We start from the raw sequence: 144,179 nt of genomic DNA on the forward strand, positions 1-144,179 counted from the left end.
TGTGAAATTGACCTTAATTGGTATATGAATTGTTAAATGAATTTGGGAGTTGATTTTTAACCACCAAGTTCTAATCAGCTAATATCAGAACATTTGCCATTTGTGCCAAATTTGAAGAAGTTCCTTCAGTAAATATCACATTCATTAGAGCTGGATTTTTAAAACATAATGCTTCCAGCTGTGCCTACACCTATGAGGAGGAGTTAAAAATATACTTCTCCTATAAGGCGCTATACCAAATCTTCAGAAAAGATCTGCTTCCACTGTAGCAGTTTAGTAGCAGTTGTTTCTCCCTCATTGGTGACTGTGTCTGAGTACACAGTTGAGGACTGTGCCTTTAAACAGCATGTTAAATTTATGAATATACCTAGTTCTCTGCCAAAACACACATGACAAGCTAGACAAGGAAAAGACTGAATGTAGCAACTGCGTCAGTATTTAGAATAAAATGACCAAGACGGTTAGTTTATGGCCTCACTTACACAAAAATGGTTATTTTTAAATGGTCTATTTGTGTTTATCACTTACTTTTTCTTTTATCCGTGACAGATATGGTGACATATTCTGATGTAACGAATTATGATTTCTAAACTTTTTTTATGCAAAAAGAATCTTTGGCATCTCTGTTCCACCAGACCTTTATGCCACACACTTGGCTGTTTTAGAAAGGATGTATTTAGTTGGCAGTTGAGTTGCATTGTGGATACTGTAGGCATCATGTTATGAGTTTTATAAAAACGTGTGTTATGGATATAAAAATATCTCAGAGCCAGCTCCATTAAGTTTGTTCCTTTTTTGACTGCGAAATAAAATGCATGCAGAAGCCCTTTAAGGGGTAATGTAATTTCCATGGCGGTTATGATGGATAAAAGGGAAGCTTACTGGACAATTTCCAAAAGGACCCGGATGTTTTAACACATTTGCACATACTTTATGCACATAGAAGAAAAGTAGACTTTTGTACAATATCTCACTAAATATATTTACATGACATACAATTCGCCATCAGTGCAATACATAGGAATGTTGCATATTTACCAAATGTTAGACTCTTTCCTTTATGAAGAAAAATAATTCCAATGACAGAAGCTGATAAAACTAATGTATAAAGTAACATGTGCAACTTTTGTATCGGTTAACAGCTTCACATGAAATAAAAAAAATAAAATCTTAGTACCACCCTATCAACAATCAAATATTAAGCATTGAAAAAGTAAAGATCACATGTACATATATATCTTCATACATGTAATGGATTGCTTTTGTACAAATACTTTATATAACTTTGGCAGTTTATCAGGAACAAAGTTATCGGAAAAATATGAAACAATAATATCAAACTGTCAGCAATGTCATGTAAGCTTGCCTTCCAAAGCTCATGTTCACAGTGGTCATTCAGAAAGGTTGGAAGCCGATGGCAGAAAAACCAAGAACAAAAAGCCAAAGAAAAAGAAAACATTTCCATCCTTTCTGCTAGGACTGTTAGCACTGGAGGCTGTCGTCATTGTTGTCATGGTTATAAAATTACAAACACCTATGAAGGTTTAGATAGCAGTCATCGCCATTTAAAAAAACATGGTCTATTTTCAGGTCGACTTAAAATACAAACAGTTTGAAGGCAAGGGGACAGGACCCTGCTCAGCGGTCACTGTGGAATCATGGGAGAGACATGACCGAGAAGAGGACATGCACATCAGTGCTGTGTGGAAGCACGTGAGGCCAAAAAACGAGGGTGCAAAATAAACGAATTTGCAACAATCGAAACGCCACATGGTCAGAAAATGACTTACACCGGACAAAATAATCGAGCAAATTTCAAACATACTAAGTTCACCATAATTCATATACGTTGATTTTGTTCTTTTTTTTCCACTGGTTTGGCACTTTATTGGAACAAATCTCTGTTCAAAAAGACTAATGTTGTACAAAAGGTATCATGTCTCATTAACATAACTCGTAGAATATAGTACTTAATAGTAAGCATACGGTAAGTAAACACTTGTACATACTGTAGTTTTAAAATGAACATTCCAACAGATGTTTTACACACATGCACAAAAACAAACAAACAAACACAACTTTCTCTCTCTCGCTCTCTCTCTCTCTCTTTGCTGCCTCGCCACATTTGGGCCTCCTCCATTTCTCTTTGGACAATCTTATTCTCCTTCTGAGTGATCCTCTATCCCGAAAGAACAACTGTTGCTACTGCTCTTTCTCATCTTCCATCTTTCCCTCGCTATCGTTTACCTAAGACAACACAACTCATTTAATACTGTGGGGTTTTGTTTTTTTTTTGCTCCACGTTATGACACTTCCTCCGCCGAGCGCGTGTCTGTCTTGAGACGCACAAACTCTTTGGCCACCTCGTCGTTGGTCCTTTGAGAGAGTATCCTCATGATGGTGATGCCCGTTTCGTCCATGGAGATGCTCTTCACCAGCGGGTAGCAGGCGGCGCAGCTGCCCTTGTCTGCCAGCTCTTTGAGAGGGATGACGGTCATGCCGATGATGCGGTCCTCACGGGCAAAGCAGTAGTCCTTCACTGAGACATGAAGCTCATAGGCCTCTGGACCGTGTTCGTTACTCAGAACACTGAGAAAAATGACAAGGATGAGGTTGGGGTGTGACTTAGAAAGAAATTAGACATGAACAGATTTAAAAAGTAGTCCTAAATCCTACTTTTAAAACAACCATCATGGGTAATGAAAATTTACATCACAGGCAGTGAGAGGGTGTCTGAGTGTCACTTAAAAGTACATGAAACTAACCTAAATGCACTTTTTTCCTATTATCATATAAGCTTAATAAGTGTTCCTGTCAGGAACTGTACAAGAATGTGAACGAACTGCTGACATTTGGCTTTGTTTACAGCTGAATATAGCCTGTCAGTAAACAAGTCTGGCATGGTGACATTTCCACAGTGAAAAGCCTCCTTACTGTATGCGTGGCAATCATGAGAAACTCAATCATGTTTTGTGAGGGAAATTAATGTATCTATTCAAAAGAGCAATTATTCTGAGCTTTTTTTTAGGCTTTTTTCTAATTATCCACAGAAACCTGTGGCTTCTTGAAATTCAAATGACAATGCCCAAGCATTGTCATTTGAATTTCAAGAAGCCATATAAATATATATGCAGACATCACAATGTGCGCTGCTAACGCTAAGATCACTCCAGATGTATGACTTGGCTGAGTGGGCCTGACTCTGAGAAATACAATACTTAAAATTGTCACGTTAAAACAGTTGCTTGATTTGCTTTTATTACAAAAATAATGCTGCTGAATAATGTACATTCTAAGGTTAGAAAAGTAAGGTGTTACAGGTACTATTAAGCATATAGATTTCTGCTGCTTTCTTTGTAGTGTGCAGCAATCTCAGTTGTTAAAAATGAAGGTGATGTGCCAAAAACTGCAGTTTGTTGAATAGCCACCTGAGACCTGAAGTGCCCAACTTTAAAACAGAAACAAACACGTAGAACCTGGAACTTGTTTGTTTTTTTTTTGGTGTCTCTTCAGCTTATTTCCCCTACATGGGACATTTTTATTATTATAGATGACTGATGGTGTGGACTGAACTGGGACAGGACTGTCATTCTGGCGTTCAGTTTAAAAAGGAAAAACCTGATAAATAATATGGCTCACTGTGTAGTTCATTTTACTGATAGACTGTGCAACAAAAGTAACATTTTTCATTATGTAAATTTTGGACAAATTATTAGCATTCGTCACTGTGTGATGCAGAAATATAGTATATAAAAGATATAGCCACTGTGATGGACATGACTAACACAGTGTATCTGACAGAGAAACTGAGGGACACTGGCTGCTTATTGCTGCTCAAGTTGTAAATTGTAAGTTATTAGTCATCCATTATCTTTTCTGAATCTTAGATTGACCATGATTTATCAAAAGGGGTTCATGTTCTTTTCAGTATGATTGGAAACTAGCAATCAAGGACATGAAGTCTTCCCAAAAGTGTTGACTGAGGTCCCTGAGCAAGGGAACCAAGGGCTAAGTTCCCTTACACCTCTGTATAACAAGAATCTTTGTGCAAACAGAGGAGTTATCCCCTGCTGGCCATAATGCATAATGCAGGTTTCAGGGGCTTCAGCACTGGCTTCTCTTTACAGACCTCAAAGCTCCAGCTATCTTTTATATTGTATATAGATGCACCCTAGTTGTCTAGGCTAGTTAACATTTGCTATTTGATAACTTGATACTGAGACCTGTTGTCCAAACACAACTCTGCCAAAAATATCTTTTGAAAGAGTAGACCACAAAACAATAGGTGACATTACAGTTCCAGGATGCATCCATATTTTATTTACACTTTGTGTTTGTAGTTTGCAGATAGCACACTGATTTCTGATTCAAAAGCAAATATATGAAGTATATTATTATTAATGACAGTAATAGAAAAAAATGACACTAAATTAAAGAATATTACAATATTACAAGAAGTGAATAAAATTGCTCACAATTTTATTCACTTCTTTAACTGACGAGGAGGACACAGATACTTACTACTGGAATGTTTCATTGTACTTTGGTGACCAATTGTTATTCTTGGTCTTGGTGCTGAATTTGCGTTTCTTGTCAGCCAGATGTGGACCCACGGCATTGACTTCTACAAATGGCCGGAACATGGCGTTGGTTTGCCAGATGAGGTTGTTCACTCCGACCACTGAGAAACGCAGAGGAAATAATAATCTCATTCATTACGACATGGACACAGGTACAAGAAAGGAAAGTCCACTAATTCTGCCAAAAAAGATTGTGTATTCCAAGCTCAGTTTCTATTTTTGGACCTGTATTTATCTTGTTCCCACAGATAAACGGCTAAATGTAGAAAATGTCACGTTAAACTGAGATACCGTCGGAGCAAGCATAACAGAGCCTGATAACAGAAACATTTCCAGCTATCTGCAGCATTAATGGTAAACACCTCTGCGTGTTAGTGCCTATGAATCAGCCTGCAAAGATTTCTTTTCATACTCACTCTTCTGCACTGATATTCAAATAACGAGTAAATCCACAGTGAAGAAGACCAGAGACATTGACTGACATGCAGCGTCAGTAAACCATAATGATGTGGCAGCATGCTGGATTTTCTGTGTGAGCTGCCAAATTTAGATTCAGGAAATGCAGAAAAAATTTAATCAAAAGCTAAACTGTGACTCATGTAATGATGGCTTTTCCTGTTTGTGAAAACATTGTTGCTTTGCTCTCATGTTTTTAGTTTCTCTAATGCCTATGGTGCTTTTGGGGGGAGGCAGGTTTAGAGACACTGTAAGGAAATAAGGAGGCTCACAGTGAATTAAAAGAAATACATCTCTGGAGAAATTCTGTAATGATAAAGCAAAGAACTAATAAACAGCCAACCTTTGAGCCAGCTGTACATGCATAGCTGAACTTGACTTGTCTTATCTGTGTAGTAGCAGACCTATGTATTTTCCAGTTTATAGCTATTACAGTATACAAGTATCAATCTTTTTTTTCCAGCTATCCCCTAATTACAGTGACTTTGTACTGTGCTCTAGCAGGATGTAATTTTGAAGTACAATAGAAGTATAACTTGCAGGGATAATAATGCAGTTTTAGGACTCCGTTTTGGTAAAAGTCTTTTCAGGTGCATTGTTTTAAAAAAAAAAATCATACTGGCAAATGCAGACGATTTGAAAGAATGAAACTATTAAAGAGTAAGGTAATTAAATTTGGACGATCAAATAACAACTGAATTAGTTTTTAAAAAGTTATTTTTTGCAATTGTCTTTTGCTTAAGTTTGATTACGTAATAAAATTTCCTTTGTTTTTATCAATGTCTTGTAGTATGTAATGCTCTACTACTACCAGAAGGTGGTGATAATGTATCTATAAGCTGTTTGCCAACAACCATGAAACAACACAACATAGAAGAAGAATGTTACTAACACTTAAACAGGAGACACACATAAAGGCCAAAACTATTGCCCATCGTGAAATTGCATGGAAATCCAAATATGCACGGTCATTTGAAAGCTTAGAAGAATGATTGACTAATACCTATAGTACCTAGTGGAATTGACAACAACAGCTATTACAAATATGACAATACTGCATCAATCCCGACACTGTCATGCATAAAACACCTGATTTTCTATTTAATTACAATAAGAAACAACATATCAAAAGGTAATTAACTTATTCTCTGATTTTGAAGGCGCTCCAAGAAGCTGTGCTGCTGATGGCCCCTGCAGCCCAGTTGCACAGATGAGATAGATTTTTGTGAATATTTGCAGGTGTGAACAGATTTGACTGGAAATAACAAAAAGCAGGTTTGAGTATAGGAAAAAGCTCACCCTTCACGCTGACTTTGTGCTCTCCAGTGCCAGGGTGAGAGATGAGATTCACTTGCATCGACACCTCCCCCACTGATCCGTTGGATGACTGACCTGGACACACACCAAAACAGCAACAGGAGAATTGGAAAGAGGCGTAATGAAAATCAGAAAGAATGGAGGAGCAGCAGTGAGGAAGCAGGGAGAGAAATACAGAGATCAGGAACCCGAAATAAAAGAGATGGAGACCGAAAAGAGAGAGAGAGAGAGGGAGGATGCGAGGACAGATGCAAAACTGTGAAGACAACTATCTGTGTACCTGGTGAATCCAAAGATTGATCCAAAAAGCTGTGTATAAACACATGAGTGTGTCAGAACTAAAAGAGAAAAAACAGACCTAAGGAAAACAGTAAGAGAGTAGACTTGTTTTCACTCTCATGGCAGCCCAGTAGCAAGCAAAGCCAGAGTTTCCTTTAGCTCCAGGCTAAACAAGAATAACAACAAGTAAAAAAAATAGAAACATGAAATAATCTGTCTGGTTTGAGGGCTGTGAAAAAGGCACATGTTGTGAAGGAATCTACTAAATAAATAATGTTCTACATGCTGAAATCAACAACGTCTTAGCTCAAGTGAAAACACTGGATTTAACTCCATGGAAACACACTATGAATGCCATGCAACAGAAAGGAAATAGATGAGGCAAAGGGAATGCATGAATATAAAGGAGGACTCTGCTCAGTTGCTGTGCAGCATCATTAACGTGTCACTCAGTCAGAGATGAACAATTAGAATGGATTGCTGACCATGTTACATACTGTCTGATGTAGGGAGCCTTGCTCATTTCAGCTGCTTCATGTTTAAGCCAGCCAGGAGCAAGTAGACGTTGAACACTACTTAATGTAGAGGCATGTTGATCCAATAGCTAATCAATATATGTCAAACATGCAGCACCCGTTGTGGCTGGTAATGGGGAAACAAGCCTTGAGATTTATTGTAATGAAGCCCCAGGAAGCCGATAGAGAACTAAGAAACTGCAGCACAATGAAGTCCTGAACTTGTGAGAACACACAGCAATGCCACTGCATGGTCACTTTAGCTATCAGGGTAAAAACAGACATTATGGTATGTTGTGCATTTATGAAAAAAAATATACCGGTGTACTCAACAGATACTAGAAAAGGAATTCTGAGAGACGTAGAAGCTCAAAGTGTGAAGAAGACAAATGGTACATGTTGAAGATAAAAGAAAGCAGGGATAGATAAAAACCAAGGTGGCAGCGAGTAGGCCTTAGGATCAGATTAAGTGAGGAAAATGCAGATAAGAAAGGCGAGTTGTCTGCATTAATTGACGAAGACTTGCTCTTAAATTCCCAGATTTTTTCCACTGTCAAATAAGACGTTACGCTTAGCCTACACCGTGTGACATTTCAACACACGAATACTACATAACCAAAAAACTGCAAAATATTCATGCGAGATTACTGTAAGCTAGACAACAGCCCCCACTCAACAAAGAGACACATGTATGCTTCCGAGAGCAGGCTTGGCAGGATTAAACTGGTACATGCCGTGGTCTAAATATGTCGTTCTCAGAGCACAGGGGTTGGTGATTAATGAAACTGTGTCCACTGTGCTACATCAAGCATCATTTCCACATTCTTTAATTTTTGACCTCAACCAGCTCACTACTTCCACTTAAAGACAGAACATTAGGCCACCTCAGATAAAAAGCATGGTGTGAAATTGCGGGTGGAGCTGGAATGGGATGAGAGATGTAGCGCGGGTGGAAGAAGAGAAACACATCGAGCAATCTGAAAATAGCACACAGCGAAACACTGTGTATCTATGCCCATCTGCCACTCAGGGAAAACGGCAATGCTGGTTGGCCTGCTGGCTGCCGAGCTTTTTCCTACAGGCTTTCAGTTTCCTGCTGCCTGCTATGCAGTGTTCTACAAGGCTGAGCACACTGAGGGAACCGGGAGCTTAAAGCTTCAACGCCCTGCCGGGTTGAATTCCCTCTTGAGCATCTCTGGATACCTGAAGGTATTTCCGCCTTATTACAGAGAAGAAAATCCAAATAAAGACGGATGAGTCAACAACATATACAAGTGTGCCAGAGATGCTGGAAAGAAAGAGTGAGGCGACTGCACAAAAGAGAATATATGGATTTACATAGCAAATACTGTATATCGTATTTATCCCGACAGTGTTTTTTTATGCATTGTTAATGAGAGAGTGAAGGGAAAAGAGCATGAGAGCAATTAAGCCCTTAAGCACACAGGATGAAAAGGCCAAAGATACTGTTGCTGTTTGTTTGTTTTTAAAGTTATTTACAGTGAAAGAGGCACAGTGCTCCTACAGTGATGAGATAAATGCAATTACAGCAATGTTCACTGTGTATTTAAGCTGATAAAAAAGAGGCATCTTCAGAACACATTTACAGCAATATATATGGGGTAAATACTGATGGGAAACTCCATAATGTTAAGGTTAAATAAAGCATTACAACTCCGAAATGTTGCAGACAAATCAGATATTAACTGTGAATTACAGCAACAAATATGTTGTGAATAAACTGTTTTGCTACAAGTGTAATCAGTCGTCATAAAAATATGTTTATTCACTTCTGCCTAGGTGCTAAAATATAGCTTCACAATAGAATGACCAATCTGTCTTTTTTCACGCCTTTGCTGGCACTCTCACTGTGTTTTTATAGATGCTTTCTGTAAAAGTGAAGCTGCCCAAGCAAGGCAGAGAGAATACAGAGTATAGCTCTTAAGACAAAAGTTTTCCAGCATTTGAATGCTGAAATAACTCCATTCCCTCCCAAACTGAAACCCAACTGAGCCTGACCATAGCTAGGTGCTTACCTTGAGAGGTTTGGGTGCATATATATTTCTTGATCAAGGCATCTGTAGGTTGAGTGTAAAGGCTGAGAGCATATTTGAGGGACTTCATATCAGGGCTCTTTTCAAGGAAAGTTTTCTTCAGACCATTTCCTCCAGCATGGAAGTATTGCTATAAGAAAAGAAAGAGGAGTTAACTTCCAGATGACTCCAAGAATGTTTTCCAGGAAGGGATCCTCTGTTGAGTTCATACACATCAGCAAGTTTCAGTTGGCAGAGAAATAACCTGAGATTATGTGGACAGTATGCATTTTCCAAGCAGGAGACCAGGCAAGAGACAGCAGTAATAGCCACTTTTCTGTCTAATTACCGTGCATTTAAATCTGAAACCCCTGCTTGGGTGGTTAATGCACATTTGCGCTGATAAGCATGATAGCTGAGTACACACAAAGCTTTGCATTCTTTTGAAATGTTGTCACCACTCCTACATATGGAAGATTGTGGCCATGGAGAGATCTTATTAAGAAAAGATGGACTGCTTTTTTGTGCTTATCTGTTCAGCTAGCTTTCTTCTACAACACATGATCATTACACAGACAAAAGAGCTATTGTTAATGGCGCTTGTGTTGTTTGTGGAGTTTCTGTTGTCATGATCCAAGTTAAAAAGTTGGTGCACCCTTATCTCATGTCAATAAATACACTGGACAGAAAATGCAGTAGACAGAGATAAGGTATACACAGCTGCAAAGTGACATCCGAACCACATTGTCTTCATCAGACAAAGCTTGACACCACAATGGAGAAAGTGCCGGTAAATATTTTCAGACTGGTGTCAGGTCAGTGACTCGACACATGGGGAGGCGCTGTGGTCTGCCTCACCAATGATTTATTAGTCATAAAGTTTAACCGACATGTGCTTCTTGTGAATTATACATAATCTGGCGTGCAGAGGTTGAGTCATCAGTGGAGTTTTAAGAGAAAAAAAGAGAAACGGCACATATTCTATCCATAAAATGCCCAGGAAACACTAAATATACATAAAATTCCCAGAGATTAACATCTATAGTTATTTAAAATAAACACACCCAACTACAATTGAATTGGCTTAAACAAACAGTGGTACAATAAGAGTTGTATCTATTCACAATTTCCCACCATATAACACAGGAAGATGTTCAGAATGTCTGTATTTTGTGCCTTGGAGATTTGTCTCATTTTAGGTCAGAACATTTGAAACAATTTATTCAAAAAATATCACCTCCTCATTCCAATCACCGTCACAGCACTAAGACTCACAGAATATAAGCTGTACTGATCTATAAGAGTGTCGCCTCATCCTGAAAAATGCCTGCAGTGTTACTGCTGGGCTGCAGTGCTGCATTCCCTCTGGCAAAAAGACCCAAACCAACCTGCATGCTCAAGATATCACCCTGCCTCCAGTAAAATCACCGGCCACCTTTACAACATCCGTACTTTCTTTTTGTTACCCTATTACTTTCCTCCAGTTCCTTATATTTTGCCTCATATATTTGATTTCGTTTTTCTTCTTCATTTATTTTCTCTATCTTCGAGGCTTAGCAGGGGTTTGCATTTGGTAGTTAATGATGTGAGGCTGTAGTCTTCTGCTGATAAGTCTTTAGCACATTTACCTGAGCAAGTAAGTGATTACTAACAGTTTATTTTCTGGTAATACTAACATCTGATAACAAGAAAGACAAATAAAATGGCCTGCATAAAGAATCTTATTATCAGTTTTTCAAATCAAATCAAATTCAAATTTTATTTGTCACGTACACAGTCATACACAGTACGATATGTAGTGAAATGCTTTTTTTCCTAATATCTATGTTTGTTGTTCAAAAACTGGGATCTATTCTGAAATGCACTTCAACAAATGCCTACATATCTTATTAACTATATCAAATATACATTTTATCGAGGAACTCTCAGACATCTTTCTCATACAATCAGACAAGGCCAGAGTTCAAAGAAAGGATAAATAATACATTACTGGGGCTCTGTTAAGTGTGCTATTTTGTCAGGTAAGGTCTGCTTAGGCCACTGCATTATCCTGCCCATTCATTTTTACAGGTTTTAAGTTCAGCTTGGATGAAATATTATATTTAAATGTTTAAATAAAAAAGCTTTTAAATAAATAAATATCTTGCACAGGATTTAACTTTTTAGTCCAAGAAGAAATTCTTGGTTCTATATATTTATACTTACTGATGAATGGCACATTTCTTTTAAATTTTAGTGTATCTATTTTTGATGGGTTTTGAGGTTGTTCTGTTTTTTAGACTGTATATTCAGGTAGCCATTTAAACAGAATTTCTAAATTTCTACCAACTCTGTGTTAATCGACTGCTCTCATTGGAATACTGATGAAAGAATTTCGGTGACATGATTGATTTAAACCTCCAGGTAGTTTCCTTGGTGACAGCAAAATCAATTAGTTTTTTTTCTACACCTTATGGAGTCGTGTTTCCATAGTGGCACCTTGCCATAACTCTCCTCTTGTGCCTGAAGAACTCGGACTTGGTATCATTTTGTATCCTTTTGCAAAAACTGTCAAATGGCAGAAAAGTAAAATGCTGCTGTTTTTTCTTCTTTTTCCATGGGCTTGGGAAGTGTCAGAGGTATTTTTAAGATGCAATTTATTTTTAGTTTTAAGTTGTGCACCATACTCTTGTAGTTTCACTTCATCAATATTAACATTAACAAGCAAACAAGAAATACTAACAAGCTCCTGGTTGAACCAAAGAGCATCGCTTTGGAGCAAATACTACAACTCGTGACCAGTATTTCAGTGTTTTTTAAAACTGCTAAATAATTTTTTAATGTTTTTTTTTTTTTTATTAAGTCCCACCCTATTACACTACCACCACCATATTTTACTGTTGGCATTATGGTCCTTTTTTGAAATGCTGTGTTAATTATATGCCAGATATAACAGGAATCAAACCTTCATATAAGTTCAGATTTTGTCTCGTCAACCCACAGAATGTGACTTTAGATCAGGGGTAGGCAACTCCAGGTCTTGAGTGCCGGTGCCCTGCAGGTTTTGGATCTCACCCTGGGTCAACACACCTGAATCAACTGATTAGTTCATTACCAGGCCTCTGGAGAACTTCAGGACATGCTGAAGAGGTCATTTAGCAATTTGAATCAGCTGTGTTGGATCAAGGACACATCTAAAACCTGCAGGACATCGGCACTCGAGGCCTGGAGTTGCCTACCCCTGCTTTAGATTGTAGGATGATATGTTGCTTTTTGAGACCTCTTAGTCTGCTTCACTTTGTCACTCAGGTTCTAAGTAATTTCATAATTCAACAGGTCTGCCAGTAATCAGGCCTGACTGTGGCTAGTAAAACTGAACCAAACTTTCCAAAAAAAAAAAAGTGGTTAATCACAGTTAATTCATGATTTAACAAGACAGCCAATTAATTTTTCACACAGAACCAGATAGGTTTGGATATCCTTTTTCCCTTAATCAATGAAATCATCATTTAAAAACTGCAATCTGTATTTACGTGGGTTATCTTTGTCTAATATAAACAAATTGTTTGATGATCTGAAACATATGCAAAACACTAGGAAACCAGGAAGGGGGCAAACACTTTTTCACACCACACCACTCAGCCATAGAAAACCCTGCCATGAATCACCTGGTGCACAACTTTTGTACTGATGCTAATGCTAGAAGAGGTTTGGAATGCTGCAGTTATTGAGTCAGCAGAGTGCTGGAAACTTTTACGTACTAGCCTCAGCACTTAGCAACCCGCTCTCTTTATGTGGTCTTTTACTTTGTGGGTGAGTTACTCTGATTCCTAAATGCTTCCACTTTACAATAACACGACTTTCAGTTGATGGTGAAATATCGAGGAGAGAATAAATTTCACGAACCTACTTGTTGTTGCAGTGGTATCCTGTTACAGTACTGCACTTGAGTTCAGTGAGCTCTGTAGAATGACCCATTCTTTTCTGCCCTTTATGTTTGTAAAGACTGCATGGCTAGGTGTCCGAGTTCATACACCTACAGCAATTCAAATTACTATTTCATTCATGTACTTTATTATTTTTACATTTTGACAATATTTAATGTCATTATATATGATGTGGAAAAAATAAAACATAATCGGTAACCTTTAGTAAATCCATTTACAGTGTAAACATAGGTGCAAGTAGAGACTATAGCTCTTAAGACTAAAATGTCCAAAGCATGTCACGAGTAACAGAATTCCACACTCCTAGAATATGCATGTTTAAATCATTTGCATATCTCTGCTATGCTATGCACACCTGCTTTTCCTTTTAAAGGTCAAGTTTAGCCAGTACTGCCAACTGTATAATAAACAAACAAAAAAAAAAACCTCACCTTGATGGTGGGAAGCACAAGGTCCATGGCTGCGCACTGGCGTGGTGTCAGACTTCTGGCTTCTTCTCGGATGACATGCTCCTAGAGAGAGAGAGTAAAACACTGCAGTAAGCAAATACCATCACAAGTCACATTTGTTAACTTTGAATTTTAAGATGTATCTCCAGCAAAATGGTTATGACCTTAAGTGAGCCATAGTGCTCGTGATATAGAGCATTTACTGCTTACAAACCAGAACCAGTGCAAGTCATTTAAACTGTTTGTGATAAATTTAAACCTCGCTGTCTCACACCAACACACAAAAAAATCTATTTTAATCATGAAAAATGTTTTTGTCAATTCTAATTGGAGCTTTCATGACCCGTAAATTGATTGCTGTAAATAACTTCTGGCACTGCCTTATTTCTCAGGTGTGTACAGCTCGTGTGTACAGAAGCAAAAGTTTCATATTGGATGAGATTTAACTATTTAATCCACATAATCACACTGTCAGGTGCATGCCGATGGTGGTTTACTTTGAAAATGCACATCGCAATCTTGAGATGAAAGATGTGTGCATTCAGCTGCAATCATCATATGGTACAGATTTAATCAACCAAAAGTCTTTAAACAGAGCTACTGTGAGAGGAAATAGTTTAATCTGCATCAGTGCTAAGATGTTCTTTGGTTTTGATGCCAAAATTGCACTGGGTCACCCTCATTGTGTCTGTTCCAGCACTTTCTCCATCCAGAGAAAACAAAGCCATAGTGTGCCCCAAAAACACTGGAGGTTGCATGGAGGAAGATATCATGTTCTGATGGAGAAACTGTGTATGTTTAGATAGACTTTTTTTGCCATTTATTATTATATTATATTACTGTAATAATGTATTTATTTACTCTCGTAATTGAGTATTTCAAATAGAAATCTTCCTGCAAAATCCATGTAGTAAGCTGAGAACACACTACAAGCTGTTTGTTGTCAAATATTTGCTGAAAAAGATAAGTGCTGTGTAGAGCTGAGCACGGGATTTACAGAGGTCATAGGACATAGACATCAAAGTGGTCCTGCACACTGCATTACATTTTTCAAGCAAACTGTCAATCAGCCAAAGTGTTCTTCAACTGTTCCAGCGAATCTGAAAACATTACATAGTTCAAAAGTCACATCACTGCAATAGCAATTAGTCAGGGATTTACTTCGGATGTTAGATTGTGCAGGAAGAGTTAGACACATGCCTTAATATATTAACAGGAGAGAACAGAGCGAATGCGTACAGAGCCCAGGCTTATCCCCACCTGGGTCTGTCAGACCATCTCTCCCTTCTGCTACACCCAATATACACACAAAAGATCAAGAGCACTGGGATTACAACCAAAACCGTGAGAACATGGCCGCAGGATGCTATTCCGATGCTTCAGGACTGTTTCCACTGCACAGACTGGGATGTATTCAAGGTGCAGGACACTGACAATCGTGTCGCATTGGACAGTTACACCTCCACTGTCTTGGACTACATCTGTTTCTGTGTGGACAATGTAACAACTTGGAAACGATTCCGTGTGTTCCCTAATAATCCACCCTGGATGACACACGGAGTTCAACAACTTATTCGAACAAGGAACAACGCTTTCAAATCCGGGGACCAGGAGGCATACAGTGCTGCCAGGGCCAACCTGAGAAGAGGCATCAAGACTGCCAAGCAGCAGCACAGGAGGCGTATCGAGGCCAGGTTTGAGAATAACACAAACCCAAGGCAGGTCTGGGAGGGCATCAGGGCTATCACGGACTACAAAAGAAGAACACCATCACCCTCAGCCGACAGTTCTACTCTGGCTGAGGATCTAAATCTCTTTTATGCCCGTTTTGACAGGGAGAACACCGACCCTGTCCTGTCCCCTCTCCCCTCAACCGACCCTGCTCCGGTCCTGAGCACTCATGAGCTGAGGCGTGTGTTCCGGAGCATTAACACCAGGAAGGCGGCCGGGCCGGATGGAGTGCTGGGCCGGGTGCTAAAAGACTGTGCTGCGGACCTGGCGGACGTCTTCACCTCTATATATAACACCTCGTTGTCCTGTTCACTGGTACCATCCTGTTTCAAAGCAGCAACCATCGTTCCCATCCCAAAACAGTCAAATGTCACATGTCTGAACGATTTCAGACCTGTGGCACTCACCCCCATTCCCGCCAAATGCCTGGAGAGACTGGTCATTAAACACATCAGAGCTGCTTTTCCACCATCCCTGGACTCGCACCAGTTTGCATACAGGGAGAACCGGTCAACCGAGGATGCGATCGCCACAGTGCTGCACACATTACTGAAGCACTTGGAACACAGGAACACCTATGCACGGCTCCTCTTTGTAGACTACAGCTCGGCTTTTAATACCATCCGGCCATACAAACTCCGTCCCAAACTCCACCAACTGGGACTTAACTCCTCTCTGTGCAACTGGATTGTGGACTTCCTCACTAACCGTAGACAGAGTGTCAGAGTGGGTAAGAACACCTCTTCCACCCTTGTGGTCAACACCGGTGCCCCTCAGGGGTGTGTTCTGAGCCCTCTGCTATACACTCTCTTCACCCATGACTGTATTTCCTCCTGCGCGTCCAATCTCATTGTTAAGTTTGCAGATGACACTACAGTGCTCGGACTTATATCCAACAATGATGAGACAAACTATAGGACAGAGGTGCAACAACTAGAGTCATGGTGCCACGACAATAACTTGGTCTTAAACACCAAAAAGACCAAGGAGATCATTGTAGATTTCCGGAAGAGGGGTCATAACAACCATCTGCCTCTCTTCATTGGCAGTGAGGCGGTGGAGAGGGTGAGCAGTTTTAAATTCTTGGGGGTAACTGTGACCGAGGACCTGTCCTGGGGCAACCATATCACCTCAGTTGTACGGAAGGCCCAACAGCGCCTCTACTACCTGAGGAGACTGCGGAGCGCACACATTCCCAGATCTCTGATGTTGAACTTCTACAACTGTGCCATCAGCAGCGTTCTGACGTATGGATTTCTAGTGTGGTTCCCCAGCTGCACCAAGGCCGATCAGCAAGCACTCCAGCGGGTGGTGAAAGAAGCTGGCAGAATTATTGGAACAAGTCTGCCAGAGATCAGTAATATCTTCCCCACTCGCTGTCTGAGGAGGGTGCACAGTATCCTGCGGGACCAACATCACCCTGCGCGCCACCTTTTCCATCTGCTGCCCTCAGGGAGAAGGTACAGGTCTATACAGGCCAGAACATCCAGACTGGCCAACAGCCTGTATCCACAGGCTGTGAGGCTCCTGAACTCTCTGCCCCCCTCTCACGGACAATAACCATATCCAACTTCTTAATAGCAATGAACTGGTCTGCATTGGTGCATCATATCTTTATTCTCTTCCCCCTCCTGCCCCCCCCCCCCCCCTCTTTCTTAAATAGATAACTATCATATCTGATATCATATCTCACAGTACAATAATATTGAATGGGTTGCATTGTTGTATTTTGTCATGTTTCTCAGGTCTTTGTCTGAATTTCTACGAACATTATTGCTAAGGATTGTCTTATTGCATTGGAGTCACACTGGGTTAAATATGTACACTTGGGTTTTAAGGGGTATTTATTATTTTCTTCTTTTTTTGGGGTTGTATGGAAGCCCCAAACGCAATTTCATTGTTCTTGACAATGACAATAAATAAAATAATAATAATAATAATAATAAAAAAATGACATCAGAAAATGAAGCCTACATTTTATGACAAAAGTAAAAGAGCTGGAGATTATCAGTCATAATCACGAATAACAAGAGGATGATGAAGCACTTTAATACTTTTGGAGAACGACAGAAAAACGCCCATCTGTGTACAGATGATCAGTACCCAGATGTTGCCTCAAAGGACATCTGACGGAATCCCACACACAACACAAACATGAATTCGCTTAAAATTCAGCAGGGAAACACACATTACATTTGCAACTTCTGTGTGACTCAGAGCTAAAATACCTCTCAGAGGTATTGTCACACCCTAGTTGTTAGTGAAACCACAGCACAGCCACTGATCTATCCAAATGCCTCACTAAATGGAGCTCGTGGGATTAGACATCCTCCAGTCACATCAGCAATTAGACACCTGCCCAGTTATGTAGCTCCAAGCTGTATTTCATGATGCCAAAGAAGAATTATCTTACAAGGTTTTTGTTCTTTTTATATTTCTGGACACTTGCATGTGTAAAATGTTGATCATGTTCAGCTGCGTGGTGAGATTATTTCTTTTGATTTGTGTAATTTATATTACATAAGCCATGACCACAAACATTTTTTCCAAATATAAGAACAATCCATCTTTAATTTAAGTCCCTTTTTAGACAATATAGGATTCAGACCAAACAGAGTTTATGTATTGTGATATTTATAAGCTCATTCATAAATTACCTTCAGTTTGGATAGCTGTCCCAAGTCCTTGGCAGCACTGAAGATCATCTGAGCTCCTTGCTGTTGGAGAAGCAGATACGGTTTCATCATGAACCATCGTATGAAAATATATTTTTGAAAAATGCAGCAGAAATTGTTAAAAGATTATCAGGTGATCAAGCTAAACAGAGTGAAGGGATAACTTATTGTTGCTGAAATTGGATTTCTAAAGTGGCATTGGGCGACATCTCAAACACTGTTTGACATGATGACTTTAAGATTTGCCTGGTTTGGGTGACAATAAAAAATGGGCTTAATGAGATACTCCTAAGATGAAAAATATTAACCAAGCTCTCACAAAAGGATTAGGAGTATGAAAAAACTTGTTCCACGTGCATAAAGATTTAGAGATGTCATGTTGCCGTGCTTCATCTTCTGTACAGTGATTTGTGTGCTATGAGGGGGCAGGAGAGAGCGGAACAGATGGAGGAAGAGAGAGAGACAGGTGCACAAGAGGAGGGAGGTGGAGGCCAAGTGAAGAGCTGAAAGAGGTAAGAGAGAAGGGGAATCTCACACAATACTCACACTCTGGTCACTCAACGGAGGCAGAACAATTGTTCTCTCGATTGTGTTCAGCACAATCTTCCAGAGCTCTTTGAGGACTCGTTTCAGCACTGTCTTCTCACAAATCTTGGCAAATAACATTAAACTGCAAAACAGGAAAGGAGGTCATGTGTCAGGTTAACACTTACAGCCCTGCCTCAAAACTAAACAAACATGGCTAAAGACTCCTACTAATGTCTTCATAAATATAATGATTAAATAAAGAAAAGAGGAAAAAAACAGCTGGGATTCAAAGAATAAATGCAGCAGCTTTATGATTTAATCTCACCCTATTGTGGAAGCAGGGTCTAAGAGACATGAGAAAGGATTTTGTATTTCCATATCATTAAGAGGATTCCCTGTAATACCCCACTGGCCTCAATGTTGATTTGACAAAAGATTGAGAACGATTCCCAGGGCTCAGCTAACCATATCAGAACACAGTGTAAAAACCCTCCAAGTAATAAATGCAGTCCTTAGGTTACTTTAGTAGGCAGTGATCGATAATGTGTCTCCTGTGTATTATACCCATTTTTCCTAGTATCAAAGTGGTCCCAACCAGAAATGAAATGATCAAACAATTGATCAGCATTGAGGAGAGGAGGAGAACGGATTTCTTTACAATCAAGGGTCTATTTTTCCCTTAATCTTAGTCTTAGGACACAACACTGTCTGAAAAAGGCAGCCCAAGGACTTAAATGATACTAAAGAAAAATGCAATGTCCTCTAACAATGTGCTGAACTGGCCAAATGAATAACACCAAACAATAACTTTCGGTATGTTAATGTGCGTGCTATATTTTTCTGCTTAACTTGCAAATGCTGTGTTTAAGGAAGTGTGATCTAGAGCTCCCTGGTTGGATTGCTTTTGTAGTTCTGTACTTGGATTAATGACATTTGCTGGAGAGGCTGGCACGTGCAAGTATTGTAAACAAAAGGACAAAATTGTGTTACACAATTCTTCTACCTTGTATTCAGTAGATACCCACTTTTTGTCCAGAAGGTCCATAAGAGGCCGGAGGACAGTCTCTGCGTCCATGGCAGCATTACTTCCTTTGGCTGGACCTTTCATCTGAACCAGCTCCTGGTTCATCTGCTTCACACAGTCCTCAATCACAGGCTTAAAACTGTGTGATGGAAACCAGAAATCCTTTGAATCTTTTTCTTCTATTTTTTTTTTAATGCTGCAGCAGTAAAAATTAACCATTTTGAATTGGTGCTAGCTCACTCCCGCTGTTCCTATTATATGACTGAAAAGGTGTTAAGAGCTGGGGTGACATTTGTTCATTTGGAAATGTTAAGGAACTTGCTGTGCTCACAAAGCATGGTGCACAGCAAGAGCGTGAGCCACTTACATTGTGAGCAAATGTCTGTCAATAACTAAGCAGCCATATAGTTCAATTTCTTTGACAGAACAAGACATGAATGAAGTCATTAACCATTTGAAAAACACCCCATGCGCGCATTTTGAGTAACACCAGTGCTCACCTGGAGCCAAACACTCCGCTGAGCTCATCCAGCACTGTGTTGAGTTTATTTTGCAGCTCCTTTAGCAGATCACTGGCCTCTGCATCCAGCTGTGAGTAAAAAACAAAAAAACAAAAACCCAGTTATGGCATAATTACACACCATACACTAAACACACACTGACTAGAACTCGGTATCTCTGGAGGATGCCTCTAGTAGGGTGGGGGTGCTGGGGGGGATGGGGGCAGGCACAGAGGAGTGGTAACCTGCCTTGCTGGTGGCCTCCTACTCATTCTGCCTGCCATCTGTGGCAAACAGCGCTCTGAATACCAATGGACAGCTCACCTCCGAGCACTGTAACGATAACTGCCGAGTCATGAGACACGGTGTCAGCAAAGAAGCAGCGAGCGAGAGGTCTCTCAATGGAGAACATTTTTGTGCACTATTACACATGTTACAGAAGAGAGAAGATGCTGGGAGCCTGCTACATCTCTGGGATTTAAGCATTTGGGCATTTATACATACAGATGTTCTGATTCTCAAGACGTCTGACTGACGTTTTTCAGTTTTAGGGAGAAAAAACCTTTTTATGTTTGTTGCAATAAACAGGTGCAAGATTTATTTGAGAGTGAAAAGTTTATTTATTGAAATGTGGGTGTGTTTTGATTGATATCTATATCCCACATATCTATATGGTGACAGATGACAACCTTACAAATGAATAGCTTCCAAAGCCAGCCGATGCAAAATACATCAACACTTTTTTTCCCCACAACATTTACTGTACGCATGCATTTGTTGGCCATATTTATGCATGCGCATGTGATGAATGTATGCGCATGTTCATGTTCGCATTTATGTAATGTTTTGGACATGTTTTCATAAAATACATAGACAGACACTCGTGCTATGCTGCGTGCCAGTAACTAAATGTATGACTGCATCTGCTTGTCTCAGTGTTTGTGAGGCTCTGTACAAATGTTAGTGTTTTTGATGTTGTTCAGGCTTAGTGCTGAGATGGATGTTTGAGGTAAGGCACGGCACCACATGCACGACAGATCGTCACGTTATACCCGATAAGCTTAGCCATGGAGCCGCTCATCTCTCACATTCTAGTGGCAGATAGCTCAGCTGGGAAGCAGATGAGTAAACTAAACCTTTTATGGCTGTGGAGGAGACACGCCTCTATTTGTGGATTGATCGAAATAGATTTTACATCTGTGTGTTCACATGCACAAACATTAAGGCTGTTGTCACCTCAATGGAATTGATGGATCACGCTGACAAAAAGTAGTCTGCGCCCATAAAGATTTGACGTGTAATTTTTTTCACCATGTGTAACGTGATTAACGTCTTTTCATGTGATAGCAAAATAAATAAGTTTTAAAAAAAACTAGGTATTTTTTATTTTGCTTTCTCCTGGAAAAAGTTTCAGATCGGGGCTCTAATTTCTAGCCTGGCAGTCCCTGAAATTGAACAATATGTCTGGATAGGGGTGCTGGCAAAAAAAAAAAAAAAAAACATCCCAACACTGTTAGAGAAACCAAGGCAACTGTCACCTCCCAAGTGGAAAGAAAAGTCTACTCTGACTAATGTGTTATTCCTGATCCTGCAATCGAATGTCTACCTGCAGTCCTGACAGCAAGGCCTTCATTTAAAACCTGTGACATGCCAATTTAAAGATGTGGTGCATTTTCCTGGATACGATGTCTAGAAATGAATATGGGTACAATTGATAGATACTACTGCATTCTTATTTGAAGAAACTGCTAATGAAGTTTAGGGCAAATGTACACCAATTCCACCACAAGATTTCTTACACACGTAGTCTAAGTAGCCAGTGCATTTTTAATCTTGTCAATTAATCTTTACAGGAGGGAAACAAAATGTCTGGAAATCATGGAGCACCTGGTTTCTCCATGGCAACTGGTTTCACTTGACACTGAGTGGCATCCAGAGTCTTCCTGAGTGTACTACTCTCCCCTGGCTGACAGCCTATCAACTGCAGTCCAGCTCTGATTCCCCTTGCCTGTTTCAACAATGCAATATCTACTCACTGGCAGGTTGTTAGTCCAGAGCACCGTTTGTCCATAATGACTAACAATGCCAAGTAAATAAAGGCTTAATAAAATGCCATTTCTAAGTTGAGCGAAATACCCCAAATAAGTACTAATACTAATCTGGGGAGATCAGTCCATGATGAGTCCATAAATGGGCACTGTAAGAGATTATTGTTAATCTGTTATGATAACAGCTCTTGGTAATTACACTGGTTCTCTGGGAGTTAATTTCTGATACGGAACTCCTCTGTTATAAATAGAGGAGAGAGGAAACTAATAGGACACTTTCACCTGAAATAGACTTTGGCTTTATAATTAGCCAGATAAATTACTTGAGACATGCTTAAAAGATATGCCTGATCATCTATTACCAGTAGTTATTCACAGTTTTTGAAAGGAAGTTACGACTTCTCCTGTCACTATAATAATGGAGAGATCCGAGTGTAGATCTGCAAATATTTAGGCCATAGCAGCACCTCTGCTAAGGGCACAGCTGGAGAGATGTAAGTGTTTGGGAAGCTCATTAAACACAGTCTGAAAAATCCTGTCTAAAGCATTTTGAGGCTGCATCTTGGGGGATGGAAAGAGAAGATCAAAACCACAGCCAACAACTTAGTGAGCCCCTGACTCTGCTCTTTTCATCGGAGTAAAAAGGGGAGCAGTGAACTAAAATAGATATCACACTTCTAAATTTGACACGGATAGAAAAGTGGCAGACAGACCCCCAAAAAACCCCACGCTAAAAATAAAGATGGGATCAGGTGGTTTGAGCCACTTTCCCCAGAGAGCAGGGGATGGTGAGCTTGAGCAGCCTGTCCAGAGGGGTGATGGGTAATTCAGATTCCGTATGCTCTGTGGCACATGCTGCTGGAGGGGCTGAGGGGGTGGGGTGGGGTGAGAAGCGTACAAGCGTGAGGGGTGGAACGGGGGAAGAGGGTGTGCTTTTTTTTTGGTATTATTTGGTAAATGGTGAAAAGGGGTGCTGACAAATCCTACTACACACACCTTACAGAAGGACACAACCCCCTCCTCCTGGAGACAGAGAGAGAGAGCACAAAAAAGAAATGGGAGGAAAACAGAAGACACAACGACAGAAGACAAAACGCAAGGCAAGACAGGTGTTAGAAACTACAAAGAAACATGCAGGTAAGTCATAGGAATAAGTGCCAGCTGCTCCTCATGTTTGAATGACAGGTTGACAGGGAAAATATTCACCTGTGTTTCAGGCACAACACGGAGATTTTGGGGGTTTAAGTCAATACGAAAAATGTTAAGTCAACACATATTATACACAGGGGAGATTAGAGGTGGGGAACTATAGATGGAATACAAAGAAGGTACGAACAGTAGCAGACGTGGTAGTCGGAGGGGTGATCTACATGTCAGATAAATCTGTTAGCTGTCTGAACCTAGGTTAAGATTATTATTCACTTCCACTTCATATGGATATCATCTGAAATGATCATTTACATAATCACACCATACATATTTTACATTCGAGAACGGAGGTTTAAACTTTCAAATTAGCTGGCACCACCTGTGCTGAAGACACTTTAACAAGATACTAAATCCTGGCGATGCCGTTTTTTAGCTAACCTTGTGATTTCCTCTTCCTGGAAGATAACAGATTAAGGGAGTATTTAATTGTAATGATTGATATATATGAATAGATTGAGGGTTACAAGTCTTATTGAAATTGAAAGTGAATTGCCTCAAAACAGACACAGACATCACACAGAAATAGCATATAGATAGTTATGTAAGTGCACACCTGCTTGCCACCCATGGACTCAAACATCTTCTCCAGCTGGACACGAAGCTGCTGAATGTTGTTGAGAATGATGCAGGGCTGTAAAAGAATGAGAATGAATGTGACTACACTGTTTTGTAAAACACAATGTAACATCTAATGTGTCTAAAAAATATCTTTGAAGTTTAAATCCTGCAAAAAAACTAGCACATCAAATTTAATGGTTCCCAGATACTGACATAGTAATGTAGCAGTTTGCTGGATTAACATTTAACTGAAAACACAATGCATAATGTCAGAAAAATCACAGGGGCACTCACTGTAAAATCTACTTTTGATTTCCTGACACATCTACACAAACTGGCAACGTTTCTGAATGACATCAGCAGTCAACGGGGGGAAATGCAATCCGTACGCAACACAACAAAGAGAGAAATATCTACACCGAATGTGTCAGGTGGCAGCGTTATCGATTCTCCGCTCCACAAGAAGTTTAACAGATGACAGACATTAATCACAGTGCTCTTTATGGAGACCAAGAGTAACTCAGACAGTCACAGATTATATACGCTCAAAACAAAGCAAACAAACATAAAAACAAGACAGACATGAACTCAACAAACTACAATTATGATACTTGGAATAGAAAGTACTAAAATGATCATAATGTGGCCCACAGAAGAGGGGTGATTACTGTCTTTCAATCCCTAATGCAGCCAAAATTGTGTCTGTGGCAAAACATAATTTTTAGGGTTTATTTTTATAAGATTTATGAGCATATGAGATATTCTAAAACCACATATGATTATTTTCCACAGCTGCATAATTTTAGTCTGTGAAAAATGTAACATAAAATCTTTGGTTTACTGACATATGCACCGGATCTATGATGCAATTTAAATGTAAGAAAGGGCAAATAAATAGAATAACACAAATAAAAATCACACAAAACTAAAACTAATATGTTATTGTGAATGCACAATGTTCATATGTAAAACTAGAAAGTCTGACAAAAGCTAAGACAATTATAGGGTACATCCTTGGTAAAAAAATAAATAAAATTGTGTACTGTATAATATATGAGTTCTAATAAATTAGAGATTAGATTAGGTTAAATTTCTGGAACTATGTAACTTCATTCTTTTCATCAATTGTCATTTTAATTCTGTCTAGGGAAGGGACATTTCATGTTTTCGCTGGGACAGTTGTAATGAGCCTGTCAGCACTGTAAAGAAACATCTGCCTCCTCTGCGCGGAAACTGTGTGTTATCGCTCACTTCAACTTCAAAGACCACTGTGGATAATTAGGCCACTCACAAGGCTCTGTGTTTAGTCATCCGTCACATTAAACAATGGACAGAGAGCTCAGAAAATACCAATGACTTTTCCCCATCAGCTCTGGGCTGTGACATGAATAATTGCATCCCGGTTAATAAAGACACTTTGTTACGTGCATTAAGGAAGACAGGGCAGGGCTCTACATAGAAGAGTCTGCGCTGTTATTGCAAACATTTTTTACATAGTCTCCATGCCAACTGCTGCTAGAGACAGTAATCATAGAAACACTTTATTCTGACTTGCCATATTTGCACTTGCACAAAGAAACTCAACATAACCTTTCCAATTAGCATTTGCAGGCTTTGAGTGGGCACTTACCACATTCTCCTTATTCAAATACAAAGGAAAGTCCTTGGATATGATTGCAGCATATTGCAGAAGAACTTTGTTTATAGTCTGCGGGGATTGAGAGAGAGAGACAGTTTTCTAATTAATGACTGCTGCTCTACTTGCATTTCTGTATGTCCAGAAGTCACTGAAAAACCCTAAACAGTTAAAGCCTCATAACTAGATCATATTAAACACAATAAATATACCAAAGAGTCTGCTTGTATCTAACAGTGAGTTATTATTCCCAGCAATAGTATTCAGGGTTCACTAGGGGGGCCTTTCCAAAGAGCCTGACCTTCGCAAAGCGGCACATGAAGTGAGCCAGAGCCTGTGGGTTTGGGCACTCCAGCTTCTTGATAATCTCAAAACTCTGGTTTAGCTGAGTGAACACATCCACCACAGAACAGGAAAAGAGGGCATGCTCTGAGGTTTGCTGGAACTGTTGAGACATGTTCAGACAAGGAAACATGGAAGGGAAAGAGAAAGAAAAAATGTCAGACCTTAAGACCTTTAGGCACCTTCATAATTGCCTGACAGTTGTATCTTAAAATGACAGATAATTAAAATGCTGAGTAAAGGTACTGATGATGTTTACTAATGACTGGGGATGCACTAATAACATGCCACATAACTATCTGAAATGCTTTCAAAAGACCATATCAATTTCTGTGGTTATTCAGTATACACATGAACTACAATCAATACATTTTAGGTGATTATGATATTTCATGAATTTAAAATTTAACTGCAACAAATAATGAGTAAACTGCCAAAATAAAGTACACGTTACACTTGATTGAGGAGTATGGACGCTGATGGGGAGTAGGAGGCATAGAGCTTAAATGGGCCTGCATCCAAAAATACTGCAGTTTCTACATATTCTCTAACATAGTGTTTCTGTTAAAAATATCTCAGTCATAGACACCATGAGTAGATAACAGAGGAATATGCTTCTGACTTCAAAAAGCTTGTAAAAAATCACAGAGGACACTGAAATACTGTTTTCAAAGGCTGTGCATAAACTGGGCTTGACATTTAAAACCTGGGAATCTACCCCTTTTTTAAGTTTTCCACTTGGGCAGGTTTAAATAAAAAACACTTTCACTATGCAGTTTGAAATATCAGAAAATGTTAACTTTAGCAAACAATATTCTGTGATGTTGATAGTAGCATTTGTAGGTGTTTATCTGGTTAATTGCACGAGATGAAATATATATCTTTTTACTCTGATAAACATTAACAAACAAGCATACAGACCTCAGTACACTGCAGTTGTTTTCTGAAGCTTTTTTCCATTTCCTTTCATTATTCTCTAAGATCATTCAGTGCCTTTCTTTGCCCTGAAAATCATGTTTTGTTTCCTGTTCATATCAATTTTTAATTGAAATTTTATTAATATTCCAATCAACTCTTAGAGCGAGGGCTGTTTGGACTGTGTGAAATTCCTTTTATCCTCCCATAACCTACTCAAGAGGTAAATTCAGGCTAAACAGGCCGTCCTTGTGAATAAACATGCAAGTGGCTTTGGTGAGTTAATATAAAAGTTATATATTAAGAACTAATTCAATGCTGTACTCACTCCATCTTTCTTGTCCCTTTCCAGCGCTCCATTGAGGAAATCCATAGCAACATCTTCATTTTCATCAAGCCACTGAATGACAAATGGCTCAAACCACCTAAAACAAAAAAGCCTTTTTTCATTAAAGGATCAAACTGTAGTTTGGGGTTTCTTTGCATTATACAGAAGTTATTCAGACGCAGAGGGCAAGAGATTTTCATATATAAATATGGGGGAATCAATTGAAAATGATTGTAGTGCACTTAAAAGTTGGCAGATTTTGTTCGTGGTATTGACCAAGGTTGTCATTCACGAAGGTTTTTAAAATCAAATTTCAGTTTGTGGACAGATTAGACTGCGAAGTTCAGACAGAGGACAGAGGAAGACAGGCCGGAACAAATGAGTCTGGTAAAGAAGTACATTTGTTAGCGGAATAATAATGCTGTTCTATCTGTTTCACTTTGACATTTCCGTGTTTAATATTGTGCCTGAGTCTGTCCTCAGAGCAGCGGATGTTCCCCCAAAATTGCAGTGTACTCTGGCTAAGGGCATCTGCCACATGAAGTAAAGCCAATAAATAAGGTGGGCGGGGTGACAGAGAAAGGGAAGACAGACAGGGAGACTTGTGTGTGTGTGCGTCCGTGTGTTTGTATGTATGATGTGTATGCCTCTAGAAGAATCAATCTTGCTGTTGATGGTGTTTGAGTGACAGTTGGGCCGACAGGAAGGGTGAGTCATTATTCTGATAAACCGGCTGCATGAGAGAGGGCAGGGCATTACTTGCATCTAGCACATGTTTCTATATCGCAGCTATTTACACAAAAAGCAGAACAAAACATTTTTTTGCTTCTAAGTGCTTTAAATTCTTTCTCCTCATCAAAACAGTATTCTTCCTTAACCAGAAACGGCTGCATGTATAACAATGGTTTTAAATTATATTTAAAAATTCAAAGTTTTAAAGATAGATCGTTCAAGTGAAATATATTCTGTAACAATACAGCTGAAAGTGAGTGATATTTACCCATTTAATTTTAACACTGAAAACTTATCATCTAATAAAGCTTTGTAATGCCTAATGGCAGATATGACTACCACATGATAGAATTTGGACAAAACAAATAAATGGCCTGTATTTATATAGCGCTTTACTAGTCCCTAAGGACCCCAAAGCGCTTTACATATCCAGTCATCCACCCATTCACACACTGGTGATGGCAGCTACATTGTAGCCACAGCCACCCTGGGGTGCACTGACAGAGGCGAGGCTGCCGGACACTGGCGCCACCGGGCCCTCTGACCACCACCAGTAGGCAACGGGTGAAGTGTCTTGCCCAAGGACACAACGACCGAGACTGTCCAAGCCGGGGCTCGAACCGGCAACCTTCCGATTACAAGGCGAACTCCCGACTCTTGAGCCACGATAAATTAAGCTCTATTGCCAAAAGTATGGGTCTGCACCTCTTATCTTTGAATTCAGCCATGTTTAGTCCCACTGCCTCAGGTATATAAATTCAAGCACTTAGCCATGCAAATATTTTCAAAATAATGGTTTGTTCTAAAGAGCTCAGTGAATATGAGCACTAGTCTGTAATGCAGATTAAAACATGCAATAGCATGCCATTGCTGCAACAAGTAATTTTGTAAAAGAGATAGTGCTAGAGATTACATATTCAACTTAAAGTGGTATTATTACAAACTGGTAGCATTCAGGAACCACGGCAACTTAACAAAGTGGCAGACCACATGAAGTAACAAAGGGGGGTTACTGAATACTGGGGTGCAGAGTGCAATCTCCAGCCCTCATCCAAACCTCCTCTGGCATTAGCAACAGTACAAAAACTGTGCTCTGGGAGCTTCATGGCGTGGGTTCCATGTCCGCACAGCTCGTGTAGGTGTGATGTCATTCCCACTCATGCTCCTTTAACTTCACTCTAATTTAAATGTTTTAACTTGGCTTTTTAGTTTTAATCCTTCACTAGCACTACCATTGAAGGCCGGTGCTCTGATACAAAATCACCTTCCACCTAACTTGATGCAGATTTCCTGCAGTGAATCTGTGTTGACGCACAGAAGCTGTTCTGTTATTTATTTGATCCTCATTTATATCATTGGGAATTATTACAGCTGAATCAACAGCTCTCTAAACCATTTTGACAAAAGCTGATTATGACTTTCATTTACTGCTAAATTGGCCTGTATTAGTTTTATCTTTGCCATAATTTTAACTAACAGTTCATGCACAAACCTTTGCTCATACAGTAACACGTGTGTGCGTGTGTGTGTGTGTGTGTGTGTGTGTGTGTGTGTGTGTGTGCGTGTGTGTGTGTGTGTGTGCGCGTGTGGGCACGCCCGTGTTTGTGCATGTAGATGTGTGGAAAACACTCACAGAGAATATTCTGGTGGAACATCCTTGAAGGCCGGCAGGTCACGGACATACTCATTATGGAACCATTTGACTTTGAAGTGAAGATTCATGTATTCAGTGCTTTTGCATAGGCGGTGCTTATCATGCTCTGTAATGCAGATTAAAACATGAGGCACACATGTTAGCAAGTGCAGTATTCACTGGAAGTAATTAATAATGTCACACTGAAATCTAAGTTGTAAAATGAATGAGTCTTATAGGTAGAAGGACCTGGACTGACTGGAGAGGATGCTTTAAATTAGTGGTAAGTGTATTGAATGCATTCTGTTGTTCTTTCAACATCTTCACAAGAACCACAAGAGCCGACAGACACTCACATACTCTTATATTTGCTTATATAAATAAGCAAATATCCCCATGAACATGAAAAACACCTGCGCAACAGTGCTTGCTTTTAGTCTGACATCTTAACAGCCTCGATTATGTATAGCCTTGAGCTCTCAAAGAACAAGGAAATAAAATGCGTCTGCGAATGTGTCCAGCTCTCACCAGAGACAGAAAGCTTTTGAATGACTGCAAACAAACTAGAGCTAAAATGAATTAGACTTTCATGTCAGCTGACAAGTCTGCTGAGTCATTTAGTCCAGCTCACCGTGGGCATTTCAGAACAATTAAACACTTTCATGGGATCCCCTTTAGAAGAGACGGATGGTAATGGTGCAAACGAAGGGGTTAGGACAGAATAGATGAGAGAAAAGAAAGGAAATGAGTAAAAAGAAACTGTAAGAGAAATGTCAGACAAAAGAGAAGGGACCACTGAAGAAAGACCAATAAGAAGTAAAGCATTTTGCGACTGCAGTGATGGGCACGGATGAGATTATGGCTCTCAGAAGAAGAAGAAAACTGCAAAAATGAGAGGTCCATATGGTGGAGGGAAAATCTAACACAACACAAAAGACCACTAGAGTGTGTTGTAACAAAGAAATTGGATACAGGAAACTGTTTCATCACAGTTTCAACACAGATAAGATAGCATATAGGTCAAGGAGACCATCCTTCACTGACAAGACAAACACATTTTCTGTACAGGTCTACTGTACATGTCTACAGCCACACAAGCAGCTCACATCAACTGTGAGAGGTGGCAGCAATGGAAAAGTTTCCATTGGGTGTGACACAAGCTGCCAGTCTGCTGCTTGTCACTCATTAGTGGGCTTCCAGCTGTCCTAATCAATAACCACCCAAATAAAATATAATACTAATGGAATTACATTTCATTATATAATGTCATGCTACCGTGTGAGAAAATTGTTTACTAAAAGCTTTTCTGCACAGTTGGATGAGTGATGTTTTAATAGTAATGGGTAATATTGATAGTGAAAGTTAATACTTTGCTTCCTTCACAATTCTATAACTGTGTGAAACATTGAACATCTGTAATGCAGTAATGTAATTTCTCTTATCCCATTATAATTACAATTATGCCATTATTGTTTTATAAAGGTTCTTTAGATAGCCTGCAGAAGGGCAAGGGAGCATGGCTGAGCTTTTGAGGTGGTAAAATGAGGACATCACTTGTATTTTTATTGCACAGATTATAGTAGAGTTGATTATGGTAAAGTGGAAACTGCATCCAGGACAGAGATAACTATCTACTGCTGCTGACACAGCATTGTCCCTTTGCAGAAATATGCAGAAATTTGTCCAATTTGTGTTTGTACTTAAACACTGTAAGTGTGTGTGTCCCCTTATTAGAACAGGGATTGGTGCCAGTGTGTTGCCTGAGGTTTCCATATATGTGTATATATCAATGCACTCCTACGTATTTTAGCATCAAGCTGGATGTTTAACAGCTTTAAAAAAAAAAGTGACTTTTTTGGTCAATTACAACAATTATACTGACAGGAATGCTGTTTTCTGTGAAACTGGTAATTATGAGAGTGACCCAGTAATGACGTGATCCAGCAGTACAAGTTGTGATTTTAGTTAAATACTAACATTACAATATTGGCTAAACAGTGCAAACATTGACAAGCCTTAAATTTAGACTGTAATGTTGAGCATCCGGTAGCAGTGGTGGCAGGGAGCTAACCCTTGCTAATTAGCACAAAACACAGAGCCCTTCTAATTACCGTCGTGTGCCACCTTTTCTACTGTCCTCTGTCCTCTTGCCTGTGACCTAGAGACTGATCTCACCACACCACAACAGAACGTCTTAGTTCCTATCTCTAAGGAGAAGTGAGGACAGAACAAGTTTGCTGAAGGAGCTGAGAGTGAAGATGCACAGGTGTGTGCTCTGCAGAAGCATTTTTACCAATCAAGATGTGACACACGCTTTTCCACATTAAGAACACCGTTATGCTCATTTGACAGAGATCTTGACACAGAGCTGTATGCCATAGCAAAACAATGGACATTTGGTGCAGCTTTGACACACATCAAATTTAATTAGCATTGATTAAAACAGGGGGAGGCGAGTTCTGTTCAAAAATCCACAAATAGAAATGAAAAGAGGGCGCCGTACACAAGTAAAAAAAACATTATTTTTCTTTTATCTGTAAACAACAACATTATGACAATCCATGAAAAAGTTGTTGCAATGTTTCAGCTCAAAGCGTTGGACTAAGAGACTGATGTTTCCTGGAGCTGTTGTTGCTATCTACTAGTGCACATTTGTTAGCATTATAGTCTTGCACTAAAGCATCCTGCACTCCCCTTGGAAATCCAACGCTTCTATTGAATCACGTGTTGGTCTTTTTATTGGTCTCTGTTAGCCAACCACTCCCTGTTATTTTGTATGGTGCTTTTTCATTTTTTGCACGACCCTTTCCTTCTCATTTTTCATGCACTTTTATCCAGTATGCAAATAGCCATACAATTCCTTTCTCGATGGCAGACACGATTTAGTGTAGCAGCTGCTTCAGTGTTTCACAGATGGAATGTGTTGCGTGGGCACTCTACATCTGATCATATGGTCATTTGATACACATTTGAGTCGTACTGTAATGCCAAATGTATACCGTAATCCATTTTAACTAAACCATAAAAACATTTGTCTATTTCTGGACACACGATAAGAGGTCTCAATAAGACTGAAAAAGCGGGGAACATAAGTGAGCACAATAGTTTAGCAGAAAGAAAGAAACCACCTAATCACACACATATTCAAATGCAGGAAAAGATATAAACAAGCACACAACATCAAAGACATGTTTAAATCCAATGCATTGCACCGTGCCTGTCGTGGCTTAATCCTGATAAGAACCTCAGTGCTTACTTTGATGAATAGTGCCATGCTTGCCATGCTCGCTATACTTCCTTATAAGCTCAGAAAAAAGATATTTACATATGTGCAATTAACACGTGTCTGCCTCAAGATGCATTCAAACACAATACAGTGAGTGCTGTACTTGAGTCAGTCAGTTTTCAGCTGTTACCGCAGCTCGTTTTATACCTGATTTAATGACTGTGACTCCACTTTAACAAAGACATAGGCAGACTGTCATGTACATTAAATATCTATGTGAATGCATGTGTTATAGTAGTTCTACTGAAGCATTAACATAATAATTGGATGGCACACTATTGTTTCAACGCATCTTACTGAAAGGTTACATAATGTTGATATCCCCAGAGAAAATGTCTTCAAAGCAAAGACCTGGGTTACATTTTTATGAAATGTGAAGACAAATGCAACAACAGATAGAGAAGTGCCATAGAGAAAGACATAGAGAAATGTCACAATCAACTGATTTTCTCCACTCCACAAAGTAGTCTGTGCTTGAAAATGCATACATTAGACTTATTTTTGAATATTTTCATAAGCAGCCATGAAACCGGTTGGTTTAAAGTGATTTTCTGTAGATTACTGGTATGAAAAACCACAATGATGTCAGGAAATGAATTCTTTTCCTGACATGTCACTAATTTCATCAGCACCTAACCTGCAAGGCTAAAGTGGTTTTCAATGTTGAAACTGCCGTGTTAGTTCTTACCTGAATTCAGTGATTCAGTCGTTGTCAGAGAAGGAGCAGCTGGTTTAAACACCGAATACTGCGTCTGCATTTTTTTATTAGGGAGGACCTACGGTTGTAATATCTGAATAGCTATGGCAGTGCCACTTTAATAATCGAGCTGGCACTGCAAGGCTGCTTACACACAGCAGAACAGACACATATACATGCACCATCACAGTGTGTCAACCTTTCTGCCCTCAGCTCTGCTTGCATACACCTTTGCTGTCACATACTCACAGTCACCTACAATCATCACTTAAAGCAGATTTAATCCTTAAGCTCATTCTGGATACAAATTACTGTAACTAACAGTGGTTAAAAGAGGGCTATACTCTTGACTTTAAAAGCGCCTCAGTCATAAAGACACATCATCTTATATCATCTTTCTAGAAAATGCAACACAAAGGGGGAGATTAATTCTTTTCAAACTTGGACTAAAAGTCATTTTTCTTACCAGTGTGATTTTTTTTTTTTGGAACAGAGGAAAAAAACTGAGGTAAATAAGACTGCAGGGAACATTAAAAAAAATACTGCAATAAAACATACAGAAGCTGCCTGACTTCACAATGAGTCATCTGAAAATGGTTTTAAATTTTTTATAGCTGAGAATTCCATTTTAAAATCTTGAAGGCAACAGACATAGCTTGCCTTTAAAACAGGCAGAGCCTTCTTAAAAAATGTAATTACAGGAAGTTGAAATTCAACACAATTAATTTATAATTCACTTACGAATTTCACCTCGAAGACAGTAATTATACTGTAGCTCTTTGTCAGATCTGTCATTTTGCAAGGTAAGTTGATTCAAATTTATTGTTATGCTGATATGATTACTTATGCAAATCCAGCCTCACAAGGCCTCGTGGTGTCACTGCACTGACATATTAAAAACTATATAAGTATTTAATTGTACCATGGCTGTTCATGCTTCGATGTGAGCTATATGCTTAAGTACACTTCATCATAAATACTGTGGCAATAATGTGGTGCTAATGTGTTTTGTTTCTGTTCCAGCTCTTCATGAATGATGCAAAACTTTGCAGAGGGCCACAGCAATAAAGTAGCTGTATGCAAATGAGGTAACACAAGGTAAAGTGACAGCCCAATGAGATCAGAAAGCCTTATGATTGCATATGATCGATTGGACACTTCACCTAAGACATTTTTCACTAAATTAATGAAGTTAATGGTAAAAAAAAATGCCAGTGAATGAAACTCAGTAAGGCACTGAGGTGCTCAATAAATGAGACCTAAAGTTCTTTTTAGTACTGGTGGATGTTGTCCATTACAGCTTGTATGAAGACCTTCACTCTTCAGCTGATTGGCCTGGCAGGCGTCTATGTGTTTTCACAGTCCAAAACACAGATGCAGGTGCTAGTCCCAAATAGGATGCATTAGGAAAAAACAGTCCACACACTTCCATTAGAAGCAACTTTTGTCTCTGCATGACTAAACTCCCTCACCAACCTTACCAAGTGTCCTCTTTCCACAATCTCATTCACAAAGAAGATTTACACCAATGCTTTCTCACATTTATTAACAAAAGTATTAAGTGAGCTTGAGCGTGGTCTCATTGTCTCATCTAGCTTTTTAAATAAATGCTGTAAATATGCATGAAAATGTGTGTAGTATATCATTTTGTGCACTCATACACTGTTGTATGTGTATTCGGATCTGTGTCATTTTCCCCTGCTGGTGGTAAACAGTGTGGGCTGTCCTGAGGGAGGAGTAGGCTCAAGGTCCCTGGCGAGGATGTCATCTTGTGTGACGCAGCCCACAGGGACAGACAAACTCACAAGAGACTGCCTCACTCTCTGCCTCATTGATTTAATACAGTGGATATTATGAAGTGTAGCAGTTTACCGCAGCTTTTGCATTGTACAATTACCATTCAGCGACTATATCTGTAAGAGTGCAAGGTTAGACGGATGTGCTCAAGACAAAAGCCCAGAGGAGCAAAATGGCAGCCAAAGGCAGCGTACTTTTCTCTGTGGCACAATTCCTTCATCTTGGCTTCTGACCCAGTTCAGTCAAAGGGCCTCCGTAGCTTTATCACAGGGGTCTACTGACACAGCTCGGCTAAAACACAAGAGTCCACAGAGACACCAACCCATGTTGATGAGACTCAAACAGAAATATAATGAACTGAGACACAGCCAAACCTGAGGTGAACTAATGTTAAGGCTCCACTCTGGTTCAGGATAATGAATCACCACTGCAACACGTAGTGCGGCATTTGTGGTCTTATGTTAAATCTATGTCTTTGTGGATATTAAGTACGGATTTATGTTATCCATTTTATTAAAACAAATACAATAACATTGCATATTATACAGCAGCTCCTTAAGAGAGGAAATATAAAACATTATTATTGAACTGGACTGACAGAAGGCATTACATTTAATGGAGGCTTTATTAAGCATTTATGAGACCTCCATGTATGAAAAAGCTGCTCTTCAGTGCTTTATAAAGTCAATGAATATAAAAAGACATAAGCTGTCAGATGATGTACTAAGAGATCTGAACTGAGGTTCCAGTCTTATGCCAAAAAAAATGAAATGAATAGTTTAAAAAACATCGGGCACGCCTCAGCCCTGTAAACACCACCTTGTTATAGAAACCAAAACCGTACTGTACATTAACTGAAGTTCAATTTAACTCTTTTATGGAGCGAAGCTGCTCCAACAGGCTGAAGGTGAGTTAATGGGCTGCAGAGGCACTAGATCTTCAACGGCATGCCCTGGGAACCACCGTCATTAAACAGCTATACAACGCATATAAAATGTGTGCCTTAAACTTCATCACAGTCTGAAAGTCTAGAAATAAATCCGTTGTTGCTGTAATGAAGCACTATTTTTATTCTCTTCCTTATTTGCTTCTGTTTAGCTTCAGTGACCAGTCTGCATGCTCCCTGTTGGATGTTTTTTTAAGGTTTTTTAAGAAATTAACAAACTACACAACAACATGGCAAATTATAATAATGATTGATATGCTTCTAAAAGCTCAGTTTCTAACTACACAGCACAATTTTACAAGTTTATTAGTAAGTTATCAGGGATTGCGGGAATACATTCAGCTATAGTCACAGTCATTCACACTCGATATGCTCCCACATCTTTTCTCTGTCTCTTATTTTATCCACTCTGTTTTTGTTATCCCTCCTACCTCTCTGAAGCGCCCTTTCCCTCTCCTCTCACACATTCAGAGATTCTCACAGTGATGCTAAAATTAGCAGCATCCATTTCTGCACCAGCACTGGCACCAAGGGCCTCCAAGCAGGAATCAGAGGATGCATCAAAGACTTCATTAAGTAATGTGCATGCACATCTGTGCACAGAGTCACAAAGACACAAATATTCTCTTTATATTCTCATTCATTCCTTCTTACTTACTTGCACAACTGAGCGCGTGAACAAATGTGCGAAAGTGCCTGCACATTTGTCTGCACACATGCATGCACATACGCACGCATACGCACACAAGGACACACACACGCATACAGACACAGATAGATAGACCAATGAAGCAGGATATTCCGGCCCACCTCCTTCAGGGTGTCTCTGTCATCCACCCTGCCAGTTTTATGGGCCTTCTTATATAAACAGGTTACTCTGATATACTTCCATTTGTCTGAATGAGACAGCTGAGCAGAAACCTGAATTGGCTCAAAGAAATCACCTCTTCTCTACCACCTCATCAAAACACGGTACATGCAGGAACAGTGCATGTGTTCATACACATATGTATGCAGCTTAAAATAGACCTACAGGACCAATTTGGTCACTTGTCTACAGTTTCTGCTATTACACATGCAACTTTCAAATAGCACTGTAGGTGGTATTGGACATAGCAAAATGTAAAAAACTTCCTGAATAGTATTCTTACACAATGAATGTGAAACTTTAAGAGGACTTTTCTTACCATGCCATACCATGAATTGTGACCAATATTGTGATATTTAACATATTTAGTCATGACTGTGAAATGGAGTGATGAAGCAGAAAGGTGATTTAAGGGACTTTAAACTTGGCATGGCTGTTGGCGCCAGGTGGGCTGGTTTGAGTATTTCAGAAATTGCTGTTTTATTGCAGTTTTGCATAATCATCTTTAGGGTTTGCAGAGAATTGTTTAAAAAAGAGAAAATATCCACTGAGTGCCAGTTTACTACTCGGAAAATGCCTTGTTGATACCAAAGATAAAAGAAAAATGGCTAGACTGCTTTGAGCTGATAGGAACACTGCAATAACTCAGATAACCACTCGTACAACCAAGATTTGTGGAAGAACATCTCTGAACATGAGGCATGAAACCTTAAAAAGGATGGATACCAGACTACATTGGGTGCTATAAAAAGAAAGAAAGAAATTGAGCCTGCAATTCACACAGGCTGATCAAAATAGGAAACTGGAACTGAAACTAGAAAAATGCTGACAGGTCTGCCGAGCATCGATTGCTGCTGCAACATTGCGATGGTAGGGTAACAATTTGGTGTAAAGAATGTGAAAGCATGGATCCATCCTGCCAGATATCAACAGTTCAGACTGCTGCTGGTTGGTGTAATGGTGTCGAGAATATTTTTTTGGTACACTTTGGACCCCAGATTACCCGTGGCACACAATGTATAAACATTGTAGCTTGAGTATTGTTGCTGACCATTTCTATCCATTTATGACCACAGTCATTAAACTGTAGCTATTGTTACTGATCATTATCATTGCTATTAAAGGTCCCTAAAAAGCCTCCAGTTGATCCAAAATGTTACTATCAAGGACTAGAAAGATAGACCGTATTTCTCCCATATTAGCTTCTCTTCATTAGCTCCCTGGTAAATCCAGAACTGAATTTTAAATTCTTCTACTCACACACAAAGTTTTGAAAATAAGTCAAAATATGCATGGGAATAATCACGCCCCATTATCCCTTAAACACCTCATAATATCATACTATGGCAAAAGAGCACTTCACTCTCAGACTGCAGGCTTACTTGTGGTTTCTAGAGTTTCTAATATCACAATGGCCGGCAGTTCTTCCAGACACCAGGGCCCTCTCCTGTGGAATCAGCACCCAGTTTGGATTCAGGAGACAGACACCTTGTCTATCTTTAATATGAGGCGTAAGGCTTTCTTTTTTGATAAAGCTTATAGCAGGCTGGATCAGGTGACCCTAAAACATTCCCTAGGTATACTGCTATAGGCTCAAACTGTTGCAAGAACTCACGTGATGCACTGAGAACTTTGTGAGTTTTCACTCACCACATGTTTATATATCACTGCAGCATGTCATGAAATCATTGTCTAGTCTGTGTGTGAATGAAGACCAAAAGGGGGTCCAAGCTGACACCAGCAAGATGTTCCTAATATAGTGACAAGTTTACATGCAAACCCTTTAAGATGTAGCTTAAAAGTGTATGCAAACTTTCCAAGTTTTGTACTGTTTTACAATCAGTAAAGTAGTAAAGCATCTCGCATGATTTTGGGTGTGTGTGCTTCTGCTACACCATTATGTGGTTTATGAGCTGTAAAATGCTCCCTCATTTAACTACTAACCTCTCTCCACCAATCCAAACCCAGAGCTCCAACTACTAGCCGATCCAACAAAAAAGTGAGCAATAATTCATACAAAGTGCTCCTTTGAGGAACATGACAGTCATTTCCTCCTCCTGGCATGTGTCGCTGTGGGCATGCAGTGATGTAATGACAAGAAGAGACACGAGGAGGCAAAGTAGGGGAAAAGGGTTCAGGCTCAAGGAGCGAGAAAGAGGGTATGTGTGACTGAGTGCATCCGTGATGCTCGTCTCTTTTTGTAACACTGACTCCACTGGGCAAATCGAGCACGCACACACAAACACACATGCTGCCCAAACCTGCTGTGACAGCAGTCAGTAACACCCCAGGTGGTCACATGCCCAGCTGCCCTGACTCAGATATCCTCACATACAAACACAAAGCCCCAACTGCTCTCACTGTCTCTGTTGCATTATTGATTTGCTTAAGTACATATATTATCAAGGAAGTGTAAACACACGAGATGTTTTTATATATTATAGAATTTTATTGACTCTCTTTAAGTTATTGGTTTAATATCTAAGAAGAACAAATATAATAATTATACATTATTTTGACCTTTAATGTACACTAATGAAAATGATATTTTCTTATCTTTGTCATGTTTGAAGTACATTTGCTGTTTATTGTTACAGTTTTCAATTTCCTTAAGTTAGGTATTGCAGAACTAAATCCTGCACAGGTAACAGTACAACATGTCACCAAGCTGGATTGTGTGAAAAATATTCAAATTGAATGTACTTCAAGTACAAACAGATAAACAGGTTCAAGAAGTTCTGCATTGCCAAATGATGAAATAAAGAATAACTTTCAAATTGTTTTCTTACTTCAGGGCACAGGAAGTAGCAACATCCTATATAAGACAGAGGGTGGAGGAAGTCTGAGGCTATACAAGTATGCGATGCTTTCATAAGTATGACGTACTTATGAAAGCATACGTATGTGATAGAGGCTACTCAGCATTTACTGACACCTAATATGTTATGAGTATGACCACTACTAAAGTTACTGTGGAAATTTGAATTAAAAAAATATAATTAAAGTATAAATTTGTGTGTTTATGAAAGTCTCAGTTCACATAACCCTGAAATCTTTGTACTCTGTGCTCTTTAACCTCACCATAGAACCCCCCCCCCCCCACACACACACACACACACGCACACACACACACTCTGCACCTGTCACAGTATATTAAATATAAAATGGACATTGACATGAATTCTGTAGCCTTACCTGACAAAAAAAAAAATCAAACTACAACCCTCTCAATGTAGAATATACAGTATATGCTTTGTGTGTGTGTGTGTGTGTGTGTGTGTGTGTGTGTGTGTGTGTGTGTGTGTGTGTGTGTGTGTGTGTGTGTGTGTGTGTGTGTGTGTGTGTCAGAAATACTGCAGTTTGCAGTGTCTTCACCATGACACCTGGTTGCTATAGCAACTTAAGAAGGCTTAGCACAGAGGAAGCAGCAGGTATATGCTGAGTAGATGAGAATAAATTGTCAATAAGCTCTTTGGTGCTCCTGAGCTTTGCGTCTTCAGCACAGTCTGAAGAGCATTTCTAGTGTTTAAACCTCAATCACATCACCCAGCCTGCTTGCCTTCATCAAAGTAACAAATATGTCTTCTGTCATATTTAATTCAGCACAGATGTGGCTCAGATGTTCAGCTTGGACCAGGCAAAATATGCATGTTTTAAAAAAAAAACCCCACTGCAACATCAATGTAAATGATAAATCAGGGTCGCAGTCGATAAAGAGAATCTCATAATATTTGTATATTAATATGAGGTGCAAACCATTTGATATCATTTTCTAAATGCTGCTGGACATTTTATCTTCTCTGCCTAAATCAAGTATGCATAAATCAAATAAATCAAATCAGATAAGCTGTGTCCTACATAGTCACAAACAATCATTTTGTTCATAGAAATAATGAGTTGAATGACATGAAGTGATTAGATAAGTGAGATGAATTTGGTAAACGTAAGAGTAGCATCTGTTGGGGGAGCGTGATTTCTGTGTGAAAAAAAAAAAGCTCAAAAACATTCATTGCTTTTCAGAGACGTGACTTTGGCAAACTTTATCTAAGTTAGACTTCAGAGCAGAAATCCACAAAAACTCAGAACCAAGGGTGACACCCTGCTGAGTCCTTATGTGCAAACACACTGACACGAAACTATCTTAACACTTGTTCACAACCCCACTCTTCATTAACGCCTTTCTGTATTCCGCCTCCCACCATATATCCTGTGGGGATTGATCCAGAAGCCACCAACCTCAAAAACCAGCCTCCAGGTGGCATTTACTGCCTTTTGGGAGGAGAGCTAGAAAACACGTGGGCAGGAATTAAAGACAAAACCCACATAAAACAGGGAACATCTGTTTTCGTACTGGTAGAATATATCAGAGATTTATGACCTGATCACTGCAACTCTCTGGGGAAAAAAAGACTTAACTTGTATTGCAAAATCTATATTAAACCACCAAAGCATACAGAAAAACAAATACTAGTTTCATTTTGCAGTACTACACAGCTGCAACAGTTTACACTCTGTTTGGTTCGTCCACAATTACAGTTAATAAATAATCTCATGAAACTGCAAAATGTCATTTTTCATACCTTTACAGTGCATGTCAGTCTGGTGGCCCTTTTTCCAACACCTTCCAGTTTATTGTGTAATATAATAAGTTAAATACAGTGTTTATTTGGCCAAAACAAGGACATGCTGTAAAAAATAGAGATGCAGAATTACTTGAAATTTAATATTGATCATGATTTTGGATTCCCAGAAATGAACATGATTGTGCAATATTGAACATGCATGCTAGAGAGCAAAGCAAAAGCAAATAAACCTCTCTCTTAATCTCTACCTGACAACAAGACTGAATGATGGTGCTGCAAGCTGTTCCTTGTAGCACACAGCTTGAGGTTTCCTGGACTAGTCATTGCGAGCAAGCAACACTACATTATATAGACAACAAGAATCAAATATTTGGCACAGCAGATGGTAAAGTTCATCCATCCGTGTTTGGAAATAGTTTGGATATACTTAGGGCAATTGTTTTTAAACCAAGAAGTCATGCGGAAAGTGCTGAAAGGATAACTAAGTTGCTCTATTGCCCGAAAGAACATCACAAACTGCAGTACGATGAATGCATGGAGACCAAGAAAAACAACGCAGTGGTTGTTAATGTCAATCATCCAACATCATGACATCATGACACCCAAGAAAGCACATCAGAATCCAGTTCACCAAGATGTACTAAAATTATCAACACAGTCTTATTAGCTAAAGATACATGTCCAGTAAACAAAATGACTATGCAAATGTCACAGAGGAAACACAGTCAAATCTCACAGGTGTCCAGCACTTTTCTCTGAGTGCTATTCACATCAATCATGCAAGTGATTGTAGTGAAAGACTTTATTTTGCCTCTTGAGCATATGGGTCAAGTGAATAAACGTTAGTAACAATGTAAAAGTGAAAAAAAGACCTGTTGATTTACCATTGTGTTTTTAATTTTTCTTCTAAGTTAGGTGCACTCAAGTTAGGTGAATAAAGAGGACAAAAAAGCATACTTTTTTATTTCTTAAAATCGGCAACTGTGGCAGCGTCTCGTGATCTGCATTTTGGTTAAAATAATCATAATAATAATCATGTAGCCCTAGTAGAAAGAATACGTTAGAAAAAACTCCAGCACACACTTGCATGTTCTGTATCTTTAAATATTTTAAACTGTTTGACTTACAATCAGTAAGATATAAGACATCCTTTTATCCCAAGGGAAACTTAATTTCTGAATTTAACCCATCTTAGAAGTAATGCGTTGCCACTCTGCAGTGCCTAGGGACTAAAGCCAGTGCCTTGGTCAAGGGCACAGTGAAAATACCAACCTCTTTAGGGCCAGTTTTTGGCAAATGCCAGCTAGATACCCTCACCAATGGTGTGCCAAAGAGGATGAAGAAATATTCTGTCATTGCTCCTATTCCTCATGAAAAGGTCTGGCACGATAGATCAATGTGCCTCACACATTGTTAAAAAAATGTTTGCCTCACACTGCAGTAACAGCTGATGCTAACACCATAGACTCGAAACATACACTGATTCCTGCATAACCTGACTTTTTCAAAATCATTTTTAAACTAGAGATTCGGTTGCTGATACTGGTGAGCAGGTATGACTAACCAGGGTACTGACTTTCCCTCCAAACAGGTCAATATTGTCCCTACGGCATTCACTTATATTACAGTTAATATTGTATGTGCACAGTTGTGTCAAGAGTTTCTGTGACGTAGAATTCAGTATTGAGAAACAATGATCCTAAATCTGACATTAAGATGTCACTGATGCTGCGTGTAAGCAAATATAAACATTTTCATATTGATTTAAATGTTGGCCAGTTACTCCAATTTTACATGCTTGGGTTTTACATACTGCGATAGTTCTACCTCGAGCAGAAAGCTGCTCATATTTACTCATGTGGCATTACACCAAATCATAATCTTGCCTAGGGCGCTAAAAGTGGGCCTCGAACTTACTACTGCTTACTGAAATTTGCCATTAGCCAGGGACTCTTACTCCAAATGTTGCAAACTGCAGTAACACTGGGGCATCATAAATACTTTTCTTTGTTTTTTTAAGGCGGCGACTGAACGACGGAGGTAATTAAATAAAGAGACACAAAACCTGAGCATCTCACTTGTCTTTGATTGTGCAATAGATCAAATGCTTATCTTGCTTAAAAGAAGTTCCAGTTTCACTACAGTGATCAATAGAATGAAAGAAAGCAAGCATAATCTAGATAGGCAGTAGCGCTGACCACAGCCAGGCACAGGTGATAAACAGTGAGACACCAACCGATAAACAGCACTTACATAGACAGGCATAAAACACAGTAACACTCTGAACTTTTGACTGCAGAAAGCAACACAAAGGTCAGTTATTGTTCTTCACCAAGACTCAGTCAGTTCATATCATTTGTCTTAATCTTCCACTCGGTCACTTATGCCCTCATGCAAAATTATCTGATGAGCACTGACCTTCCATTGCATACTTCATATCTAGGGCAAAGAGACTCCACATGATTTCAGCGCTGATCTTGCCCGCATTCAGCTCCTGCGGAAACCTGTTGGAATTCAAACGGATTTCAATCAGACTCATTTCCGTACAATGACACGCTTGAGTGGCTGGTCTGATGGCCATCCCAGGTCTCTAACGAATGACTTAACAGATGTGGTAGAAGACATCTCATAATCTAATAACCCCCCGCTATTTCCAAACCTAGTTGAATTGGGGCGGAAATGAGTTGTATGTGCGTGCCTTAAAGATGAGAAAAAGTGCAGAAGGAAATGACAAAGTGAAAGAGAGAGAATGAAGGTGGCAACGCATTTGGGAAGTAATCTTCTATTTTGAATGCCTATAGATTTTCAGTCAAAGCTTGAACGTGAGATGTCAATGGTTTAATTATCTGTATCTTCAGACAGTGAAGGGAGGACATTTATAGATGGCGGAGCCTTGGTTTGAGAAAGGTCAATTTATCTGGAAATGTTTTACTTTTGCTCCAGGCCGCCTTGTTTCTAACAACAAACTCATTTGTCCGACAATTTCTATTGGAGCAGTAATCATCTGCTCAGCTTGGACACTCCTGCAGAGAAGCAATGCTGAAGTGCACTTACTCACATACACAAAAACTCTGCTGTTCTCCTTTTCCCAACCTCAGGTCTTTTTATTGAGGTAAGGAGCCAAGTCCAAAAGGCTGATTCATTGCACCCAGCGAAGAAGAAAAGTGAACAGAATCCCTGAAACAATTGCACTTTCATCTCTATCACTCTAAGAATCTTTGTTTCTATCTCAGTTATTCCTCAGCCTTGTCATGCAACCAGATGGTGTACTGTAGGTAGGCCAGATAATGAAACCCTCTGTGGTGAAGATGAGCATAATATGTTCTGCCACAGTCTTACTTCTATTTGGTGAAATAAATGGTTTATGCATGAGGTGTTTCTGGGGATATTGCTATGCTTATGCTTTTAAAAACAACTGCAGCATCCACGTTTTCCCCCAATCATAAAATGTATTCTTTTAAATTAGTTTAAATCCGTGAAATTTTCAAGGCTAGTTTCATCATGTAAATATTCTCAACACAGTGCGACAGACTAACATTTTTCTCCCTATGGCTGCAGCGGCTCCTATTTAAAGGCAACAAGTCCCCTCCTGGATTTATCATGAAAAAGCATCTGAGTTGCTGTCACTCTGGAAGTTGACCAGGGGAATGTGGAGGCATTAGGCATGAATATTGCAAATCTATCATTAGACAGTGTAGGAGAGAAAGCTCAGGGCATAAACAGAGTCTTAATAAGCATCGTAAATCAGCAAGAAGAAGGAGAAAACAAAAAGTGGGAGGCATTTGAGCAGATATGTATGAGCGAGGCAGAAAGAGGGAAATATATTTAATCTTATTTTCTTTAAAGGCAAATGACACTCTCTTTCCTTTAGGTCATGAAATTTGTTTATTTTATAAACTACAGTACTGTAGTATTGTGTAGTTTTGAGTCACCCTGCATTTCTTCAGCGTGCCAAGAAAAAACTAATTTGCCCCTTTCTGATTTCTTCTTCTTCTATATGTTATTATATAAATAATAATAAAATACATGTAAAATATTATATTAAATTGCTTATTTTTACACAAAGAAAACCTGAGCAATTAGAAAATGCAGTGTTCAAAATATTGTTTAATTTATTAATAAATTAACTGACATTAACCTTTTTGTTTGGAGAGCTAAGTATAATTTTCCTAGCCACACCCAGGGATAACTGCATCCAGACCTAATGAATCGAGAAAACATTTCGAAAAAATGTGGGGAAGAGATCTCAAAAAGTAGCACATCATGCCACAACATAAAGAATAGAAAAACTGTAAACCTCACTATGTGAAAGTTTATTTGTCACAACATGCATTTTTCAGGATGGCCCTTTATCGCATGTTATGGTTAGAATCATAAAATATAAGGCTCATCGGTGTATATGCAAGGAAATGAAAATGCATATATTGTCAAGTAAAGAGATACATACTGGTTAATGACAGGGGTGTAAGCTGTCCGGTCTTCATCAATCACAGAGACCATCAGAGTGATGAGTTTTGGCCAGAAGTCCAGGTTTTTTATCGATGGACCCTGTTCCTCCCTGGGAAGGTCTTGCTTCCGGCTCTAAAGGAAAAATTGAAAGTTAAGGTAGAGGCTGAAGCATTTTTATAATGAAATTTCAACAAGACAAAACACAAAAAAAACTCTTTTTACTTTATAATGACCTAATGTTCTATTTATATGTTCTCTTTTCAGCATCAGCAGTGAACAGCTTTGATAATGAATGGGAACCTAACACGACTAGTATATGCTCTTTTTCTCAAAAAAAAAAAAAGTAACTAAATCTGTTTCATTGCTGTTCTCCTAATGTAAAGTGAAGTTTTGCTGCTAGGCAACAAAGAAGATGGCTGTGAGACATGCAGTGTATTTGTCTTAGATCCAAACAAAGACACGGTAAATTAAGGTGTTTTTCTGATTGTAAATGAGTTTTACATTTTACAGTGGGTAATAGCATGAGAGTTGTTAAATGAAGAGTGGCAGGCATCCCAAAGTGCTCAGCAGGGTAACCAAATCGTTTTACTCTGTGCTCATGTTATGCAAAAAATAATGATGATAATAATAATAATATTAAATAAATAAGTGTGCTCTGTGTTCAGCATGAAATAAGACTGCATTGGCTTATCCCACGAGAGGTAGATTATTAACTGAACTAATTATAATAAACACACATTTCTGAGTTTTTTCTGGCTTCACTGCACACAGTGACATTATTGCACTGTGTTTCAGACAGCATGTCTCCACACTGAGTTTCTTCCACCCACAGGTTTCTGGGAGCTGGAGGATAAAATTACAATGGCTATAACCATAAGTAACAAGGTGTGTTGGTAAATCAAGGACAACAACCTTTCAGTTTCAATATCTAATGTGTGTCCATGCAAATGTGAGTCAAAGTCCACTGCATAAATCTCTTGCTATACTGGGGAGAAAGGTGTTGAATCCAAACCTCTCACTGACTCTGCCATCTGTTCACACCACACTGCGTGCGTCCACACTGATCTCTAGTCACCAAGTAATTGTCCCTGTCGTGCCCTTTATCATAAACAGGTTTTATAGAAAATCAGCAAGAAAACAGCAAAACACTCCTGAGTTTCCAAATTGACAAAAACATACACACACTGAGAGAACTGCATCGTACGCACAAACGATTAAACACCCACGCACAACAATGACAATGAAAAATCTAACCCAGTACTGTGGACATGCACTCCCGATAGGAAGCCATGCACATTCCAACAACTTGCATGCATGACTAAAGCAAAAATGTCTTTCTGATGAAAAGAAAATTTTGTTAAAAAATGAAAATGTTCAGATTAGTCGCTGAATAATTTAGGTTGAATTATTTAACAATCTTCTACATATTGACTTTGGGGTGCAGCACAAAAAGGAGTGCTCTGGAAACATGTGATGAGTCCATAAATCCTCAATACAGTCTTCCCTACAATAATCAACTTGTTTCTAATAATGAATTTTCTCCTTTTAAAGAAATATAAGTCACATGGTGTCGGTATGTCCCACTGACACTGCATTTGGGAAGAATCGTACTAAGATTAGACTATTACTTCTTCAATGAAAGCTTCTATCGTACTGATTATATCCATCCACGTAGTGACACATCTGTCATGGCAACAGTGCGATTGGTCTCAGTCCTATTTCTTCACATATGTATGGTTGCACAGGACCCCTTGGTATCACATTTTTAGTACGCCGAGTACCCTTATTTTTCAGTATACAGGGTTATTGTTGTGAATATGTTTATTTTAACCCAACCACTATATTTTCCAAATCTAAAGAATATATTTTGTTTACTAAGCCTAGCGGATGAAACGAGTGAAATCAAAAGCAACTAATTTAAAATGAAACAAATTGCAGCTTTGTGGTCTGATGATTGGTGTTGTTATTTATGCCACTCCATCTGTCTACTTTTACACTTTTGAAAACGATTATTATAAACAACAGGTTCAACTTCATAATGGCCATCCAAATAATGTCTACAGGTGCACATAATACGTAATATTTTTTTAAACAACTGCAATTTTTCAATAAACAATTATGAAAATAATAATTGGTTATATTTATGATAAACATGAATATAATCAAAGATTTACTAATGATTAACCAATCAGTAAGAAAAAAAGCATAAAAATTAATCAGAATCACGCTGTTTTGGTTGATCTATTAATGATGTTACTGAACTGAGCACATGCTGTTCTGTGTTCATTTGTACAAAGACTCCATTTACACCATGATCTATATAAGATGGCTATGAATGAGAAGTGAAACTAGGCCGGTCAGTGTGATGAGAAATTAAGACAAACAATGACAATGGCAGATGCACTTGTTAAATGAATCATTAAGTCAAATTTATTTGGATAAAGAAGCAATTTCTGAGTTCAAACAAAGCTACCTTAAACAGACCAACAATCCTTATTGGCCTCTATCTGTACTTTGGTAGAATACTGATGCTCACTTCAATGAGAAAGGCAATGGTTTAATGTGAGAGGCCTGAACCATTGGGGAGACATGCCACTATGTATTGGAAGGTAATTTTTTGTTAAATTGGAAACATGAATAATAAAACACATGTCTCTGCAGGTAGTGAGTTAGCTATGCAAAGCCTATCTGTGTGTGTATTTGTGTGTGCAAAAGTATATGCATATACGAAGGACACTGAAGGTTGTGTCATCCCTGCTAAATCTGATGTGGTATGCAGCAAGCTAAAATGTTGTGTGTATTCCCTTTGTTTATTGGTATTCACTTCAAGTAGGTACAAAAATCCACTGTAACAAATCCATTGTCAAACGTGATTAAGAAACTTCTGTCATTTTTATCTTATTTTTATTTTTTTTACTACGCACCCATGGGTTTGACTCCCAGTTTCAGTAGGAAGTCAATATGACAGTGAGCTAAGAGTCCAGTGCAGTTTCTCTACTTCTGCTGCACGGGGTAGTGGGAGCATAGCATAAATATTGATAGCCGTGTATAATTCCTCTAGGGGGTAGCCAGTGGTTTATGTTTATTGTTTAGCTCCTGCAATTCCCATGCAGAAGAAATAAGCATTAGCATACCACTGGCTCCTCATCAATTCTCGCAATGTGACACAAATTACAGAGCCTCTGATTGAAGGATGTTCCCAGAGAATGTGATCAAATTCCCAAGAGAACGAGCTGCGGGTGGAACTGAAACTGCTTCCACGCATTTTAAGGCACAGTGAGAAATGGTTGTGTGTTTAATGCGTTGGTGAAAAATACATTTAAGGACACCGATTCTGAAAACGAAAAGCATCTTTTTCTTAAATACCCCTTTGTGTTTTGTTGGCAAATATGTGATAATGAAGGTAATGTAGCTACCTATCAAATCACTTTGAGAGGCTTGCTAGATAAGTGGCGGAGTGCTGTAGCTTCTCCTTTGTTCCTGTTGCACACAATCATTGAATCCTTTCCTCCCCATACAACACCAAACCGCTTCTGTTCATTTGTCTTCTTGTGCATTAGCATTTGCATTGGCATGTGCATGCGTGCGTACATATGTGCATTATTTAAGATGCATGCGCATGTTACCAGATATTTCTAGTGTGTGCACCATCACTGCTGCTCCACATTCCTCCATAGTGGATAAACCTTTTCTGTGATTTCTTTGCCCTCCCTCCAATTCCCCTTCATCTTGCTTTTCAAAATCCTCCCTTTACTGCCAGGATTTAAGAAACAGTTAAGCTAGATTCCCTCAGCCCCTCCTCCCCCGAGTCATTTTACACCCAGGCAGAAGCAGAAAGCTTTGTTGTCGTGTTATGCAAGATTCCTCGTTGTGGCTGGGATATTTCTCTGCTTGCCTGGCCACTGTGTCAGCTCTTGTGTCACCACACTCAGTCACTGTTAGCAACTGGAGAATTGGGGTCTGAGATGTGTTCTATCTGCTGGGCCAAAGGCTACCTGGTGTATGTGAACATAATTTATAATCACAGTGAGGTTTACTTTGGGGTGAAGTGCATGCCTTTTTTTCTCTGCCACCGAAGAAACATTGATAGAGAGGCTGTCTACTGCGAAACTGGTGGACGAAGACGTAATTAGCACCAAGTGTCTATCTCACCGGTTTGGTAATTGCTTACAACCCCTACGGCTGTTTAAACAAAGGAAACTTATTATTCAACTTTTGAGCAGATTGCACCCTATTACGACCTAAAAAGACATTATCTTCTGTGATGTAAAGGCCATTCTCCCTGGGAAGTAAACCGTAAAATAATCAGCGGAGCTGCCTGTTGACTGATTATTTACTCAGGCGAGGCCAAAGCACAAGTAAACTATCACGCGGAAGTGAGTCTGGAAGAGCCAAACATAATGCAGGACTTGGTGAAGCTACTTTTTGAATACGTAAACAGGTGAATCTGTCAGTTCTCAATATAAAAATGCTGCTCATAGTACTAATAATACTGCATAGTATTTTATATGAATAGTAGTATGATATCATAGTTTCACACAAAAAAACCATCATTCAGAATGAACCTTGTTTTTGTGGTACTATATTATCTGCGGCGACACCTGAGAAAAAAAATCTTCAAAACAGTTGACAAACTTTGTTTTTGTTTTGTTTTTTTACATAAGGAAAGATCTTCCAGACGGTTGGGTGCTTTATACGGCTGTTTTCCACCTACAGCTTCCTTTTCAAGGCTGAAGTCTTTTATACAAAGTCTGCAATAGACACTGTGTACATTTTATTGTCTGATAAATGTCTGTGGGGGATATATAGACTACTAATTTCCAGCCAAGCGGGATTGAATATACTTTCCACCATTGTCACACATCAGTACAAAGCAAAATAAAGCTGAAAAGGAGACCATAGTGTCACCTTTATTATAGGCTGGAGGTTTTACCTGATAAAGCTGTGCTGTCAGATAGATGCCAACACTTGACAGACCACGTTTTTAAAAGAAAGTTTTTAACTTGAAATTAAATGATTCCGAATTAATAACCACGTTAAATGTTATTGTTACTATTGCTTCTACAGTACTTTTCACACTGATGTCAGTAAAACTCAATTAAGTACCAGTTATCTAGTTATTGGTGTGTGCCTTGCTAGTTAATTAGCAGATGTTGAGTTGCTAGTTTGTAAATTACGAATGACTGCATGAACTGTGAGTTGTTCTCATTAACATTTAGGAGCTGTTGCTCAGACTGTGTTTACTCGTCAAATCAAGAAATTGGGAAAATATTACATTAAAAAGTCATTATGATAACAATAGGCACATAAAATTTTTATTACAGTACTTGTCATTACCCTGTGCGTACCATCTATAAAAACACATCATCTTTGCAGAAATTGTCTTTTTTCTCCTGTGAATGGGCCACCATCAGAGAGGTTATAGTTTTCAAGCCCAGGGAGGCCAAAGTAACCACAACCATAATAAAATAAATAAAACATTACAGAGCTGAACAGGTGGCAAGCAAATCCCATTCCAGAATTCTAGTGAACAAATGTGTTTTAAAACTGCTGTTTAGGAAGGAGGAAAATTGGAAAGTGTTCACTGACCCTAGTGTTTCTCCTGCAGCAGGTCTACACACAAACTGCTGTTATATAACTGCACAGGTCTGCAGATGCCCTGCACATGAACCGTGCTGTGATTAAGCCACCTGACCCTCTTTTTTTTCTTCTTTTCTGAATTAAACAATCCATGCATAACTACATTACTGTACCCAACCTTTACTTTAGCTGTTTACATATAACTTAATATCAAATCACAACAGCAGTCGCCTCTGTGCGGCTTTATATTGTAAGGTAGAGACCCTACAATAATACAGACAAAGCTACAGTGAAGCTGGAGGATGAATGCTAACTTTTTTCCACTCGATAAAAGTTACATGAAGGTTCCCGATGGTTGTGGACAAATGCAATAGCATGGCAGGATGCTGTAAACGGACCAAACTTCAGTCAGGAGAACAACTGAGATAATCCATCCACAATACGAGGTTAGTCATTAATATACTGCAACAACATGGGAATAGAGGAGCTGCGAGAGAATTCAACATTAATGAATCAAGAGTACGGAAGTGGAGGAAGCAAGAAGAATGAGATGAGTAAAGTTTGACTTCTCTGACTGTTTTGTTTCGCTTCATGCACCTTATAATCCGTGCGCCTTATGGTTCGAATAATACGGTACCTATCTTTCTTTCACTGTATCACAAGCTAACTTTAGCCAATAACATGTCTGAGGAGCTTCAAAAGTAAGCAGTCAGTGTAGTATAAACAAGTGTATAGTTAGCAAGCCATTGAAGATTACTAGTACACAGCTTGAGACCTAGCATGAAGCGTTCTCATGTGCGTTCTCTCACTTTGCGCAAAGCATCTGATTTTGTTGTTTAGGAATGTTTAAGTTTAAAAGTGCAGGCCTTAGTGTCATTAAAAGAGACACAAGCCAGTTACCTGATCAAGGAGCTGGTTGTATAGCTCATGACAATTATCAAAGATGTATTTATAGGTGGAGTCTAGACAGGCTTTGACACAGTCCTTCACCACCATACTGGCTCTTGGTGGACTCTGGAGTTCTTGCACCTGCAAACACACAGAAATACATACAGTGTTTAAAAAGTATGCCTTCACATTCAAACATCCTAGGTTTGTTAGCAGTCCATTCAACATGAAAATCATCCAGATCATAGACATAATGCTAGCAACCCTAATCAACACCTTATCACTTGTGCAAAAAAGGGCAACCTACTCTATGTACTATATATAGTAACTGACATGTAAGTGAACTAGCATTTAGGTACATGTGCAGTGTATCACATACTAACACAGGGGCTCCACTGTTTGAGCAGCGGTGCATACTGTATACACAGTGAGGCTCAGCATGGCTATGGCACAGAATGAAAGCTTTGGTAACCTAAAGTGACAGTTTTCATTCCTTTGCTCGCAGCTGCCATCTTAGCTATGCCTCAGTGCGCTAGCGCTACAACCCGACTCCCACAAAGAACGTCGGATGGAGCCGTGCTTTTCATATACCAGGAGACAAGTCAGCATACTCTTGGGGTTGAAGGAGGTAGAGGAAACAACCATAGCTGTTTATTGATGAATGAAGTTTAACACAACTCCACTGCTTTAGCCTCAACTCATGTGGTTGTGTAACAATAAATGGTTTGGTTTTTAAGTAGTAGAAGGTTTAAGGAGTAGAAAGTGAAAATTCTAATGTATATCAGAGGTATGCAAAGTGCTCCGTTATCATTTAGTGCAAGTTTATGTCTCTTTTAGTTTTTTCTTCAATTACATCCTTGTGTTCCCCTTTCACCCCTCAGCTTGTCCACTGCCCATCCACCCTTCACTGTCACACATAAAAACACACCTTCATCCTGAAGAACGTGATGCTGGTCAGCAGATCAACAGTAGATTTCAGATCTTGGAGACGCTCTGGGTTTCCCGCAGGGAAATTATCCTGATTTAAAACAGAGAGAAAAATTACATAAGGAGAGAGGACATCTTGTTGGAAGCAGCCTTGTAATGTCACACACCTCCGACTACCACGTCATATCGCTTAGGCCAAATATTAAAATTGATTACAGAGCAATACCCAGCAATCATAACAAAATGACTGTCTGTCTAATCGTTTAGTGGACAAGGGAGGTCTCTGCTGATGAAAACCTCTATTTCAGGGCCATGAAGTCATCAGGCAGTGCAAAGCACCGTGACGGAGAGCATATAAAGCCCTGACAGCTCAGAAGAAAGGCATCGCTGGCCCATACATTATCCTACTTCTCCTACTCTCTCAGTGCTCTAATAAAATTTTGCTTGTTTTCAATCCGTCCTCTTCCTTGTCGATGAATGCACATGGGAGACTCAGGAAGTAGAGCCAAATCTTAACGCCGCCTTTAGGCTCGACAGCACAAGCACAGGAGGGGTTTTTTATGCTAGACGACCAACAGAGGCAAAACTCGTCTGACATCTTAACGATGTCAACAGCATACAGAATTTGATTGGGTTTCCAAGAATACACGCAATAGACAATTGAGGTTTTTAAAAAGAAATGTTAAACACAACCCAGAGGCAGGTCTCGAATCTATCCAACAGAAAATGCAGATGACCTGTTAATGTTTCACAGTCAGTCTGCAGTCTACCGAGACATTGCAGTATATTTCTCTAGACCCGTGATTAACAGGAAAAGTCCATTTTAGTGGTGAAAGTGTAGACCCCAATAAACAAAGCTTGACACACATTTTGCATAAGCAAATGTAGATCACGTATTCTATATTTGGCTGCTGAAGTGGGAAAAATAGAGAAGAGAGAATCAGTAGAGGCTGTTTCTTCTTCAGATAAAACGCTGTTTGTGTTGCTGCCTTTTATATGAACAATACAGTTCTTTGAGGGTTTCATCATTTCTCTCTAGATAAAAGATTCCATTCAGTTTACATTTCAAAATGAAATTTATCCAGTTGCCAAGGGACTTCTTTTTTTAGAGTTATTGGGAAAATACATGGTCATCAGTCACTTTCTTTGCCTTCTTTTTTCTACTTATGTAGCCTTGAAACACAACATTTGTACCTATGAAACAACTGCTCTATACTGTAGTGTCACCATAGCCTTGAAACTTAGTGTGTCCGTATGTACTCAGACCACACAACAACAGCTCAGTATGTGCTTTAGTTGTTATGTGTTGGTACTGAGTAAAACTAAAAGACTGCAATAGGATTTGTTGTTAAAACAAAGGTAATCCACTGAGGCTGATGAATTTCTCAATTAACATTTAACCTAATCTGTGGTTTCTTATTTTAACAAAAGAGGCAATAACAACTCTTGGTATGAGAAGAAAATCATCTCAGAAAGACCTTAAACTGCACTCCAGAAATGTTCAATTTTCACTATTGCCAGTCTGCCTTTCAGTGATAATGGAGGTCTGATCCATTGCTGAGTTATACAATTAAATTTCATATTGCATTTAGGGAATATTTTAAATGTATTAATTCCAGCAGTTTCCTCAACTTAAAATTGTAATATAGGTGTGTAATTATGGTGACTAATGTCAAGTAAAATCAAGTGCTTGTTGACATTCACTTTAGCAGCTGTACAGAACATAGCATCTACATTCAAATATTATGACCTCACCTACCAATCTAATTTGATATCTGACAGCCAGTTTTGAATGCAGCTGGCATGTTTTTACAAAAAAAGGACTTTATTACTGATTACACCTGTGTAAAGCGGGGGATTTCTAAAAAGCGGGCTACTTTAAACAGCTCAAAATGGCCCATACTTGTCAATTAGTGTTACAAAGTACAAGATGTTAAATTCTAATCTGCAAAATCACTCATTTATTACTGTTCAAGTGCTGCTGCTCTTAACTTCAGGTCTTTCTAACAGGAGCAACAGTGGTGGTGTAAGAATTTTGTCTAGCTCAACCTCTGACTATGCTTGAAAACACAATGCTGCAACTAAGAGCTCATCAACAGAAAAACAAAGTGAAAAGAAAGGAGAAAAAAGATTTATTGTCCACAAATAGACAAGCATACTAAAAGTCTAAGCATTCATCTCTGCTCCAGGAAGAAAGACATAAGCATTGCCTTACAAAGATGACAGAAAGTCCATTATGAGATGAAATGAGGAGTGAATGATGCGGATTAGCTTTTAGTTCTTTGTCTTTGCTCTAGTGTATACTGAAAATTATGTTGGGCCAGTGCTTGCAATTAGTGCAAAATTCCAAAACACTACCTGCTTAACACATAAAAAGAAAAGTTAGAGCAAGCCTACCATTTACAGCATGAACTGTTTACAATTTCAGCTCAGACGCTGTAAACAATACCCTGTACACTGTACGACTGATGTTAGGAAAGGCTCGAATATTCCACAGACAGTGAACAGTTACACTGATTTTACATGTGTCTGTTCTTTGGATACCCCCCAAAAAACATTTTTCCTGCTCTCCCTGTCACAGCAGCATGTTAAGTTTCCATTAAATTCAAGTTATTAAATTCCTCCAGTCTATTTTTCTAAACTGGTGACCTGCCAAGCACCACTACTTTAGGTAATACCCAGACTATAGACAAGTACCTCACACAATCCTACTTAAAAAAAAAAAGAAAATTCAAATGTTTATTTTTGCCAGGTATGGAATGGAGCAAGTCCAGCTAATCAAAAGCAGTCATGTACTGTTGAGTGCTGGAACACATCATGGGAGCTTTGAACTGGAAACAATACACTCTGACCATGAAGACATGTGGTATGCACCTCTACTTTTGCATGCCTATTGCTATAAGGTATAAATACTGCATTTAGGGGTTGCATATTAGATTTTATACACCTTTTAGATTTTCAAAGGCCTAACTTAACCTCCAATAAAAGTAGTTTTTAGTTGTTTTGCTGTTTCAAGTATACTGAGGTTTATGCTGTAATATACTGAACTTGTTTTTTTTCCTGAGTATGTCAAATTTATAAGAGACCCCAAAAAGAACCAGAGAACAGTGGTTAGATTATATTTCTCATCTGACCTGAAAATGCCTTGAGCGACCCAAGGACAAGCTGAAGGGGATGTCACTGTGACCCACCTCTGGATGAGCAGCAGAAAATAGAAGAAAGTACTTCTAAGCCCTTTCTACACAATAAATCCAGCCAAGGTTATGAACATTGAACGCCAGTATCTTATTCATTCCACTTTAGTTCGTTCTGTGCCCTTTCAATAAATAAATATAGTTGTCACAGAAGTTTCTTATTCTCTGCATTCTGTGAAAGGTGACACTAGCTCTTTTCTTCAGCTTGGATTTTTTACACTTTCTGCCATAAATTTCAAAGGGCTGGCTCTGGATTAAGCAGGTTCTGCTCTGGAAAGAACAAGATTACTCTAAATGCGCGCAACAATGCAGGCGTAGCTTTTGTTTTCTGAAAGTTTGCTTCACAAGCTTTGAAATTATGTTCGGGTGCTATGTGGGAATCATATAAGGGTAATGTTTGAATAAATGCAAATGCTTTAACAAAATCTTGTTGGTATTAACTGTTAAGCATTTATTTTTTGTTTTGTTCATTTGATGCTTTATCCAATCCATAAAAAAGGTGTTAGTAAAGAAAGCTGACGTAGTAGTGCTGTGGAAAGCTACAGGTGCATTATTAGATTTTTTTCCCACAGGTTTTGGAAGCAGAAAGAAAAAACTGCTGTTTGCATGAAGTTCTACTATACAGAGTTTCATTTTGAGACTATATGACAAGACTTAGTGTTGCTCACTGAACAAACATCACTTTATATCAAACTGCCCAAACTCAGCCCACATCGTGCTCTAAATGCTGAATTTTTATGCACGACCCAGTGAACCCCAGTGAAATCCCAGCTGGGACAGACTGGCCATATGAGGTGTCACCGTGTATCAGGAGTATCAGACTAAACTTGAAGGGGAAGAAATGCATATGTAGCAAAATGTAGAGTGGCACTTGCAACCTGGCTCCCTCACTGCTGATTCAAGTCCTCTGTTTTACAAAAGCAAACTCGATCTCCCTCAGAATGTCATTATAGGGAAATCCATACTGTGAGCAGGCGGAGAAGCCAGATCTGAATCTTATTACTGTCCAATAGTGGCAGGTGGGCTCTGTGGGATGGCTTCAGAAAGTGAGAGAATGAAAGAGAAGGTATAAACTGTGTGTGGATGTGTGTGCATGAACCACTGGTCTGTGGCAGGTTTGACAAGAGAGCAGCAGGGCAGTGCTGGCAGGTGAAGCCAGTGCGATATACTGTGACTTCTCTCAGTGAACGTGTCATTGCCAGATGACCAGGCCATCTGAAAATAAGAGAGGCCATCTCTCCTACACTTAACTCTCTCTCCTTCTCTGTCTACCACCCATACTTTTCATTCGTCATGTTACTCCTTCCCGCTCTTTCCAAATTCATCTCATTCCTTCCAAATGTCTCCCTCTTTGTCCAAATCCTTTCTCCTCCAACTCCTTCTCTGCTTCTTTCATCCACTTCTCTTTCCAAATCCTCGCGATCCCTCCCTCACTGTTTGCAACTTCATTCTCCATTTACCGTTTAGGCGCATACTGCTGCTTTTCGGGTGTGTCTTTAATCACATGTGGCTTCACACTGATGGCTATGGCAAAGAACAGGGGGACTGAAGCAATCACCCACTTAACGACACATTGCCTTTTGTGTTACATTAAAGGTGAGTGGGTCATCTTTCAGCTACAGTTCACTGTTTCCTGCCTCCAGCTAGAGAGAAGCGTGGAACTGCATGCTCTCAGGTGCATACCTGTGTGTGCATGGCAGTATAGCGGGCTTGTATGCAAATATATTAAATAGACAGAGAAAAAGCGGGAGAAAAATATGTGTTTATATTGTATATCTGGAGGTGAGCAAATCTACATGCACAGGGTATGGAGGGTAAGGAAAATGGTGAAAAAAATGAGTGCGTGACTAAGTATGTGGTATGTAGCAGGACGAGCTCTTCTAGGATTGCTCTGAAAGATTATATGCTGGAATTTAGAATTTTAATTTAAAATATGAAATAATTTGCATCCAGATAATAGTCTCAGGACAACTGAAGAATTACTCTCTTTTTGTATCAACATTTCTTAAAATGCACATCTCATGACGATACATAAAAAAAATTAGGATGTCTTGGATACACAATGATGCAAAACCACTAGCTGAAGACATTTTTATTTAGAAAAGCATTTGATTAATTTCTTCTTATGCTGTTTTTATAGTTTTATAGTTTTACATTGTTTTTATTTACTGTTATATTGTTTTTATATTCCCATTTCCTGTGTTGTAAAGCACTTTGTGATTTTTATCTGTGAAAAGCGCTTTATAAATAAATTTTACTTACTTACTAGACTGTCAAACTAACTATATTCATATTTATATTGATTAAAACCATTATATTAAAAATTAAACATTAATATTGTTTAAACGCCCATACAATGATACTAAAAACAACTGTGTAACTGTTGTCTTTGCACACTTTCATACAGTTATTGTTCAAACCACTCTCTATCGGCATGACCTGGTAGTAACAGTTTTGTTAATTTGACAATAAAAACAGCACATAATCAACAAGTTATAGAATAATTTAAGTTACATTACTATTGCAAATAATTCATTGTAATTTTCTATGATATATACCAGGATAAATATAACTTGATAAGGTGAAAAATAGGTGAACTATATGGTCATCATGGTGATACTGAACAGCTAAAATACATAGATGGAGAATTATCATAAAACAATCATAACATGATCTATTACAGTGGGACTGAGAGAATTAACTATTGAAGGAAGAAGTCATGATAGTCCCAGAGTTTCAGAAATTATGTGTACAACAGCATTTCTGATATTCACTGTCTTTGAGCTCCTAATTCACTAAGTAATTAAAAGTAACATATTATAAAACTAATGCAGACATTGTGTTGCAGATCTTGGGACACATTCATTGAGATTTGTTAAATTGCAACGTATTATACATTTGGAATATGGTTAACAATATATCTGTTTTTCTTCATTTACCTATATAAATATTGGTTTTTGCATGCACGTAATTTTATACACAATATATTTTTCTACTTCAGTAGTCAGTGATACATCTATCACTGGGGAGAAAACAGCATAAAGCAGAAGCAAGACAACATGCCAGTGAGGTCATAGAGACGTGTAATAATGTATAATGGTGAGAGCAGTTTACATCAAACGCGTTCATGCTATGGCTTTAACAAGTCAACCAGGAAATTTTTACATAAAGCAGGACAATCAGGCTCACAGAAAGAAGCTGCCTGATGTGCATTGTTCAGGAACAAGGTCCAGGCAAATGACCCTGATGTATGAACCCATATCACAAAATAAATAGGCGCACAAGTGTTACCTCCACTGGGCTCATATAGTGAAATGATATTTCCCACCATGTGCAACAGACAAAATATTAGAAGCACGTTTCCCGAGACCAGAACAGTTCAACACTAGGGTCACTATACTATAGATCTGAATCGATATCTCTATACCATAGTATTAATAAAACTGATAACATCTACAAAGATTTATTACAGGACACTTTAAAGGACTGAACTAGCTTGCACGCGTAACAGACATTTACAGTATTGCCTCATGGTACAACATTTTGATAAATCGTAACTTTGATTGCCAGTAAGGCAATCTGATTGTTCCTTTAGAAAACATAATTAGTAGGTTGTTCTTTTCTGCAGTCTGTCCCTTGCTGCTAAACTGTATAGTTAATTTAATGAAGAAGTTTCTGACGCTGGACACTGCAGATGAACCATCAAAGGAAAAAGGAAGAAGACATGATTGCCTCATTAATTAAGAGCCCAGTTTAGGATTTAGCACTTATGAAATACCTTTGTTCTTTATAACAGTAACAATAAATTCATATTTGTCTGCAGATTATAGTCTCTGGGTAGAAAAAAAAATGGAGCTAACAGCCTACTTTATAGATATTTTCAGGATGTCCATTACCAGAGGCAGAGTGCTGGGCACTCTTTACTGGATCTCTTTATTGCACTAAGTGGACCACTATTTTTGAGATGATGGCCTCTTGACATTGTGGGCTGATTACTGATGTTTATGTGCCTGGATCTACCAGGGGCTGAGAAAACTGCAAAAACTGAGAGGCCATGTTTTTGTACATTTGATGCAACAATTTTGTTAATTATGGCATCAACAATGAATGCCATAATGCCTATGTCTAAATATAGACAATGTATATCTATAATTATTCTTTTCCGGATCATGCTTTTTAGGTTTTCCCTTCTTTTAGCACAGCTTCATACTATTAATATTGTACATAGTCCACTTGGTAAATGTCATCCTTGGCATGACATCACAACATTTACCAATGACATTTACCGCACCTTAAGCCCCAATATTTTGCGCATTTAACACCTTTGCACTTGGGATTAAGATCCATCTAAGAAGGAACCGTATCCAAGAAAAAGAAGAATCCACATGCATTTGGCATTAGCAACAAAGTGTCACTGTGCCACACTAGATAGTCAAAGGAGAATGTAATCCAAACAAAGGTGACTCCATCTGGAATTTGTGATGTAATGGGTACTTAGACCATCTTTACGGCAATAAGGAACATAGAAAAGAAAATGCCAAGTGATGAATAATATTGAGACAGACTCACTATTCTCAGAATATTTGCCTTACTCCCCGTCCTTGTATCCAGAAGGCAGTTGTCTGCTCCCTAGAGTGTTTTGTCCTTCAACCGTATCACTCCTTTGTTTTACCTGTGTATGTCTAAGTCTTTGATCTTGCCACCCCCAGGGCTGTCTTCCAGACCCTTGATGTTTTTACCTTTTGTATCTATTTAACACCTATAGGTATCCCACTGCCCCTGTCATCTTCTTGTGCTTCTGTATAAACAGTATGATTTCTCAGAGGTTTTGGGTCAGCTTACCTTCCAAGACTGACATTCTGTGCTGGTAAGCCTAGCGTATGCTTAAATACTTTAATAAACATTCCAACACAGCAAACTCTTAAGAAACAGAATTGATTTTTACATTTTTAACACATGTAGCTTTCTTTGTAAAAAAAAAGAAAAAGAAACAAAGAAAGAAAAAAAAATTTAATGCAATGGCAGTGTATTAGATGAGAGACATATATTACCATCCAACAAATACACTCCCTGGTTGCTCCATTAGATATATCTGTTCAATAATTAGTTAATACAAATACCTAATCAGCCAATTAGATAGCAGCAACTGCATTAAGGGATGTAGACATAGACAAGATAACCTGCTGAAGCTGAATTGAGCAACAGAAGGGGGAAGAATGGTGATTCATGTAACTTTTTACGTGACGTGTTGAAAGTGTCAGATAGGCTGGTCTGAGTATTTCAGAAACTGCTGATTTTCCCACACAATCCTATCATGCCAATTTCTGCTGTGACATTCAGATGGTAGAGCCAGAATTTGGCATAAACAACGCGAAAGCATGGATCTTTCCTGTCTTTTATCAACAGTTAACTTTGGACGCCTTAATACCAACCAAGCACCACAAACATCACAGCAAAAGCGGGTTAACCCCAGTAGTAGACAGGTATACTTAATAAAATGCCTGATGTGCATATGTACATATGTAAAACAAGCAGATATCAAACTGTCAAACATTACCAACGTCATATTTTTGTACTGACAGATGCCACATAAACATGACTACACACAAACACACACACCACATGTAAAAATCTAATACATACCCGATATTTGGAGAGGTCGATCCTCAACGAGTTGTGCAGCTGGTCCAGTAATTTGACAAATTTCTCCCTCTGCAAGGACAGAATTGTATAATTCAGTTTGGAGCATCACCTCAAAAGTATTGTGCCTAAACATTTCTTACACTGCATGGTGTGGAGCATATCTTCGCCCTAGTAATTCAGTTTTATTTGCTGGAACAAGATTTTGTCATTTTGCAATATTGCCAGCGTCAGCTTGCTGGCTAAAAATATTATATGATGCCTTACAACATTAACTTCTGAGATGTTGCTGATTTTATACAAAACTTATCTTCCACTAGAACTATTAAAAACAAATAGTGAAGTCAACAGTTCAATATCAGCTTGTAGAAAAGTAAAACATGTCACTTAAGTCTGACTGTTGCCAATAGAAATTCCATTTTTTTATGAACACTATATTACACTACGGTTGGCAGACAGCAAGAAAGTATTATGTGTACTTACCCCAAAGTTAGAGGCAGCAAATCGGTCTGAAGCAGAGGCAGTGGTTGTGGTGGTGGTAGTGGGATGGGCGAAGTAGGAATTGATATTAGCAAGCAGGTTGCTCATTACTGCTGGCACCCCAGGACACATGTATTTGGCGGACAGACAAGAGAAATGCCTGCAGAGGAGAATAAACAGCTATTATCCTACAACAAGTGGTTGAGAGAGTAAGAAAAAAAGGCATGATTTCTTCACAAGGGAACATAAAACAATTACATGAAAAAGTACAACTTAAGATCCCACATCAACTGGGCAATTTCAGAAAGAAGCATCAAGAGCTCAACACGCACTTACATAGTGGTGAGAAAATGCATGTGCTAAGTTACAAAGGTGAGAAAAAAGGCTGAAAAATATTCTGTGTTACTGCAGTAACCACAATAAAAAAGAAAGTGAGAAGACATAGAGCAGTAGAGTATTTCCTCATCATATTTCAGCTTCCTGTGGCTGAAGGGAGAACATATTTTAATGTTCCAAACAATTACTTCTGTTAGAAGAGTTAGTTAGTGCAAGTAGACCACTGCCCGTGTTCATGCAGTAAAATGTGTCTTCAATGAGTATCTATAGAAAATTGTGTCATAAATCAGACTGAGCTGTATAACCTATACTGTTAACGACATAAGGCTGCAAAGTAACAGATGGAGCATATAGGTTTAATAGTAAATCAAGGGAGGTTCAAAGGAGGAGAAATTAAACGTGTAAATTTAACTGAGAACCATTAATCCTGTATTTTTAAATATCACAGAGATAGACTCCAGCACAGTATTTGAACTGCTTAGCTGAAATCAGCCCAACAAAAATTAGATCTCAGTACTGGATGGTGCTTTAAAAATAAAGCAAGGGAGGGGGTGAGGATGGAAATGAATGAGAGCTCTTTTACTGCTGCAAACTTGACATCTTCCTGCTACCTTTTCTAATCTCCCTAGATCCTTTTTTGATTCTGTGACTTTTAGACTACACACAGTAACAGCGGCACATGCCACTTTGGATTTGGCATAAACTTGCCCTTTCTCTCTACACACATCTGAGCAGCGCTACCCAGCAGTAATTAAGTGGTGGAGCCTGAGAGGCCTAGTTTGAGCAGGGATCTATGCCTGAGTGAGGAGCATATGCTCCTTTTAACACTCCATCCTGCTGCTCCACAAGCCATTTGGAATGCATCTTAAATCATAATGCAGCAGGATGTTGTTATTGTAGATAGTATACCGCATATAAAATTAATAGGTGCAATAATCTGTATGTTTACTTTAATGCATCTCAAAACCATGCACACTTGAGCTGCCTTTTCAGCCTCAGGCATGACCCATAGCAAACAAACATTTGGATGCATGAGAGCTTAAAGCAAGATAAAATAAGCTGAACTTTATACATTTAGTATGTTTTAGCACCACTACCTTTGAGGCAAATATTGTACTTCAGTCTTACAGTTTTAGATACTACCTTAAAGATTACAACTTTGCATGACCTTACATATCACCAAATTACATTTATGATAATTTAAAGTATTACATGTTAGTATTACATGAGTTGGAAAAATATTTAGGAACCAATTGATTTGTCACTGAGTCGAAATCTGGGCTGTAAAAGAACTGGACAGGTTGTCTCATCTACTTCTACTTGCCGTAAAGCACTTAGTTGCTGCCATGTGGTTGGCTGATTAGGTATTTGTATTAACTAACAGTTGAACAGGTATATCTAGTGACGTGGCCAGTGAGCTTCAAGGCGATGGGAATATACAAATACATACAGGACTCGATATGCTGCTGTAGCCAACAATGCGACGCAGTTAAAATTAGCTGAAGCTTAAATGCCTACAGTGAGCACATTAATGCACATTACAATATTACTATTGACAGAATAGTAAAGATGACATACAAACATATATGCTCTCATTTAAGGTTTTGAATTCAAGATTTTTATTTTTAGTGGCGTTTTTTTCACATGGTGGTATTATGAATTTAATAGGATTCAAATCCACAGATTTGAGCATGTCTAAGAGTCGGGCATTTAGACTGAAAACAGACATTTTGAAACTAAGAACATCTTGCTGAGTGAGTCATCACTTCCACAGAGTTATGTGGAGTAACGGTAGCAGATTTACTCCCCCTTCTTCTTTGTGGAGCGGACACACAGACACACATACACACACAAAAACACAAACACGTTCTCATTGGGAGGCCGATTTAATTACTCTGCTTTCAGCCTCCAAATTACCCAGGAGCACTTGGGGTTAGGAGAGCAAAGTGAATGATGCAAAGAGAGTGATGATGGCATCCGCTGAATTCCCATGGTGCTTTTAGAGCTGGATCTCCTGAGCCTATTTCCAAGAGGGAAGACATTGCCTCCCCTAAAGTTATCCTGCTTTGGTTTTTTACTAGCGGGTGAGATGTACTACACACTCACATATCATTTAATGGGTTCAGATAGCTAGGAAAAATGAAAAAAAAAAAAGATGATGAGAGATGCGGACAGGGAGACAGGGGAGTGGTGATAGTGTGCGATGAAGAAAAACGAAAATGAGGGAGGGGTATGCCAGGAGTTGTTGTAAAGGGCACTGGAGGGAAAGTGAGCCTTCACAGCTGCTGTGATTTACGCAGTCATGATGTCAGGAGTTACTCTGAGTCAAGGTTCAGCGATGAAGAAAACAGAAAGGTAGGACCTTTCATAAATTCCTGATGAAACATAATGAGAAACACCATGGTTAAACAAGGTTCAAGCCTGAAGCATTAACTCCACGTGATAAAGCGGGTAATCAGGCCACTTACTGCCCTTAAATAATGTGGCTATCCCTCATATGATACAATGAACTGTCACAGTGAATCAACAACATGTCAGCTAGCAACTCTCCATCAGTTTGCTGCACCAATATGATCCAACATGTCAACAATGCTTGTGCTATAGTTGGGCTGTTGTTGTAGCAGCTGCACCCCTTTCTTGTGTGGATATTGTGTGATAACAACTGATGGATTTTGGAAACAATTAAAACTGACTTTGCAAGGTTAAAAAGAAAGTCAGCTGCATGTTTGCCCTACAGGGCCAGCAGGAGAAAAGATAAAGTCCACAGGGTTAAATCATAATCGGTAAGAGAGTAGGTGGTGCGAGAATCAAACATACTCAGAGGTCAGTGGTTAATAAATGAAATTAACAAATTTTAAGCAAATAATTTGAAAATAATTCTCAGTCCTGTTTGATCACTTGATTTTCAAACTTGAAAGCAAAAATATGAGTTGAGCCTTCCATTCAATTTGCCAACAATCTGTGTATAATTAGGGTCTGATTTAGTTAGGCAGCAGTTAATTACATAGTCAGCTAGTGGGACTGCCCAACAAGTGCAGTGGGAACAGAGCTTAAAAGGTGTACTTCGATGGTGCTTTTCAAACAACAGCTCATACAGAAACCAGATTGCAGAGATACTCAATGACTCATTATTAATGAATTACTGCAGTAAAAGTCATTAGCAAACAATAGATAATAGCTGATATAATGCAAGAGACTATCTTTACCTGTTTAATTCTAAAACCCATTTTTTATTTCAACTGGTAAAGGATGCTTTATTCTCTGTGTTTACCCACCTATGTGATATACTGAAAAGTATCTCACTATAATACAGTATTTTAGATATATATATAAATTATTAAGGCAAAATTTTAATTAAATCCCCATATAGGCATCTCCCCTAAAACATAGAAAATGTCAATCTGCCCATCCACGAACAGCTCCTTGACAATACTTCACATACGTGGCACACAGGCACATCTTGAGGATTTATCTACATCAAATATTATGACACCATCGTGCTCCCTAGCAGCCACCTACCAATGGGCTGAAATGTCTCATTTATAGCATTTATCCAGCTAGAACATCAAAAACACTTGATCCTTTTTGAGTCATGACAATAACATCTGATATGCATCTACAGAAGTCGAACACTTGAAATCTCTCTTTGACTGCAGAAGGAAGAGCTGAGCAAGCCACCTTGGCACACAAGTACACAGTAAGCACCTAAAGGACCTCATCTATATCAAATATGATGATGTTGCCTAGCAAACATCTGGCTCAAATTACAAATTTTTTTGCAATCATGCATCTATAACATCTATATTTTATTTTGAAGTTATGAAACGGTCTCAAACTTTGGCACATAGTCAAGCAAGAGATAGCTTAAACATACTAAGTTTTACATGAGATAATATAGCTTCAAGATAGCCAGGCTCGTGTATAGACAATTAAAACGGAGAAGTAAACCTTAATTAAAGATCAGTTATTTTTCGTACTAATGTCACTGCGGTAGTTCCTGACTAGCTCAGTCAATGTCACACAGAGCAACAAGTGGTTTGCATTCACTTTGTCTCTATGGTGGAACCAAGCTATAAATGTAGAGTTTAAATAACAGTGTAAAAAAGAGTTTTTTATAAGAGTATAGTAAACACAAATATTTTAGAACAGGAGAAATCCATTCAGCCACATACAATACAAAAATAAACTTGGGAATGTAAAGCAGTGCATCTGGGTTGAAGCTTAGAGGATTAAGTAAATACGCTGTGCAAAGACAACAAAATAAATCTGCTGCTAGTGAACTGGATGATGGATACATGTATTGTGCAGACTTCTAAAGTGTTAACAATTGCTTTAACACAGCACAATGTCAAATGTCACATCAATGACCTTGATCAATATTGAAAGGTTTTAATGTTTCCAGTGGTGTCACTGCAGGGGAATGTGTGTGGGGGTCACGATGGAGACAAAGAGATAAACATTTATAGACAGAAAGGGTCACAGAGGATCACCGACACAAGCAAGGAGGAAAACAACACTGTTTGTGTGCCCATGATCAATGTGACAAAGGCAGGTTAGGAGGTTTTTCCATGAGACCAACAATTAATCAATCAAACTTGGGAGCTCGATAGTTTTCCAAGCTCTGATTCTGCTGAGGAGACATCTTTACTACTCCAGTTCTCCTTCGCTCGTCCTTCTCACATCTCCTTTTCTCCTTCCACTCTGGTAAATGAGACACTGACAGATTGGTGAGGTAAAAGGCCATAGATCAGGGTAGTACTAACGTCATAGCCTGATAGATGGATTCCACTCCGTATCTCATGGCAAACTCATCCACTATCTCCTGCGACACATCGTCAAAGTAGACCTTCCACGCCTCTTCCCCTTTCACCTGCGGGATCTTCACTACCCCGCTGTTCTTCACCTCAGTCAGATAGTGGAAAAGGTTCTGTGAGTGGCACGAGAGATAAGAGAGGAACAGGTTAGGGTGATGGAGCACGGTGTCATGACAGTTTTTTTGGGTGGTGCATGCCAGCTGATGAAAAACCTTATCATAGCTGTAACTGTCTTTATAAACATGATGCTTAGAACTGTGGCAATGATCAGTGGATTAGAGCAGCAACCTTTCCTAGTACCAAATCAAATGCTGATTACCTCGTGTAAACAGGTGTACTGGCCATGAGGAGGAACCACGTTCTCCTCCCCTTTCATTTCCACGCTGATCTTGAGTCTGATGGCACCAGATACTGCAGATTTGTCAGTTCTTTTATCTGTAAAACATTACCGAGCTGGATTAGACATTTAGAATAACTTAAAATTATCAGGAGAGTAGATGGCAATATTTGTTCAATTTTAATTCTATCCAAAACACAGGGTGCAATTTTCATTTCCTATATTTTGAGCTATGCAGTGTGGTTATCGTGCACCAGATTGACTAGTATGGACTGGTAATTTGTTCTTTTTACTCTGCACAGCTTTCTAAATTGCGGGCCATTGATTTTGACAATTTTTTTCTTCACAATAGCAGATGGCGAAACAAGTTAAAGACATAAAGCACATTAATCTCTACAAGTTTTGTTGCACACAGTAAAAAAAAAACGGATGAGAGAGACTGAAAGGGAGAGAAAAAGAGTGAGAGCGTGAGATACAAGCTCAAGCCTGTAAGAAGTGACCTTACTCTGAAAAAGAACATCAAATTTAATAATGTCCATCACTTATAAATCTGTCCTTGACCACACTACAAAGAAGAGACATACAGTGCTGTGAAAAAGTGCTTCCTCCCTTTGGAATTCCTTTTTTTTTTTTTTTTTTTTTGCATATTAGTCACACTTAAATTGTTCAGATCATCAAACAAGTTGTACTATTAGGGAAAGATAACCCAAGTAAATACAAAATTGAGTTTTTAAATGATTATTTCATTTATTATTAAAAAAGTTGTTCAAACCTAGCTGGCCTTATGTGAAAAAGTAATTGCCCCCTAAACCTCATAACTGGTTGTGCCACCTTTGGTAGCAAGAAAAAAAACTGCATTTAAGCATTTGTGATAACTGACAATGAGTCTTCCACATCACTGGATGTGTTGCTTTTTTAGATCTTTTAGTCTACTTCACTTTGTCAGACAGGTTCTATTTGAATCATTTCTTGATTCAACAGGTCTAGCAATATTAACCAAATAATTAAACCTAAGTGTGGCTAGTGAAACTGAATTGAAATCTTTCCAAAAAATGTGGTTAATCACAGTTAATTCATGGTTTAACAATTACTTTTTCACGCAGGGCCAGGTAGTTTTGGATAGCTTTTCCCCTTAATTAATAAATAATATATATATTTTAAAACACAATGTGAAACCTGAAAGTGTGACAAATGTTAAAAAAAAATCAGGAACACTGTGTAAAACAAAAAAACTAACATTAAAATACATCTATGACATAATCTGACACAGAAATCTTGGCGAGAGGCATTAATAACATTTATAATGACATACAATAACCTTTTGGGTTTAATTCTCCACTAGCAAATATCAACACTCAAAGACCACATGTGACAAATAAAAAAAAACGACCCGTACAGTAAGGAGATTGGGTAACTCTGTGGAGAGTAATTTGCTGTTACAGGTTGGGTTTATTTTTCACCTTAGAAAGAAGGGTCAGCGCAAATCAATACAAAGTTGTTTTCAGGTGATCTCTTTTATCCCAAGATGAAATATTTCTTTTCTCATGGGAGTGGTCTCTTCCAGAGAGACACTGGTCCCATCTGTAGGGCATGAAGGGTCACTCAGTGGTTTGGTGAGCATGAAAATAATGAATCACGCTATGGCCTTTGACAGATATCAAAACAGTTAACAGTTATTGGACATCACTCTCTTCCACCATCATCACCTCAGCACATGAGGGAAGCATGCATCATTCCCGCAAAGTTAAAGAATTTACTTGGCACATCGAGTCCCACTGCATGCTGGGATAGTTCATGTTGGGGGATCCACCTGACTCTACACATCCACATTCAGTGAAACACAGAACCAGAAGAATGATGGATTAGACCAGTGGTTCCCAAACTTTTTTTGCTAGGCCCCCTTTGTTTTACAAGAAAAATGTTCGCGCCCCCACCCCCCCGCGCGTGCTAACACATCCTCCGACCACACACACCCATATTTTGCTCCATTGCGGTTTATTTCGCACCTCAAACATTTAGTAAACAATTAAGCAAATACAAGTAATCTGCAATAAATTACAGGTAAACTACTAACTCTTTTACGCTACGTCCGCACCTAAACGGGTATTTTTGAAAACACAGCTGTTTCGTCCACACGTAAACGGCGTTTCCAATCACCGAAAACTGAGATTTTTTAAAACTCCTATTTTGCGTTTACGTGTGGACAAGGAATACAGAGTTCGTCACGCAACGTCAAAGGTATGTGCCTTTTTTCACGTCACGCTGTGCGCCATGTTATTGTTTACATGAGATGAATTGCAGAATGGCAGATAGAGACAAAATACTGTTAATCTGACTATCTGCAGGTTTTACACGCTTACATACACACACAGTTATTGTCCCTCCATTTACAAAGACAGAGGCGTCACGATGTGATTATTTTACGTGTAGTTGTTTTTTTCCCTGTGTAATAATATTCAACATTGCTATCAATACATTTTTCAAAAAATGCCTCTCTGTGCAAAATAGGTTTAAAAACATAAACAGCTGTAGGATACTGTTTGTCCGTGATTTGAACCGGGGGACAAATTGTGGCAGGATCAGCCTGATATTATTTGTATCTCACTGTAACTTTACTGTATAAAGTATAGTATAGTATGTATATCTCCAAAATGTCAGGAGTAGTTAGTCATTACAAAAAGTGTTTGTGAACTAAAAATCAAGAATGTGGGATACTGTTTGTCCGTGATTTAAACAGCCCAGCGCTGCTCCCGACAAAGGGAAAACCAATTCTGCAGGGGAGACCAACCTTGGCACTTGTGCAGGTGAAACCAAAGGGAAGATATGCTTCATCATATTTTCTAGTCTTTGGCTTAGGATGAAGTTGGTTTGGAAACATATTCAGTGATGCTTCATCTCCTGCTTTGCGTTTCTGTAGGCGCCCGTGCTAGCAGTGTCCAAGCGTTTTGTTTTTTTCCCCCTTTTCATCTTTCATCTTTTCCTTTTCATCCCGCGCCTACGGTGGCCCCTAGAGACAAAGCACGTACAAACTCCAAAACACTTACAAAATCCAAAACACGTGCAAAATCCAAAACACATGCAAGCTCCAAAACACTTACAAAATAAAAAACACATGCAAAAGACAAAACACGTACAAAATCCAAAACACGTACAAAATCCAAAACACGTGCAAAATACAAAACACATGCAAAATACAAAACACGTACAAAATACAAAACACGTGCAAAATACAAAACACGCGCAAACCCCAAAACACGCGCAAACTCCAAAACACATGCAAAATACAAAACACAACGGAAGTGCTCCAGGACGCTAGGGGCAGTGTTGAGCTTTTGTTACCTAGTAACTACACAAGCCAGGAAGTACCAATGACCGGATTTGGGGTCTGCAGCCTTAATTAAAGGCCGCATTTTAAGGCCGATTATGTCACAGCGACACGACAAAGACTGTCCCAATTCAAAGGCTGCTCGAAATGCGGCCCTCAAATGCGTCCTTAATTTCCCTGAATTTTAAGGATGGGTCTGTGTAGCCTTCATGGCCCAACATATCCCAGACTTCATAGCGCGGCGGTGGTTTGGATAATTTTGCCGAAAAAAAACGGCGGAAGCGGAGCGGACGAAGAGTAAACTTCCAGAAGTAAGTACTGAATATTATGTCACTTATTTATGCGCAAATGTTTTTATAATGAAGAACATTAAAACATTACTGTTGGCAACATGTCGGGAAAGTTATGTGACATTAGCGACGTTTGTACTAACTTGGTTTTAAAGCCTTCACTTCAAAATATTCGCCGTTCAATAGCTGACTTTAATCTTACAGAGAATGTGATGATTTTATGCGTAATTAAAGTCAGTCATGTCAGTCAGCTGACGGTTCACTCCTTAAGCTGAAAGAAAGATGCTTTAATCACAGGAGTCACACATGTGTCCACTGTACCATCTGGGAACTCTTCTTGTTTAGCACTCGTAATGACACAAACACTAAATCCTCCTTCTCTGGTGCTGTTTTGTAGCAGTGTGTACACCTGAGACTGTCACCTGTCTGTCTGTCCTGCACTCTCTCTCTGTTTCTTTCTCTCTGATTGTGGAATAAAAGTATGAACATGTATTTATAAGTCACACTTGTGTTTGAATCCTGCAGCTTATCACACATTTGATTTCTATGTGTGACACCTGCAAGTGTCCAGAGTGAGGACAGACTGAGGGACCCACTGCATTACATCATCTGTGAGGCTTTGCACCCCTGATGATCCACCAGGACAATCTCAGCAGTATGTGAGGAAGAGGAGGAGGAAGAGCCAGCAGCAGCTGACAGATGGAGAGAATAGACAGACTGTTCCCTGTTTGTGAAGGACTGCTAGAAAAGTTTAAAATAACTAATTGTCTGTCCTGAATCAGTCTTATTAGGTAATGTTCAAATAATTTTATCATTCCAGTGTTTCCAGTGTGGGAGAAAGTACTCAGGGCCTTCAAGTTACGCACTATGAAAGGCAGCAACAAGTTTAATGTTCAGAAACCTAAAGTCTGTATCAGCAGCAGAATGGAACTAAAAATAAATGTTTGTTTCAGTTCTATGAAGCTTTGAGTATTTTGGATCAGTAGCACTGCTGTGTTTGTTGCATCATATTGCTGTAATTGTTTATATGCTTTATATATTCTGAGGTAAGTTGATCTATAGTGTTACATCATATTCTATAAGGATGTTATGTGTTTGTAGACTTTCTGCCCAGTTTGACCCATTTAGCAGACGTCAGCCTGTTTAAAGCTCTGATATCTATTCTGTGTGACTTAAAGCAGTTATGACATGGTCTGATTTTCTCACCCAATAAAGGAATATTTAATACATCAGTCTACTCTTCATTTTATCAGAAACATATATATACTATTATATATTGTACATATATTTATTAGTTTCAGATGTAGCCATTCTTGTATTTTGCTTGTTTACATTATTGTATTTTGCACAACTCTGTTGCTTGTGAAGCTCGCACACAAGAATTTCACTCACATGTGCTGTACCAATGTACCTGCACATGTGATGTGACAATAAAAGTGATTTGATTTGAAACAGCTCACAGCTTGTACATTTTCTTTTTACACATGTATATAAGCATTTGAGCCAAATTTAGTAATGCCAACATACTGAAGGAACAACATTTGTCTCTTATATATGATACACCTATATATGCACTGTCAATATACATTTTGAACCAGCTGCAGATGTCAGAGTAACAACTGACTGACCCCCACATAAAGTGCGTTACAGTAGTCCACAGGGGAAGAAATAAAAGCATGGATCACGGTTTCAAAGTGCTGCCTAGAAAGAAACGATTTCACTCTTGCCAGTCGCCTTAAATGATAAAAATGGACTGGTCCAACTTAAAACCAAGGGCAGTAACAACAGGTTTAAAATAAACCTCCAGGGGTTCCAAATGAAAAGAAGAGGACTCACAGGGGCCACTGGGTCCAAACACCAACAAATCTGTTTTCTTTTCATTCAAATTTAAAAAGTTTAGAGCCAACCAAGCTTTAATGTCATCTAGGCATGTCAAGAGAGGTTTTATTCAGATGCCATCCTTCGGCTTCAGTGGCAAATAAATTTGGCAGTCATTCCTATATACTTGTCTTTGAGTGAAGATTTAAGGTGGTAAGACATGTAAATAACTGCAACTTGAATCTGTACTGAAGCTCAGTATTTGACAAAGAGTTCATGTTCACTGCTGTAATACCTAATAATGACTAATATAATAACCATAATATTGGCCATATTATATTTACATTACCAAAGTGATATGACTTTAGTCTCATGAACAACATTAGCTAATTGTTATTTACTAGCTAATCTTAAATGACTGTTCAGTACAGAAATGAAGCCCAAAAATCATGTTTTACTGTCCTGTGGTCTCAGCCTCAGATACTTATCAAATCACACAAAGCTCTTGTAGAAACAAACAAACAAATGAAAAAAAATATGTTCTCCTTCATTTCTGTCAAAAAAAGTTGTATGACACGTTTCCAGCTGTTAGTATCATAGTTGCTAGGCAACCTGGGAAGAGCAACGGAGACTAGAGCCCATTGTCGTGTCCAAATTCATGGGCTGCATTCTCCTGAGGCCGCATTTGTAGACCGATTACGTCACAGCGACGCGCCGAAGGCTGTCCAAATTCGTAGACCCCTCCGAATGCAGCCGACAAATGCGTGCTCCTTTTTCCGAATTTGAAGGATGGGTCGGGTGTGTCCTTCGTGGCCCACCATATCCCAGAATTCATAGCGCGGCCCAGCCAAGCTCCAGTTTCCGGCTAATGGCGGCCGCTACTAAGTTTTAAAATTACTCTTATTAATCTTTCTGGGTCACAAAATAAACTTTTAACATATTTTCAGGCGAGAAAGTAGCTGTGTAAACATCAAATATCTGCTCGGTTTATCAAGATATCGCATCTTTGCTAAAGTGCTTCGACGTTTTCGGAGACGTCTGCTACCCACCAGCTGGATAGCTAGCCGGGAGCTCGAGGGTTACTGATGCGGCCGAGAATGGCACAACTCCCGGCACATCATTTTCAGATCACCGCGGACTTTCGCTGCTCGGGTTAAACGTTGTCAGCCGGTGATCAGCTGTGATCAGCTGATCACGGGGCCGGGGTTAAAAGAGAGACGCCAGACATCATTCTCTTCGTGTCAGGAGCTCCGAAACTCTGCCGACGTCAGTCTCCGCCTGATTCAGCAACCGTGAGTGATTATCCCTTCAATCCTTTTTCTCTTCCCGGCTCCGCTCGCTCTCTGTCGGTAACGACCGTTCCGAAGCCACGCTTCGTGCACTGATCGTTACTAGAATAACTGCGTGCCTGCTCCAAACCCACCGCTAGCCTTCGCCGCGCTTGGGTCTAGCCAACACGGCACACGGGCACGCCGAATTACTGTGTGTAACCTGCCCGGCCGTGACAAACGTAATATATAAGTCACTTAGACAACCTAAAAATGTTATTGTTGGGCTTTTTTTCAGTGTTTTGTTTGTTCGTGAGTAAATCGGTTTGGCTGAGATTAAAGTTATTAGATTAGATAAAATAAAACTTTATTAATCCCCCGGGTGGGTTCCTCCTTGGTTTTTACACAGCTGACTAAACGTCAAACAGAAAACTGATTAAACAGAAGTGTGAGATGGCCGAGAGTTTACTCCAGTGTCCTGTTATATTTTAGACAGCAAGGAGCAGACGGCTGAGTTTATTAAACTCCACCGAGACAGCGGTGACGCTAATCAGAAGGCTAGACCGTCCAATTTCACGGCCGTTTACTTCCGGCCTACCCGATCTTCTGAGGACCCGGCCCACGTAGACCGCGAAGGCCGGGTCCTCGGGAGAATGTAGCCCATGAATTTGGACACGACCCATGTGTTTGCAACAAACTTGCCGTTTATTTTACAAATCGAGCTCAACACTGCCCCTAGCGTCCTGGAGCACTTCCGTTGTGATTTGGAGTTTGCATGTGTTTTGAATTTTGTACGTGTTTTGGATTTTGCACGTGTTTTGGAGTTTGCACGTGTTTTGAATTTTGTACGTGTTTTGGATTTTGCACGTGTTTTGGATTTTGCATGTGTTTTAGATTTTGCATGTGTTTTGGATTTTGTATGTGTTTTGGAGTTTGCATGTGTTTTGAATTTTGTACGTGTTTTGGATTTTGCACGTGTTTTGGATTTTGTATGTGTTTTGGAGTTTGCACGTGTTTTGAATTTTGTACGTGTTTTGGATTTTGCACGTGTTTTGGATTTTGTGTGTGTTTTGGAGTTTGCATGTGTTTTGAATTTTGTACGTGTTTTGGATTTTGCACGTGTTTTGGATTTTGTATGTGTTTTGGAGTTTGCACGTGTTTTGAATTTTGTACGTGTTTTGGATTTTGCACGTGTTTTGGATTTTGTATGTGTTTTGGAGTTTGCACGTGTTTTGGAGTTTGCACGTGTTTTGAATTTTGTACGTGTTTTGGATTTTGTATGTGTTTTGGAGTTTGTACGTGTTTTGAATTTTGTACGTGTTTTGGATTTTGCATGTGTTTTGGATTTTGTATGTGTTTTGAATTTTGTACGTGTTTTGAATTTTGTACGTGTTTTGGAGTTTGCACGTGTTTTGGATTTTGCACGTGTTTTGGATTTTGCACGTGTTTTGGATTTTGCACGTGTTTTGGAGCTTGTACGTGTCTTGGATTTTGTACGTGTTTTGGATTTTGCATGTGTTTTGGAGTTTGCATGTGTTTTGGATTTTGTATGTGTTGAGGAGTTTGTGCGTGCTATTTGGAATTTGTAAGTGTTTTGGAGTTTATACATGCTTTGTCTCTAGGGGCCACCGTACGCGCCCCCCTGCCATGGCTCTGGTAGCTAATGACGCTGTGGGGGTTCTTTACAGACATTTAACTGGCGCCCCTCTGTGCTCTCATATACAGTTCAACTGTTCTGTATCAAAGCAGTGAAATTTTCCTCTGCAGTCAGTTGCTCAAGAGAGAGACATGTAAAAAATAATAACATCACAAAGGGACAGACACAAACGCAAAGGACCAGATTGAAGAGGATCTGAAGAGGCTTAGAGAGGAGAGCAGCTGGAGGGGTGGACACCCACTCCAGCAAAGGCCTGTTTAAACATTCATTGTGGACATTTAAAAAGGCATAGAGCAGCAGCAGTGGGAAGGGGTCACTATTACCACAAATTGCTTCCGTTTAGCTCGAGAGGCAAACAAAGACAACACCCGCCAGTCGTAATACCTCAGCAAAAGTGCGATCTTCCATTATGCTGCCATTCAACCTCATGCAACATTGTGAAACCAGTGATATATGAGAGCAGATACAGTGAAAGATAGCGCATGGACAGTAATGGTGGCCACAGCTAAACCACATTATATCTCAAAAGCAGTTATCAGCATCAGCTCCTAAAGCAGCTGCAATGTAACAGGAAAGCGAAGGGGAAAGACATCAAGCGGTTAAATGAGGCTGCATTGCTGTCATACTGTGTGAACTTTGCAAAATGTGCAATAATCATAATAATGATTGCCTGGGAAGCAATATATATATATATATATTTACATATATTTTGGTAACGACTCTACATCCATACCCCTCAAACCTACCCCGCCACCCATCTTAATCCAAAACCCAATTTCAGTCAGGATCACATTAGTCAAAGAAAATTATTATTCCATCTGTAGTAGTTTATATTCTGCACATGGCTCTGTTCTGAGACCTCGCTGCCCTTCAACATGCACACATCGAAAGCCTGAGGCAGAAAGGGCATACCTCCTTGCTTGTCTACGTGTATACAAAAAAAGCCTGAGGCTGGGACAGCAGCAAGAAACCGCTTTCCCTACTAACATACAGAACGGAGCAAGCGTCAAACAAACAAGCCCAACACTGCATTATAAGGAGAAGCTGGGCCAGAGGTTGCAAAGTGACTTGGAAGCAGCAACGGTATGTATGTGCATCCTTTATTTTAATTTTTTAGTTATTTAGTTGGGGTTTTTTTGGTATGGGCTATTGTGTTGGGGCAATATTACCATTTGAAAGTCTAACACTTTGATAAATGAATAAAAGTCAAAACCTGGGCATTGTATTCATGTTGTACATCAGAAAAAGTAATTGATGTCATCACATTTTCACACAATGGTAACGTACCTAGATTGTACCATACATCCATCTCCCCACTGAGAGTGCGAACCTCGATGATGGTCTGGCCCAGGAAATCATCTGACTCGCGCTTGAAATGTTGCTTCACCCGTGATTTGATGTCATCGTCCTCATCCCACACACGCACCTTGATGCGGTCGGTAGCGTTATGACATTCACTGGAAGTTAGAGGTTGATTACGTCAAGTCAAGCAAAAAAAAAAAATATCACAGTAACATAAACACCAATAGTAGCAAAGGCATATTCAGTGACAGCTCATCAGGTTGGGGTATTCAGCAGAGCGGAATGGCAGTCAAATGTACAATTGAAGCATAAATATAAGCTCTAATACACACATACTTGCGAGCCTTTCCTACATGGCATATGGAGAACAATTCTTGCCTAAGAATATTAGGGGTTTTTTTAAAATAATTTTTTTGCTGTGTTTCAATGAGTGTAAATGCCTATCATGTCCATACTTTTGGAGAACGTCTCTCTGCCAGGCAGGAAGATTTACCTCAAGTCACTGCATGACCTTTATTCTGTATCTCTAGTTTTACTTTTCCCCTACTACCTACTAAATTTATCAGAATAAAGCTGAACATTTCACCAGGATCACTGTTAAGCATCATAGCACTGATTATTTCTTTGTGAGTTATAAGTTCCACTGTAAAATATCCATTCCATCCTTGCATATGTGCAGCTGACAGATGCTTCACAATAATGACGCTGCTAAACAGAACATCGTTGACCAAAGCACTTCTGGGGTCAATCTGTTCTCTGGAATTCAAACTGAGAGATTCCATTTTGTTCTAATGACATCTTGGATGTGACGGCCAGAGAGAAAACAGTTCTGCAGTTTTTGGGGATTTTTTTTTTTTAGCTAATCCCTTTCTGGGGAAAGCACTGGCTGCTGCCGCCGCACTAGTCTGGGACTTTGCTCTCTGCCAAGTACACAGTAATGTATCGCTCTATTAATCTACATCCCTGTAGTAATGGGAAAGACCTTTATTACAGCCACAACTGGAGTCTCATCACAGGTGTGGAATTTTGTTTGTGACTAGCTTAAAACACACAAACATTCAGAAAATCTCCAAAGGACACAAGTACAACCATATGCTAAGAAGTTATTATGATTATTATAAGTATATTTAATATCATGACCACTAAGCAGTCCAAAACAGAATCATTAGAAAAAAAAACACTTAATTTTACATGAAAAGAGGAACACATGAGTATTACAGGCAAAGACTGCAAAAAAAAAAAAAACACCGGAAAATTTAGTGTTAGTAGAAATGAAAAATGCCATGCTCTAAGTCAACATGAAAAACCCTCTGTGATCCTTTAACAGTACCCTATCTACAAACAGAGGATTATTAAAGCTAAACTGAAAAGAAAAAAGGAAAAGAAATAAATATGCACTGCTTTGCTGAAGCTTTGTGGACTGGGGCCAAACTTAGGTCAAATTATATGTGCATGTAGTTTTTCTATTAGTTTTAACAGAGACATCTAGAAAGGCTAAATATCTAATTATCTGATTATTAACTGCATAATGAGTATTTACAAATCAGTTTGGGGTGCACTTACTATTATTACTTTTCACTGCAATAATCGTGGGAAGCCTTGTATCTGCACAGCACTAGTGAAAAACTAATGTCATATCCTATGTTTAAGATTTGCAGCTACTAAGTGGAAGAAATCCACTTTCCTTTTTATACTTTAGTTTTTTTCAAGTCTGGTACTCATCTAAATGAAAGATAGTTAATTAAGGTAAAGACGGCAAGCATCCCACAGGGTTTATAAAAGAGCCAGGTGTTTGTAATTTCTAAACTATCGATTTGGGAATAAAGTTTAGGTTCAAAATATTTTCCTGAAAGCTGGTTTAACTTTTCATTACAATTTACTTGGTTTTAGATTAGTGATATATTTTAACAGCTATATGTTTTTGCGTGGACATAATTCGGAATATAAAGTAAACTGAAAGGAAGAGAGGTGACCAAAGCGATGCAATAAGACTACACTTATAACAACAAAATGCATTTTACTTTGACATCCACATCCTCCATCTATCATTATGGAATAATGTCAGACCTACTGGGAAAGCACTTCTTGATTATTGTATTTAAATGATTCAAGTTTAAAAGGTAAAGATCTAATTTCCATCAATTTTCTTAATTTCTTATCCGTTTCAGGATCTAATGGACATGATATGCTATCAGTTGATTTTGGACAGAATAAGAGTTTACTTCAAGTGATGGTTCGAATGCCATCTTTCATGGGCTATGATGGAAACCTGCCTTAACAAAAAGGTTAAACCACCACTCATTTTTTCTGCTTGGGCTTGTCAAGCCAGCTAGCTAGCAGACCTAAGAGAATAGACTATATTCTAGACTATAAGCGAAATGGAGAAAAATGATAATCGCATGCAACTAAAGCAGTAAAGCTTTAATTCATTTCATTGTTGAATCAGCAGGGTTATGACCTGTGTTATTTGCCTTGTTAAGATGTCTTAAGACTTCCCTTGAACAGATCATTCTTAATCTCACCGAGGATTATCTGGTCAGGCAGAGGTCAAATTTATCGAGAGAACTCACAAGTTAAACTTCTCATCCCAGACTGGATTGAGGTTTCCAAAGATGGTCTTCGTCCTGCGTTTGGTCTTGCCCACCTGGACGGTTACATAAGGGTCGCTGGAGCCCGTTTTATCCTTGGCCTGTAAACCCTGCGCACTCATAACTGGAGACAGGAGATAACTGGAAATCAGTGCTGGGTCATTTAAGTACTACAAGCTGTAAATATGACATCGTTTTGAATGTTTGACTTCTCTGGCCTAAATAGTACTGCTTCAATATGCCCTCTAAAGCAGCATTGTATTTAGCATGGTGTGTTTCTAAAACAATTTTTTAAGTTATCACTCAAATTAAGCATATTTAATATGTCATTCTTTTAGGCGCTGAGAACCTGCTTCAGAGTGTGCCCGAGAAGCTGCACGTTTCTCACATCCCAACTAAAGAAATTGCTTGTTTTGCCACACTCAGCTTGCAATAGCCAATGCAACAAAGCAGCTCTCTGGCTCCTTGACAACAACCATTATTCATTGTTTTTTGTATGTGTTGTCTATGGATTATCCCTTCCTACATCTAGGCTATATGAGGTTTCCACCTCTGTGTTTATGCCCACTGCTGGGTTTCAGAGAAAACTCATTGATTCTGAATCTTACTTCCACACACAGAGGAAGGTGCAGAGGAGAGACAGTAGTATTTCACCGTGCCATGAAAGGGAAAAAGGACACTGCAGCATTAAATATGCATAAGTGACAGTCTAAATAATTCAGGGTACATATATATCCTTCAGCTCAATGCTGACATGAGCTGGTAGGCAGGATAGAAGAGGTTTGGGGAGTCACAGCCTGCATGCTTGCTTTGGGGGTACTCAGAATTCAGGGCATCTTGTAGTAAAGAAGAGGTCTGAGAAACTGACATATGCTTAAAGGGTCACATGTATGCTTAAGATAAAGCATTTGTTAAAATTACCCAATGGCAAGTAAACCCACTGCCCTCACACCTTTTTATATAAGAATTCAAGCCCAGACATGACATGCTGCTGCTATAAAACATTTTTTACATCATAAGCAGCGTTTTAAATTCGCCACTCGCCGTGTTACTTCTGTATATTTCACAAACAATAACAAATGGACCGCAAATCCCTCTGATGAAAGATTGCCATAAAAGAGTGTCACTACCCTCATCTGAACACTTCTAATATCTTAGCTCTGTCTGTGAAAGCCAGCTTTTTATTTCTTGCTACTTCCCTCTGTTAAACAGAATAAACCAGAGGCAAATTAGGTGTTTCGCAGAATTTTATCCCACAACAAAATCTGTTTATAAAACTTAAATTCTATTGAATCCTGTCTGTAAATCCCATGCGGCTGTCTGGGTTAAAATTTTCTCAAGTATACACAAAAACTAATTTAAACCTAGTCTGCATTTCTGTTTTTTATGCACACTCCTGTTTAACAGTAAACATGAGAAATTACTCTGAGAATTGTTACATTTCATGAGAATTTGATGATCTCAGAAACCAATTAATTGTTGTGAAGCTCTTCAACAGAGAAATAAGATTCCCATGCTGCATGCTTGACTAACACTGTAGCATAAAATGCTGTGTTTTTAGTATGAGGAACCGATACTGAACAGAGGAGTCTGGTTGCATATCTGCTTCATAAGAAACATCATCTCAAAACAACATTGCTATGAAATAATATAAAAAATATAGATAAAGAAGGATAACTTGTTTGAAAGAGGGTGCTTCAGATTTTCAAATGTAAAATTAGTTTATGGGTGACAAAGGTTCAAATTTACTGTGCACATTCAACAAACACAGAACACCCCATGCTCACTGTCTGTGCTGCACAGTTAATCCCAGTCTGTTTTTATCTAATGACTGATAGAGTAAATAAATAAAAACATATTGCTTACATTCTAAAATGGAGTATTCAATAATTCCCCCAGAAAATCAACTGAGGTAACCATGGGTCTTTGTCACGTCTCTTTCACTCTTATTTTTTCTCCTTTTCTGCTCTCCCAGTCCTCTGCCTGTTTTTCCCTACATCTCCATTTGTCACCTCACCTTCTCTGTTGCTATTTCTCTCTGCTGTATTGACACTGTGAGAAATGCAAGATGGGCAATAAATGAGCTGGACCTGGCACAGTGGCCTCAGAGATGGATCGCTGTCCGCGGCCACATTACAAATATAACTTTCTGACCTTCTTTCAGAAGCCAGTTAACATACATGGGAGAAATGTTTAATCCCAGAAATTAGATGCATGTCCCAGATTCACTCTGCAAAACGATATAAACCATAACATGGTCATCTAGAACTACCTTCAGAGAAGATAAATATTTTAACAGCAGATCTTTATATTTCATGCCTATGGCTTTATTGATTTTATTTTTTTATGTGTGTGCGTGTTGCAGGACAGACCATATAAACAACAGAACACAGCTGAGGTTTTACAATCAGAGGCAAAGACACCCATAATTAAATATGAACAAAAAAAATGTTTAGTTCAGCTGGTTAGTTTTGTTTAACAAAAGAAACAAAAAACAGGAAGTTAGGTAAGAAAAAATATAACTAGATCATATTACGTTTGCATTTAGGGCACCAAAAGGGAGAAACTGTTCCATCTGACACACCTAACTACTATGTAACCTGTGGAACTGATAATCCACCCGCGAGCCCAGATCCTCCATCCCCTACACCTTACCCCATCACCTCAGCAGAATAAATGTTTTTCATCTGAATATGTAGTAAAATGCTGTCAAATGGCACTCCGAGGCAAGACGTTTTTGACTGGCATATCTGAGAAAGCTTGAGGTGCTGCTTTTGGGGGTCTCATTTTCAAAGTATATTCTGCAAAGTTGTGTCAGTATAGCTGTAAAAGCGATTACCATGGTCGTGAAAAAGACATAAAGCTCTCTTTCAGTTGCAGAAATTACTGTTCAACTGTAATAATAAGTCATTATAGCCTCTTTATTACAACATCTCTGATGCTTTGTACTTAATGCGCCATCATTTAACATTTGGGAAGCATCATGGCAAACCTGATAACTTTTTCTTGTTTTTATCAGCACTAGATACAAAAATCAAGCATTATCAAAAATACATAGCTTCCTTCCGTGTTACACAAATCAATTAGACAGTGGATGATTGCAAGAATTCTTTCACAGTCATCTAGAAGATGACCGGAAAAATTATTTATTATATTATCTCCAGTAATAACTCTCATGGTATTAAAAGCAAATTATCTCTCCTCAAACTACTAGATCAATTTCTTTCTCTTTCTCACACATTTATTCATCTACAATTTCTCTGCAGATGAATAAATATGTGTTTCTGCTTGTGGTCTGGTGTCAGAGAGATTATTAATGAGGTGAAACTCGTTAATATAACATTGCTTGTCATTTGACAAGGCCTCTGACAGTTTTTTTGAATTGCTTTTTGAGTCAAGGGTCACTCATAGCAGATATTACTGACTGAGAAGCAATTATCAGTCATCTGCTAACTGATGACTAATGTGTAAATGAGAGAGAAATAAAAAAAAAAATCCATATCATTGCTGGTATGCTATGACCCATTTTTGACATTTTCGTGGACGATGAACTTTCTGGTATAATGAGAAATTGGGCTAACCTGTTATGCTGATTTTGGCTGACCACTTAGAGGTCCCTTCCAACACAGCCTGCTTGGCTGTTTTCAGATGGCTGCTGAAGTCCTCTTTGGAGATATGGAACATCTCCTGGATCACTTCAAATACTTCAGGGCAGTTCTTCTCCCTTATCTTCATGCGTTCCTTCATAGCCATGATGATATTCTGGGTTTTATCTTCTGCCCCATGCTTGGAGCTCTTCTCCACTGCCCCTAAAAAAAAAAACTAAGTAGTTTGCATACTCTATGTATAAATATTGAGCACTAGGCTTGCTACAGTCACACTACGGAAAACAATGGTTGGAGTCTGTGGCATGGGCAGTCGGTCGCCATCTGCAAAGCCGTTTTGGTACGTCAAAATGTTAGAATGGTAATACGATACAGTCGGTCTGCCCTCAGTTTGCAATTGAATTGGGTCAAGTTAGCAATTATATGCTATCTGCTTATGATAAGATGGCAATTAACTGCAGTAAATGAGCAAAAATTGCAATTTTTTTGCCATCTACAGCCACAAAGTTGAGCCAAATCCCTTACTGCAAAGATCCATGTCACGGACGAGTTTCATTCATTGGCTCAGATTGATTGCAATGTGTTGGCAATATATCAGTGTTTAGAAATTAGACTGCAATTATTTACATTCAGTCTGAGCCCACTTGTTGGGAGACAGGCTACCTCCCACAAGACAACTTGCGCAATCACACTGCAAAAGTGATTGATAGCTGGTCGCACAGCAACTTGCAATCAATTGCTGAATATGAAAAAACTCAATGCAATTGCTGGGCAACCATCAGTTTTTCTCTAGTTGCAAAGATGCTGCTGTCCTATTTTTACTCTAGTGTGACCGAGCCATTAGCATCTTCTCTAAAATCAGCACCTCTAAGTGTGCATGAAGAGTAAAGTTTGCACATTTGATTCTGAGCATTTATGGCAAAGCCAAATCAGTAATTTATGTAATAATGATGGAGTGTGTGTGCGTGCGTGTGCACGTGTGTGTGTATTATTTTTATGTGTCTGCAGGACAAAAGAGGAAGTTGTACCGGTTAATTTTCTATATCTGATCCCAGTATCACACTGCATATCAGCAGCGCATTCATGTGCAGATGAATGTGATAAAGATGAATCATATAAAACTATGAACTATAAAACACTGTTATGCTAGTATGAACGTGTTATAAAACATTGAGTTTTGTAACAGGCAGGGTGTCGCTAATCCACTTAGAGTGAGTGAGGATTGCCGTGCGGATCATCCTGGAGCTTCCATGTCGCATTGTTCAAATTAGTCTACACGGTCACAACAGGGCTGTTGCTGATTGAAAAACCTGACTGGAGATCGTAATGAGTGCCAGTGACTGACAGAGCACTGTAAATGTGCCATGTAGCTATGAGTACAAGGACATATGTAACATGCATTTAACAAACCATTTTAACACCATTCACTAATACTTTAGGCTCTCAGCTTACTGGTGATATTTAGAAAACTGGGGAGAGAAAATAATTACACCAAAAATAATGTGTGCACTGACCAGATTTTCAGAAGAAATATGTTTCTGGCTGCTGCACACTGTAGTAATTAATCTACTCCTTGTTTATTAGCCAAAAAACATTTGAATCATGTTAATTATGAATGATAAATCAACAAACACCCATGAGCAAGCATACTAAAAACGCCAAGATATGTTGCATTAATGAATTATTGAATGTAAAATATAAAGCAGCTTAGTGTCAGTATATAAATGAAGGTACTTCCTTACTTTGTAAACAATCTGCATTGAGCAGGTCCTGGCACTTCTCATGGCATTTAACCCCACACTCAGAGCAGCGCATCCCCTGCCGGGCGATGCCCCACAGCAGACCCTCACACTCATGGCAGTAGGTGGGTGCAGTTGCTGTCCACACCTCGAAATTATGGGGTGTTGTGGATGAAATTGGGTAGATCAGTGCCTGCAAGGTTTTCTTGAAGACATGTAGTTTCTGAAAGAAAGAACAAAAGAAAGAAAGAAGGGGAATTTTTAAAAATATGAGAAATAATAAAGGTATAAAGACAATGACGGAAAAGATGCGGGGGCTGAGTGGATCGAAAGAGATGCTGCTGCTGTTGTTAAACTCTCGTGGCACTATAGGCCTGAGAAAATGAGATTTCATAACAACTTCAAAAGTTAATAAAAACAAGTTTGTACTCAAATTGCTTTTCAGGTGTTCCCTACAACTTTAGATCAGTACTAAAGGAAGAGTAATACTTTTGCAACTGCTGTGGGAACGCAACCGTCTGAAATTAGAAAAACGTCTGAGTAAACTAAGGTGCATTCAAGGCTGGGTGAAATTTACAACACGTGTCTGCGTTAATCTTGGCAATTACATAACTTGACTAAAAAGCACTCTCATTTGGTACTGCAGCAATTTTTTTGTTTCTTTTTTCTTGGACAAAGTTCCTTCCCTTTGTCAGCTATAATAAATCAGTCTTAGATCTCATTAAGCTTAAATTAACAGCATCCTTAGCCCACAGGCCTTGTTTCCATTGAGTTTTCTCCTGGCTAAAGTGTTTCTAAACCAAATACTAAATTCTACAAGACACCTGCCTGGACTGATTGGTGTGTAACAGAAGCCTCTTCAAATCGAATGCTTTACTGCAGCAGCCTTGCTATGCACAAGGACTAGAAAACTAGCAAGGCCTTGCCAATTTTTGAAGGCAGAATCAATGAATGCTGTAAATAAGGTTCTTAAAAGTGAGCATTATCCAGATTGAGAGGGAGAGAGAGAGAGAGACAGAGAAAGAGAGGGAACGAGAGAGAGAGAAAGAGTATGAGATGTATTGCAGTTAAATAAATCTTCAAGAGGTACTTGTTCACCACCTCTACTGCGCTCCACTCCTCACCCCTTCTTCTCCACCCCTCCCACTGCTGTCAGCCTCCAGTGTGTTGACAATGTGCTTTAACACCTGAATGGTAGCTCTGCACTTTACCGAGACTGCTGCACTGCCTGCTGACACACATTCAGCCGGAAACACACACACACACACACACACACACACTTGCTGAGATGATTAAATGACACCAGATGACAGGACAACACGGTTATCTAACATTGTGAAACTTTGCTGATACAACACAGAGGCTGCTGAACCCTGGAGGACCTCTAATGAAACATAGTTGGAGACAGAGAGATTTCCCTTTTAATCTGAGGATGATGAGATGAAGCAGATGTCTGAGATTTATCCACGACCTACGCACAGCCTCCACTATGGCCACACCCAGAAGGCTGCTCTTCGCTAAATTTAATACTGAACTGCCTAATACTGGCAGAGCCCGCAGGATATGAGTGAATCAAAATTTCTTTCAGAGACATCTCACTAACGGTTTTTCTCAGTGAACCCACTTAGCTGGCAAATAATTGATTTATTTTTCTAATTTAACCACAGAGCAAATGCTTTGAGTCGCAGTGAAAATGTGCAAAACTCAGTTTGTCTGTTTCTTTGGCCATTACACAAGTAATATTTTATTACTGGTTCCACTATCACTCTCTGTTCCTTCCTCTGCCACACATCACACAGTGCAGCAGATGTGAGCAGAGTGTTGCATGTGTGAGTCCCAAGTGTTAAACTGTGAGGTAACCCTGGTGATTTTGTGCAAGACTCTACTGGATTGATTGGCAGCCTGTGTCTGTGCCTGAGAGCAACATGACAGAGAGGAATCTAATCTCAGCTCCTCCTTTCACCCCTCCTTTTCAATTTCACCACCTATTGTCCTTGTCAACCACTTCATTGACACAGCCATCCTGCTCATGCTGTTTCAGCCTTCTACATCGCTAATCTCTTGCACTAACCAGTCTATTGTCTCCCCTCTGACAAGGCTTTTTATTTTTTTTAAGCGCAAATACATTTTAGACAATTGCAAGCATTTTGAAGTTTATGTCGGGCTAGATTTGAAAAACTGCATAAAATCATTTGGATCAAAATCACAAGCAAGCATTTTAAAATCAATAGAGCATATTTTGCTGCTAACGACCTCCCGGATTATATCTGAACTGACTTAAGCAACACATCACATCTCATTTCCAGGTACTCTTTGAAACGTGTCAGATCGTAGCTTCCTTCCTCCTTTGTAAAAGTCCCTGCCTTGTCTCAGCAGGTAAGCATGGCCTCACTTTATGTTGACAGTCACCGTTAAAAGGCTTGAGTGCTGCGATCACATGCAGCTCAGAACATTGAGCGGACACGCAGGCAGTTAGCTGGCCCACACATAATGTTTCTTTCTGCTCTAAAAAGCAGATGCATGGGAAACACGACACAGAAAGAGACAGCATAGGGAGATAGGGAAGTCTATATGTTCTTAAAATAAAATGAGTCACAAAAAATTGCATTGTATTAAAAACAAAACAAAACTGGAAGGCGTAGTCCAGAGAAACAATGAGAGGATGGAAGAAGTAAGCACTATGAGTAGAGTGAAACATTTCTCCAGGGAAGGCAGTTTGTTCACCACGGCTGCCTGCGCAGTGACATCACAGCCCCAGGGTCAAAATGACAAATCCCTTTTTGCCCTGATCTTCTCTCATTCTCTCTTAATTCCTGTCAATTTCTCACCCTTCCTTTACTAGTCCATTCTCCTCACTTAAATAGCATATGGTTGTTTACTGAGTGCTCTCAGAGTTTTCACAGGGAAGCACTCTCCTGGACTTAATGCAGCAGATAAAACTCTGACATCTGCTCGTCCTACTTTCTAAGACCACACAATCTACAGCTCTGCTCAGAAGTCAGCTCCCCCTGACCAATATTAAGACCAGTTTGCTCCTAATCAGCATACAGCTCTTCGAACCCCTAAAGTCTTCACACCACAGCACAAAGTTATTCAAGAATCAGCTCTCTGTACACCAATTAGGATGCTGCATCATTCACATCATTTCTCCTTCATCTAGGTCATGAGTTGTTCATCCCTAAAGCTCCTTTAAAACGATCCATGGTTATTAGTAAGCAATCAAGACCCCTGTCACCATAGGGAAACTGGCCATGTGGACCAAGAGGAACAAGTCAAGCGTGTGAAACTTATGAGCGACACAAGCATGTGCACAATCAGTGTGCACGAACTGAGAGCTGCATTTAGGACCTTTTGAAAAGATTAAATCTTTGAGCAATATGTATACAGAGCGCATTTGAATCCAGTAATCTTGTAGGCTTAGGCATCCCCTTGTTGCACATCAACGGATGTGAAATTGTCTGCTTGTTTGTCTTGCTGAGAAGCTGCTTTCTCCTGCTGTTTGCCTCCTGTTACGCTGTCTTCCCTCTGGGAGGGAAGAATTGCAATCCATTAATGCAGAGAGAGCTTTAGAGGTCACAAAAGTGTCTCACACCATCAACTGAGACATTTTGCCCTTTCTTTAGATCTCAGTCATCCTCAATATGCAGTGCTCATTATTAATAGTCAAAATAAAATAGTAGGACCACTGCTTAATTTCTGAACTTGGCCACATAGTAGCTGGTCACAAAGACCAATTCTTTAAACTAAAGCTGTCTATTTGTAGACAGACAGACCAGCACGCAGACAGATCACAGTATGCTATATCTACATGTAAGAAGTAAAGTGGCCTAGTAATGTAATCCTCACATTTTGGAACTCCGTGTTCCTGCCAACATGACCCAGCACCCTGAAGTACAATGGCTGCAGCACACAGCACAGCTCTAAAAGTTTCTAAGCATTTCAGTACCAGACTTTCGAAATACAGCCCCCCCCAAAATAGTCATGAGGTGGATCTAGCACCCTTTGTCCCTGTAAAGCCTTCCATGTTCCATTAATAGTACATAATAGCCACACATCGCAATAACCACATAATGACTTCCATGTACTCACCAGTTCCTCGTTATTCAGGGTGGACCTGTTCACCAGAGCGAACGAGATGCCTGCCTTTCGAGCAGTTAGGGTCTGATGGAAGAAGAGGACAATAAAAAAGAGATGAATTCACCAACCCATTTTACCTATCCGGACTTTTATGCTGTATTTTGGGGGGATTTAGACACAGCTTTAAACTATGTGTTAAGGAGTAGAAATATTTAATTAAATGTAGAACAGATTGACTACCACACGCAGATTTACTTTAGTAGTTTAATTGAACATTTGAAAGAATTTTTTTAAACAGAGAATATTACTTTAGCACAGGGGGAAAAGAAAGCAAGCTTACCAAAGCCTGTAATATCCAAGAGATCATGAATAAAGAATGAAAGAAAAAATGAGAGAAACTGAATTAGACAAAGAGTAGGAGGGGGAACACTGAAAGCATAAACAGCAGAGGAATTGAATTTCTAATCCACAGTGAGAGCATAGGTGCTTCAACTGCCATGCAGGACTGCTGCTTAGGGCACAGAGCTCTAGAAAGATTCAACTATTTATCAAGAGAGATTAAACAGCGGTTGCATGATTCTTTATCCATTCATGCACTAGAAGTAACTAAACTGCAGTCATGCTTGACATTTATATTCAGTTTTCTGTTGGATGAAGCTTTGATCATATTTTCTGCTGTCTGCTCTGCACATTAGTTTGACACAAACAGAGAAACACATGGCACACACATACACACACACACACACACACACACACTCACGTATGAGCTGTACTGCACAACACCGACTCACACTCAGGCACACGCACGCACACATCTGCCCAGACAGTCACAAACTTATGTGAACAAAAACCAATACACACCCACACAAGGCACTCTCACAAACACTGACATGTAACACACATACATTCACACTAATACACACATTTACTTAAATTAGCTGTCATAGTAATATCCACTGAGTTTGGGTGAGCAGAGACTGATAAACATTTATCCCATACTGAGGAAAATTACATAACAGAGGAATGCAGACATGGACAGCTGACAATATTGGATCAGTCTTTACCACGACCCTCTTGTCTGCACAGCCCAGCTATGGTAAAGATCCATGGAAGCCATGGAGAATGTAGGAAGGAACGTGACCTCTACATGAACCGTGAGTGTTGATGTAAGTTTATCAACATGCACCAGCACTGGTGAGGTTGCTGCGGGCAATACAAGAGGACCCTGTGACCAGATGTTGTCTATTCAGCTACAATATAGCATTCAGTGCTTTGTGAATCAATCTTCAACTTTTGATATTGTTGTTGGGTTTTTTGTTTTTTTTTTGCATCCCGCCATAATGTGGGGGAACTTTGCTGTCCGTTCCAATCAAACGCTGTTGCTGCCCTGAAGCAATCGCACAGCAAATGGGGGACATCGACAAAGGAGAGGCAATGAAAGGGGACCAATTAGTTTGCTGACTACTGACTTCATCCCATGTGTAAAAGGCTTGCTCAGTGTCACTTTTACATGATTTAAAAGCCTCACACAGTTAAATCAGAAGTCAATGAAGTCTCTCGGATATATTTTTGGGCTGAGTTGTCAACATTTCAAGTTAAATACAATTTTTCAACACCTGCCGAGCAACAGAAAAAGCAAGAAAAATGGCGAACATCGGCGAGGCTGAAATCTGACAACTCACTGAAAAATATTACCCATAGCTGTTATGGGTCTTTGTAGGAATGGCAAATATACACCAAAATTCAGAAGAAAATTTAAAAAACGACAACCCATACTTACCAAGACATTGTTGGTTATTAATTTCATGAGAGATATGGACAAATACAGCATCAACTCATGTTGTTCACCGTGATATAAACATTCATCAGCATCTATGTGCATGACATCAAATTGCATTATCATTTACACAAAACTCATTTTGTAATATTTCAAAATAAAACCAATCAAGGAAGGGCATTCGACTTAACGAGTATACCAAGCAGTTTGTTTAAAGATCTGATTTGTGTTAATATTTGTTTGGCTTTGGCTAAAAAACATGAAGAGGACACAAAAACACATACAAGACAGACATAGTGTGCAGTACATAGTGGACAAACAATTATAGACACACATGAATACTACTGGCATCACAACAGACTGTTGTCTTTCAGACAGACTAACCATGTGGCACAGTGCTAAAGTGGACTTGTTTGCAACATGCCGCTCTGCGGGATATCTTATGACACATTATGTTGCAATAAAAGCAAATGGCGGAGCATCATAGTGATGCAATGTCTTAAACACTCTCTCAAGGCTAATTAATTAAGCGACAGCGTTATGGCTAAGGTTAGATTTTAAATACCCACAAGGCACTGCTCTAACAGAATAGCCAGAGATTTAGGTGTTTGCTTTTATTACCCATCACCTTTTTATTGGCTTAATTTTGCCACAGTGAATGTCTAAGTGACACCTAAATTTATTTCGAATAAAATGTCTGTATAGTCGGCTCATTTTTAATTACAACAATCATAAGCTATAAGAACTTAAAATGCAAACCTGACACAGTCAGATTTTAATGACAAATTCTTGGAGGTTGTTATATACAGGATAGTACAGGACAATGATGAGAAACAAACAGTGCCACTTTGAAACACTGTAACAGTATTTTTGTCTACTACAGGGGACCCCCTGCTCATACTTACACTGAGAATGATTCCACTACCGTGTTAAAACATGGGGTCACTTAGATAGATTTGACATAAATCACACATAACCTTGTTGAGGCAGATGACTCACCAGGTCTCGGACAAGAGGCACTGTCCTCTTGCGACGTAAATCTGGCATGCTGTCAATACCATAAAGAATACTGCCAGCCCTGGAGAAGCAGACAGATTTAAGGTGTATTAATATCATAATAATGCCATGCTGTGGGAGACATTACTACAGGGAAAGGGGGGCCTTGATTTACACAACTGTCAAACCCCATGGATCATGCCTCCTTCTGAACCTGTCTTACCCCCTTCCACTTTGCTTGTTGTGAACAAACACTAGTAATAGAAATAATCCCTCTAACCCCCTGCTGTACCCATAACCTCCACTTCTTCCATGTTATCTATTTTTTTCTAAGACATACCAGGGGTGATGGCTATTACTGACACATATTATACTTGTTATTATTTATATTATATACAATTAATACATGTTGAGTCTGAAACTCAACTTGTACTCAATAAAACTCAAATTTTGAGGGCCCAGTGCAGAAAAAAATTATGCAAATTTTCTCTGCACCTCAAAAAACATGAACTTTAATATCAATTTGTGTCATGTTTAAACACTTCAGCTCCAGTTATCTGGCTCTCTCTATTTTTCAATTCCCTTGTGCTCACTACTTCCCCACATGTCTTACTCCAATCCCACGAGGCTCTCAGTGGCATCACCTCAACTGTCACTCAAAGACTCCACAATGACCTCAACCTAACATCGAGGCCCCAATGCCTCCATACAGATAAAGCTCCTCAAGCTTCTCTGTCAGCCCTCTCGACGACATCAGTGATTTGACCCTGAAGATACACAGCATGACAAACTGCACAGTCCTTTTCCTCATCCAGGAGACCTGAGCTTCCCCTCTCTTAATGCTTGGTGTATCCTGCTGTTACACTGCATTGTCTACACTGTCATGATATGCAGTGGGGTAAACTGAGGCTACGTTTGACAGTTTATCACATATATCTAAACAGTTGGGTTCATACGCTTGCATGGACACTCGCATTACTTAACAGGAAGTTAATCAAATACGTGACATATATAAATAGTGTGAAGTCATCCTCCTTCTAGCAATCCTGACAGGCCTGTAGGTTTATCTAAATGAAAATTCATTTTCATGGTCACAATGAAAAAAAAAATGCATGTATGGACTGAGGAGTCAAATCTAATTTAAAAAACATGTTTAAAAAGGCTTTGATACTACATAATGTTGTTTCCACTGGAAGTTGCGCTTGTATCACCATCTTTGGTGTTGTTGAATATTCCTATAGATTTCATTCAGGATTCATTGAGTGGCATGTTTGCCTTTTAATGGCTGCATTATCCCCCTATGGTATTTGACCAAATAGCAAGCGTGGTAGTTTAATTGGGGCTGTATGCCAGCAAAGCAGCATGCCTGTAGCCTTTCAGCTACAGGTGAGTGAGCATGAGGGTACAAACAGCACAGCAGCTCCAATTTGAGTAATTGTGAACCAATCAGATCAGTACGTGAGCTACCACTCACCCCCCGGTCTGCAAGCCGAGCACTTTGGGATCCAAAAGACTGCGAGGCTTCAGAGAGAAGAAACACATAGTGTAAAACAAGAACTACAAAGAAGAAAGCACTCAAACACGCACAAGGAAAATGGGAGACAATTTAGATAGAAGAAATAAACACTATAATAACAAGAACGTGGGAAAATAGGTACAATAGGAGGGCAATTCAGGACAAGATAAATGATAGGAGCAGAATAATACCGCACAGGGAGAAGAGAGGAAAGCACCACAGGCAAAAGACAAAATAATTCCACATCAGTGTAGTTTGTGAGTTTTGCCGCTCTCTGCGCTTTAGGCCACATTTGCCTATTGTGTAATGCTCCCTTCTCACTGACCAAATGTGAAATTTGAAACATGTATAATTTTCTAAAAAAAAAAAAGGAATAAAGGGAAAACCAACATAAGGGCACATGCTGCAATTATCTATCACACCTACAAATATCACTTTGATCACACACACACATTATAAACTCCACATTCACAAAAACACACATGCACATGCACAGTAATCACAAGTGTCCAATTATCTGATGATAAACAGTGGCTTAAAACCTGAGTATCCAAAGCACTGGTGTCTGAAAGAAGAACATGACAAGAACATGAAGTTTTAGAAAGGATCAACTCACTAGAATAGTAAACACTTATTTAGGACATTGATCTATTATTACTGCCAGATTACACAATTCTGTTTTGCCAAACAATTTATGTCAAAATGAAGAGAGAGTTAACACTTTAAAGAGAATTGCTAAGAACAGAAAAAGACAGTAGAACCAGCATAAAAAAGAGGGTTCCTAGCTAAGGGCTAATAGATGAAGATTATTTCTTGGACACAGAGTAAATAAACGCAGTTTGAAAGAAAAATGGCTGTGATCTATAACATTACCTGAGTTAGGAAGACATGGGACATTATGTAAGCAGTTGATATCGTGTTGCTATTTTAGAGACAAACTGCAAGAGGGCAAGCCCTTTAAATAAGTCAGACCGGAGAGGTGTAATTACTGTGCTATTGATCCATAGGTGATAAATGGCAGCGTAAACATGATCTTATGTGAACAAATAGAAAGCAGCTGTTCACAAGAGAAAGATCAAATTGCCAGCCTGTTTAAAACAATAAACCTACTGTTGGTTTTCTTGTTGGTGCATCACTAATAGAGAGAGAATTAAAGGTAAAAAATAAGATAACGACTTGATTTTGTTTCTATGATTTTGATTTTGATTATGATTTTAATCCTACACATTTATTGAAAATGAAGTGGTTGACTTTATCACAATTATTTTATAGTTATAGTTAATGTTTTAAGATAAGTGACTGCCATGGAAGCGTTTCAAAGCATTAAAAATGTTACGCAACATTGTATAAATTCTTGAAAAGGTTGATTTTGTATTGTTACTCTACACACAAAGAGGAGCTCAGCAGTCAGTGGGTACCATGGACAGCGACCAACTAAACTACTTTGTGCACAGCTATACGAGATAGAGCCATCTCCTCCACCTTCAAGTCTGTAGCTGCTCTAGATAAAGCCACAGCACAAAGATAGGCTATAGGCTGCAGATATAAACCTCAATTCATAGGTGCCTTAAATCTGTGGAACAAAAACGTAACTGATTGGTAGGAAAGCTCAGCGCGTGTGTGTGTGTGTGTACATGCCTAACTGTGTGTGTGATGTGGGCAAACAGCAGCAATAAATCCAGCATTATGGTCCTGACACACATGGTCACACCGTACATAGATCAGGGTTCTGAAGCAGAAAAGCTTCACATAGCTTTCAGTATTACCAGGACTGATCAAAGCCTCTACACATCCAAGAACGCTTGTTCTACTGTGGACACCAAGTATAGGTTTAAACATAAAGAAACTAGTGTGTTTGCGCATTTTTACTGATTTTTTTTTCACCTTACATCACAATGAGTTTACCATCATCTGAGTGTATGAGAGCAAAAGGACATTTTCAAGCAGCTCATGACCGATACAGGAAATTAAGCTAGGAATGTAGAGCTGATCCCGTGACAGTTTCTCATAACCCTTCTCCTTACACTGAAGATTCACATATGAGTGTTAGGAAGACAGAAAAAATTGGAAATGAACAAATCCCCAATGTATATGGTCGTTACTTTCCGTTATCTTAAAGTGAATTAATGTGTTCCGAAAAGCTGAAGTCTGAAAGCTTTAACTAGTTTTGCAGCAAGGTATATTGAATAAGTCTGACATTAACATTACTTAGATAACATCTGTGGCCATATCATATTGCATTTCCAATATACAGTACCATGCTTTACTCCCAGAGTATGTATGTTTGGCTATATTTCCTTCATCGACAGCTTATCAGTGTTCTTAAACGGTTGTATATTGATGTCAGGGAACATTTTTGGTTTCAATAGATCCATATAGCCTATATCATTTACAATCATCTTACTGCTGACTTCAACCCTGATTTTGGGTTCAATAATAACATCTAATGCTTTAGAGATTCACATTTTACTTGTGTACGAACTGAGGTTTTGTTTTTAATAGCCTGCAACAGACCAGAACACAATTTACTGCAAGTGAGCGACCATCTTTGAACAGAGGCGGTGGTTTACGACACCACCTGTCTGCCACCTACAATCCAGTTTTGAGATATCTTCCCAGACGCCTTAACGTCCACTCACACCCTGGGCCATCTGACCTCAGGAAATCACATGGTAGGGTGGGGCCAGGTTTCACAATGAGCTCACCCGAAACCCTGGCTGATTGTGAGCCACACCCGTTTTCACATCTTGGCTCATGTGATTAGGTAGAGGATCATCAGGGGGTCCTTTGTCCCACAGGGTTTACATCTGGGACTCTTCACCATTTGACCCTTAGAACTGAAGAAGCTTCTCGGATGAGAGGTGAAACATCTTCAAGTGACTTAAAGAAGTCCAGACTCTTTTCTTTCCAAGCTCCTTAGACTACAATGACCTGGATGACTGAGAACCTTCACAGACAACTTTCAATACTATTGATCTTCCTCAGTTACCTTCAGTAATCACGTCCTCCAAATAATTGATGTGTCTCCTAGGTCTCATTTTTACTAGACTAGGGATTCAAAATTAAATGTTAAATATTATCAGGCTATGTACCACAGGCTTTTAAGATGGTTGTAATTAATACATTTCTTTAAAAGCCTTTACTTCACCCAGCTGTCTTAGCTAATTACAGACCAATCACCAACTTTCTTTTTATTTAAAAATAATTTGAAAGAGTAGCTGTGAAACAGCTAACTCATCATATGCAAAGGAAGGGTTTGTTTAAAGAAATTCAGTCAGGATTCAGAATTAATCACAGTATAGAAACAGGGCTCATTACTAATGACCTTCCTATGGGCTCTGACAGTGGACCCATCCCTGCACTATTCCTGTTGGACCTCAGTGCAGCATTCAATACTGCTGACCACAATATCTTACTATATTTTACTCCTCCCTTCACTGCCAACCAGTTGTAGCAGTTCTACGTATTTATATAAACAAGCCTGCCAATCCTATGTTCCTACTTTTCTCAATTTCATATACCTATGAACTATAAACATTTAAATAAAAATCATTTATGTACGCTAAAGAACTCCTAATTTATAATGACTATGACAAGTCTTAATGCTCTACTGCAGTACAAATTTTTATAGTGACAAATGCTTTTTGTTCTAACTTTTGTTCTAACTATGACTCTGTCTTTGAGGCTGTGGCAGGCTAATGTCAGTGAATTCATTCACTTATTCACAATATCATAGAAAAGAAATTTCTGAAGAAGTGAACCAAGATCAGCAAAGATGGGTTATCAGCCCCTATATATATAAGCAAAGTTTTGTTTGTGACATTGCAGCAACTATTGTCGCAACTTATACTAATAGAGAACAACGCTGGGGCAAGTAGAGGGTAAAAACTACAAGTATAAAAAGTATGAAAGGATATAGGGCAGTGGCGGCTCCTGAAAAAAATCTCAGGGGGGGCAATTTTTATGATATCGACTAAAATGACCCATTTAATGAGTACATCAAACAACACAATTTTAATTTAAATTTAAAATGAACAACCATATTCTGGCCATTTGTATAGATTTGTAAAAATGAACATGAACAGATTTTTTTTTTTTTTTTTTTGAATGAATGAAAAATAACTATTGAAAACAACAACTGTAAACTGATTGGGGGGGTGGGCTAAAGAGAGAAAGAGAGAGGGATGGAGAAAGAGAGTAAATATGGTTAAGGGTTCTTATTTGTACAAGAACTTTGCTCGTCTGTCTTTCTGAGTGGCAAATTTCTCGATGACCCTGGTGTTGAAATCAGGAAGTTCTTGTGTGAGTTTTTTCTCTATGGACAGCATAGCCAGAGCGTTGAGCCGATCCTGAGCCATATTGTTTCTCAGGAAAGTTTTTATCCTCTTTAAAGTAGAGAAACACCTCTCCGATTCTGATGTTGTCATTGGTGTGGTGATGAGGATGTTAAGAAGACTTACAGTTTCGGTGAATGTGCGATCTAACCGAATTTGGGGGAGGCTGTGCCTCAACCGTTAACAATACCGCTGCCATCGTCTCTCTCTGACCTTATAGCTCACTTAGGCTACTGACTGAGGTAAAATTCTAGAACAGCAAATCTTCGCGCGTTTTCTGCAGGGGCGCAATTTTAAGCGCCCCCAAACCATTTAATTCAGCGACGCTGATAGGTCAAATATTTATTATTTTCCCCTGGCAACCATTTAATGATAGGCTATTTCGCTGCATATCAAGGGCGCTTTGACGAGCGCCCCAGAAGAAGAAAAACACCGTTTGTTGGTTGAACTTTAATGAGTCAGCTGGTGAAAATGTTAAAATACGCCTGGCTGTATATGGGCACACACATAGTAAAACTATCATTGATGAATTTTTTAAAAATATATATTTTTACTCCTCCACATTTGGGGGGGCGGAGCCCGAGCGCCCCCTATGGGCCAGCCGCCACTGATATAGGGTATGATTTTTAACCAGAAAAGAAAGCCATTCAAAACAAACAAACAAATAAAACATGTAAAGGAAACCATTATTGATTTTCCAGTAGCTTTTAGTAAATTCAAACTCAATAGCAAACGTTGGCAATAATTATGAAACTGAAAAATATAAATGAAAAATATGAGGTGTATTGTCTGAGGATGCAAAGAAAAAGAAAGTAAAGAAGAAAAGTAAAGCTGAACCTTGTATGGATAGTGCACAGCAACTAAAAAGGGTTCAAAGGAGATAAACACTTGGCATTGTTTTTACTAGGTCAGTAAGCTTGATACAAGAGAGCATTTTAAAACAAAGCGTCTTTTCAATGGCTGCATGGGGTGGATGCGTGTGTGGGGAGTTACCTATTGACACTTTAAGTGTTTAATCTGAAAACTGCAGCATCTCAAAGTTGGGAGTGTACATTACCTGTGAAGAACAAGTTTTCACTTTAGATCCATTTTTTCCCCCAGCAACAACACAAAGTCAATCAATATTTTGAATTGGAAGATAACACTTTAAACAACAGCAGGAGAGGCCCTCCATTCCCTTTATCTGCATTTTTCATATCCACACTTTCTTGAGAAATGGTGAACTAAGCATAAAGAGGGTCTACCTCCTTTGCTCCCCCAGGAACAAGCAGCAAACTTCAGTAGCGGTAGACCTCTATAAATATTCCAAGCAAGGCTGACCTGGTTACAGAATGCCCTTGGGAATGTGAATTAGCATCTGAATACAGACGCTGCTGTAGCCAGTTGAAGACAGGCCCGGCAGGAGTGGCAGTACTGCTGAGACTCCTTTCACAGCTCCCACACATACCAGCCAGCACGCTCCAGAGCACGAGAATGATGAGCACATATCAGCTACAAGAGATGAAGGCGTAAAGCTAATGAGGGTGGGAGTAGGAGCGTGTGAGTGGGAGGAAATGTGGGGGGCATATAGATTGTGCATGCATCTATGCGTCCTTCTCCATAAGCACCACAAAATAATACAATTTTTTTAATTACAATTTGTGTGTATTTTTCAAAAAACTGTGAGGCAACATTTCAGGTGCCAAACACATCTGATAGTGTTTTAGATGACACCGGAAAGAGCAGGCGATTATATTTTTGTCTTGTTCTATTATGTGTTATAATATTTTATTAACACTTTTTACACAACTATATGATTGAAGTGCAGATTTTCCGCTTCCATTGAAAGGGTTTCACCAAGGCGCAGCAATAACTAGATGTTCAACAAAAATTGGACAAATGAACATAATGTTAAACACAAGGATTGTTTTAAAGACTTGACGACTGCCAAAAGTCTAGCACCCATGGACTGCACCAAATGCTGAGTTTCCTCCCTTTAGATGCATGCCTAGTTGGGTTAAAATCAGGTGAATGACTTGACCATAAAGCAATATCCCATTTCTTTGCCTTGAGAAACTCTTAGGTTACTTTTGCAGTATGCACTGGATCATTATCCATTTGCACTGTAAAGCTTTCTTCAATCGGCCTTGCAGTATGTGGCTAAATCTGAGCAAAGCCTTGTCCACTTTACAATTGGTCCTGCTGCTTCTGTCAGCAGTCACATCTTCAATAAACACTAGTAACCTAATTCCACTGACAGTAATACATGCCAATGCTATAACATCACCACCACTATGTTTGAAAATGATGTGGAATGCTTCAGAATATTAGCTGTTTCTCTCCTTTACCATACTTCTCTCTTCCCATCATTCTAGTGCAAGTTCATCTTGGATTCTTCTGTCCAAATAAGTCTCTTTTATCTATTGTATCTTAACTTTTTAGATGTTTTTCTTAACCAAGGACAAAATTATGCAATTAACCACTTTAACCACTATCATCAATAGTATTGCAGGCCTTTTGATGATGGATTCCTACATTTTACCAGATTATTGATCTGACCACTCAGACAATTTACTATCTGTCTGATAGGTTTATTATTGTTTGGGGGGTTTTTTTTTGGGGGGGGGGGGGGGTTTAGCCTAATGATGGCCTCCTTCACTGGCATGTCTTTGGACCTCATAGTAAAATTTCTGGTAAAAAGCTACAAAATACAAGTTAAACACTTGCAATCAACTCCTGATATTTTTTCTGCTTAATTTGTCATGGAATAATAATAGATCAGGGCTCGTCTTATATGAAAATACATGCTAAATGTCTGATTATTTTTGCTCCTAAACAGTTAACGTACTACTTTAGTTAAACATTTTGAACTAAAACTTTAGTCACATCTTGATTGGCTGATTTAAAACCACTGTGATGGTACAAAGGGGCAAAATTTATAAAAAATGCCCCAAGCTTGTGGCATGGAAAAATATGCAGCCAAAAGAAAACGAGTGCAAAGAAAAATCTATTTCACATGTCTGTGTGGTTACCACTCTCTTACATTTCCACTACACATTTCAGTCTTTGATAGGTTGTCACAAAACAAACCTGAATAATGAAGCAAAACAGCACAAACACATAAACATCATAGAAGGTTTTAAAATTTCTGTACTTTTAGGTGACAGAAGGAGACATGTGGCCTGGTCAAAACACAGAGAGCTGCACCCTAAAAGATCTTTAAATATAGTAAACATACCTTGTGTGCCACAGACTGCTCCCAAACACGAGGGGGACAAATAATACCTCTAAAACACTTAAGTTGGCTTTATTAAACGTTAGATCTTTAGCTGGGAAAACATTTTCACTTAATGATTTAATCACTGAGCACAGCCTTGATTTTATGTTTTTAACTGAAACTTGGTTGGACCAAAGTAACAGTGGAGCTGTTCTCATCGAGACGACCCCTCCTAACTACAGTTTTATCAGTGAGGCCAGGGTGAGCAGGAGAGGAGGAGGGGTTGCTGTCTTATTTAATGAATCATTTCAATGTAAGCAGCTATCTCCTGGAAGTTTTCAGTCTTTTGAATATGTGGCTTTACAGCTGAGTTGTGTTTCTTAATGTTTACAGGCCTCCCAAATACTGCACAGACTTTTTTAATGATCTCAGTGAACTGCTGTCTGTGATCTGTGTTGATTTCGACTGTGTAATTATTGTTGGGGATTTTAACATCCATGTGGACAACTCTCAGGACAAAGGGTCTAAAGACCTGAGTAACACTCTGGGCAACTTTGGGCTGACTCAGCATGTAACAGAGGCCACACATAATAGAGGACACACTCTTGACCTACTGATCTCCAAGGGCCTGAGCATTTCAAAGGTTACTGTGTCTGATGTGGGCCTGTCTGATCATTACTGTGTTTTCTTTGAAAGTAAAATTTCAGCCCACACAAATATATCAACAGCAGTGATCACAAAACGGTGTATAACCGAATAGAGTAGTGAGATCTTTAACCATGTCTTCCCATTAACACCTGACTTATCCAGAGGTTCAGTCAATGAGCTTGTCAATAGCTTCAATGCTAAAATATTAAATGTAATGGACACTATTGCTCCCATTAGGTGAAGGTTATCTCTGGAAGGAAAGTCTCCATGGAGAAACTCCACACTGGTGAAAAATGAAAAAAGAGAGTGTAGGAAAGCTGAGCGCAGATGGAGAAAAACAAACCTAGAGGTTCATTATGACAGCGGTCCCCAACCCCCGGGCCTCGGACCGGTACCGGTCCATGAGTCGTTTGGTACCGGGCCGCGAGAGTTGAGGCTCAGTTGTGAAATGTATAGTTTTCAGGGTTTTTATCGGTTTTCAGCGTTATTTTGTTATCGTTTTTATCGTTTACTCAGTTTTCCTGGGTCTTTTCACGTGTGTTATGAATACATTTTCTTTTTTTCGGTACTGGTACTAGTTTTATTTTGTTGTATTTATCCGCAACACCTTAAAGGCCGGTCCGTGAAAATATTGTCGGACATAAACCGGTCCGTGGCGCAAAAAAGGTTGGGGACCGCTGCATTATGACATCTATAAAGAGAAATTTCACAATTACAATTTACAACTGAGGAGTGCAAGGAGGTCCTACTTCTCTGACATCATCACTAAAAACAGTCATAATGCTCGGGTCTTATTTTCTACAGTTGACAGGCTAACAAACCCTCCTGTGTCAGTGGCAGCTGAACTTAATTCGACCATGGCCTGCAATGACTTTGCCAAATTCTTCACAGGAAAAATCCAAAAGATTAGACAAGCAATTGGTACATCAACAGCAGATTCAGGATATGTACTGTGTCCACCGAAAAACAGTTTAAACACCATCAAACAGTTTCACCCTATTAACAGCAAAGACCTGGAGGACATCTTAGGTCAGCTGAACTCCTCCTCTTGCTGTTTAGGTGTCCTGCCAACAAGTTTTTTCAAAAAGGTCTCAAAGACTTTGGAGTCAGACCTGTTACAGATCGTCAACTTTTCTTTAATGTCAGGTGTGTATCCAGAACCACTAAAACTACTGTAATTAAATCTATACTGAAAAAGGACAATCTTGACAAGACACAAATGAACAACTACAGGCCGATCTCACATCTCCCATTTTTAAGTAAGATCATTGAAAAAGCAGTTTCTCAACAGCTCAATTACTTCTTAAAACAGAATAACTGCTATGATGCCTTCCAGTCAGGTTTTAGACAGAACCACAGCACTGAAACCGCTCTGACCAAAGTGTTTAATGACATATGTCTGAATACAGACAGTGGAAAAATGTCAGTCTTAGTTTTACTGGATCTCAGTGCAGCATTTGATACAGTTGACCACAACATATTACTCAAACGACTGGAGAACTGGGCAGGTCTTTCAGGAACTGTACTAAACTGGTTCAAAACATACTTAGAAAACAGGAAATACTTTGTATCAATAGGTAACTTCACATTTGAGCAGACAAGTATCACATGTGGAGTTCCCCAAGGTTCCAGCTTGGGACCCCTTCTGTTTAACATTTACATGCTCCCACTGGCACAGATTATAAAGAACAACAAAATAAACTATCATAGCTATGCAGATGACACACAAATATATATCACAATGTCACCAGGAGACCGAGGCCCTGTACAGGCTCTTGGTAAATGCATTGAGGAAATTAATGACTTGTTGTGCCACAATTTTCTCCAGCTAAACAAAAACAAAACTGAAGTAATAGTCTTTGGTGCCAAAGAAAAACGATTACAGGTCACTAGAGAACTTCAATCTATACACCTAAAAACCACAAACCAGGCGAGAAATTTGGGTGTAGTGATGGATGCAGACCTAAACTTAGAAAAACACATTAAGACAATAACAAAGTCAGCTTACTATCACCTCAAGAATATTTCAAGGATAAAAGATCTGATGTCTCAACAGGACCTGGAAAAACTAGTCCATGCATTCATCTTTAGTAGGCTTGATTACTGTAACAGCATCTTTACAGGTCTACCTAAAAAAATCAGTCAGACAACTACAGCTCATTCAGAACTCTGCTGCTCGAGTCCTCACTAAGACCAAAAAAGTGGACCACATCAGTCCAGCTCTGAGGTCTTTACACTGGTTGCCTGTCCGTCAGAGGATAGACTTTAAAGTTCTGATGCTGGTCTATAAAGTTCTGAATGGTTTAGGACCAAAATACATCAGTGACCTCCTGACCTAGTATGAACCTTCCAGATCCCTCAGGTCATCTGGATCCGGTCTTTTATCAGTTCCCAGAGTCAGAACCAAACACGGAGAAGCTGCATTCAGCTTTTATGCTCCATATATCTGGAACAAACTCCCAGAAAGCCTCAGATCAGCTGAAACACTCAGTTTATTTAAATCCAGGTTGAAGACTCACCTATTCTAAGCTGCATTTGAATAAAACACCAAATCCACACTTTTAAGCTTAAATTTCAAAACTTAAATGTTAACTACTGATTTTATCTACTGTTTTTTTTTTGTTTTTGTTTTTTTTATCAATTTGAAATCATGCTTTTTATTTGTTTTTGTTTTTAATGTCTCTGTAAAGCACTTTGAATCACCTTGTTGTTGAATTGTGCTATATAAATAAACTTGCTTTGCCTAGAACCAGGCCTCTAACTGATTTATCAAAGATGGAAAAAGAATCAAAAAGCCAGTGGAAAGTGAGGATAGTCTGTCACACTTGCCTAGAGCTCGCTGTATGCCTCACCTCACACCTATGAGATTCAGCAATAAGGAGTGACTCAGTAAGTCAGTCACTCAGTTCAAGTCTTAATTCTTTTTGCCTGGTAGCCATAAAAAGGCAATGTGTAAAACTAAAGCTGCAGAGTCATAGCCAGTAAATGTTTCATTAAGTTTGCATTGGCCTGTTATAAGATTACCTGTTTATGTTAGAAGTGATGTATAAAGCATAGACCCATATACTGTGCCAGGAGGGGAATCTCCGGTTAATCTATTTTAATTTGAAGTGAATTTACATTTATGAACACATCTGTCACACAGCCAGCATTAAGGAGTAGCCTGTATTACTGAACTAAAATTGCCCGCCATCACTACAACCGTTACGTATGTGGGTCAAAAGCTTTTTGATTTTAAGTAAGCATGGAAATTCCCTTACGTCTTATTTCACTCCAACTGGAAGACTGTTCCATCAATGAATCTATCCAAATTTTAAGTGGGATGCCATAGACCTACAGAATTCTGAATAAATACTACTGTGGTGAATCAAAGGTATACAACAACAATACAATTACTGGTATAATGTATAATGGTTTTATTTATGATTTAAAATATTGTAGTGCATTTAATAGCTTCTCATTGGTTAAAAAAAAAGAAAAGAAAAGAAAAAGAAGCAAATAAAAGCTTTATGTTTACACTTGTTTGAACTCTCTGCCACCACAATGTCATTAAATAGCAGTGCAGTCATGCTTTTTTTCAAATGATGGTATGTTTAGGAGGTCACCAACAGAATTCTATGTTCCTAAAAAGTCTGGTAATAAATAACAACCCACCAGAAATAAAATACTATCCCTTAAGCCACAGCTGTCTGCATGAGAATCCAGTGCTGTGCCATGGGAATTCAAAGTCATTGCCACCCATAACAGTGCCATCCACCACCTAACAGATTCACTGCCTTCAGTTTTTCACCACAACATAAATAACCAATTCAAACACATTTGCCAAATGTATCAAAGTCTGAGGTTCATGCAAGAGTCGCATTATTACAATACCTAATTTCAAGTCAGGGGCTTGGTTGCACTGTGTAAATCATATACATGCATTTATTTACATTCACTGCAATTCAGGCTTCCACCAAAGACTTTCTTGATGTTTAAAAATAAGAATTCATGCTATTTTTGCTGTTCATTAACTGAAAACAAACGGGTATATTACTTCTTCCCATACTCCTTGTTGTTTTCCTCATTGTTTCCTGGGATTTGTTTTTTATCCATCCATTCACTTGCACTTATCCTTATCAGGATTCCGTGGGGACTGGAGCCCATCTCAGCTTTTATATTTTATAATTTATTTATTTTTTATATTTACCTTTTTTTTTGTTGGTTATAACATTTGGTACTATAGCTGTAACCACATTTACAGTAACTTTGTTGCTGTATTCATTAATGCACAATCACCTGACACTTGACTGCTGTACTTGATGTTCACTTACTGTTTGCTTCTTTACTGACAAATTTTAGGGAGCACATAAATGTAGATTTTGTCTATTTTGTTAGTAATTCATACAACACATGTAAGACCTGCCATGTAAAAAAAAAAGTGGAACAAAATTCAGATAACACTGTGACAAATGATAGGAAGAAAAGTATCATACCCCCTGCAAGGATCTGCTGCTCCAGTTCGGCCATCTGTTTCCTGTAGGCCCTCAGCGCTGCCTCCTTAAATGTGGGCCGAATACGTTTTTTAGGTGGAGCCTCTATTGGTTTTTCTTCTGGAAGATTTTTGTTTTCATCCTCTTGCTTTTGTTCAACTTTTTCTGCCACCTCTGCAACCTCTTCAGTTATTTCTGCCACCTCTTCCAGCTCCTCATCACCTTCTTCCATCTCCTCTGTCAGATCATTTCCCTCTGTCTCATCTGGTTCTTCTACATCTACATATTCTACCATGGCATCATATTCAGCAGTGTCCTCAGTCAGTTGGTTTTCATAATCCTCGCTGTACTCTTCATCATACTGCTCATCCAAACTACAATCATACTCCAGAACACATGTTTCTTTACTTGCTTCATTGTCACCTGGGGCTTCCAACTCTTGCGAAGCTTCCAAATCCTGAGAGGCATCAATGTCTGGAGTGGTTTCAATGTCTTCAGACACATCATAGTCCTGAGAAGTCTCACACTCCTGAACAGGTTCATCAGGCTCCTCTGTCTCAGAAGTATTAGTTCTGTTCTCCAGGTTAGCTAGCACTTGCTCCATTACTTCAACATAGTGGGTCTCACTGTCCACGGGTTGTTCCTCGGCTTCTGTTTTATCCTCCTCTGCTTTAAGGAAGACGGGCTCTTTCTGGATATCTGAGTCAACTGTAGTACTAGAATTATTGGTGGTGGAACCAGACAGTGTGCGGAATCGCCCCATAAATGAAGACGAGGTGTTTGAGGTCTCCTCAGGTGGCGCAGCAGGGGTAGTTTGAGACCCAGATTTCCATACAACCTCAAGAGCTGACTTAGCTCTCTGTAAGGTAGAACCAAAGCCAAATCCAAAGGACTTTTCACTGAGATCTATGCTGAGCCTACTGCTCCAAGACTTGGGAACTTCCTCAACCTTCTCTGTTCGAATCTCACTCTGGCTACGGTACATAGATGAAGACTTACTCTGGGGCTGGTGAAAGCTATGATTAACATCCAGTTCGGGGAATTTTTCTTTAGGAATTGTTTTGGGGATATCTTTAGATATTTCTTTAGAGGCTACTATTGGTGCTACTTTAGGAGCTTCTCCTGGGGCTGGTTTAGGGGTTTCTTTGGGGGTCACTTTAGGGCTCTCTTTTGGGACTACTTTTGGGGACTCTTTAGCTGGAGTCCCCAAAATTTCTTTAGTTGGTATTTTAGCAGTTTCCTTAGGTACTACTTTATGCACCTCTTTGGGGGCCTCTTTTGGGGAAGGTTTTGAAGCTTCTTTGGTAACTTCTTTAGGAGTAATTTTCAGACCTTCTTTAGGTACAACTTGTGGAAGTTCTTTAGCAATAACTTTAGGGGATTCCTTAGGAGATTCCTTAGGGGACTCTTTAGGAGTCGAGACAGGGGTCAAGACAGGGGTGTCGATTGGGGTTATTTTAGGGCTCTCTTTAGGGGACTCTTTAGGACTTTCTTTAGGAGTCAACATGGGGCTATCTTTCGTGGTCACTTTAGAAGTGACTTTAACAATCTCACTAGGACGTGCCTGAGATGCCACTTTAGATACCTCTTTGACTGTGGGCTTTGTTGTGTCTTTAGGAGTGAGTTTAGGACTGTCTTTAGAGATAGCTTGAGAGGATTCCTTAGCTGCTGTCTTTGAAATCTCTTTAGGCAACTCTTTAGGAGCTGCTTTAGAGGTCACTTTAGGTAAAACCTTAGCAGATACCTTAGGACTTTCCTTTAGCAATATTTTTGAGTTGTCCTCTTTTGTAGCCACTTTAGTTTGTTTATGTGTCACTTTAGCAGTGCCTTTAGGGGAATCTTTGGGGGAAGATGCTACTTTCGTGCTTTCTTTTGAAATAATCTTACATGGTTCCTTAGATTGACGAGCAGATGACTTGACATACTCACGTTCCGTGATAGGAGGAATAATGTGGGTCGTTATCGGTGGTAGGGAAGATTCCCTGTCAAGCATCATAAATTCCTCATCTCCTTCAAACTGTAAATCAACTTCCTGACATTTAGTGATGTTCTCTGGAAAACCAGGAATTGTTGATGGGTCAAATGGACTGCTAACCTCTATGGAGGCTTCTAAGCCAGAGTCAGCACCCTGCTCCAAATGATGCCAGTCTTTCCACGGTGATAGATCACCTTGCAGAGAAAGCTGAGAGCCACTGTAGTGACTTCTATCCCTTGACATACAGACAAGTCCATTGCTAACTCCGCTGTCAATAGTTTCCGTAGTCTCGACCTCATTATGTTCATAAGCTTGATTATCGTGGCTAAGAGCGTGACTGGGGCTAGCATACCAGGAAGAAGCCATGTCTTCCTGTTTCCTTTGCCACAGTTCCTGATCTGAGGAGGACAGCAGGGAGCAGCCATTTGCCCGTGTAAAGTACTGACTCTCTGAAAAGTCTTCTGAGTATGACTGGCAAAGTTTTGAGCAGTCAGACTCAGAGCGGCTGAGTTTTGGAGTGGAGTAGTCACTCTGGGAAAGCCAACCAGGGGTCAGATCAGAATAGTAAGCCTTTGCATGCTTTTCTGGATCATAGTAAGGGTCATCAGCATAGTGAACTGTGCCTGAGTAGCCAGCCTCATCTCCTGACCGGGTATGATCATGGGACCGCCTCTTCTCTGATTTGCTCTTGTGAACAGGCTTTGAAATCACCATTGCATATTTATTTCTGCTTAATTCATCCAGTTCTTTGTCACTGTCCATTGAGTCCCAGTCATCACTCTCCACGACTTTATCCTTTCCTGAGATCTTTATATCCATGCTTTCATAAGTTTGAGAGGATGACAGTTTATCTTTTCTCTCTTTTCCATCATGAGTTAAGCTATCAGTAGACACGGTAATGCCAGTTCCCTTAAGTTTATAGCACTTTTTTAAGACTACATCTCTGTCTTGGGGTGTTGCAAAAATAACAATAATAGGGCGGGGTTTAGCATTAGAACATTCTCTTTGTTGCCCTAATCTATGAGCGAGTTCAATTTTAATTGTTTTATGAGGGTCAACAAAACCCATTTTGTCTTTTATTATTTTATAAATTAGACTCTCTGTTTTCTCTGACTTTTCTTCAGGAACATTGAGGAATCGCAAGGTGGAATTATTGGCCTGGTGACTAATTTGTTTTATGTAGTCATGGATATCGCGAGTTTCCCTTCTTGATTGGACAAATCCAGAGCGAAGCTGTTCAATCTCACTCTGAACTACTTCCACACTGCTGGAGATCTCATCAATTGAACTTTTAAGGGCATTGACATGGCCACGAAGCTCAGATAGTTCTGTCTCTATCTGGCTGATCCCCTGTAGCTCCTTAAAGATCATTTCCATTACATCCTGTGTTTGACTGATGCAACCTGTTGAGGATGAGCCAGGCTCAAGGGTTGAGCTCTTTTGTTGCCGTCCAGCACGGTCCAAGGATTTGCTCCGAATGCCTAGAGTTTTCCTCCAATTGCTCACCTCGGAGTCTGAGGAGACACATTCCTGGCTCTTTTTCCATTTTCTTAACTTGCGTAGAGCTCCCAACCTAAGTGTGTGTAGACTGGAGCGCTCCCCTCTTTCACCTTCAGAGCTACCATCCGAGGGAGCCAAACTGATGAGGCTCTTCCTGTTTCGTCTTACTGGCATAGTGTGCGATTTATGCTCATCCAGTCTCCGGATGGGTTTTGTGTCACTCAAGGAGTCAGAGTAACTACTGTCAATCGAAAGAACCTCGGGAAAGATGCTTTCATTATTATTCAAAAAAAGAGAACTTTTTGGGAGTCCATTTGCTATAGCTACACGATAACTGAAAGTGGGTGACAGAGATGAACAGTCGTTTTTTCCGTCGTCTTCCTCGAGCGAAATGTTACGTGCTGAAGAGCATTTGGAAATCTTTTTAACGGTAGTCTTCAGTGTGGTAGAGAGAGTTAGATTGTGTACTTGAAAATCAGTGGTCAATTTAGGCTCTTTATTTTCACTTCTCTCTTTCTTCTTTATTGGTTTTGCCAATTTCTTTGTAAACATTCCTTTGCAAATCTTTTCAATGTAGGCTGATATAGTTTTGATTAGGGCAGAAACCATGGATGGCAATCCTGTGGACTTTTTTTTATCATCTAATGAAAGGAGAAGTTGGCTGGGAATACAGCGTCAGTGAGCCAAGCACAATCAACCTGTGCTTGACAGTAGGAGCCCAGCTCACAATCACTAAAACCACAGCCCATGCAGAGAGTCACTAATACTTTTGAATCCAGTGGCCTTCCTCCAGAAAAGGACCATCTCTCTGTAAGACAAAGAAAGAATATTTGTTTTACAATTGGGTCGCAAATTCCTAAGATATACATAAATACAGCAGAACCCTACTTTTTTTTTTTTTTTATCTTTTGATCTTTAACATTTGTAAAGCCAAATTTTCTCCTCTGAACTGTCTTCATTCACCAATTAAATAACTGCTTAAGTAAACACTAAAACAAAGGACAATTTGCGTCTATATTTAAATTTCTGCATTAACAACAACTAACTTTAAACACATTGTTTTGCTGATAATTCAACAGAGCACCTAGTCACCCATTCTATATGGATGTCACCTTAAATCACAAACTAGACTTCCTGACAAATCAAATGAGAAAGAGACAGGGAGCACCAAAATAAATTGTATTTCAAAAAAAAAAAAATCATACTTAAACTATCCATGACAAATAATTTAAAAATATTTTATCTTGTGAAATGGCTAAAATTTGATGAGAACACAAATTTCCTTAATTTAATTGGAATGGTCTGATACATGAGTTAACTATATGGAAGTAGTACTACTGGAAGGTAGGTGAAGTGAATAACAATGATCATCCTATTATAATGTAACATTATAACATTCCTGGGAAACAGTTGGTGTTTACATTTATGTAAATGTTACGTCACCTTCCCCAGCATGACAAACCACCCAGCCACACTGAAGAAACTGCTTAGGAATGGCTCAAGGACTGCACAAAGTGGACAGCTCATTCAATTCCCATTAAAGAAAGCAACAGTACAAGTTCAAAGATCTGTTTCCAACATCCAGACACCACAGAACACCCCCAGGACTTGTGTTCACGTTGTGATGGATCAGAGATGTTTTGACCAAATGAGGGAGGCGTACTCAAGTGATATTAAAATGTACTGGCTTATAAACAGTCATTTTAGGCTCATGGAAAAAGAGGCCCCTTGAATCATGCTTGATAGCGTTAAACCTTCAATTGCTTGGAGTGGGTATGAGAGGTATGTATTTTCCATATAGCGAAGCTGGTCAACTGATTCAAAAGAGAGATGTTTGTTGTGCTGAGGACCTGACAGCTGCTACACATTAGTTCTGGGGTTTAGAGCTTGATGTGTCTACAGTCTCATGACCACAGAGACATGCTCACTTTAAATGAGCTGTGAAACACAGCATCTCAGTTAGCTTTTACTGCTTGCCTCAGAAGAAAGATCAGACATTAGCAAATAGAACTGAAATGTGATGCCAGCATGTACATTTTTCTGCTACTACTGTATAAAGTAAGGAGTCCAGCAGTTTGGCTCTTTGTCTATACATAATTCTGAAAATGTCTTGCAGTGGAACCAGTCTTAATAGGTCACCAGATACTCAATTAACTAGTTAATTAAAAAAAAAAAAGTATGATATCATTGAAATGATGATTTATCTTTCAAAAATTGTCCTGATGTATTCGCAAATCATTAAGCTTTTAAAAAAATCTTTACCAACTGTCAAAACTCTTACAGGTATGGAATGGCAAAATGTTAAGGTAAAAAAGAACTACAATATACTGGTATACTGGGAGGTTCATGACTCAGCTCTTTTAAAATGGCATACAGCCAAGAGCAGCCTTTTGAAACCAATGGTTCATGACCTAAAACTGTCCCCAACAAATGAATCACAGCAGATAATGATTTAATATGTTCCGAGATTGCCTGAAATACTTTCATGATCAGTGATCTTCTGAATTTTAAACTTATAACTGTATGATAAGAGGGGCAATTGAGTTGTGAACAAAGCAAAGTCTCACACAGTCTTAAAGAAAATTGTGAATGAAAGTGAATTTCCAACATGTCTCTAAATGAATGAAAGTGAATGAGTGCACCGCAGTGCAAGATCTTGCAACACTAGCAAGATCAAGTGCTGATGATGGTGCTAAGTTTCCAATCTGGTGCCATTAAACTACTGAATAAGACCAACATAACAAGAGCTTGTTATTCAAAAAGTGCATTTCTATATTTCAAAGTGCACAGAAAAATAGGTGGCTCATTTACACATTCTTGAAGAAGGGTCTGAGTTACAGACACCCCTTCTCTCCTATTTAATTGCCTCCTAAATGTAGAGAATATTGGATAGCCCAAACAAAGGTTCAGTAAACCTGAGAAACCACTGTACTTTACTAATGCATATGTTTCAGCCAGACAAAAATTAACACTTAAAACTAACTAGGACAGGGAAAATAATATTATACTGTCACATGCGGTGGTAGAATATTACTGGAAAGCATGTTTTTTTCTTATTGAGTGAATTATTTCAAATCAGGACGCAGAGATACATCCCCAAATGATTACAAATTACTTTTTAAAAATAAATATGTTTATTTTTTACACACTTGAATAGCACAATATAATGAGCAAAATTAAATGTTTGCATGAAAGAAGAGTAAGATGGAAATGATGAGTGGAATGTGAGGAAATAAAAGGAAGGGAATGTGCTGAATGATTGAATTAGACATTTGCATGCCAGAAGCTACAATATAAGAATTATATTTTTGATTATGAAAAAATTGGAGGATTATGATCTATAGTGATAAAAACTGCAAATGTGTCTTTCTCAGAGCAAATAATTCCTTAGAATTAACACTGGCATCAAACCTTTCAGTTTCCTTTGATGTTATGTATAGCTGACATACAGTTTTTTTGGCTTTTTTTTTTCTTTTCTTTTTTTTGATTGGCACAAAGGTTTTTGAGGATCTGAAGCAGGATTAGATTTTTTTTATGGTTGTTGAGATAAAGCAGTTCTTGCACATCTCTTATGTTACCCCAATGAGTCACCAGCCCTGGGTCTTCTAAAGATTTCACTGTAATTCATTCTGATCAAACAAACTTTTGCTGAATTTGTCAAAGACGTGCAGGCGATACACACCTAGCAGGGAAGGCTGTCCCTGCACAGGCAGGACTGCAGATACGGGGTGCTAATAAGTGCAGATATTTTACTGTGCTGTTGTCAGTGTTAGACAGAGACAAATTTCAAGCTATCCAGACATAGTACAGCTATAGTCCATAGTCCATTTCCATAGTACAGCTAAAAAAATTCTACTTTTGAAGTACTTTTCATTGCTACTCAAACATAGATTATGCTTCAAGGAGGAAGGTTTTGCATAGCATATAAAAAGCGACCTTTTCAGTCGTTATACTGAAAACTGTCAAACAGACAGCCTAATTTCTAAATCACATCACAAAAATGTTTTTGTGTAAGCTTTCTGAATGATTCAACCATAATAATACATTATCACGCAACCATCTACACAAAACATACCTAAAAATGACTGCTGGTTAACTTAAACCAATTACCTCAATGCATTCGTGATGCACATTTTTGTAATGCACTTAATGAACCAAATTGAGCTGCAGCCACAATCCTGGATGAAATATGGCATCTAGGATATGTTACGGTTTACTGTAGCAAACACTGGACCATCACTTACATAAAGCACTGTACTGCAGTGTGGCTGCACTTGGTCTGGACACTTCACACTAAAAGAATACTAGTGTTTAATGAGTGTTGATCACCAATTAGGGAGCTGCCTTTGTGTAAACAGAGCCAACATCCTGACATGTGCATGTTAAGGTTTGACAAATGAAGCATTCGCCCTTTTCCAGAGCTAGACTTGATGTGCAAATAACTTGCTAATGCCCACGAGGTATCGCTTGTATCGTCCCATTAGAGCGTAATGATGCAAGAATAAAGAAAAAAAAAGGATGAGAGACAACTAAATTACCTCATCCTACTTACGCGTGTTCCACTAATTTCAATTCTTTAAGCAGACTCATATTGTGTCTGTTTAACCAGGTTTTTACATATTCAAATACTGTACTGTAATTTATTTGTCTCTACATTTTGGACCTCAAGCTTAACCTATTCTTCTGCATTAAATCTATGCACAGTCTACAATGTAACACTGAAACACTAGTTGGTCGCTGAGTTTCTCTATTCGAGTTGATCAAATCAATTTGAAAAACGGAAGTTAAAACATAAGGAGCCGTAAATTTGTACGAAGCTACAATGATCCCCAATGGGTCAATCACAGTCATTGCAGGCTGTGTTAATGTGACATATGGTCACATTTCTAGCGAAGTGCACGTCAGGTTGCACGATAGGGTTTCAATAAGTTATGATGTCATGACGTACCTTTGGTGTAGCGTTAAGACAGATGTATAAATCCCCCTTTAGTCTCATTTTTGAATAGGGATGGGAATCAAGAAGTTCAATTCCTTGGAATTGCTGGTCTGCTTGGAATTGTTGATCTGCTTGCCTATTTCAGTTTGTGTACTGGAATTGTTATATCATTACATAACGTAACATAGTCTTGTTTTATATAACTGAAACGTTTGATACAATTATTTTTGTTTTGTCTGTCTTTAAAAAGTGGGTCATATAATTATCAAATATAGTTCTCGACCCTTGAGCGAGGCACTGAGACTCAAACTACTCCAATGGAGTGTCTTTTTCATCAACTACTTCAGCATATTTTAAAAATAACTAATTTCTTAATGAACTTGCTTAGTCAGAGATCACTAGCTCCTGTAACAAACAAAATTGGGGTATTCCCATAGTCCAGACTTACAGCCCCTCCCATTTGTGAGTCAGACTAGAGAAACCTCCAGAGAAAGGGGAGTACCTCAGCCACACCCACTCCCTATGCTCTGAGGCATTCCTACCCCAAGCCCAGCATTACTATCCAGGGACCTATTTCCCCCATTTTTCCAAATGCATTTGATCAGCAGAGCACTCTAAAACACTCCATTTCTCACAGTCTGTACAATCTCTGCCACTCTCTTTTAATAAAAGTGAGTGCCAGTTAGAGGCATGCTAACCTATTTCTCACAATAGTACAACTGCTCCTCTTCTGATGTAAACTCGGCTATACCAATTTAAGGTTATTATGCTGCAACCAATTACTACTACACACTGGTGTGTTGTTTAGTCCCTTAAGCTTTTGGTTGACACTGAGGGATATTTTGTGCAAACCTTCAGAATGGGCTCCACATAAATGAGAGATGCTCATGTGTTACGTCATGTCTTCAGACTCATGATTATGGATTATGGTTGAGTGTGGATTAGTGCACATGTGGATGTGTACATCCCTGTGCGCATATGTGTGCAGCCATGTATGTACACACACACATGTGTGCCATGCATGCCTCTGTGCATGATTGCTTTCAAGCACACATTTGCTGCTATGTGAGTAGAGCGAAGTACACTAGTGGGTAGTGATGGGATTTCCGGCTCTTTTTAGAGATCCGGCTCTTTCGGTTCGGCTCACTAAAAAGAGCCGGCTCTTTCGGCTCCGAACCGGCTCTTCAGGTTGTTTTGTTGCTTTAATTAATTTATTATTAACAATAATATAAAATTATGCACAAAAGGAATTACTAACGTAAAAACAAGTGGTTTTATTTATATATGTTTATATATAAATATATGCGGTGGCCCCTAGAGACAAAACACGTACAAACTCCAAAACACATTTCTAGCATGAACTGAACTTCCAAAGCAGAGCTACTAGATCACTTAAATTACACAATTGAAAGCATGTGTGTATTGTTTGTGTATTTATACACAGGCACTCATATATATATTCAAATAATTTTAAAAAAAAAGTTCATTTACCTGTTATTACCACACACCAAATCCGGTCGTTGGTACTTGCTGGCTTGTGTAGCCACAAGATAACAAAGGCTCAACACTACGCCCAGCATCCTGGAGCACTTCTGTTGTCTTTTGTACGTGTTTTGAGTTTTTATGTGCTTCTGAGTTTTTATATGCTTCTGAGTTTTTACGTGCTTCGGAGTTTGTACGCGTTTTTACATGTTTTGGAGTTTTTACGTGTTTTGGAGTTTGTACATGCTTCAGAGTTCGTACGTGATTTGAAGTTTGTATGTGCTTTGTCTCTAGGGGCCACCGTAAATATACTTTTATTTATTCACTCCACATAAAATGTAATAAATAAATCATATAATACAAAAATCAACTATTCACATTTCAAGTTTTAACTATTTAAATTTTCAGCTTTTTCCTTTCACAAATTTAAAGTGAAAAGAACACAAAACACTGCAAACCACAACACAATTAAATATAAATTATAATATGAAAACTAAAAGAACATGCATATTCTCTGTCATATGGACCTGCATGAATAAACTTTCTCAATCCTTTATCATCTGCAACCGAAAATAGTTGTGGATGATTACTATACCTTTCTAATGTTGTTGTCCCTGCCTCTCTTTCTCTCTCTCTGGCTCTGTTCCTGTGCTACTGAGTGTAACTACCGCCCCTCCCCCCTCTGCCCAGCGTAAAGCACAAGGCCCGCGTGCAGAGTGAAGCGGGAAAAAAGTGCGAGAGAGAGGCTGAGAGAAAGAGAAAAAAAAAACCCCACGTGACGGCTCGCGATAAGGTGACGGCTCGCGTCGTTCACGTCAAAGAGCCGGCTCTAAGAGCCATTTCGTTCGCGAACGACCCATCACTACTAGTGGGGGGGCTGAGCGTGTGAGGGTGTGTGCATCCTCAAATCATTTTGCCCTCACGCCCATCCTCAGCTACATTCCGCCTCCTTTCTTCTAACCTGTGTAGTCTATTTCCCAACAGTGAAATATCTGCCCGCAGCCCTAGGAAACCAGCCAACATCACAACAGATTGTCTCCACTCATAAATCAAAATATTATCATTTCTTTGGCTGGCATGACGGGATCCAGTCTCATCGCGTTTGCTCAGTGTGAAACAACAGCATTGCTCACATGCGTTCCTGTTGTGCAGAACAACATGGGGAAAGGTGAGAATGAGAGCAATGGGACGTTTGTAGAATCGACATTGTTTGAATCAGAAACAACAATACGATTGACAGTATCATCAACACCTTGCATTTTATTTTTTTTTCACCTATTTACATCAAGATGATGCCATCTATTCGCATAATTTTCAAATAACGTTTCATCAGTCCACTGACAGGGCCACTGAGGGAGGGGAGGCAAGCAACAAGATGATCCAGGATGAAGTCAAACAGTCAAGATTCCCACGCCATGCAAACACGTCTCGAGCGCCTGACAGGGCTTCGCCGCTGTACATACCTGGTTGTGTCAAATCCCCGTGTAGGACGCCAGCGATAGTGTGCAAAACGAGCCGTGTGGAGCCGATTCCCCAGTTTCAGCGAATGGTCGGAGCGAGGAGAGAGCAGCGATGCTGGGGAGGGGAGGGGAGGGAGGGAGAAGAGAGAGTGGCTCGGTGCGCAGCTGCCTGCTAATACCAGAGCTCACAGCATCTCTCTGCGTCCGTCAGACACCACAGCCCAGAGTCGCGCCTCCGTGAAGAAACGTGCACACACCTCTGCTCCATGCCACCGACTGTACCCCCTCTTTCGCTCCTTCGTCGTGGGTTTTATTTGTTCCAGGAATGACACACAAGCGCGCACGCGCGCTCACACAACCACACACAAGATCGTGCCCGTAGCCTGTTTCACTGCACGGGGTGTCTAGTCCAAAATGGGATGCAGGCGGGTGGCGGTGACGCTGATGGGGAGACAGACAGCGCTGCTGCTGTTGCTCCTGGCTGCCGAGACTGAAGCTCTGCTCCCCGGCTGGAGAATACCCATCCCTCCCTTATACAAAACTCTCTCTCTCTCTTTTACTCACTCCCCCTCTCTCTCTTTGTGTGTGCGTGTTTGTGCTCACTGAGCCCGGTTGAGAGAATTGAGCCGACATTCAGACACACGGACGCAAGATACCCCCAAACACACACTCAGGCTTACGAGAGATGCCTTGAGTGTGATGGAAGGAAGGAAGGAAGGAAGAAGAAGGGGGGGGGGGGGGGGGGTAGAGCCCCGGTGTGTGTGATTCGTGGTTGCTATTTGCCTGATGATATGATCACTGGACATGCTGAACAAGAAACATCAGAATGATGTAATATCATAATGAACCAGGAGCAACACAGACACACAGTGGGACCCATGTTATTGTAGGCTACGGGAGTACTGCTTTAATTCTTCGTCAAGATCCGCGCGAATGTGTGGTGCGCGCGAGCTCTTCTGTGTTTGTGCACGGCTTTATGGGCATGCCTGAGGGGCACTAAGAGCGCACTTTCATCTCCTCCTTTCACACACACACGTTTATGGTCAGGGCCAACCTCAAGTTACAGAAGACCATATCCATCTCTCTCTCTCACACACACACACACACACACAGACACATTCAGAAATATGCTCACACATCATCTAATTGCATCTCTCAGTGGAATTGTCGTCATGCATGATTGCTCACAGGCGCTGTAGATTTATCATAGCCACTGTGGTATATTAAAACACCACCACTGTTGTGAATTGCACTTAGAATGATTTCACAACAGTGAAAAGGAATGGAAATGCACCTAAACCCGCGAACAAAATAGTAGGGCGATTATGCCACATGTTTTAATTTGTCCTTGTGTGACATTTTGCTAATTGTGGCTTTAATTTCATGTTGAAGAGGACAAATTAAGACGGACACTGTGCAAAGAAAACATTGCAGGTAGCGTGTCACATGATAGTCCACATCATTTCACTGACTCCCCCTGCCTTGGCAGTGATTAGGCATTCAAATAAAACCCATCTCTCTCCCTCTCATTTCGCTGCTCTCCTCCTCTCTGCGTGCCTCCCTCTGTCAGTCTTGCTCTCCTCTCTCAGCCGAGATGTGTGTCATGCGCTCCTCCAACAGCCACTAATTATCTGGCCTTCTAGCTAAATCGCATTCCATTCCACTATCTCTCTCTCTCACACACACTGTCACATGGGAGTGTGGCACAGGATGTATGGAGATGTGTGTGGCTGTGTGCGCAAGCGTGTGCGGTTAGAGGTGGTGGTTGGGGAGAGAAGGAGTGCAGTACCCCTCCTCCTGTGTATGGCTCCCGATCGCCTCCTGCCGGTAACAAAAACAACTGCAACTGAGAACCTCATCTGTTTCTGAGCCAGTCTGACCCAACTGATCACCGCTAATTACTGCAGCACATTTGTTTTCAGAGAAAGATAGCAGAGCAAATGCTGATTTATTTTAGCATTTGACATGGTTCACTTTAAGTCTAATGTGATCTAATGCTCGAGTAAATGGACAAATTAGTTCTTTCTCTTTGTGATTCATTCATCTTATACAGTTGCTTCCACAGTTAATGCCACAGACTGTATATTGGTAAATGGACTGGTTCTAATAAAGCACTTTTCTAGTCTACTTGAGCATTCAAAGTGCTTTATACAACATGCCTGTCTGGAAACCAGTCTTTGAACTCTAAGATGAAGCCAGAGTACCCACTGGAAACCCAAGCAGCACAGGGACAACATGCATATTCTACATAGAAAGGCTCCAGCCTAGATTTAAAACAAAACCTTCTTGCTGTGAGATGACAGTACTTAGCACTACACCACAATGTTGCCCTACAGAGTGATCAAGATGGCGCCGAGTATGGCAGCCTCGTCGCGAGCTCCCCCAAGCAACGGCTTTCTTCTGTGTTTAATTTTACTTTTCCTTTATTTTTTCATGAGCAGCACTTGTCTCCTTGTGTACGACCGACAAACCTTACTGGACATAAAAGACGGTCTTTCTTATAACTTTCCGGAGTTCAAGTTTTGCAACACGGACGCTCCGTTTGCAGACCCCCCATTCATCTCACCTGAGACGCCTTTGTTCTCTGGCCCTGGAGGCCGCAAACGCCGACGCAGAGGGAGAAGATCTGGCTTTCTGGTTCGACTGAGACGGCGCACTTACAGACCACCGTTACCCAGTTTATTACTGGCTAATATGCAGTCTCTGGAGAACAAGCTGTGCGAGCTTCGGGCACGGATCTCATTCCAGCGAGAGATGCGGGACTGCTGCGTGATCTGCCTCACAGAAACCTGGCTATCGGACAAAGTACCGGACTCCGCAATACAACTGCCGGGGTTCTCTGTGCACCGCGCGGACAGGTCACAGGATCTTACTGGGAAAAGCAGAGGCGGTGGTGTGTGTTTCATGATCAACAACAGCTGGTGTGATTATGCGAACGTGCACCCGGTCAAATCCTTCTGCTCACCGGACCTGGAGTACCTGATGATTAAGTGCCGGCCATTCTGGCTACCGAGGGAATTTACAGCAGTGATTATTACGGCCGTTTACATTCCCCCACAAGCCGACACTGACCGTGCACTCAGGGAACTGTACAGCGCGATCAGCAGCGAGGAAACCGCACACCCAGAGGCAGCGTTTATCACAGCCGGAGACTTTAATAAGGGAAACCTGAAGAAAGTCTCACCAAAACTCCATCAACACATCCTTTTCAACACACGTGGAAACCGGCAACTCGACCACTGTTACACCTCTTTCCGGGATGCGTACAAAGCCCTCCCCCGCGCCCCATTCGGCCAATCAGATCACTGCTCCATCCTGCTCCTGCCCGACTACAGGCAGAAGCTGAAACAGGAAGCTCCAACCCGGAGGGCGGTGCACTGTTGGACGGACCAATCGGAGTCTGCGCTGCGGGACTGTTTTGATCACGCGGACTGGGAAATGTTTCACGTGGCCGCCAGAGACATTGATGAATACACAGACTCAGTCTGTGGATTTATCAGGAAATGCGTGGAAGATGTCGTCCCATCCAGAACAGTCAAATCCTTCCCAAATCAAAAACCCTGGATTAACGGAGATGTTCGCGCAGCACTGGCGGCATGGAACACCGCCTTTGCCTCCGCGAACACATCGGACTACAAACACGCACATTACCAACTCCGGAAGACGATCAAAGCAGCCAAACGTGAGTACAGGGACAGGGTGGAACAACAGTTTGACAACCCTCGGAGTATGTGGCAGGGACTAAACACGATCACAGACTTTAGAGGGAAAACCAGCACACCGCAGACCACGGCCTCTCTGTGTGAGGATCTAAACATATTCTACGCTAGATTCGACACAGCGAACACCATGAGACCGGACAGTGTGCGCACCGCGGATGACGTCAGTGCGCACACTGTGTCTGAGGAGGATGTGCGGAAGTGCTTCAGGAAGGTGAACGCACGCAAAGCTACTGGTCCGGACGGGATTCCCGGCCGCGTCCTCAGGTCATGCGCGGCTCAGCTGGCTGGAGTGTTCACGCACATCTTCAACCTTTCCCTCTCTCTGTCTGTAGTCCCAGCCTGCTTCAAAATGGCCACCATCGTCCCTGTACCCAAATCCTCCACCATCTCCTCATTGAACGACTGGCGACCTGTAGCCCTGACCCCCATCGTAAGCAAATGCTTCGAGAAGCTGGTCAGGGACTTCATCTGCTCTGCACTAGAATACAGTTACTTTGTTGGAATAAATGGATTACACGGCTGTACTTTCCTGTTTCATGTTGTGGCGGGTCAGGACTGTTTGGGTTTTATTTGACAGCTACGTTCTGTAGTTCCAGGCGGCAGCGTTGCGGTTGCCATGGTTACAGGGTGACGCTCTCGCTCTGCGTGTTTGTTGTTGTTGTTGTTGTGCTAAGGCAGAATGCTACAGGTATAGCTCTAAAGAATGTAGCCTCATGGGCGGTGTAGTCCGTGCTGCAGGGAGAATGGACTGCCATACCCGTTATGTGTCTGTGAGCGCGAGGTGGGAGAAAAAGGAGAGTCGAAAAGTATGAGTTGTCATCAAGCAAAAACGGGAGCTGGAAGCATGTAAATATAATAATAACCACTGCAGCCAAGAAGAGTGCCTGACGAGCCCAGTTGTAAGTAAGCTATTAAAACTCGACTGTACGCTTTGTTCGTGTTTTCCTCCGAAACAATAAGTTCCGTTGGAGCAACCTTTCAACACCTCTCTCTGTCTCTGGCAAGAAGAGTAAAGCTATTTTTCGGCCCGACACAGAACGGTATTAGTCAGAGGTCCCTTTACTACGGTTCGGAGCCGCGGACCTTCAGTAATAGTAATAAATCACATTCATGTAGTTGTAAAAAGCATGATAATATTGTTGCGGGTCAGGGCTGTTCGGGGTTCTGTTTGTACAGTTATGTTTTGTTTATGTTACCATAGTGATGGGTGATGCCCTCTGGCTGCGACAGTGTGTCCTTCCGGGGTCAGAGGGCGCCCTGACCGCTGCAGGTCAAACATCACTATGGCATTACTGAGAGTTGAAAAACTGTCTAAAGTCTTTCATCTTTAATAAAATGATCAGGGTTCTGTTCTACCAGGTGTAACAATTGAGTTTAACATCCAGGCATCCATGAAAACGGAATTTATGACATTTAACGGAGTTAGAAGTTAGCAGGGAGTTAGCTCGCTAGCTTCTATCTAAATACAATATAGCATGTCCTGACTGCGGGGTTTTGGAAACAAATTCAAACGTACAGCTCTGTTATCACTTCCAGCATAAATGAAGACAGAAAACTAAACAGCAGTGACGTTTGTAGGGTTACTGAAGTTGGGCTAGCTGGTATATAATGATGTGCTACATGACCGCTAGTGACACAGCTATGTTAGCATAATATAAACAAGCTAACTTTTTTTCCACTCAATAAAAGTTAACGTGAGTGTTCTCGGTGGTCAGGAACAAATGTAATGCATGGCAGGATGCTGTAAAAGGACCAAACTTCAGCCAGGAGAACAACTGAGATAATCCATCCACAATACGAGGTTAGTCATTCATATACTGCTGCATGGGCTGGGCTGTAGTTACATCCTAAGGTTTTAAAAACTGAGCTTAAATAAATGATTAGTGGTAATAAAAGCCGAGGGAGGTCAACAGGGATCACTGACTGTTTTAGGAGCTTTTTGAGATCAAATAGAAGAAAATACATAACATTAAACATGTTAACAACACAAAAGCCATATTAAACGCAGACTACTTTAGACCCGGAAGTAGGATTCGTCGCGTCATCACTGAACAACCGGATTGTTGTTGCTGTGCTGTTGCCGCGCTGAGCAGTGAGCTAGCGGCAGTGTTCTTCCGGCAGATGTAAATAAATGGCTGTGCTCCCGGGCTAAGAGGGCGGGGGAGCAAGACCAAACGGAATTCTGTCTCCTCCTTGTCTGAGCTCGCCACAATATGTTAAGTAATCCAAAGTATTCAGAATACGTTACTCTCATTGAGTAACGTAATGGAATACGTTACAGAATACATTTTAGGGCATGTATTCTGTAATGGAATACATTTTAAAAGTAACCTTCCCAACACTGTGTGGCTGTAATGGGGCCGAATACTTTTGCAAGCCACTGTATCTATGTCTTTAAGCCTCTTACCACTAAAATATCTAATAACTAATAAATGAAATTAAAAACAGAACAATTCCTAATGCCAGATTGGGAGGACAGTGGGTTCCGAACAAAACCTACTTGCTGTTGTAAAGGTCAAGGCTTAAAGGTTTTCTTTTACTGCTCGCCAACTTGGGCATTGATCAAAGTTTATATAGTCATATCTAGTTTGCAAACTTTTAAACACAGAACAAATAACTATACCTCAGACATGCCCCGTCCAGTGTGTGCATTTCTTGCACCTTTTGCTTTACTTTTATCATTTGCAGTACAGATGCTAAGGGGTACAATGCGTACCATCAATGAGACAATTTATATACTTGATAAAAAATTATAGCATAGAAGTTAAAGGTTTTGTCTTAACCCAGGAGAATAAAAAAATATCATACCACTACCTCCTATGGCAGACCTTTATCATCTGGAGTCAGAAACACAGGAAAGCTGGCACTAATGAGACAGGCAGATGGCCTTTATATAGCCCTTTGGTGGTAGAAATCTTCCTATTGAAGCATAAAGAGATAGCTGTGGGCTGATGTAGTATTAAATCTGCCACATGACCATCAGCCTGAAAGAAAATATCTTTTCATTTATGTTCAGAAAATGGAGCACAATAAAGGAGAGTATTTGGATAACACAGCTGCCGACACACAGCTGGCATCAATTCATGCTGCCTTCAGCATTGTAGAAAAGGTTTAACATTTTCATTACATTTGCACCTGGTGAACAAGATTAGGTGGAACAATGTATACTACAGAAAAATAAAGAATTCAATACAGAAACTGACCTATTCATTTAAAAATTCTAGTGATGTTAAAAGTCTGAGTGTAAACCCACAACTGATGTAACCCAAGGAAAATGTCAGTTTTGTTGATATTGACGATCAATGTTTCCCAGCTTGTTTAGGAACAAGGAAACTAGACCAAGATTCAGAAGCAGCTTAGTGAGTCTTTGCTTTAATACAGTGTCACACTGAGATAAATCCCTATCTTAGTTAACATGCTAACATGTTAGTCAGATTTTAATAGGTATTTAGCTTGGTTTATCATCTTAGATTAGCATAGTATAACATTAACACTAAATCACTGACACTACACTTGATGTTGATGTGATGAAGTAGTACTGGCAAACTGACATTTTGATTTGAGGCTTTTTTACATTTTACATTTTTATTTTTTTTTATTAATATTTGATATTTGTAGAGTTTCCCAACCAGACCTTTTTGTATTGACATTGTGAGGCAAGTTATAGAAATATGTTCATGGCAGGATGCAAAATGGGTATTTTGGTTTAGTTTATAAAACAAACATTTATTTCTTGCAGTCTAATGTTATGTTTTTTATTTAAAAAATACAACACAAATACAGAATGGTTTTAAGAGTCATACAATGTTGAGAGATATGACATAGATCAGTGGGTGCTTGAGACCCTGGAAATCCTGAATTCAATTCAACCAAATGCTGCATTGCAGATACAAATCCATCTTCTGCCAGACATCTTTTACACACAACCAGGACCAGCTAACCTCCTAAAAGCCCTTAAGTACACACAGTGTTGGGACGGTTACTTTTAAAATGTATTCCACTACAGATTACAGAATACATGCCCCAAAATGTATTTTGTAACGTACTCTGTTACATTACTCAATGAGAGTAACGTATTCTAAATACTTTGGATTACTTAATATATTATCAAGCTTTTTAAAACTACATGAATATACTATTGCTGTGTGATTTATTAATATTACTGAAAGATACTCGCTATACCAATACCAACTTGATTTTTAAATCTTAGTATAAAATGAGTAACAGTAGGGTGGACATTAAGGCTGCACTTTTTGCAGCGATCTCATATAGAAAACTATTCCACGCATATAGAAAACAGGTCCGCGGCTCCGAACAGTAGTAAAAGGACCTCTGGCTAATACGTCGGGTTCGTGTCGGGCTCGTGTCGGGCTCGTAGCCGAAAACTAGCTTTACTTTGTTGTCTGGGTCAACTTTGCTAGCGAGAGACAGAGAGAGGCGTTGAAAGTCTGCTCCAATAGAACTTATTCGGAGGAAAACACGAACACAGTGTACAGTCGAGTCTTAATAGCTTACTTACAACTGGGCTGCACTGCCCATGAGGCTACATTCTTTAGGTCTATGCCTGTAACACTCTGCCTATTGCCATCATTTTTTGAACAATAATTTGAAAAAATATTCCTTCACGTCATTATGCAGCCGCAATTAGAGCTGACATGGGCCGCGAGATTGAAACACGGGCATTAGAGCCTCTTAATGCGTGTTTTGTTTGGATTTGCATCGGCGTGGAATTACCAAAAATAGAGAGGGCATAGCCTAACATATGAAACAGGAAAAGACCGTCTTGTAATCTATTTATTTCAACAAAGTAACTGTATTCTGAATACCACCTTTTTAAATGGTAACTATAACGGAATACAGTTACTCATATTTTGTATTTCAAATACGTAATGCCAGTACATGTATTCCGTTACTCCCCAACACTGAGTACACACTATTTGGTAGAAGTTTTATTTTCCAGAAGTCAGTCTTTTTCAAATTGTAAAACACAACAAGGCAACTTAGCACTTAGTATAACGTTTAGAAAACATGGTAGTCCTTGAAACTGCAATTTAGATTTCAGAAAAAAACCCCAAAAAAACCCAGAAGTGGTTCATATAGATCTTCTTAGTACTGACCCATATATGTAAAATAACCTTTGTATAAAGGATGCCTCAAATCAAAAAGGACATTATCAATTCAACCATACAGGTTGCTATTTAATTTTGTTGTTACATCCAGGTCATACACCAAGACATTTGAAATTGTTCTTTGTGTGCTGTAGGCTACAAAATCCTTACATCCTAAAAAGTCTGCATTTCTAAATGTTTAGCCACAGCTAGTTAAATTTAAAAAAAAAAGTTTTCTATATTATTATGTTATTATGGTTTAATATCCACCATTTAGCGATATGATGATATAATAACACTGCTTAACTGCTTTTCAAGATCAGTAAAATCAGTAAAAAATGTAAAGTTGAAGTTTACATAATACTTTCTCTATAAAAAATACGATTACCTTGAAGAGTTGGTCATTCTTAAATTTATGAAAAATAAATGTTTGAGGAAGCTTAAGCTGGTCCAAATGAGAGCTTGGTGCACTTACACTCTAGATTATGCTAACAGAAGACCTAATATTATAATACCATAAATTTCAATGAAATTTAAGCCGTTAAACTGATTTGTTTCAGTTCATCAGTTAATTTATTTTTATGGTAAACCAGAATATTTACAGAGAATGAGCTTTTAAAAAACAGGTGTTGAAATCTAGATAATAAATGTGCTACTTGGGAACATGGGAACTTGGCACATTGGGAAATTTCACTACCAAAATTGCAATAATTGCTTTTGCTACTCAAACCTCATCTTCATGTGAAAATTACTACTGCCACTGTGGCTTTTCATCATCATTGGGGCCTACTGCATTCCTTTTTTGTAGCCATTTCTCTCATTGCTGCGTTTCAAATATGTTGGTTTTGATTTTTGTGTAGGAGTCGCTCTCATGACTCATCGCATGGTGCCATTGACTGACCAATCAGTGGCATACAGTCTGTTGATGTCACATTTTCGGATCCTCGGACCACTTGGACCCCTGGCAGAGTAAGTTCCTGAAAAAGTACCTGGTATCAGGTACTATCACCTAATGGAAAACCCTAAAAACCATGGTAAGTCTTGCCGCATGGGTACTAATTGAAAAGGGGCTTTTAACTCCAACTTACACATCACACTAGATAACGGTTAGAAGGATATTTTCTGGGCCAAAGGGAGTCCGATCAGAATGTCTCGAACTACATAAACAGAATCAGTAGTAGAATAATATTAAAGTGTTGACTTGAGCTTACTACTAAATGGACAGACGTATCCTTAGTCAACTCATTTTACTTTAACAAAAACTTTATATTCTTCTGACCTTCAAATCTTCTGCCTTTTCCTTATATTCTCTCTGTTTTGAAAATGTGACAGTGTTGTGAAGACATTATCTCCCAGATTTATTGTCCCTTTTGTGCTTACTGCTCTCCTGCCCCACATAAGTGCAAATAGCTTCTGTGGCTGACACACTTTTGTGGTAATTAGTACAGGAAACTTTCGTTTTTCTCCTATTTACAGAGCCTGAGCTGTATACCTAAGTCTTTGTTCAGAGCAAATACAGAGCAGACAGCAAGCAAGTGTGAGCAGATATTTGCTGAATCTGAGAAAGAGTGTATTGGATTAGAATAGCTTACTCTGCCTTTAAACTGAATTTGGTGGCACAGCTCGATGTGTGACTTGATTTGGCTTGATGTGCTCTAATAAATAACGATCTGTGAACTGGCCCTTTGGCTCAGGAGAAGAACTTATAATTTCAGAACTTGTGGCCAGCAAGGCCATGACTCACCTCTGGGTACTGGTGTTTGCAACAAGGACCTGACACACACAGTGTTTGACGTGTTTTGTTTTCTTTTGTTTTGCTTGGTTTAGCAGTTCACTTTTGGCTTCAGGGACTCTTGAGCCAGGAGTCAGCTCCTTCTGCAGCTCCTCCACTGCACACACTCCTCTTGCCAGTCTCCGCCGTCACTATATATATGAAGAGAGTCATTAGTCTCAGCACACACACCTTCCTCGAGAGCTCACTCCACCACCCCTCCACTGCAGCAGGCCAGAGACCACACCCCTGCCACACACCCCCCACCGCCGGACTGAGGCCGAGTCCAAATCCGGCACCTCTCGCACTGCAAACAACAGAAGGTTTAACCAACGATCCCAATTGCGTTCATCCTCATGAATGAACTTACGAATCATGGACTTTAAAGTCTCATTCAGCCACTCCACAAGCCTGTCACTCTGAGGGTGGTAGACGCTGGTCTGAATAGATTTAATGGCCAATAAGTGTGCAAGACAAGTGACAAGACATGAAAGACGTGCCCTGGTCATTAAATATTTCTTTCGGAATACCAACTTGGGAGACGAACTGAAACAGCGCCTGCGCTGCACTCTTCACAGAAATGGTGTGCAGCGGCACTGCTTCCAGGTATTGCGTTGCGTAATCCACCAGAACTAATACAAAGTGATAACCATGTGCACCTCGGTGAAATGGACTGATGAGGTCCATACTAATGCGCTCAAACAGGACCTCCATTAATGGTAAAGGGCGCAAAGGCCCTTTCGGGATGGCTGGCTGGTTAACCAGCTGACACTCCGGTTGAATGCGTACCGTGGGCGCACATCTGCTCGGATGCCCGGCCAATAAAATTGGGCCATTATCCTCTCCAGACTGTAAGGAGCTTAAGCTCCTCAAGCTCCTAACCCCATACGCCCTGTCATGGGGTTATAATGCCATCAGGTTATATGCCACAGGGTTATAATGAGCCGCCTAGAAAATAATTTCCCGGCAGCTTTGCAGGACAAACAATTGGGTATGTTCTTCCTCTGCTCTGATCCATAATACGAAGAGTGGGTAGGTCTGCACAGTTTCAGGGCACACCAAGTAACCATCAATATCTATCTAGTCTGAGCGTAGGGTGCCATCACGAGACTGTTCCCTTGGAAAATCTTTCGTGGGGCGAATCATTGGAGCAGGAGGGCCTCTGTAGAAACCCCTGCCATCTACTGCCCCCCAGAATCAGTGTCAGAAAACCTCGAGTCACCGCTGAACACTACTCACGTCTAATTGTCGTGATCGCATCCCCACATACTGCCCCAACAGCTTGTGAAACCCGGGCAAATTTGTTCCCAAAATCAGGGGATGTGACATGTTCGAGCTAACTGCAGCCTTTATTTTATGTGTTTTGGCCTTTAACTTTAAAAGCAACTGCACTATTGGATACTTGTGAATGTCCCCATGCACACATTTTACCTTCACCCACTCTGCCTCCAATAACGCTCCGGGGTGAACCAAGTGTTGGTGGACCAGATTCTGCGTGCAGCCCGTGTCCACCAAAGCATGGCAAATAGCCCCTTGACATCTTACCAGAATGCAGTACGTCCCTCCTGGGCTGGGAGAAGGTGCAGGAGCCCCAGCGACCCCAAACACCTGGCCTACACCTCCATCACTAGACAATCCCATCTCAGGTGCCCCTGCCATCCGCACTTCCAACACTCCTGCCCCAGCGTCTGTGCTGTTCTCCGTGGCTTGGAGGCAGCACTTGGGGCTTCCGGGATCTGGGAGGGACACAGACCCACAAATGGGTTGGTGGGGCTCCATGCTAAAGTTTGTTTGGTCGCAGCTGGGACAGGGAACTTCTTCTGAGGCACCGGGATCGGCGGCCAGTGACAAGTAGGCTGTCTGCCCCACTCCGCTTCCTCTGCCCAAGCAGCCATGTGATCCTCGGCCAAGGTAACCACTGCCTCCAGGCTTGTCGGCCGGTGGCACCGGACCCACGCGCATTGTCCCCAGGCAACACAGCCCCTTCACAAACTGCTCCAACACGATGAGTGACAACATGCAAGTCTCCCCCTCCAAGGGTCCAAGCTGTAGCCATCTCGTGGCTGCATCCTGCAGCCTCCGTGCCCAGGCGAACGGCCGCTCCCTTCCGGTCAGCTGGCTGGCCCGAAAACATCAAAGGTGGCACCGTGTGGCAGACATTGTGAAAGTTGACAGGGTCGGCAGCAGCCACGGCACCCACTCCGCCTCCGGCAACTGACACGCCAGCACCGTGGCATGGAAAGTCTCTATGAAAACCTGTGGGTCATCACTGTCCCCCATCCGGAGCACAGTCAGCAGAAGGGGGTTAGCAATTTGCTTTTGGTTTAAGGCACTATTGAGTCAGGAGTCAGCTCCTTCCGCAACTCCTCCACTGCACACACTCCTCTCGTCAGTCTCCACTGTCACTATGGAGAGAGTCATTAGTCACAGCACACACCTGTCCCCCCTGCTGCCCCGACACTGCCTCGAGAGCTCACTGCATCACTCCTCCACTGCAGCAGGCCAGACCACACCCCTGCCACAGTGTTACTCAATGATTCAGCCCCAGTCAGAAATAAGAGTTGCATCTCTCTTTCCCTCTCTCTTCCTTCCCCACCAACACACACACACACACACACACACGCACACGCACAAATATAGAAGTAGCCCAGAAGTGACAGCCTGTTGATTTCTATTAGTCTGCAACTCTTCTTACTTGCAGCTGAGTCACTAAAGATAAACGCACAATAGAGAGTTTCCCATATTTTACTTCACTATTTGGTAACTGAGTTTAGCATTCATTTTATTTTTTTATCCAACTATGAATACAATCAATAGATTACTAAACAATCATCAGGTTTATTATTTTGGAAGTTCAGTTACTGTGAACCAGGTAAGCCTTGACCCTCTTGCAATGTGTTTCCTTACCTGAGAGGGGATTAGGTCAGCATTTTGCCAATCCTCATTATAGTTTTTCTGCTTTTCCACTGAGTCTCTTGTTGTGCACACAAGTATACTGACAGATGTCAGAATGACTGATACCAGAAAAGCCACCCGTCTGCTTTGGAGATTGTGGGTCACTCTAAATAGACCCTGCAGCAGGTGGAAAGCGGGGTTGTGTGCCACTACCCAGTGCAGAGCAAAATAATGATATGAAATATAATAAGGTGAAGTTGGAGGCCACCCGAGGGATGTGAAACTCACTGGAGAGGCAGCTAATGATACTGTTCAGTAATTTATTTGTCAGTAAGTGTTTGGCAATTGGAATATTTGCAGAGAGATTCCTTATACATAGCATTTTTTAATACTTGATATAAGAAAGTGTGAGTGTACAAACAATCTTATTATTTGAGGAACACTGCAATATCATCACATTTTGAACAAGAATAATTTTGAAGATCGGATAATTTACCGTAATTCCCGGACTACAGAGCGCACCTGATTAAAAGCCGCATGCTCTAATTTTAGAAAGAGAATCAATGTTGTACTTGTACAGGCCGCACCGGATTTTAAGCCGTATGCGTTTCACTTGCAATATGAGATATTTACACAGAAATATTACACGTGAGGATTTTTAACATTTAATTTAATGCATAAGGTAACATAAACGTTATGGTAACATGCAAAAATACATACTGCAAATGCTTTTTTTCCTCGAACAATGCCTGTAACACGGCTACCTTTAACTCTCTCAGGCTCAAATTAAGTTTTTGTTGCTAATGCACAAAAGAATACCTGCAGTGGTACTTCTGAGTAAAAAAAACCTCATAAAATATGTATGTGGGGTAATCAGGTTGTTAGCTTTTAACTGTTGCAAATCCACAACGCCTGCCTTGAGATGGTTAAGTATACGTACGTATTGGTAACACACAAATTACGTTGCTTATGGTTTTTTTACGGAACAGTGCACAAACAACATTACAACGTCACTTAACAACCGATAAAATATTTACCGTATATATACTACTTATCAATTGTATTGGTCTACTGTTACCAGGCAAAATGTTGGCCGCATGAAAAAAAATGCATTAGCCGCACGTCAGTATAAGCCGCAGTGTTCACAGTGTGGGAAAAAAGTAGCGGCTTATGACCCGAAAACTACGGTAATCAGAACAATTTAAGTCCTTTAGGTAAAGCATTAAAAGTGAATTATCACATAAATAAAACTCAACAGATGTGGTCTTATAACCCAAGGTTAAGAAACAACATCAATCCATTTTAATTCACAATGACTGAATTTCACTTCATAAAACACTGGTAATAGAAAGTGAAAGATGTGATCAAAAAGCTTACGTGATTCAAACTTTTGCTCCTTCGGACCATTTCAGCAAAGCTGATACTTTTTGGATGGCTAACTCTAAGTCCCATTAGGTCCCTTTGCACTTTTGCTCTGCGACAGATCCTGGAACTACTCCAGTGTGTCAAAATGATGTGTGATCCTTCAACTTCACTTTAATTTTCATGGAGTGGACAAAGTTGTAGGGAGCCAAATTTGGTGAATGGGCCAGGTGGTGAGCGACGATTGTGCTTGTGTAGCCAAAAAACTCCTATGTTTTCAATGTGCTCTGAGCTGGCATGAAATTGCACTCTGGCATGCGCAGATTGTTCCAATTGTTTCCTCTCAGGATGTTACAACAGAACTTACTGAATGCATTGACAGTGTCACTGTGTGGGGCAATTCATGTTGCACAACCCGATGAAGGAAGAGAAAAATTCCAAGCATTATCTCTCCTCAACTGTGGACTTTTCAACTGAAAACTGCTGAAAAGCATTCAGTCATAGCCAGAGACCCAGCTGACATAACCAGCAATGATCCTCCTCATGAAATTTGTCTTGGAAATGTAGGTTGGAAGTCCATGGTGAAATTTCACAACGCACCTGGTAAGAACAGGACTTCCAGGGAGCAACGGCATGACTGAAGCTGTCTGGACATATTCGACAAGGTGTTCTTGAACGTGAGATCAACTGAGTTTAAATCAGGCATGGCTTTTAATATTCATAGGCTTGTTCCTAGGACTTTTTAATCAAACCTTATATATACAACAGCAATAACACTCTCTTCTTTTCTTTTCCTTGCTTCTCTCTCTCTCACGCACACACACTCATACACATACGCACACACAGTGTCGCTCAGGTGTGGATGCATGATGCTTCAGCACCAAGAGAGTGCATAGCTGATTATCATTAAAATTAGCTCTGAGCACTACAAAGACTCTCTACAGTATAGTGTTAGCGGCACGGCTGTGTCAGCACAGCACTTCCTGTTTACCATTTAGTCCCACAGCAGGCTGCAGACGCCAGATAACAGCACAAAGCATGCTTGGAGATAAAAGCACCACAAAATGTGCTGTGCCCCCTGTAGTGACTGTCGTTCCCTGATGTGGCATCACTTAGTATTACTGCAGAGAATGGTACACCCTCAAACAGGTCAGTGTATGAGAAAAAGAGGCAATAACAGAAAATGTGACATATAGACCTAGATTTGTGATACGTTAAAAATTGCAAAACACTAAAACTATAGTTTTGGATTCTATCATTCACAAACCATTTAGGAAATAATAATCAAATTTATAATCTGCCTGATATCTCTATGGTTAGTAAGATCCCATGATTAGAATGGCACATGGACATTGCATCACATGGCAAAGCCAGTCCCCGATCCACAAGTTTGAAAGAAAGTGATCACATTCCACAGCAAATGTTCATGGCATCTTCCTTTGACTGTTTCCCACTTCTCTGCCAACTTTAATGACATTTGGCTACAGTTTTTGTGTAGGCTGACTCGCTGGCAGAAAGGAAATCTTGCCTAAAACCAAACGCTGTGAAGATTAACAGAAGGTCCAAGGGTAGAGAGGCGAACTCAAAAAAGAGCAAACCATCGTACATTTGCATCCCAAGTAGTAGCAAATATTCCATAATCAAATGCTTAAACTGACACTTAAAATCAGTCAAAGTGTTCCAGCCTTAACAGACACCTATTTATATTTCCAGTTACAGAGTTATAAGTGCCATCAAAATGTACTTGATATGGGTATGAGCTGACAGAAATGAAAGAGTTATGATTGTGGGTAAGTTAAAACATCGCTGCCAAGACATATTAGGACAATAAGACATTTATGTATTGTTTTGTCTTTGAGACTCCTGCACACTAGTGATGTGCGATACCACTGATTTCCTTTCCGATCCAATACCAAGTAAAATTCAGGGTGGTATCGACGATACTGATCCGATACCGATACTTTGTACAAAAACTCTAATCTTTTATTGTATCTCAAATAGGGATGGGTACCGGTGTCCAGTGCCATGATGGCACCGGTTCTGACATAAACGGTAGTAACCAGACCGAAAAGCAGTGCACATTTCGGTGCTTTATTTCGGTGCTTTTTTTTCCTGAGCTGTGATACACTTCTAGCCAATCATTTTACGTTTCCGAGGATAGTAGGCGGGGCCAGGTACGTACGTTCTTTTATGCAGAGCTACAGATTAAAAATGCCCAAGGCAAAGCGGTCAAAAGTCTGGCTGTACTTCACAGCAAAATATGCAAACTCAGCAGCCTGCAACAAGTGCTTTAAGCTGATACTGTGATACTGTCAAAGGAGGTAACACCTCAAATCCGATGAAACACCTGGCGACGCATAGCGTTTTTTTTTTTAAAAGCCGAGAAATGCGCCGTATTTGATGGCAGCAGCAGCCGTTCTTCTCTGCGTGAGTAGCTTAATGTTGTTCGTGTGTAATTTACGTTGAGTAGGCTAACCACGTTATTACATTAATGCATGTAAGTTGAACTAGCAAACATCATCATAGCTACATGCGGCTGTCTTCTTGTTTGATGGCAGATACTCCCTTCACCCTGGCAAAAAAGGCTAAAATGACCAAAGAAAAAGAGGGAAACAGCTAAACATGAGAGGTTTTTGGACAAAGTTTGTGTTTTTTCCATTGTTTAAGCACTGCTTCCAGCCAAGAGTGATACCATATATGCCCCATAGCTGCAGAAAAGGCTAACATTGTTATCTTTTTACAAAAAACCAGCTGAATATGAGAGGTTTTTGGACCAATTTTGTGTTCTCCATTCTTTAAGCACCGGTTTGGGCACCGTTTGAGCACCGGCACCGTTTCAAAAGTACCGATTTGGCACCGGTATCAGATAAAACCTAAACGATACCCATCCCTAATCTCAAATTATAGCATCATAATGATTACGGGACATCAGATTACTTGTTCTTATCACTTAATAATGCAGAGTTCATCATATAGAAATAAAAAAAAACTGAAGTTGTGCGCTATTTGAGCATGTTGCCTGCCTGCAGCACTAAAGGACTCCGTGGAAGACGTCTGTCTCGCCCTAGCAGCACCTGTCCCTGTCCACTACTCCTCTTCAGTTCGCCTCTACATACGCTCGTTATATTCTGTGATATGATTTACTCTGAGGTGTTTGACAAGGTCAGTGGTGTTGCCACAACACCTCACTTTCTTGCCACATGTATCGCAAACCACGTCTCGGCTGTTTGTGGATGCAAAATACGTCAGCACATGACTCCAATTACGCTCAGCTATTGTTGTGAGTGCACACGCAAAGGGGCTGCGACACAGTTATACAGCTGTATTTCGCACATGACTATGGAAGGCGGAAGAGGAAGTAGTTCCTACCAATGTAGACAATCCGAATGTTATAGTTTCTTTCCACTGTGTTCCTGTTAATGATAAACTACAATTTTACCCAAAATTATTAAAATATCGATATTTTAATGTGAGAATCGATTCTAGAACATAAATGACTGGTATTGGAGGAATCGATATTTCAGGATCGATCCGCACATCACTACTGCACACTGGATACAAAGTGAAATGTGTTTAGGATTAAATTGCTTGCTGACAAATTGAGATTAAATATGTTCTTCACAACTTTACTTTCATAATTTAAATTTTTTGAATTCACTGACTGCTTTAGATCTATAAGTGCCTTTCCACGTTTACAGTGAGAACGAGAACACTGTAAGGAATTGTTTTCATTAGAGAAACACTGCCCAAGCTAAGTAGTGGTGAGATAAAATCCCTCCTAAAGGGGTAATATTTTTTGAAGATGCAGAAAGTACACACGCGTTTTCTGCAGAAAACCTGCAATGGCAAACATGTTGTTTTTGATAGTGTTTTCTGGCTAATTTGACACTTTGTACCCCATCTGACTCTTAATCGCCAGGCTTTGCACTGCTAAAAGAGGAACTTCTACACCTACTCTCAGTCCTTGAGTATTAAGTTTCCTTGACATTAGAAAAGCACCAGATGCCACTTTTGATTGCCAACATTGTCAGCCAACATTTTCTTTGCTTGTTTGTTTAAGCTCTTTACCTTAACTTCCATCTTCTACAGGAAAAACTGAAACTAACTCATGTTACATAAATGTTAAAAATCCCTGCTTTCTGTTTTATTTTTGCACATTACTGTCCTATACTTGGGGGGGGGGGGGGGGTGTTACCATTCCTTCAGGGTTCCAACAAACAACAGTTCTTCAAGCATCATGAGGGTGGACTTAGACTGTGCAGTGCTAATGCAGTCATATCACCCTCTTTATTCATTCCTACAATGTATTTTCATTCCTTGCATCTAACTCATAATTGCCTTATGTAAGTCATTTGCTGCATTGTAATTATGTGTTAAACATTGCTTTATTTATTTCAAATGTGTTCTGTTTGTAATGCATATGCTATTATGCAAACAACTCCCAGTGTGATCAGGTCAGGAGGCAACAGAGGAAGCTTTGCCCCAGGAAGGCAGCAGGCCCAGACAAGGTGTGTCCTAGGATGCTAAAGGCGTGTGCTGCTGAACTTGGGGAGCCGCTACAACGAGTCTTCAATCTCAGTCTGCGACTGGGGAGAGTGCCTGCCCTATGGAAGACATCCTGCATCGTCCCGGTCCCCAAAAGGAACTGGCCCAATGAGCTGAATGACTTCCGACCGGTGGCACTGACGTCACATCTTATGAAGACTCTAGAGTGGCTCTTCCTCAACCTCCTCCGACCACAGGTACAACATGCCCAGGACCCACTACAGTTCGCATACAAGGCGGATGTCGGAGTGGAGGATGCCATCCTGTACCTCCTACATAGAACCCACTCACACCTGGACAAGGGAAAAGGCATGGTAAGGATCCTGTTTCATGACTTTTCCAGTGCCTTTAAACCATCCGGCCCTACCTGCTCCAGGAAAAACTGAACAGGATGGAGGTGGACCCCTGCCTGGTCGCTTGGATCTCCGACTACCTCACTGACAGACCACAGTACGTCAGGCTGAAGGACATCATGTCTGACACTGTGGTCAGCAGCACAGGAGCACCACAGGGAACTGTGCTGTCCCCTCTTCTCTTCACCCTGTACACCTCTGACTTCTGCTACAACTCTGAATTATGCCATATTCAGAAGTTTGCAGATGACACAGCCATCATGGGGTATATCTGGGATAATCAGGAAGAGGAATACAGAAGTCTGGTGAGGAACTTCGTCACATGGAGTCACACAAACCACCTGCAACTCAACACCTCAAAGACCAAGGAAATGGTGGTGGACTTCGGGAGGTCCAGAGCAGGTCCACTGCCGGTTCAGAAAGAGGGGGAGGAGATGGAGGTGGTCAACAAGTACAAGTACCTCGGGCTGTGGGTGGACAGAAACTGGACTGGTCATGCAACACAGAGCACCTGTATAAAAAAGCCCAAAGCCGACTGTACTTCCTCTGGAGGTTGAGGTCTTTTAACATCTGCAGGAAGCTCCTGAGGATGTTTTACCAGTCAGTGGTTGCTGGAGTACATTTCTATGCTGTGGTGTGCTGGGGGAGCAGCACAGCAAAGAAGGACTCATCCAGGCTGGAAAAACTGATCAGGAAGGCTAGCTCTGTGGTCGGCATGAAGCTGGACACTCTGGTGACAGTGGCAGAGAAAAGGACATTAAAGAAACTGATGGACATTATGGACAATGCTGGGCATCCTCTGCACACGGCCATAAACAACCAGAGGAGTCTGTTCAGTGACAGGTTGCTTCTCCCAAAGACAAGAACCAACAGACTTAAAAACTCCTTTGTCACACGCCATCAAACTGTTTAACTCCTCTCTGGAGGGGAGGGGGAGGGGAAACAGGAGGACAAAGGACGGGGAAACAACTAAGCTGTAGTGCCTCTTCACTTCACTGTGCAATACTTTTTGTGCAATACTTTTTGTTAATAGTCAACGGTGCAATAGACTTCAATACTTGAAATGTGCAATTCCCTTGTATTTTTATTCCTATTTATTCTATTTATCCCGTTCGTATATTTTATTTATGTATGTCTCTGTATTTATATATGTGTATATATATAATATTCTGCTCACGTTCTGTAACTTCTGTCGGTGCTTTGCTATTGGAAACCGAATTTCCCAGAGGAACCCACCCGAAGGTAAGTTTTATCTTATCTTATCACTTATCTTAACTCTGAGTTGCAATGCACATATGAAATGCGCTATACAAAGAGTGTTTTAATTATTGTTATTATTAAAGCTATGCTATTAGCAAATCTTATTGTTATCATTGTTATTCTCTTTTAAAGGTTGTGGCGGAGGTGTGGTCCCGGGCGCGGCTGCAGGGGAGGAGTGGTGCAGTGAGCTCAACGGGGCGGTGATGGAGACGCAGGTGAGAACAGCTGATGGCGTTTGGACTGATGATGGTTTCCTTCCTCTTTTATAGTGAGACGGGAGAGGAGCGGAGGGAGAGCTGGAAATCAGCTGAGACCGGAGCTGTCAGACTGTGGACGGTCATAACAAATGAAAACTAGAAATAAACGTGGCATCTGGCGACAAACAACTGTGCGTGTGTGTACGTGTGTGAAGTGCATTTCACAAAGGTTTACATCAGTACTTCAAAAATGAGTTCACTGTCAGTTCCTCTATAGGAGTTCAAAGGCAAATTTCAATAAATAGAGCAGCAGCAGAGAGCCTAGTCTAACATGCGATATCCACAATGCGAAGACTCTCTATTGTTGCATAAATGCATCCATGGGCCTGGCTTATTTATAATTAAGACTTTTGTCACATTTTCAGAGTTAGTCCTTTTGTTGCATCTATTTAGAATGTATTTACACACACAGATTAAAGACTTAAAGATAAAAAATCAAAGGTTTAAGACAATATTCTCCATATGAAATGACATAGGCAAAACATGTGATGATAACATATTAAAAGCTGCTGCTTCAGTCATTATCAGATCCCCTGCACTGCCACCCAAGTCCAAGCTTAAACACCTGTGCTCCGCACTTAATACACCCAAAATAAGCTTTGAAGAAAGGATATAATTTCATTCAGTACAAAGCTCCGTGGTTGGCAAAAGGCACTGATACATATATCTCATACACCAAAGCTGTGGAAGTGCACCTAGTGTACTGTAGTTGAAGTCTACGTTGTTTTATTGTAACACCTCCTGGATGGTTCATGACTAGAATGAAGCTGTAAATGTCTGTGCATACAATATGTCTGTCACTGGAGAATATGCCTGCCCTCGCTACAGCAGGCTAATTGCGTTTCAGCCTCAGTGATAAATGTGGCTCTGCTTTGATTTACTTGCAGCTGCCCTCGCTGTATTCCTTTCCCATCTCTTACACACAAACACAAACATGCACACGAATATGAAGCTGAATTTCCCCTGAGAGCAATTATCACAGAGTTCCACAGTTTGTACTTGTGTTATTAATCTCCGTGCGGACTTTACAGTGACAATATGGCACTTTCTGTGTTCTTACAGAACAATTCATGGCTGGTGCATTTTACTGCAACCCATAATTACAGGCACAAATGAGCTGACGTGTAGAATTCGAGCAACTCAAAATGTGAGTTAGCTTATTATAGCAGGAGGTGGGGTAAAAAGTGGGAGATGATTCAGCTCAATGACATGAAAAACCCATTGAGTTCCTATCTGTCACCGTCAATCAAGGTATGTATATTTGCATATTTACCATACCTTAACGTACTAGTAAAACATAAAAGATGAATCGGTGGTGATGGTGTAAACACTATAAAATACGAGAGCTGAGAGATGCAAATATTATGTGAGAGAAGTACTTTTTTAAATCTATGCTCAGATGTTTTTGGTTTTGGTTTGTTTTCATGTATCAGAGGTGTGAGAAAGAGCAAGGTTATAGTATTTTAGAAATACATAATGTCATACATTGTTATAAAAGGAAAAGTGTCTTTAAGACAAGTGTCATGCCGAAAGTAAAATAAATACATAATTATAATAAAGGTCAATCAAATGGACCAATATGGCAAGGCCATGATGATCCACTTGGTAAAATAAATCCGCTTGCCATCTTTCTTGGCCTTAAGACAACAATTCTGATGGCTAAAGATCCAAACGGGACAACAACAAAAAAATAAAATAAAATAAAAATTAAGACGAGTGTCATAAAGATTGGGCCATGAATTGAGCAATGCAGTTTGGTCCATAAATATTTAGACAATGACATAATTTTTGTAATTTTGCCCACAATGGATTTTAAATCATAAAATAAGATGGAATTGAAGATTTTCAGCTTTAGTGCATGGGCTTTCACGAGTATTGCCTTATTAATATTCCCTCATTTTCAGAGACTAAGAATTCACTGCACAAACTAACATAATTTGAGGACTGTTTTTAATGCTGGCAGAAAATCCTTTGTAGTCATCAAGCTGTTCTGCTATGTCTTTACTGCAGTCACCTTCAGTTGTCTTCTTCTTCTTTTCTTCTTGCTTTTAGTTTTGCATTCAGTATTTGAAAAGGATGCTCTGTGGAGTTGAGAGCTGACTTTTTGGTGTTCCTGAGCTAGCAAGAGTATTTCTTCCTTTTAACAGTGTATCAGACTGTCTATATGCTCTCTAATGAAGTTTTAACTGTCTCCCTGAAAGACAAGCAGTGACCTCCTGCACTTTACAACTACAAAATGTTAGTCCACCACTTGGAATTAACCACAAGTCTTTGCTTTGCTTTGCTTTGTCATAGAAGGAAGAAGTGAGCAAGCCTAGCCTTGTCATGAAACTGCTTGTCAATTAGTTATCCAATTACCTTTGAGCCTCTGAAAATGGAGGACTGTGTATAAAAATGGTTATAATGCCTAAATATTAATATGATGGTTTATTGAAACATCTTAACTTAAACTGAAATAATATACTTGAATAACATTTTCATTATTTGATCTAAAAGCTACTGTGGTCATATACAGAGGGGGAAATGGGTCATTCTCCAAATATTTTTTGATCTAGCTGTAAATGAAAATGTGAAACTTAGTTTCTCTCTTATCTTTCCACAGTTGAGAAAACCATGTGAAGAGGCTGTGAATGTTGGAGCATAAGCTTTGGAATGTAAAAAATATGGTTCAGACCAAATATTCATTTTTTTGACCTCAGAAAGATAGGGAAAGGCGAGATTTCTGACATTATCTGACATGCAAGTCTGTTTACTAAGAGGTAGAGAAGGCTGTGGGCGGGTAAACAACAGGGGTTTGGCTAGTGAGAGAGGTGAGGTGAGATCGCAACAGATGGCCTGTCTGTGGACTTCCTCCATCAGCTTAATAAACACACACATACAAATACATATTCATGGCCAGTATTCTAGAACAAAAAACACTGTTTGAGTATGAGCTTCCTGGTTGTTTGCAAGGAACTGTAAAGACCTACCAGTTCTGAATATTCTCTAAAGCTAAACCATCTAGCCAATTATCTTTATCTTTCCACTTCACTAAAGATGACTAGCTTCAGCAAGTCTGTTATCATTGCCTTTGAGCAGCTTTTTCATTTCCTGCAAAAAAAAAACAAAAACAAGATCTTATGTATTCCTCATAAGAGTTAAAAGCAATTAACTTGGTCATTGAATGCCTAACCTCCTTGTTAACATATACACATTGTGAGCTTTGTCTTAAAGCTCTTGTGCATTGGGGCAGAAATAGAACAAAAAAGAACCGCGTGTGCTGCAGAAGTCAGACGATTACAATCATAATACAACTGTGTGCTAAAACTGTTACTCCAAAGCCTAAATGGGAAACTCTAAATTATGATTAATCATTTGGGAACTTCTTTGCATTTTAATTAAAACCACTGATGCATTAGGCCACAACCAAACTTGTTTTTACCCAAGGAAATTTATAATCATTATCTGAAACAGAAACAGATCTCCCCTGTAATTTATCCACCAAATAACTTTGAAACTCAAAAACTGATATGTACATTTTAAGTAAAAGGTTACATTTACAGTTATTTACATACTACACAGATAATCTTTTCTTTGCAGTTCACAAATGCCACGAACAAAGACAAAATCAGCTGATTTTGCAACACTGCGCATATTATGGTAACAATTTAGAAAAAGCACTCAACTTACTTAATTGACTCAAAGGCCTCTATTGATTTAACCTCCTAGGTTAAACCTGGCATCCACATATGTGGATGTCACATTTTGGGTTGTCTAGACCAAAATATTACATCTTGCTCTACAAGGGCCTGATATCCACTTATGAAGACATTTTACTGCCACTGTTCTATCGAAATTTAAAAGTGAATGTCCTCAAATGTGAATCTCATTTTTCTCAGAAACAAAAATCAGGTAAAAAAAATTGGTAATTTTTTGTTTTTACATTCATCAGGTGCCAATCAGCCCAAATATCAAAGGGAAATTTAAAATGCATGCCATGGAAGAGTTCGGATCTTAGGAGGTTGGGTTAAATCTTGACTTTCCTTAAAAAAAAGAGCCCATTGCATCTGTTACTAGCTATGGGGTTTAACTAATAAACCCAAATACATTCTGTTCACCGCCTACACTTAATGGTATAACTAAATAGGTTATTAAAGCATTGGATTGATGGCAAATCTTCCTAGGTGTCGCCCCTTATCAACAAAGCCTTTGATTCAACAAAAGTGATACTTTACTCCTTTTACCATCTAGTCTAACCTCATACAATAAACATAAGTTTCTTAATTTTGAATTTGTATTTGTTTTATGTACTGTATGTTCATACTTTTGTCCCTTATCAGCTCTAGATATCGTATTAGCAGCACAGCTGTCTTGAATTCCAGAAGGAAGAATGCTTACAGAGCTGCAATTAACAGGCACTATAAATAGATCATCCGACCCAAACTGTCTATGTTTTATATTTTGATTGATTTTCTCTGCAGGGTGTTTTAGTTGAAGGTCTCTTTTCATCTTTTCATTTTAATTGGCCTGACATGAGGGGACTTATACAAGTCAGTTACATTCAAAAAACACACTTCCCTTTAAAAGAATTTTCACTGCTAAGGACAGTATTTTGTTCCTCTGTTTCGATGCTGTTAACTTGAACTTTGGTCATTAATTAATGCAAGCCCCCTATATATCAGCACTGAAGAAGAAAAAAGATCATTTTGAACTTTCACTAATAAAGTGAA

The 144,179-nt window shown here is 39.7% G+C and overlaps 1 protein-coding gene across 1 annotated transcript; it reads right to left on the reverse strand.

The window, feature by feature from the left end:
* Positions 1 to 1,006: 1,006 nt before the first annotated feature.
* Positions 1,007 to 118,687, reverse strand: unc13c (unc-13 homolog C (C. elegans)). Its single transcript, XM_085383151.1, has 32 exons — positions 118,201 to 118,687; positions 106,848 to 111,127; positions 94,737 to 94,759; positions 94,153 to 94,199; positions 92,682 to 92,760; positions 89,918 to 89,989; positions 85,832 to 86,051; positions 84,066 to 84,293; positions 80,467 to 80,608; positions 77,882 to 78,051; positions 68,219 to 68,334; positions 67,849 to 68,012; positions 62,753 to 62,909; positions 62,273 to 62,341; positions 53,437 to 53,526; positions 52,521 to 52,649; positions 46,039 to 46,172; positions 44,010 to 44,095; positions 29,415 to 29,541; positions 27,050 to 27,146; positions 25,766 to 25,909; positions 25,459 to 25,536; positions 23,824 to 23,901; positions 20,014 to 20,102; positions 19,515 to 19,652; positions 18,508 to 18,631; positions 17,944 to 18,003; positions 13,538 to 13,618; positions 9,184 to 9,331; positions 6,336 to 6,428; positions 4,522 to 4,681; positions 1,007 to 2,589 (listed from the first exon to the last, which is right to left on the reverse strand). Exons 2-32 carry the CDS (start codon positions 110,926 to 110,928, stop codon positions 2,304 to 2,306), a joined length of 7,710 nt encoding a protein of 2,569 aa, XP_085239277.1. The 5' UTR covers positions 110,929 to 111,127; positions 118,201 to 118,687; the 3' UTR covers positions 1,007 to 2,303.
* Positions 118,688 to 144,179: the final 25,492 nt, after the last annotated feature.

This window comes from Rhamphochromis longiceps, linkage group LG1 (genome assembly GCF_057381845.1).
Source record: "Rhamphochromis longiceps isolate RC_006_pf linkage group LG1, R_longiceps_female_GT1.1, whole genome shotgun sequence".
NCBI lineage: Eukaryota > Metazoa > Chordata > Actinopteri > Cichliformes > Cichlidae > Rhamphochromis > Rhamphochromis longiceps.

Bases quoted from the DNA above. Each gene is read 5' to 3' on its own strand.
- unc13c (XM_085383151.1), bottom strand. From the start codon at position 110,928: ATGGTTTCTGCCCTAATCAAAACTATATCAGCCTACATTGAAAAGATT. The intron at 86,052-89,917 runs GTGAGTACATGG...TCTTTCTTTCAG, and splicing joins CCCTGAATAACGAGGAACTG to AAACTACATGTCTTCAAGAA. The intron at 9,332-13,537 runs GTGAGGTTTTTT...CTTTTCTTATAG, and splicing joins TTGTGCTTCCCACCATCAAG to CAATACTTCCATGCTGGAGG.